The sequence below is a fragment of the Nyctibius grandis genome, chromosome 1 (genome assembly GCF_013368605.1).
Source record: "Nyctibius grandis isolate bNycGra1 chromosome 1, bNycGra1.pri, whole genome shotgun sequence".
Taxonomy (NCBI): domain Eukaryota; kingdom Metazoa; phylum Chordata; class Aves; order Nyctibiiformes; family Nyctibiidae; genus Nyctibius; species Nyctibius grandis.
The window spans coordinates 120,063,964-120,208,142 of record NC_090658.1 but is presented as its reverse complement, the minus strand read 5'-3'; the positions used below and the strand labels follow the sequence as shown (position 1 = coordinate 120,208,142).

General features: G+C 40.5%; 1 protein-coding gene across 9 annotated transcripts; it reads left to right on the top strand.

Annotated features, from left to right (window-relative positions):
- Positions 1 to 54,575: 54,575 nt before the first annotated feature.
- Positions 54,576 to 119,147, top strand: CYRIA (CYFIP related Rac1 interactor A). Of its 9 annotated transcripts, XM_068425469.1 has the most exons (14): positions 54,576 to 54,676; positions 71,122 to 71,172; positions 72,876 to 73,022; positions 92,456 to 92,535; positions 103,947 to 104,068; positions 105,020 to 105,125; positions 106,202 to 106,338; positions 106,424 to 106,501; positions 106,775 to 106,891; positions 106,987 to 107,066; positions 108,936 to 109,062; positions 111,711 to 111,781; positions 113,042 to 113,148; positions 118,556 to 119,147. In XM_068425469.1, exons 4-13 carry the CDS (start codon positions 92,463 to 92,465, stop codon positions 113,103 to 113,105), a joined length of 975 nt encoding a protein of 324 aa, XP_068281570.1. In that variant the 5' UTR covers positions 54,576 to 54,676; positions 71,122 to 71,172; positions 72,876 to 73,022; positions 92,456 to 92,462; the 3' UTR covers positions 113,106 to 113,148; positions 118,556 to 119,147. The 9 variants fall into 9 exon arrangements, with proteins under 9 accessions (XP_068281570.1, XP_068281588.1, XP_068281579.1 ...); XM_068425487.1 differs by lacking the exon at positions 118,556 to 119,147 and having other exon boundaries at positions 72,955 to 73,022; positions 113,042 to 115,218; XM_068425478.1 differs by lacking the exon at positions 118,556 to 119,147 and having other exon boundaries at positions 72,880 to 73,022; positions 113,042 to 115,218.
- Positions 119,148 to 144,179: the final 25,032 nt, after the last annotated feature.

The window sequence follows — 144,179 nt, the reverse complement described above, 5'->3', positions numbered from 1 at the left end:
AACTATTTTCCTTAGCGTATATGAAGAAAGATTTATGATTTCTGTTTCCTCTGTAGATGAAATGTTTCTTGCAGGTATGGTATATTACAGAATCACAGAATCACAGAATGTTAGGGATTGGAAGGGACCTCAAAAGATCATCTAGTCCAATCCCCCTGCCGGAGCAGGACTACCTAGATCATATCACACAGGAACGCGTCCAGGCGGGTTTTGAATGTCTCCAGAGAAGGAGACTCCACAACCTCTCTGGGCAGCCTGTTCCAGTGTTCGGTTACCCTCACTGGAAAGAAGTTTTTCCTCATATTTATGTGGAACCTCCTGTGTTCCAGCTTGCACCCATTGCCCCTTGTCCTGTCAATGGATGTCACTGAGAAAAGCCTGGCTCCATCCTCATGACACTTGCCCTTTACATATGTATAAACATTAATGAGGTCACCCCTCAGTCTCCTCTTCTCTAAGCTAAAGAGACCCAGCTCCCTCAGCCTCTCCTCATAAGGGAGATGTTCCACCCCCTTAATCATCTTTGTGGCTCTGCGCTGGACTCTCTCTAGCAGTTCCCTGTCCTTCTTGAACTGAGGGGCCCAGAACTGGACACAATATTCCAGATGCGGCTTCACCAGGGCAGAATAGAGGGGGAGGAGAACCTCTCTTGACCTACTAAACACACCCCTTCTAATACACCCCAGGATGCCATTGGCCTTCTTGGCCACAAGGGCACACTGCTGGCTCATGGTCATCCTGTTGTCCACTAGGACCCCCAGGTCCCTTTCCCCTACGCTGCTCTCCAACAGGTCTGTCCCCAACTTGTACTCATACATGGGGTTGTTCTTGCCCAGATGCAGGACTCTACATTTGCCCTTGTTATATTTCATTATATTTCTCCCCGCCCAACTCTCCAGCCTGTCTAAGTCTCTCTGAATGGCAGCACAGCCTTCTGGTGTGTCAGCCACTCCTCCCAGTTTTGTGTCATCAGCGAACTTGCTGACAGTGCACTCTATTCCCTCATCCAAGTCATATTACCCATCAGTTCCCTCAGCAAAGGGTCATAATGGGGGATGAAGGATTCCAGAATGTTATGATTATCTCTGTTTTTAATTATTAACAGCTTTGACAGCTTTCGTACACAGCTAATTCTACAAAAGTGCTGATAAGGATAGTGATGATGTTCTGATAAATGCACATTATCAGGACTGAGAAGACCAAAGTTAATCCTATAGGTTGGTTACAGAATTTCTGTCTAAAGCAATGTCCAAGATTTCTTAAGGTTATTTAGACCCCAGCCAGTCTGAGTATTGAAGAGTATGAATATGGCTTTTTAGTGAAGCAAAGAAGGTGACTAGGACTAACTAATTAATGCCAAATGAACTCTTCAGCTTCCACTGCAGAAGTAAAAATAACAACCTGCGTGACTTACAAACGTAACACTGAATTTTCCTGTGTTTGGGGTTACATTTTGCTTTTTTCTTTCTTGGTCCACAGCAGTCTGAAGTGTACCAAATAAACTACTCTGCACAAACTAGAAGGGTTATCCACGTTGCTGTTGATGATGCATATGCAGTTTGGGTTGCAGACAAGTCATCCAACTGCCACTTGCAACGAAGCCTTTCTGTGAACTCTATTAACAATATGAGAATAAAATCAAGGTGTTGAATTTTGAAGGTGCAAGCAGCAATCAAGTTATTCAGTGCCTTTTACTACAAGTATGTGATTTATTGTATCTGTCATAGTACCAAAGTGATTGGTGATTAGTGGAAAAAGGAGGAAGCTAGACTTGGTGCACATAGAAATTCAGGTTAGATCAAAGCCTTCTGGTATAGCTATACCAGATTGGCAATATGATATGATTTATGAACTGTTAATTAAATCTACCTTCTCTGTCAGATCAAACACATGAGTATAAATATCTTTACATTGATAGCAGATAGCTAAACCATAGCTTGCATGATGACTGTACATGGCATACTGATGAAAAACTAGACTCAAACAACTAAACACTTTGTAAATATGACATTAAAAGACAATCACAAGCAGAATAAATTCCCACTTGTCAGCTATTCCTCAATAAAATCGAGCATTAGCTCAATAAATAGTCTTTGCATTTTCTGTAATCATGTAATGAAAATACTTTTATAAATATATTCAAAATATTTTATTAAGGTAGAACCAACTATGGTAATTGCTAGAATAATATGAATTTATTGATTCTAATAGGCTGCTGAAGTTACAAAATGTCATTTTGTTATTTGCTAATTTAAAAAGTATAAAATAGCTAATTTTTGTTACTATATTATGATTGATCTTATGTCTATGATGTATAAAATATGGGAACTAGTTTTGCCCAGCAAATAAAACCCATATCTGTGACATTCATTTCTAAATATTGCAATCTAAGCAATCTATTTTGTAAAATGAGCTGTGCAAGGATGCATTTCTCATCACTTGATCCATAAAAGAAAAGAACTTTCAACATGAGTTGTGATCTTTGTGCTTTGATCTCTAGCAGTTCCAGGTAGAAATTCAGTACTGTTACAACCAATTCGGTATTTTCTTCTACATAGTCTCATCATCTGATCCATATCTTCTAGTGTACATAACATCATTAGTCTCCATTACAAGAAGTAGGAAAATGGAGCAGTAGAATATTTTAACAGTTAATATGCAGAAGTATATTATTAAAAGTTAGATTTTTGTGCCTCTGTAAATGCACACTAAACCTTGGTTTTCTTATTTGCTTGAATAATTCAATTTTTATTCAATCTTTATGACAATTTAGATAGCTAAGGTGACTTCTTTTTGCTATAATATTCTGTATTTGCATAGCACCTCTCCTCTAAAAGGGTGACTATGTGTGATAGTTAAGTATTGTTTGTACTTCTGTCTTCTTTTCTTTCCTTTACCCTTCAGCCACACCGTCTCGGTTTCTATTTCTTGTTGTCTACTATGCTACATCCTATTCAGCATTATGGAAGGCCTAATGCTGATGGCATTGCGATTGTGCTATTTATCAACAGCAAATAATAGTGAAAAGGGAAAGGATTATTAATAAATGTCAAAAAAGGGGACAGGTGAAATTTAGAAAGCATTCTACATTTCCGATATCACTGACATATTTTTGTGAAGAAAACTCAAAATACTATACTTCACAATATTCACTCATTGCAGTGCTATCACAATTTCTTTTGTAATAAAGGACAAGTTATCACCTCAAAGTAATCAGATAATTAATTCTAGAAAAAGGATACAGGAAGGAATGGAAAGTTCTCATGTATGTTACAAAACTTTTATCACATCTGCACAACGTTGCCATCCATCACATTAATTTCACTTAATTCTATGTGCTTTTGATTGGATTTGTTTTACTGACTTGAATCTCTTGTGCTCTATCCAAAACAGAGAGAAAACAGACTTAATTCAGTTGTCTGAATATAAGCATTCGTGTTTACTTGAGATAGCCTAGAGAAGCCTCCAGCTGCTGCTACAAAAGCGTGCAAGTCTCCGTGAAGTCACGTGTTGTATTTGTCAACCCCATGCAGATGTTTGGACAGAGCAGGACATCCCAAACGACATCTTGTGTTTAGGCATCTGAATTGAGACCACACATATACACATTCTCAGAATATAAATCATCCCATTTGTTTGAGCTATGTAACTCACAATGATGAAACACATTGAGAGGAGGTACCGTTTCTCTGCATGTAGTAGAGGGAGTCTAGGGACTTCATGCAGTTCACTTCTGTGGCTATGCTTGCCACTAAATATCTGTTCATCATAACAGACAAAAATGGAAAAATTTATTCAGATGGTAATATTTCATAATATGGAATTTGAAAATTGAACCCAGACCAGAAGTCTCCCCACTGCCCACCCTCCCCAAAAGTGTTAGTAGAGGTTAAGGCTATCTTCCCATTGTAAAATCTGGATCTTCAACTTGGAAAAAGCCATTGGAGAAAAATTAGGAACCATTGGAGAAAATTAGGAACCATTAGGTCCTAAAAAAAAATTAGGAACCATTAGGTCCTAAAAATTAGGAACCATTAAGTCTCTTCACCTATGGAATAATTTTTATAAAAGGACGGGAATACTTTTTGTATTGTTACTACTATCACCAAATATGCTAACACAGAAGACAATGCACTTTGGGGAAGAAACCTCTACTGAATAAATTTGCAAATATGTCAATAACACATACAAAAAGTTATTTTGCATGTAAGACTGTGGCACTGAAGTCCCAGCAAATAGGTGTTAGTGAAAGCTCTTTCATCCTTCCTGAAATCACCTAAACTCCTTTGATGTGTTCCTTTCTTGTGGAACACAACATAAAATTGCCAAAGTCCTGAAACATGTTTCATGATGAGGCCATTATTGGAATTTCAAGAATTATATTTTACCCTAATGTTACATGAGGTACTTGACCCAGTGGACATGCGCAGATACGCCAGGATTCAGTCTGAGTTTAAAACACCTAAATTTAGATGTCTACTTGTGTTGAGTTCTTGTTAGAGGTGTAGTCAGTACAGACAGCGGACCCTGGAGGACAGTGTAGTAACAGCTGGGATGGAGCTATAGTCTGCACAGCCAGGAGGAGCTCATCAGTCGCACAGGCATGTTATGTCATCTGAGATGCCCCGGGGTACCAAAGACCTTCTGCTTTAGAAGAGCTGAAGTACTACATAGGCTCCACTGAGTGTATTTTTCTAGATTTCCATCAGGTTTAATAGGAAGTCAGACATCTCCAGCTCAATCCAATAGTGCACGCATAGAAGTCTAGGGCATGTGAGGTGTCTTAGGAAGATCACAAGGCATCTACTAGGGGCTAATAGATATTACACAGGACCTGTAGAAGACACATCCCTTTCCTTCTAGAGTTGAAGTTACAGACCTTACAGGATGCCCTAGCCATCTGAAATCGTACTAGATAACTGTATAGGTAACTGAATTCCACTGACAATGTTCACCCAATAAATGTTGTGATACTTTCCCTTCTGTTTTCTTATTATAGCAACTCAAAAGTTAGAAAATTAACTAGAATTTCATTTCTACCTCCAGTTTAAGGAATATTTTTTTTTTTTTATTTTGCAATACTGTCTTGGACACTAGGATACAACATCTTCTTAGTCTTTCCTGATTGCTCTATTCAGGCTTGTATAAACATGTTTTAATACTTTTTGGAGCATGGATTAGAAAGCCATTGTTTGACTCTTCAGTGGGCTGCCCTAACCTCCAGCCTTCAGAGCTGATCTCATGCCTCATCTCAGACTGTGGCTGGCTTCCACAGCAGCTCCAGAGTAAGGCAAGGCTACAGTACAATCGCTGCAGGTAAATGCTACAATAATTTATCTTTTAGGTAGTATGAGAGAAACACAAATATTCTTTTTGGTTTTGGAAGAAAAATTCTGGCTATCAATATTAAATCCTGGTTTACATTACTAAAGAAAGTTCATTTTGGTACAAAACACATTTTTAAAAAAGCAAACGCAGTCATAGAAGAACTGCATCTTTTCAAGACATTTTCCTCCCTACCTTCGTTGCACAGACATTTGCTATGTTCTCTGTATGGAAAAGCAAACACGAGACAACAGGTCCTGAATAGGACACGTGATTTCTGTAGGAATACCTGTTATTTGTTTCTTATATCTAGATTCCCAAACATTGTTATTGGAGAATAATTTTAAAATCCATGACCTTAAATTTTATAATCTGTTGTTACATATTCATAATAAGGAGTACTGTTATGAAAAAATAAAATCAGAAAGATTTTTGAAAAGTCATCATATCAGAGACAACCATTATGCCAAATACAAAGCAATTACTCAAACAGCTAATAATCCATTGCTTATTAATACAAGAATTTTTTTTTCAAGCATCTGGATGTGGGTGTTAAATCTCTAACAGCTGTTAGTGATTCCCTGCTGTATTCCTGTATTTTTATTATTGTAATCCATGTATCTCTTGAATATTAGAAGCATTTTAATACATGGAGTTACCAAGCAACTTCCCAATACAGCTTTATTATATGCATGTTTCTTGCATGCTTCATGGGACTGCTTTGTGAACAGAATTATCAAATCAAGAGAACAGAAGAGTAAGCTGGAGAAAGAGATCGGCTAAAGAAGAGTGCAATTTTAGAGGACTAATTCCATGGCATTCACTCTAACACACCTCAAAGACTCAAAGAGTGTAGCGGCTGTTAAATTTCTACAGCTCCAGGCTTCACACTTTGCCATCTGAGGTTGGCTGCAAGCTTCTTACCACACATAAGTTTTTCAAGGACTTAAGTCTTTCTGTCTTGGTCCTAAAATTATATTTGTGTGGAGCATGTTCTCAAACATGCAACCTTAAATACAAACCTAATGTCCTCAACATAAAAAAGAGCTTAAAATGACAGAATTCATATGTGGTGGTAGTACTCCTCATAAAATGATGTATGAGTGTTCATCGTTTTATTTAGTCTAGTTTTTGCACTCTTTAGGTGCACCTCAGCATATTTTTAGGCCTTTTCTCCAATAACAAGAGAGCTCAGAGCTTATACATTCTATAAAAGCTGGATATTTCCTGTAATCAGATGATTTCTCAAAGCTGCAGCACTTTGAGGGAAGGAACTACATATATATTTCATATATACTGGTCAGCATACTTTGATTATGGTTAGATTCTAAGAAACTGTCATGCCATGGTGTTTTTAGAAAACTGCAATTTATCTACAAACTAATGCTGAAACTGTAACAAAAATACAATTTAATAAGAGATAGGAGGAGAAGATGGCAAATAATATTCCCTTCTGGAAGACAAAGTGTTTCTGAGAATGATGATACCAAACAGGACTACAGCATAAAAAAGTGAATATATGAGACATGAAACTTCGTTCATTGAAAGGATTTTTGTTTTAAGGCTAAGTACTTTTTAAGAAAACATTATTTTGTTCAGTCTAGAAAATACAAACTGTTTCTTTGCTTTTGTATTTCTAACTCCATGTGTACTATAACATTGTATAATGAATTATCTGTAATTTTTTTTTTCTAGAAATAACACCCACAAGAGGCTCTGTAGGAGCTAGCACATCTCCTGCAGAGCTTGTGTTCACACAAAATTAATAAATCTTTCTGGATAGGACCTGACATGGAATAGAGCCGTGTGTCTTTTCCCTGCAACCTCGAGAGCTCCAGCTCCCAGGAACACAATTTACTGCTACATTAACAGAACTGTTACTCACAGGCAGTTGTCTTGGACTTTGCTAAGTGATTATGTTGCTAGCCTTGGAAGCAATATAAATGCATTTACATCCTCCTATGCTTAGACTCATAATTAATAGTCCAAGCAGAGCAAGCGCCAGTGACTAATCTGCAAGCTGGATAAACTGTGTCTGGATAAATGAGAGTTTGTCATTTATAAACACTACAGTATGCTTTCATATAGTTAATCATATGGGATGCAAACATGCTGAAAAGCTGTAACATCCATATTTCCCATTAAAAGGATGCTCACCTTAGAGTTAAAGAAAGTGAAAAGCTCTACAGGACAGCTTGAAAAAACAGCTGTATGGTATTAGCATGACAAATCTGATTGACAGTTTTTCCAAAGTATAGTTTGGGGTCAAATTGATTTCAGAGTATCCAGATTGTGAATTCACATCAAAAATTGTGGCAGTCCTTTCTTGAGCAACTCAGATCCAAGAGCTGCGCTAGTGGTTGCCATAAATTGCCACCAGGGAGAAGAAGGACACAAGACAAGACAGGATGACTTTCTCCACCCCTTCTAAAACCATTGTGGGAATCAGAGTAACAGCTGTGCATGAGACTACAGCATGTTTCATGTGACATAAAGGACATAATAGACTGAGTAGACTCACACTGGGAGCTTTTAATTTCTAAGTGGTTTATCACAACATACAAAGCCTTGGTTTATCTTGCAAGGACACAAAGAAGATTTGCTTAGAGGGGTAGTTTATTTGCTCTGGTAGTAACCAGCCACACAATTTCAGGCATCAGCATCCTGCTTTTCTACTGCCAAGCAGCTGTAAAGTTCTACTTGCACTTGTGGGTCATAGAGCATTAACCCTTCAGGCATTATCTGAAAGACTCATCTTTGTTAATAAAAAGGTCCACTGATTTTTGAAGATGGGCCAGCAAAAGTCAGCACTAGAAGGGCAACAAAGCATTATAATGATCATGCTACTGCAGACATCTTCTCTGGGATTACATTCACTGGCCTTCCCCCAGCCCCCTGAGGAATTATGCAGGGTACTAAGATGATCTGGACTTCATTTCTTCAGGCTACTCCATTTTAGCTGGAGAAGGAACACGGCACTGTAGATAGAATATACTTCTACTGAACTGGTTTTTGTGCAATATCTGGAAAAAGAAAACAGCTTTGTGTTTCTTTTTGCATAATACATTAACACCCTGTCATCTATAAATACTCAGACTCAACCTCCTGTCAGATTCCGGTTGTATTTCTACTTAATGTTTTCTTCCCCTCCTTTCAGCACTCTGTTTGATAGTTTCTGCTTTTTTACTGGCTTCTTGGGAGCTTGTCTACACGTGAAATTAATTCAGTAACTCCTTCTGAATATTCCTGTTTTGAAATAAAAGTATCTTATTCACATTTAGGTTGATTTGATTTCTGCACTAATCTGAATAAGTGATAAAATATTCTAATGAAGATTTCTAAATACATTGGTATTCAGGAATAACTACTGCAGATTAGATTCATTCTCTACCTTAATCCAAAGTAACCTTTTAGCTCTACTCTTAAAATAAAGTCTATTGCTATCAAGACTCATCCTACTGAAAATGAGACTATGCTTGATGCTGAAATGATAATTACACAGAATCACAGAATCACAGAATGTTAGGGATTGGAAGGGACCTCGAAAGATCATCTAGTCCAATCCCCCTGCCGGAGCAGGACTACCTAGATCATATCACACAGGAACGCGTCCTCGCGGGTTTTGAATGTCTCCAGAGAAGGAGACTCCACAACCTCTCTGGGCAGCCTGTTCCAGTGTTCGGTTACCCTCACCGTAAAGAAGTTTTTCCTCATATTTATGTGGAACCTCCTGTGTTCCAGCTTGCACCCATTGCCCCTTGTCCTGTCAAGGGATGTCACTGAGAAGAGCCTGGCTCCATCCTCATGACACTTGCCCTTTACATATTTATAAATATTAATGAGGTCACCCCTCAGTCTCCTCTTCTCCAAGCTAAAGAGACCCAGCTCCCTCAGCCTCTCCTCATAAGGGAGATGTTCTGCTCCCTTAATCATCTTCGTGGCTCTGCGCTGGACTCTCTCTAGCAGTTCCCTGTCCTTCTTGAACTGAGGGGCCCAGAACTGGACACAATATTCCAGATGCGGCCTCACCAGGGCAGAGTAGAGGGGGTGGAGAACCTCTCTTGACCTGCTAACCACATCCCTTCTAATACACCCCAGGATGCCATTGGCCTTCTTGGCCACAAGGGCACACTGCTGGCTCATGGTCATCCTGCTGTCCACTAGGACCCCCAGGTCCCTTTCCCCTACGCTGTTCTCCAAATAATTAAATGTATAACATAATATAATGTAATATGATATTATAATATATGATATTATAATATAATATAATATAATATAATATAATATAATATAATATAATATAATATAATATAACATAATAATATAATAATATATAAGTGCCAACACAGTCCTACCATGGCAACCTTTTTAGATTCTACTGTAATTGTATTTGATGTAATTCCCAGAAGCTATGAATGATCCTGAGAACAGAAAACTTCTCATCTGACAGATTTCCTACTTTTTGCATGGACGGAATGAACATTGCAATACAGAAGTGTCCAAAGAATTTCTACAGTGCATACTTTTAGTTTGATTAATGTGATCTATTTAATTAATTTTGTTTCATCTACTCATTGCACCTCTGGTCCCTTTGAGCCACTAATATAAGGGTTCCCACATCATTCCATTGACTATGGATGGAGTCTGGAGGGTTTGAGTCAGGAGAAATTGTCTCTCAGTCTCTGCCCTTTTCTATCATGCATGCTGCTGCATCCATACACCTTCTCAGCTCTGGTGGATTGCACTCATTACTGGGATATTGAATCCACAGCTGCCTCCTCCTCCCCAATGCACTGCAGAATGAGGCATGTCCTGGGAGGGATGCTGAGCACTGGGACCCTTTTCCCACACTGCAGCACTGTTCATTTCCCTGCCTCTTTCTGGAAATCTCCCAACATCTCTCCAAGACAAATCCTAGGACAAGCTTGGGGGCAGTTTACCCCCTAGGAAGCAATATCATTAAATCTACCCCAAGTTTGGTTCCCTCTGCCCCACCCATTTCCCCACCCACAAGCACCCCTTACTCCCACTCATGCTGGGGCAGCAGGCAGCCTGCCCCGTACCTGCGGTTCCCGGCTGTGCTGCAGGCACTCTGAACCAGGAGAAAAACTCTGCAAAAATGTTGTCTCTGGGCTGCAGGGCCATCCAACGTGGACACATGGACTACTGCTATGCTGTATGGTCGTGGGCAGTCTGTCATAGAGGGAGCTAGGTCAGGACCATGGGGTTTTTGTTAAATAAATGAGTTTAATTTACTCTTTATTTTTGCTCCTTCACCATCACTCCCCTAAAAAAAAAAAAAAATTATTATTCACTCCTACCAGTGAAACATTTCTTAGAGCTGGCCTTTAAGAGACAGCAAATTACCTCAGTGCAATATTATATAAATTGTTGATGTAATATCTGAAAATCTTAACATTTCTTTTTGTTTGAAAAGTACATATGTATATGCATACATATATTACAACTGAGAAAATATACTGCTTAGCAAATTAAAGCATATTGTCAATGACAAACTTGTCAAAATCCCAATTTTCTACAGGCTCTTACGATGGTACAGTTTTCTACCAGTTTTTATATGCCACCACTGCACTTGCTGGGAGTAGACAGATTTTTGGGGTTTACACAGGTTAATTTACTTTATGACATTGTATGATTGCTTTCGAACACAGCAATATATCTACTATACCCGGTGCTTAAGTCCTAGGCACTAGCAACATTATTTAAAGCAAGGAGCTGTCATAAGGATTCTGCGCTCGCTCTTAGCCCTATATAAGGCAGGAGGAGCAATACAACTGTCTCTAACTTCAGAAGATTTTTATTTAGCAAAACAAAGAAAAAGAAAACACTTTTTTATGCTGCAATTTTTGTTCTGTTTCTGCTATTTACACATCAACCTTTGAGTTAGGATACAGACCAGAATAAAGATTTCTTACATTTTACATATAGTGAGATCTGAGATTAACCTGATTTCTGAAGGAAGAAGATTCAGTAGCTGTTGTTTTATTATCAGTAACTTCAGGCATCTGTCTCTGATCTCTCCCTGGGCCTGGGATTATTACAGATATTTTCTGCGTTGATGGAGGAGGAAAAGAAAAAGAGGAGCAAATGTCAACACAGTGTTGTCTTTAAAAAATGAAAGATGAAGTTAGATCCTCCATGGGAGAGGAAGGCAGTGAACTAAAAAGGGAACAACCATCCCTGAGGAAGTGTCCTGGTATTTTTGCACCAGGGCAACAGCAAGTAGTTTTTACTGTGTTTGCCAGCAAGGACACAGCTTCCAATATCATGTCTTTAAAGACAATGAAAAGCCGGTCTGTGTCCTCTACATGGACTTCACAGCACTGCCCGTCTGCCAGCGGCTCTGCACTGTCCCTTAGGCATGGAGATGTGACAGGTCCAGTATCCTAAAAAGCTGCTAGGCAGTTTCCAAGTCAGATCCCATTGACAACAGACCCCAAAGCTCTTTATTCTTGTAGAAAGAAAAAAAAGTATCTGAGATTTATCTAGCTTTGCTTTATAATATCTAATTTAACAGGAAAGCAAGTCACTTGTAAATATGGACAATATTTGACTGATTTTTAATATTTTTTTCTAATCAATATCCCAAGGCATATTCTGAGGATTTTTGTTAATACTGACTTCAAGCATTTAAAAGATGTGACTCATGCCAAATATTATTTCATGTGGTATAGTGAGTAGTCTGTACTAGGACTAGATCTCTAAAGAATATGCAGGATTTATCTTTAAAAATCTCATGCTCTTCCACAGCAACTAACTGTCATTTCTGCTCACATTATGATGGAATCTGGTTTACAGGAATCTCAGAGCAGCCTGAATCCCACAGGATGCCACTAAGGAGCTTGCAGAAGATCTGTCAACAGCTAATCAACACCACCTCACCTAGACACCACCTAAAACTCATTATGATCACTTGTGAACGACACTGTAATATTAGCTGCAGGGTGATAATCACAAAAAAAAAATTACACCAAAATAGCTGTTAGCCACAGGAAAATGTAAACAACAAAAAAAAAGCTTTCCCTGATTATTCTTTTTTTTTTTTTTTTTTTTTTTTTTTTTTTTTAATGTTAGCACTGAGCACCATCTGCTGGATGGTGCCAGCTGGCACTAATATCCATCCCTGGGGTAAAGCACAGGTTATTCACACACACACACTCTCACACAGACACAGATACACACACACACACTGTCGGGTTCCGGATTTAAGGTCCGCCTCTAAAGCAAATCTAGAAATAAAATGCAGACAGCCCCCCCCCGTCCGCCCCCCCCCCGAGAGAGAGAGGGGGAGAGAGAGAGACCCGCCTAATTAGTCAAAAAAAGGAGCAAATCTAGAAATAAAATGCAGACAATCCCCGTCCCCTGCTCCCAGAGAGAGAGAGAGAGAGAGAGAGAGACCCGCCTAATTAGTAATTCCAGTGCAGCCCACGTGCGGCGTGCCTGGTTCAATGCAGACAGCCCGCGCGCAGGGCCCGCCAAAAATATAAATAATTCCAGTGCAGCCCACGTGCGGCGTGCCTGGTTCAATGCGAACACCCGGTATGCTTAACCTGCCTGCAGGTAAAGCACCCCCAAAAAATCCTGACCCGAAATATTAAAGATTCGTGATCCTTGAGTTCAGACAAAGCACAACCGAGGCACAGTATCAACAAACTTGGCTCTGACTTTATTAGGTCCAACACTGAGGCAACTCAATATTCAAGGAAAAGGAAGAGAGAGAGATAAAAGAAAGAAAGAAACAGAGAAAACAGTTGAAAGAGAAAGAAAAAGAAAATATTCACCACCCTGAGATCCAGCGGCGTCCCGCTTCCTACTTGGAAGATGGCGGTGAGGGTCCCACGTGTTGAAGTGATCCAGCCTCTTTTATAGAGTTTTTCGGCAGAGTCATGTGACTGGGAGCCGTCAGTCAACAGTTCGCACCAATCACAGGTCCGAAGGCGGGACATGTCCGGTTCCTGCGCCGTAGGATTGTCCCCTTGCCAGGCTGTCACTGGAGACACGCATCCGGAGGAGGGTGGAGGGCGGGCGCCTAGCTTATTGCGCCATCTTACGTTGCCAGGCTCAGGCATTCCAGGCAGCCGCCATAAGATGTCGCCCGAGCACGTGGTTTACGATTTCTGAGACAATGCTAAAAAGGAAGGGCCAGATTCCCACACCACCCCGTGGCTCAGAAATCATCAACATATAGTCAGTAGTTCGATTCCGGGGGGTGTAGAAAAGTTCGATTCCAGGGGGTGTAGAAAAGTTCGATTCCAGGGGGTGTAGAAAAGTTCGATTCCAGGGGGTATAGAAAAGTTAGGACAGAAAAAGATAACAGGTTAAAAGAAGGAAAAGGGAAGAGACAAGAAAATGTAGAAAGGTAAGGATAGGAAAAGATAATAGGTTTTGAAGAAAGACAAGGGAAGAGTAAAGCATACAAGGAAATAAAGATAAGTCCAATGACTTGTGATTGGTATCATTCTAATAAACAGAATGAGTCACCTCTTCTTCTTTACAGAAGTCTAACAACAACAATATCATCAATAATGATAAATAGCTTTTGATAAAGTTATAGTGCAACTATAACATGTAAACAAAATGAGAAAAAGTTATACAGTGTAAACACATTTCCATTATCATCAATTTTCAGGAAACAATTACAGTCATTTAACTTTGGCACAAACTCCTTCTTCTGTTAGCAGGTAATCGAGAACCAGCCAATCTTGATTGGCTCTCGAGCACCGCTGATTGGTTCATTGGTGTTTCAGGTTGCGGGTCCATAATACTCAATAATTCGTTGGGGATCATATAATTTGATTCCCAATTCTTAGCTGCCAATTTTCAAAAGTGTGAAGCATATCATCCCAATATACCATACCCCAGTCCAATTTTTTTGGTAGTATTTTGAATGCATGGTACCCGCAAAACCAATAATGACCTTTCAGGGTTCGCATCCCATTTGCAAAGGACTTGGCCATGATCTGGCAGGGCGGTAGTCCTTTGACTCAGATGGTTCCCAGGCCAAAGGGGTTCCCTGTCACACCACAGTTAATGCAATTAATTTAATTCCATCCCCTTTTGCATTACCATGCTCCTGCTCATTGTTTCCAAACACAATTTGTACCTAATATTTCCCCAAAGTGAGTGTAATCAGTGGGGGACCAGAAAATCTTCTCCCACCAGGGACTGATTGTAGCACCCTCCCTTTGGTTGTAACTAATACAATAGTGACCAGGAGCAGGGTGTTGCATAGGCCAAGATGAGGGTGATTCTTTTCACAATCCACTCATGAGCAAGAGAAATGGAGATCCACAATCAACTTTTCAGACCAAATGGTCCACCACACACCCAGCAATTAATAAGCTTAAAAGCTTGAGTAACCAATTTTCCCAACAACAAGAACTCATTTTCCCCATGTTAAACCTGAGAACACGGAAGCAAGGTTCTCGCCGGGTAGGCTTTGAACAGTATAGGCGAGACAACATACAACTGCCCAAAATAATTTGTCAATAGTGACAAAGGCATATTGCAAAGATTATTAAGGCTATACAATTTAAAACTATACATTCAATCAAAACTTCCATTAAATGTTGCTTTCTTCTTCTGCTTCTCTGAACTTCTATCTTCCGGCCTGCAAAGGAACAGAAAAAGAAACTTCTCGGTCCTATTAGTGAAAGGACCGGGTGAGGTTTTGGTTAACCATTGTCTGGTGGAATAAGCTGGGGTCTTGGGAGTGAGCAAAACCATTCTTTTAAGGCTTGGGTTATGCTTTCCCCAGCGACAGGCCAGCCCCGAGCCCGAGTCTTACAGTAAAGATCCTTGGCTCCCATATGTCCTCGTCTGATATGCAGCCACTCCAATAATCTCTCCCAATTTTCTATTACTGGTTCATTTTGTAAGGGAGCTGGACGAGACAATTCACCTGCTCCACCATTCCATCGACCAGCCAGACCATCACCGCCCTGATGAGAGGCCACCCAGGCTATGGCAAAATTCCCTCGTTTGGCAATTCTTAAAATGTCCTGCCACTTTTCCTTTTGCCATACCGGTATCTGGTTGACTTCCCACCCATTTTTCTCCCAGAAAGGAAGCCACTCAGTGCACTCCTTGGAGACAGTGAGAGAGTCAGTGTAGATGTAGACAGGAGAAGAAGATTGAGCCTCATGTTGGAAAACACTCCAAACAGCAATTAATTCACCCACTTGTGCACTACCTTCACCTTCTGTTATGATTTTCTCATCAGTCTGGGCTTGTAAAGCAGCAGCTCGATACTTCCACACTTTTGCCTCACGTTTGGCTGAGGCATCAGTGAACCCGGTATTTGGTAATTGCTTGGAAAATGGAAGCACTACTTGTATGACAGGAGGTGGGAGGTTATTCTCATGATCTGGAGAGAATTCCTCCTGTATAGCTAATTTTTTAGGTGTGCCTTCTGATACGTTAAAGATGCTACAATAATGTTCAATTTGTGCATGCCATTTCTGTACAGAAGCTCGTTGTGCCACCCCGTCAGGGGGAGGGGTCCCTGCTATTTCCTTAAAGGGGCCTCTGAGAATGATTTGTTGCTGATGAATCGTGTGCTCAGCCACTAGTAGTGCTAAGCTTACCACAAATAGTTCTATTATCCACAACACTCTCCTTCGAGATGTACTATCTCTCTTTAAATTTATCAGGTTTGGGCGAGAGGGCCTCGCTAGAGGACACTTTGCCTCCATACGCCTCACATTTTTAGGTCCTGATTTCACTGGACCATATTTCCACCCATAGTTAATCAATTCTTGAGCTACTTCCCCCCACGTCCACACTTTTTGTCCTGGGATACAGCGATCCGGGGTTACAGCTCTGGTTAAAGCAGCTGTCACCCGTGCACTCTGAGGGGTATTTCTGATAGTACCTTGCAATTGAATTCCTAAGGGTTTCAATGAATCAGGCAAACCTCTAACCAGGGGAGTCATCCTCTCAGGATCTACCGGTATCATCATTGGGGATTCCTGCCTAAGCTTCAATTCCCGATCATACATCATTTGCAAACAAGCCGCCTTGTGCACATTCTCCACAAGCTGATCCACTGAGCCTGTAAGCGCAAGAGGATCTCCCCTCTCCAAGGGATTCAAACCTCCAGCCCAATAAGCTGCTCGCTGAGTGAGAGACCAAGGGGCTCTATTATCACCAGTAGTCAAAAACACTCCAGGTCCCCAATATCCCTCAGCTTCTCTTTCACTCAACAGAATCTGATCACCACCAGTCAACGACACTCTCCACACATACTCTGTCTCAGACTCCTTTGGACTGCGTGAAAAATCCCTTTTCAACTTAGCCAATTCAGTTGCTGTGTACGGCACCTCCTTAGTAACCATCGTAGGATTATGGTCCTCACTATCCTCATAAGCATATTCGACCTTAACCAGCGGTCGAAGGGGTTGCGTAGGACCCTGCGGTAAATCACATCGTGTCCCCGCTTCCTCTGGTTCCCCCTTGCGGTACAAACCATCCCCTTTGTGATCATCACCAGGGGACGGGGCTGCATCAGCTGCCTGTGCACGACTCCGTCGCCCTCTGCAGTCACAAGCACGTAAGTTCTCCACAAAAGCCTCCTGCAAACACCTTACATTCTCCCGCTCATTCTCTACTTCATCCTGCAGAGTTTTAACCCTTTCCTCCAATTCACAGTTTCTTTCCTCTAAAGTTACCAACCGATCTTGCAACAACCCACCAAAAGCTCTTTTGCCTGCGGCGTCTGTGCCGAGTCCTCCAACTCCTGCTCTTGCGTTACATCAAATGCACTCAGAATTGCACCCATCCTCTCTAGGTTATTGATACATTCCGAAAACTCAAGGATCCTGCCGACTACGCCAATTTATAAATGTCGGGTTCCGGATTTAAGGTCCGCCTCTAAAGAAAATCTAGAAATAAAATGCAGACAGCCCCCCCCCGTCCGCCCCCCCCGAGAGAGAGAGGGGGAGAGAGAGAGACCCGCCTAATTAGTCAAAAAAAGGAGCAAATCTAGAAATAAAATGCAGACAATCCCCGTCCCCTGCTCCCCGAGAGAGAGAGAGAGAGAGAGAGACCCGCCTAATTAGTAATTCCAGTGCAGCCCACGTGCGGCGTGCCTGGTTCAATGCAGACAGCCCGCGCGCAGGGCCCGCCAAAAATATAAATAATTCCAGTGCAGCCCATGTGCGGCGTGCCTGGTTCAATGCGAACACCCGGTATGCTTAACCTGCCTGCAGGTAAAGCACCCCCAAAAAATCCTGACCCGAAATATTAAAGATTCGTGATCCTTGAGTTCAGACAAAGCACAACCGAGGCACAGTATCAACAAACTTGGCTCTGACTTTATTAGGTCCAACACTGAGGCAACTCAATATTCAAGGAAAAGGAAGAGAGAGAGATAAAAGAAAGAAAGAAACAGAGAAAACAGTTGAAAGAGAAAGAAAAAGAAAATATTCACCACCCTGAGATCCAGCGGCGTCCCGCTTCCTACTTGGAAGATGGCGGTGAGGGTCCCACGTGTTGAAGTGATCCAGCCTCTTTTATAGAGTTTTTTCGGCAGAGTCATGTGACTGGGAGCCGTCAGTCAACAGTTCGCACCAATCACAGGTCCGAAGGCGGGACATGTCCGGTTCCTGCGCCGTAGGATTGTCCCCTTGCCAGGCTGTCACTGGAGACACGCATCCGGAGGAGGGTGGAGGGCGGGCGCCTAGCTTATTGCGCCATCTTACGTTGCCAGGCTCAGGCATTCCAGGCAGCCGCCATAAGATGTCGCCCGAGCACGTGGTTTACGATTTCTGAGACAATGCTAAAAAGGAAGGGCCAGATTCCCACACACACACAAGTTCAATGAGGCAGGTCTTGCCCCCACGTGCAAAGCCATCACAGATGTTATTTCTTTTATTTCTAAAGGCACGAGAGACGCTCAACAGATTGCATCCTGTGCTTGAAGTGCTAAAATAAAATAGTGGTCAGTTGTACAGCTGGATGTTGTGTATCAGGCACTGATCTGCTCTTACCACCAGGCATGCACTGTCCAGAATACGCCTGTGGAAGGACAAGCTCTAATCCTAATTACCAGCCTTATGTTTACTCAGTTCTAGAAGATACAGATGTAAAAATAGGTTTTTAACCTTCCACATTTGTTTTAGGCTTATTACCCTGCCTTGTAATGTAGCAGCCATACTCTGGCGTATTTGCTCCTTAGGAAATCCCAACTGAATTTCTCCAAAAGGTCTGATTTCACTGACTCCCATACTTCCCCGTTAGAGACTATTAGGCTTTTATGAGGAAAACACAATCTCATGTCATCTTGTAGTCCCCAAGACCCCTACTTTAGATGTCTTACCAACTATGCACATGTAAACTGTGACATTAAAGAAGTGTTACCACTCACTTTTATTAGCTGCTTCTTAAAGGTTTTTTTACATTAATTTTATAAAGATTAGTTTTATGACAGGCATTTCATGCAAATCATTGGAGAAAAATAGCAATATATTTTTGTTATCTGTGCTGAGTCACTAACGTACAATTATTATCTGTGTGGACCTGAGTACAGTTATAAAGAGAACTGTACCAAATGTTTTTGAGCACAAAAGTAGTCTTGACTGAGTTATATCTTGAAGAGGAAATAAGATAAAGGACGAAGGCTCTCTTCTAGAGTTGCCTTTGTCTTTTGTCACAAAGCCCCCGATTTCTCCCTGTAAATTGAGACAGCATGGAGGTGTTGTTGAGGGCAAAGGCAAGTCTAAGTTATGCAGAGGGAGGGAGCAAAATAGACCCTGTCCAGAACCACATTTGAGAATGGTTCTATCCACACGCCCCAAAATTCAAGCCATTTACTCCATGAAAGACACTCCATGAAAACAGAAAATGCCTCAGGAAAATGTCCATTTTTTATTTTTCCTTTGGTAGCATGGGTTAGACCAAATGGAGTGTGCAGTCTATGATGCTTACAGTAAATAAATTTCTTCTACTTTGGGTTTTATTGTGAATATATTAATAACATAGGACTCTAGATAACAGTATATATCTGCAAAGGGTAGCGCAAGAACCATCATTATGAATGCCAAAATATTTTCATCCTAAAGCGTCCTGTTAATTTCCTTAGAGGCTTTGCTTTCTGGAATGAAAAATTCCTTTTTTTCTTTCCTCTTAGTCCCAGTGTGACTATTCTAGCATTCTGAATGATAATATTAAGTGTTTTATAAGCAAATGAACATATTATTGGGGGACAGAATAAAAAAGTGGGAAATTATGTTATGCCATTGATATTCAAAAAATGAAATCAGCAGCACTAGAGTTATTAGTTCGTTATAGATGTCACAGGGCCATTGCCACTGTGCTCCAATGAAAGTGGAAAAAAAATACTAAGATTTATGGAAAGAGGAAGGCGCCAATGTTCTTACTGCCTGAGAAGAATGTTCTTGCAATTTCTGTTAACATTAAAACACATTTACTGAGACAGAATCAGAGTGTAGTGGAATAATTTAGGTTGAAATGGATTTTTGGAAGTTGTGTGGTCCAACTCCCCACTCAAAGTAGTGCCAGTCTCAAAACTGAATCCAACTTTGAAACCATGAGGCTGCTCAGGGCCTTGCCAAGCTAAATTCTGTGTCTCCTTAAGGATGGAGATTCCACAGCCTCTCTGGGCAACCCATCCCAGTGTTCTATCACTCTCATCATAGCAATTGGCTTTGTTCTACTACTTAATGAGAATTTTAACTGCAGCTTGTGCCCATTGCCCCTAGCATTGGAGGCTGTGCAATTCCAAGAGGAATCTGGCTCCATTTTCTCTATAAACACCCACTAAATAGTTGAAAAAAAGCTATTACGTCCTCCTTTGCCTGCTCTTCTTCAGGCTAGATGAACCCATCACTCTACAACTGTCTTCAGGTCATGTACTCCAGCCCCCCGATCATCTTGATGGCCCTCTGCTGTACTCATTTCAATTAATTGCTGCCATACTGGGGAGCACAAAATCGGACATATAGGACTTTAGATGCAGTCTTACAAGTGCTTCATTGACTAGACAGCAGGAATCACATCCCTCTTCCTGCTGGCTGTGGTCCTACTAATACAGTCCAGTACATTCTTAGGCTTCACTGCAATACGTACAAACTGGTTGCATATAAACCAAACACTGGTGGTACTTTGCTGCTGTAATATAATTGTAATGTTGTTGGGTAGTAAGCGAATTTCTACAGAAAAACTGTACTTAACTGTAGTTATTACTTAACTGATAATCATATCATGTGAGACATGTTATTTATTCTTAAGATAATATCTTAATGAAGTTCTATAAACTGGAGAATCCCTCCTATGAGCTGTACAGCAAAATACCACGTGGACAGATGCACAGCAAATGTAACTGCAGTCGCAGCACACAGCACTTTGCACTTCTGTAGTTAGTTTTATCCAACACTAATGAAGCTTTGTAGAACTCCTACAGAGCAGGTAATTATTACATCCATTATGCAGAGGGGAGGAATTGAAGCATAAATAAGCAACAGAACTAATTTTAAAGTCTGTAGTGATGGCCTAAATGACCTCTTGCTGAGTGGGAGTTTTAGGAATGATTTAATTAGAGGAGAACTAGGTCAAGGCCAAGTGCTTTTGAAAATCTCACGCTACCTTTTCTAACTCGAGGTCAAGAAGAGAACAGAAGTCAAGAGAAGGCCCTCCTTCTAATCCTTTAATTTATTTTGAGTGCATATCATACATGTAAACAGTGAATCAGATTTCTCCCCCCCAGGTGCTAACCTTCTCATCAGGAGCAACATAGAGCAAAATAGGAGAAAATTGGCTAGTTCCACAGTTTTTTGGGGAAAAAAATAGCTATCTATCTAGATAGATGGATGTAATAGTAGATAGATTCTTGAAATCATTTCAGTAATTCAGATGTTCAGTGTTTTGTCCACAGTACGTTGGTGTCCAGGACACTCTTCACCTATCTCAGAAAGAATATTTTCCATGAACCCCATTTTTATCAGGGCAACCTGTCAAGGTACCCTTTTAACAACATATTTTCATAGCATGATTAGACAGTTTGCTTACTTTCAAATCCTGCAATGTCTTTTAGAAGAGGTGGGGGGGTTCTCTTTTTATTTAACAGTAGGAAAATTTTTGTCAAAAGCGAAATAAAAGATCTCAAAAGTGCTCCGGGGGGAACAGGGGAATTTTGTTTAATTGTTCTTTTGAACAACATTTCAAGAGTAATATTGAAGACCTTAAAATTAGGGGTGCTAATTATGTCACAACAAAAATTAACACTCTAAAATCTTGACTTTATAAAGGAATAGAACTGAAAAATTAGGAAATATCTACAAAACTGATAAGTGCCACAAGATGGCACTGTTTTATGCCACCTGATTTATTCTAAGTGGTGTCATAAAAAAATAGATAGGTTAACAGAGATTATAAAAAGAGTAAAGGATGCATATATAAGCCTATAATATAAAAGGATTGTAATAAATGAACAAAAAGTAGAAAAAAATAGCTAAATAGTAGATTCAGTAGAAATAGGGTAGAACTCATTCAGCAATGACACATCTGCCCCAATGCTATCAGCAGGTGGACAGGAGCTGGAAGTAAATACAGCTGGTCTGGTTCACATTAAGTAAGAACGCATCAATATGATTACCTAGAATTTAAACTTTCATTTTAAGTCTCCAGGCTCAGGAAATAATGCTTAACTGTCCCTACAGCATTTCTCAATTTTTTTCTTTTCTTTGAAAGATAAAATTAATCTACACTGATTCTTATGGTCAGAAAAAAGGTATTTTACGAGAGAAAGGAGTTCTAGAGCATGGCCACTTGTGCAGAATGTGTGTATTAACATTATTCACAGCCCTAAAAATAATTTTACCCAAGCTTCCCAGAACAACAGCATGACACAAAGTAGTGAGTTTTGATCCTGGGGAACAGGAATTTGTTTCATGTTTGGAGAAAGGAGGATCAAAAGAGCTTCTCAGGCATACCCAATACACTCACTTTGGTATAGCTGGTTGAAACTTAAAGACAGTCGATGCTTATTCAGACCTGAAAAGTTTTGGCTCTCCTGTTAGTGGGTTGCTCCATAAAGCTCAGGTAGCTTTCTTCTCAACATTCCTGCATGAATGTCAAGATCAATTTTACCTAGGAGGGCATGTCCTACACCTTCTCTGCATTCCTTAGGGAACAGGTTGTTCCCAAAGGTACATGGAGGGAGGCATTCATTCCCACTGACTTCAGTGGGAAAATGTAGGCTATTAAATCTCTGTCTGACTGGCAGTCTTAAGTTTAACATACAAGTCCTGCTGGGGAGCATGTCACACAATTAATATAAATCCTGTCTTTACATCAATACAGGTGAGGGGAAACTTTCTTCCTTGTGGGAAAATGTCTAACTACAATATTTTTTTAGGCATATCTTTGAAAGACAGGCACAGGACAGTTGTCTCTGAGTTTTGAGCTGCCACCCATCTCAAGTAGATCTGTGTCCTCACATAAAGCCAAAGATAATAGGAAAGTCCCTGTTGAATTTCAAGGAGTCGCTGAAATTTGTCCTTTTTGGATTATTTAAATATCACTATTATTTTTCTATCTCTGTATTTGGAACATAGAAGAAAATAAAATGTTTAGATACAAAATAACATCATGTACAGCAATATTACCTCAACAAAGAAACAGCACACTTGATAAGCTGTCCTGGTTTTACTGGGATTTGGTTTCAGTTTGTGGCCAGCCATGGTGATCAAGACCCTTAGCAGTTAAATCCAGGGCAGCTGACCCTGGCTGGCCCACAGGTGTATTCTGTATCATTAACATCAAGTTCACTATAAAAGGGAGGGCTTGCTGGGAAGGAGGTGGGGCTTTTCCCCTCCTCTGGTGCTCTATAGGTAAGCATAATTTTGTCTCTTGTGGTGTCTCTTATATTGATTTATTTTATTCAATCTGTTTAACTTTAAGCCACAAATCTCTCTCCTTTTCCCAATTCCCTTCCTCATTTGGGGAAGGGGCATTGGGTGACAGAAAAACTGTTTGTTGTTTATCCCTGGGTGCAGGCTACATGAGGACATAAGCATTGCAAGAAGCCTTTCTAAAAAGTATTACTTTGTTCATTTTCCATCCTCTTCTTAAGACAATCATAGAATCATTTAGGTAGGAAAGGACCCTTAAGATCATCAAGGCCAACCGTTAACCTAACACTACCAAGTCCACCACTAAACCATGTCCCTAAACACCATATGTACACATCTTTTAAATACCTCCAGGGATAGGGATTCAGTCTCTTCCTGGGGCAGCCTGTTCCAATGTTGGATAGCCCTTTTGGTGAAGAAATTTTTCCTGATATCCAATCTGGTGCAACTTGAGGCCATTTCCCCTCATCCTATCACTTGTTACTTGGGAAAAGAGATCATCACCCACACCACCACCCACCATGGTGAAGTGCACTGGGATAGTCAGTCTTGAAAAACCATGACTCCATTGATCAAAGGTCCATTCATCCCTACTACAGGAAAAAAAAAAAGCTTAGCAGACATTATTTTAGCAGCTGTCATGGAAGAGACAAGCAGGAAAAAAAGGGGAGTAGGATGAGGGATTGGGAGTATTTTAATCTGTCCAAGTCAGGAAATGAATAACAAACGTGAATCTTGGCAAAGGGTTTCTCACCCAGGATCTTTATGTATTTGCTGGGCAGGGAGGAGAGACAGGAGGGGGGAAAAAACAGACATAGTGTTTGGAAGATTGGCTCGGGACCTTGAAATATGTGTTTGTAGCGAGTTCCTATTCTGCAGATAACCCAGTCTTGTCACGTCTCTAAGCAACAAGATCTATAATATGCGCTTGCAGTAACACAGAGTAAATTGCCTCAAATGTGAATAAATTTTAAGCCAGATCCGTATCTTTATTTAGTGATTGCTTTATTATCACAATAAGTAGGAGAATAAATATTGCCATGGGTTTAAGAACCTCATAAAGTTTATTATTTTTCAGTACTCATATGAGAATAATATCTATGAATTATTCATATTTGGAGTTCTGACTAATGCTCAAAATTACTGTATAGGCAAGGTCTTCACCTGTAATATTCACCTCTCAATATTTTTCAGAGGTCGTTGATGGCAGAATGTAGAAATCTCTGGATTATGGGGTATTCAGTTGTGTTATAATTTTATGTAAAATATGCATTTTTTCCAATGCTTGTGATCTGTATGACACTAAAGGTTATAAATAGTAATAAATGCATGTCTCTCAAACATAAACTATATCTAGAAATAACTTGGGTTGAATGATGAAAAAAAACCTTTTGTCATTCCATTAGAAGCAGACTTCTAAATTTCCACATGCAAACATGAAGTATGTCACTTGTATTCCAGGTGTAATGAAACATGGCACAAATTAGATGTAAATCTTTTTGGTAATTCATTGTATTCATTATAAAATGTACAGGCAACATGAGATGATATCTTAAAATGGGAAATGAATGTTTTGGATTTTAGAAAGAAAAGAGTGCATTTATAGGTCTTGAAAATTGGACTTTTCTTTGCATTTTTAAATTTTACTTTAAGGTCACTAAAAGCATTTCAAAAGGACAGAATAAGTCTACTTTAAATGACCAAATTTTACAGCACAGAAACAGCATGCTATAATGTGAACAATAAAGAGAGGATTGTAATAGGCCAAATGCTGCATTAAAAAGGTGTGAATTTGGCCATCATAATAAAGTTGATGCTATTGAGGAAAGAATTTGGTCATGCGAGATTCATTTATTCATTAAATGTGCCAAAGTAGATAGATAGCAACAATATGCTGACCTGGTAACATTTGAGGCCAATGTGTAACTGATGCAAAGCGATATATGATCTTATATACAGAACAATACAAATTAGTTATGTTGGACAGGAACCTGAAGAAGATTCAGTGCATTTACCTCACTTGCGAAAGTCTCTCTCATTGACCTTCTGGAGGGCAGGAAGGCCCTACAGAGGGATCCAGATAGGTTAGATAGATGGGCCGAGACCAGCGGCATGAGGTTCAACAAGAACAAGTGCCGGGTCTTACCCTTTGGCCACAACAACCCCATGCAGCTCTACAGGAATGGGGAAGAGTGGTTAGAAAGCGGCCTGGCAGAGAGAGACCTGGGAGTGCTGATCGACAGCTGGCTGAACATGAGCCAGCAGTGAGCCCGGGTGGCCAAGAAGGCCAATGGCATCCTGGCCTCTGTTAGGAATAGCGTAGCCAGCCGGTCTAGGGAAGTGATCGTCCCTCTGTACTCGGCACTGGTGAGGCCGCATCTTGAGTACTGTGTTCAGTTCTGGGCCCCGCACTTCAAGAAAGGTGTTGAGGTGTTGGAGCGAGTCCAGAGGAAGGCGACCAAGCTGGTGAAGGGTCTGGAGGGTCTGAGCTACGAGGAATGGCTGAGGGAGCTGGGGTTGTTTAGCCTGGAGAAGAGGAGGCTCCGAGGTGACCTTATTGCAGTCTACAACTACCTGAAGGGAGGTTGTAGTGAAGTGGGAGTCGGCCTCTTCTCCAGGCAACTAGCGATATAACAAGAGGACATAGCCTCAAGCTTCACCAGGGGAGGTTCAGGTTGGACATTAGGAAGAATTTCTTCTCAGAAAGGGTTATTAGACATTGGAATGGGCTGGCCAGGGAGGTGGTGGAATCACCATCTCTGAATGTGTTTAAGAAAAGACTGGACATGGCACTTAGTGCCATGGTCTAGTTGACATGGTGGTGTCAGGGCAACGGTTGGACTCGATGATCCCTGAGTTCTCTTCCAACCTGATTAATTCTGTGATTCTGTGACAATCTTCTCTGAACTGGATAGTCTTGTTAAATAATTCTAAAAATAAATCTTACTTTAGATGATTACTTAGACTTTATAAAATATTATTTCTCCTTTACAGTTACTGAGTGTCACAATATAGGAATGGGATTCAAATCCAGATTTGGACATCCTCAACTCAATTTAGTCACTGCAAAAATTGCCAACTGCTGTTGTTTAAGAAATGACATAGCACTTGTGGAAGACTTGTGTTTTTGTAGTGGTTGTTGGGGTCAAGGTATGATGCTCTGGGGCACCTCATACACCATTATTACCTATATGCAGGGTCCAAATCAAGCCTTAACTTTTGTTGATTACAACAAGATCTTTAGACACCAAGCACACATACAGACTCCTACAGGTAGAAACCTAAGCACAGGTGTTTCCATCTGGAGCTAAATCCCACCCTAGATATCTTTTTATAAGGACAGTAGAGAGCTGACGTGGTTGCCCACACATTGGCATACAGGTTTGTTTGATACATCTTAGTGTTTGACCTGGTCCCTACCTGCCACTCCAAAATGGCCTGGATCATCTATGTTGTATTTGAAAAAACTCTTCAATTCTTTCAAATACCCAAGGCATCTCAAAAAGCAGTGGATGCTTATGTGTGAGCAAGTGAACAGAGGACGTTTTGTGTTCATGAATCCCTTTACAACACAAAAATGGCTCAGCAAGCACCCAACACCTATAATTTTTCCTGGCATTGAGTAGCTTGAAGATCCAATCCTTCTCTTTTTTTTTTTTCCCTCTTCCTTTGTAGAATGTCTAACATAGTCTGGTCTCTGCTTTCAGATAGTTTAAATGGTATTCATCTGACCTATTTTAGACATCTTCATCTGATCAGGTCTCCATAGACTAATTTTATAGTCAAGGAGACTACGACACATTTCTAGACTTCAATTAAACTCATCCTAAAGTATGTGGCTAAAAGAGGTCAGATGAATCACACGCCCATTTCTCTTCATTGTCTATAAAGTATGGCTAGCTCAGATGTAGACATCTAAAGTTAGGTCAGATGAATCATGTAATATGGTATCCCTCAAAGACAGAGTTGGAGGGAGGAGTTACATTCCTTCTGAAGTGACTTGTTACCACAGTGTCTGGGGTGGTCAGAAGTCAGAAAGATTAATTCTACTTGCATATTTGTATAAAGTATTATTGTCATTTCACATGTTCTTATTACTTACATCTCAACATATGAAGAGTTTCACACTGAGAAAATAGGTATATGATTATCAATACTTGACTGAGCATTTTTTGGTCCCCAAAGAATTTTAAACTGGTTTGGATTAAAAACAGGCAGATAATCATGCTTTCACAGAGTTAGTCTTGAACATAGGACACAAAATTTATGTTGGCTTTATGTCTTTCTGCCATCTTTATGCTTAATATGGGAGAATGGCAAGCATTTGATGCAGCATAAAGTGGATCAGATAAACAGTGACTTACTATGCATAAAATCTACCACTGCAAGATCCATGCCTCACATAAATGAATCATTAAAAGAGACTTAAACTTACACAGCTGGATTATACTAGAATAATTATTATTTTCACATGTTCATTATATTTTGATCTGGTGCTAGGAGTCCTAAATGTAAATTTACTATATCCTCTAAACAAAGAGTGACAGTTGAATAAGGCCTTGCTGGGATGTATATTTTACTAAATGCTTGGTTCAGTATAGAAGAATCCCCTTCACTTTTGCCCCAATCAATCAAATTTTCAGTTGTGCACATACAATTCTTTGGGAAATTGGAACATAAGCAGATCAGTCACTTATGGGAGTTAAAATAACTGACATAATCTGAAAGTCCAGCCAAAAGGAGGAGGAGTACAAAGCAGGAATGAGGAGGATGAGTTGGCTTCACTGTCAAACTGGCTTCAGTGTCAAGAAAGTGCCACGTTTACTACTAGGCAGAATAACTTCATGTGGCCATGGCAAAAGCACATCATGTTTCTAAAACTCAAGGACCTGAACAACCATGTAATGACAAGAAAGTTGAAACGACTTCCTGATGGAACTGAGGACCAAGAAATCTGTAAATAAGGAAAAGACATGGAGGACTGAATCTGAATATCCTTCAAAGGCAGTTCTGAAGAACTGTACCAGAGTTCAGGCAAGTACTAGCTCTTGTGCAGTCTGAAGATTTAATATTGAAGGAGGTATACAATTATCCTTAGCCAGAGGACTGTGAAGCGTCTATAAGTTAGATGAAGGATGAGAGAAACCTCTAAAATCTAAATATTACATAAATACATGTGTTCCTATATTTACATTAAAACTGTGTTTTATAAGCCTTTATGTCACTATTGTTTATCTTTGCTCATATGCCTTCACAATGAGAAGACTGCTTTCTTTGGCAGCTCCCAGTTGGGTGACCCAGTTCTGTTCCCCGTCCCCTAAGCCTGGAACTTGTAACAGTTGGACATCATAGTAATGGATCAAAGTTTAATACCTTGCTCTTTCACATGAATTGAAAACAGAGAGGCCCAGAAAATTAAGTTTCATAGAAAGAAAAGTAAATGAGACAGAAAATAACCTTTGTTTTGCAGTAGTCAGGGAGGTGTGAATTTAGTAAAAGTAATTTTATGTGGCTTAGGACTTTTTTTTTGGCTTTACTTTTAAAGTACATTAGTGATTATTGTAATATGGCTTTTTTGTTGTACCTCCATGCATTCTGTATCATCTATAAGTATTGTATCTCTGGGAAAGTTATGAGTATCGCAATTTTTTAACTGTCTTGAATTTTGCACCCTAGATTTTCCACAAAAAAACAAGGGAACAAAGGAAAAAAAACACTAAACAAGTATTCAAATGAAAGATAGTCTCTATAAAAAAAATCGTCTTGAAATAAGCCAGTAGACTTCCCAGGAATGTTCTTTTACAAATATTGTCACAGTTGGAATGAATACCTCCTGCAGCCTAAGCCTGCTACCATAACTGGTCTGACTTTGTTAGAAGGCAACCCAACAGGAAAAGAAAAAAAAAAAAAAGAAAAAAAGTAGCGACATTTTAAAGATATGCGATGACTCTTGAGGGCTATACTCATTGGCTATGACACTAACATCTAGTGTTCCTGATGTTGCTTCCTACAATCAGCACTTTAGTATATGCAGAATTTTTTTTTTCGTTTGAATAAGATCCTATTTCACTAGATCTTTTGTAAGGGCTTTTTAGAACTGGTTACATAGCAGCTGCCAAGACCCGTATTTGCCAGTTCTTTGAACAGTTAAGCCTCCTCTCAAGCAACCTCTCTGATCGCAGCTGGAACTCCAGCCCTACACTTTGTTACTTTTCTTTTAGCATGCTTATAAACAAAAGTTAGCTGAAATGGTATACCTATAAAGATGAAAAGCCATACAAGGCTTGATCAAGAAGCGACCTGTATGTTTACAAATGTCTACAAATGTTTGACTTGTGATAGAAGCCGTGTTACATCTGAATGGCTGTAGTGGCACATATGGATGTCTAAGGCAAAAAGCGACTAAATGCCCCAACAGACATTGTGGGACCGCCAGAAATGCCAGCTTCTGATGAAGATTCAGAAGAGACCTGTACTAAAAAGGGTCATTGGATTTTTAAATAACTGTTAAGAAAAATAAATACTATTTTCTGACATAACCAGTGAGAAGACAGAATTTAGGAGCTTTGCTTTTCTTAGAAAACTTTTTGCTCAAGCCTAGTATATCCTAATTTCCCTTAAAATTAATATTTCTTACAGAGGTAGAGTTGCAAAATAATTAAAACACCATGGTAGGGGGGTCTGGCCCTTGCAGGGCCATGGCTGACCCTGGTCCCCCACCCTAGTCTCTGGCACTGGGGGCCTGTGCTGGGGGAGTGAGGACACCCTCGGCTCTCCACACCCCCTGCTTCTGCTGCTCCCTGAGCATCATTTGAAGCTCAGAAATTCCCAGCCCTTCCCAAGGCATCTTCTGCAGAAAATGAATGGGACAAGCTCAACAGTCCACGTCCTTTGCACAGGATCTCCAAGGGCAGCTTCGATCACAAGGAGCAGCCAGGCTGGCAGGTGGAGCTATGCTCTTATGCCTTGCCCTTGGCATGCATCAAGAATGTGTTGACAGTTTGTGCCCCTCACATGATTGAAGCATAGTAACTATTTCAGCTTCCTAGAATGGGCTTAATTTGTGAAATAAGGGTGTAGATGCTTGCTCTAAAATGGCAGCAATTTAAAGCAAAGGCTTAAATCAAAGCTGTAGGAAACACTACTGATGAAATGTTGAGGTATCTGTGAAATAAAGCGGGGATTTTGAGAGCTGCTTTCCAGCTTAAGCCATCAAACTTCAGCCTCAGCCCCAATTACTACAACTTGCATTCATCACTACACGCATCACCTATATGTTTTGAGATGACACTTGCTACAGAAAGGTAAATTTCTATAATCATGTAATATTTGTGTCAAATACATTGTAATATTTCTTCTTTCTCTTTCCTTCATAACATGTACCATTGCTATAACTATGTCAATATTCCTGGCCCATTACTGCTCTCCTCAGCAACTTATCCCAGCCACCACAGGCATTATGCCTTACTGAAGTGCCCACAGAGCAGCACAGTCCTAGTGTGTCCAGCTGTGAATGAGAACACAGGGATGAAGAGTCATATTTTTCCTTACTGCATGCAGGTATTCTCCCTCTAATTAAAGCTATCAGACATTTTCTTCATCAGATTCTCCCTTGGCTCCCCGAAGTTTCACTCACAAACTTCATTAAAATTCAATCTGTGAAATGTTTTTCTGTGCAAGGTATAAAAAGTCTTGCTTGAGAACAATTGTTTGTAAAGTGATGGTGTTTTGTTGCTGTGTAAAATAGTCCTAATATTTCTGTATATACACAAACACAGGTTACTTACACACGCAAGTACTTCACAAGCAGTTCCCTTAATTTTGTTTGAGCTATATCAGCTTATGCTAACATAAACTGGCCCTCGACAGCTATAGGACTATGTAGGTACAGTATTATAAACCTTGTAAGACTTCTAAGATGAATTCTCATTACTAGAGTTTTTTAGGTTCTATTATATGCACAAGAAAAGGCTTCAGCCTGAAGGAAAGGAAATCTGAATGCCCAGGCTGATTTAAGAAAAATCTAATAAATATCACTGTCATTTTCAGCTCTTAATTCACAACTTCATGCTTCTCATTTTCTCTATAAATCTTCTCTTGGAATGTTTGTGACTTTTCATAAACATTGCAGTCTAAAAGTCTAGTGCCAGCTAACTGCCTTCTATCATTTTTTTCAATGACAAGAATGTGTGCACATGTGTTTCCTGCTCAAGGTGAGGTTCATATTTACAGGATATGGAAAGTTAGCATGACAAAAGCAATGACTGCGTAGAAGGAAATTCACTTTCATAACAGGCATCCTATTTACTCTACTGTCACCTTGCATGATATGCCGCATACCATTTCAGACACCAAAGTACTTTCGGTGAAAACTTCCTGCACAGAAAATGGAAACTTTGACAAAAAACAACAATAACAAAAAAGATATGGCTGAGTTTACCCTGGAAAAAATATATTAGTTAGATCCTTTCCTCAGACACACCCATCAAGCTCCCATTGAGTCCACTGCACATGTGAAATTGATCCCAGAAGATGATGTTGAATTATTTGGTTTAATAAAAAATAGTTGAAAAAGACACTTATTTTTTTACCCACTGCATCTCACTCACTGGGAGGCCTGGCTGTTTTCAAAACTGTTTTCCAAAACCTTTTAATTATGGGTGAAGTTTAATTCTTCTGGCAGTGACTGAGGAAGGATTCCCAGTCATCAGGAAAATACCCAGGGAGACTGGACAATGATTCTCAGCAGCTATCTACAGGATTACTGTGGGATGGGGAAGGGAAGGAGTAAGTTTGTATTCACAAATCCACAAAATATGGACCCAGAAACCCAGTCACCAAGTCAGAAATACCACATTCAAGCTAGTGGCTGAATTCACAATGATGGGGGAACTGGAGGGCTGAGTGATACTCTGTCTACAGGCAGGGACCACAAGAACAAGTCATTTAAAAGAAATCATTTTCCATGCACTTACCACTACTACAAGCCCTCTGAACTTAAAAAATGGGCTCCGCATGATTGCAACTCAAAGCACTGAAATTAGTATAAAACCGGGACAAATTCCCATGAATTCACAGAATCACAGAATGTTAGGGATTGGAATGGACCTCGAAAGATCATCTAGTCCAATCCCCCTGCCGAAGCAGGATTACCTAGGCCATATCACACAGGAGCGCGTCCAGATGGGTTTTGAATGTCTCCAGAGAAGGAGACTCCACAACCTCTCTGGGCAGCCTGTTCCAGTGTGCGGTCACTCTCATCTTAAAGAAGTTTTTCCTCATATTTATGAGGAACCTCCTGTGTTCCAGCTTGCACCCATTGCCCCTTGTCCTGTCAAGGGATGTCACTGAGAAGAGCCTGGCTCCATCCTCATGACACTTGCCCTTTACATATTTATAAACATTAATGAGGTCACCCCTCAGTCTCCTCTTCTCCAAGCTAAAGAGACCCAGCTCCCTCAGCCTCTCCTCATAAGGGAGATGTTCCACTCCCTTAATCATCTTCGTGGCTCTGCGCTGGACTCTCTCTAGCAGTTCCCTGTCCTTCTTGAACTGAGGGGCCCACAACTGGACACAATACTCCAGATGCGGTCTCACCAGGGCAGAGTAGAGGGGGAGGAGAACCTCTCTCGACCTGCTGACCACACCCCTTCTAATACACCCCAGGATGCCATTGGCCTTCTTGGCCACAAGGGCACACTGCTGGCTCATGGTCATCCTGCTGTCCACTAGGACCCCCCCAGGTCCCTTTCCCCTCCGCTGCTCTCAAACAGGTCTGCCCCCAACTTGTACTGGTACATGGGGTTGTTCTTGCCCAGATGCAGGACTTTACACTTGCCCTTGTTATATTTCATTAAGTTTCTCTCCCCGCCCAACTCTCCAGCCTGTCTAGGTCTCTCTGAATGGCTGTGCAGCCTTCCGTTGTGTCAGCCACTCCTCCCAGTTTTGTGTCATCAGCGAACTTGCTGACAGTGCACTCTATTCCCTCATCCAAGTCATTAATGAATATATTGAATAGGACTGGTCCCAGTACCGACCCTTGAGGGACTCCGCTAGACACAGGCCTCCAACTGGACTCAGTCCCATTGACCACCACTCTCTGGCTTCTTTCCTTCAGCCAGTTCACAATCCACCTCACTACCCGATCATCCAGAACACACTTCCTCAGTTTAGCTGCGAGGATGCTGTAGGAGACCGTGTCAAACGCTTTACTGAAATCGAGATAGACCACATCCACAGCTTTACCATCATCTGTCCACCGGGTTACGTCCTCATAAAAGGCTATCAGGTTGGTTAAGCATGACTTCCCCTTGGTGAAGCCATGTTGAGTGCCCCTAATGATCCCCCTATCATTGATGTGTCTAGAGACAGCACCAAGGACAAGTTGTTCCATTACCTTTCCAGGGATGGAGGTGAGGCTGACCGGTCTATAGTTACCCGGGTCCTCCTTCTTGCCCTTTTTGAAGACTGGAGTGACATTTGCTTTCCTCCAGTCCTCAGGCACTTCTCCTGTTGCCCATGACTTAGCAAAGATGATGGAGAGTGGCCTAGCAATGACTTCCGCCAGCTCCCTCAGCACCCGCGGGTGCATCCCATCAGGGCCCATGGATTTATGGACGTCCAGATTGCTTAATTGGTCCCTGACCCAGCCCTCATCTACCAAGACAGATTCCTCCTCTATCCTGACTTCTTCTGGGGCCTCAGGGGTCCGGGGCTCCTCAGGACAGCCTCCAGCAGTATAGACAGAGGCAAAGAAGGCATTCAGTAACTCTGCCTTCCTTTTATCCTCTGTCTCCAGGGCCCCCACCTCATTCATCAGTGGGCCTACATTGCCTCTAATGTTGGCTTTACCTGCAATGTATTTGAAGAAGCCCTTTCTGTTGTCCTTGACCTCTCTTGCACGGTTTAATTCCAAGGAGGCCTTAGCTTTCCTAGTTGCCTCCCTACATCCTCTGACAACAGACTTCTATTCCTCCCAAGTGGCCAGCCCCTCCTTCCATGATCTCTACACCCTCTTCTTCCACTTGAGTTTGCCCAGCAGTTCCCTGTTTAACCATGCAGGTCTCCTGGTACCCTTCCTTGACTTCCTACCTGCTGTGATGCTCTGATCTTGAGCTCAGAAGAAGCAGTCCTTGAATACTAACCAACTATCTTGGGCCCCCTTACCTTCTAGTACCCTGTCCCATGGGATTTCCCCTAGCAATTGCTTGAAAAGGCCAAAGTTGGCCCTCCTGAAGTCCAGGGTTGTGATTCTGCTAGCTATTCTGTTCCTGCAACATGAGATCCTGAACTCTACCATCTCATGGTCACTACAACCAAGGCTGCCCTCAACCTTCACCTCTTCAACCAGACCCTCCTTGTTAGTAAGGATAAGATCCAGCAGCGCTCCTCTCCTAGTTGGCTCATCCACCATTTGCATCAGAAAGTTATCATCAATGCACTGGAGGAACCTCCTGGACTGGGGATGGCTGGCTGAGTAGGCCTCCCAGCAAATATCAGGGTAGTTGAAATCCCCCACAACAACCAGGCCCTGTAATTGCGAGACTGCTCTCAGCTGCCTGTAGAAGGCCTCATCACCTTCCTCATCCTGATCCGGTGGCCTGTAATAGACACCCACAACAGTATCACCCCTGCCAGCCTGCCCCTTAATTCGTACCCACAAACTCTCAACTCGCTCCTTATCCGCCCCTGGACAGAACTCAATACATTCTAGCTGCTCACTCACATAAAGAGCAACTCCACCACCTCTCCTTAGCGGCCTGTCTTTCCTGAAGAGGACATAGCCATCCATGACCACATTCCAGTCATTGCGAGGTGTCCCACCAAGTCTCTGTAATTGCCACTAGATCATAGCCCCCCGACCGAACTCGGATTTCTAACTCCTCCTGTTTATTCCCCATGCTGTGCGCATTGGTGTACAGGCATTTCAGGGAGCGAGCTGAGCACACCGATTTCACCCCAGGGGGATGGGAGGCCTCCTGGTCTACCTCAACACTAGAGCGTTGCCCCAGTGGTGCAAGCCCAGCTACTACCCCATCCCCCTTCGAATCTATTTTAAAGCTCTCCAAATGAGCCCTGCTAATTCCTGTCCCAGAACCCTTTTGCCCTTACGACATAAACCTTTCCCATGTATTACCGTCACGCCTGGTGTCTTATAAAACCAGCCATTATCAAAGAACCCAAAGCCCTGCCTGTAGCACCAGTCTCGTAGCCAGGCATTTATAGAGAGAATCCTACTATTCCATCCCACGTCATCACCTGAAAATGGAAGGAGGGAGGAGAAAACCACTTGTGCCCCAGACTCTTTCACCAACCGTCCTAGGGCTTTGTAGTCTTTCTTCATCCCCCTCAGACTACGGGATGCAGCTTCTTCCCCACCTGTCTGGAAGATCAGCAGGGGGTAGTAGTCTGTGGCCTTCACCAGGTTGGGGAGTTTCCTGGTGATATCCTTGATTCGGTCTCCAGGCAGACTGCAGACCTCCCTGTGATGGGGGTCAGCTCTGCATATTGGGCCCTCAGATCCCTTTAGGAAGGAGTCTCCAACCACTAAAACTCTTCTCTTCTTCCTTGTGGAGGAGGTAACTATACGCCTGTCAGGTTTTTCTGACTGTGGTGGGACCTCTGATATAGGTTGCCTCTCCACCACATCCCCATTGGACCGGCTGTATTCCACTAGGGCTTCATATCTATTGCTCAGAGGCAGCTGTGGAGGCAAAGTAGGCAAGGAGGGCACTCGCCTTTTGCCACGGCCATAAACTTGCCTCCATTCACTCCTTTCCTCTAGGTTATTGTTTTCCACCTGAGAGGGGCAGAGTACAGGGGTCCCTCGATCCTGGGAGCTCTCCGGTAGGTGCTCCCATTTTTGTTGCAGGGAGGGCAGAGCCTGGCTCCACCAGTCTATCTCCATTTCAGCCTCCCGAATGCTCCTAAGTCTTTCTACTTCAGCTTGAAGCCTTTCAACCTGGTTTTGCAGCTGTGCCGCTCGGCCGAGCAGATTATCTACCTGCTCACAGCGCACACAGCCCCCTGTCACCACAGAGACGCTGTAGCATTCCCTGCAGCCTGCGACCTGCACAATTGCCTCCTTCCGTGGGAGCTCTGTCTGGGTTCCCACATCCATTTTGGTCTTCTTCCGCCGGGTGGAGACCATTGTTCTTTCACTAAGCTGGGAAATACCTGTTGGTGACACCCCTGGTTCACAGCTCCTTGGCGCCTTCCTCACCTTGTGCACTGGGAGGGAGTCAGCACCCTCCCCAACGAGCTGCAAACGGCTGTGGCCTCCCCCACCCCGGGACACACCCAGTCACTGCTGACTCCCCCTGTACCTTCTGGGCAGGGACTAGTCCCTGTCCTCCAGGAGGCTTTTTATCACCCGATCACAGGGGGTGGTGCTACGCCCCCTCCTCTCCTGATTCATTGCCGGGAACTTCCAGGTCCAGGGTGTGGGGGGAAGCAGCTCGGGGCTGCTGCTCGGGGGGCCCAGAGTAAGAAAACCGCCCGGTACAGCCTGATCTTGCCCCCGCACTCACCTCAGTCGCTGCCGCTGCTGCCACTGCTGCCGCTGCTGTCGACTCACAATTGTCGACTCAATTGGTGCAAAGACTTTTTTTTTTTAAGTTTTTTTTTGGATTCAATAACAATAATGGGGAAAAATCTGTTTATTTGAGTGTTGCCAGAAATGGCATGCTTTACATTTTTGTTTTAAAAATGAAATATTTTGGATGCTGATTTCACTCAAGATTACAATGACCTGCAACTGTTCTTTTGCAAAAGCTATAACACTAAAATTTAGAAGGACGGAATTTACCCACATAAGAAATTATAGTCTGTGAAGCAAGATTTGACCATACATCAGCTCATCCGAATGACTGAATTGAGAGTTATGGAATACTATTCTTCTCTGTTCTGTGATGCGTGAATTTAATTTTGCACAGTGATGTGGATCACTGAAAATGATAATTTCCAGGGTTACGGAAGAGCTTGCTGCTGATTAGAAATCATAGAGTGCAACTGAATTTAGGTACAAAAAGGTTGTAAATCAGTGTAAAGGTCTAAGTTTTAGCTTTTGAGAAAAAATGTGTGAATGGTTCACTAGTTACCAAAATACGCAGAGTATTACAACAGCAAGAGCTTGTAGACATTACTTGTGTAATAAAAAGATGGGTGGCAACAAATTATATTGCTGTGAAGAGCAGATGATGAGAGACGCCTACTGAAACCTGATGCTGCCTTTGAACTTCAAAATTTTGACTTAATAAGCTCTGCACTGGTGCTGCTTAGCAAAGAGCTGTCACGAAGGGCAGATTTGTTTCGCAGCAGAGTTGCTATATTAAAAACCCTCAGCATTTCCATAAAGTCCTGATTCAGAAACAGAAGGAGGAGTTACACTGAACTTGACTGCTGACTTGACAGTGAGAATGGAACTATTGTACCCAGAACTGAATATGCATATCTGTGCTGCTTCTCGCTGAGCTTCACACGGCAGTCACCCTCGGAGAGAGAGGAACCCTTTAGAGATCTGAAAGTTGCTGACTGCCAGACACTGAAACCCTGAACCAGACCCCAAAGTCAGTAGGTTTCATAGGTGTTAAGAGGTTAAAATACAACTTTTAACCTTCTTCCTTCTTTCTCCATTTGCTGTAATGGACTGCAAGCCATGTGCAGCAGCATGGCCCATGTCGTCATCTTTGTGCTATTCAGCAAACTGCAAGCTAGATGTGCTCAATTAGTAGTAAAGATTCTCAAGGAAGAAGAGCTGGAAATGTTTATTTGGTCCTGCATGAATTGAACCTGCTTGTTTGAATAAAACACTAATTGCCTCATTGACTTCCTTGCATTAAGCCTTCTCTTTATACTGTGCTTTACTTGATGGGAAGAAGTCAGTACAGTTCAGTACAAAATGTGATACAAAATAATGGTTGGGAAGGAAAACTCTAATGGCACATTATGTGTTGTTCATTGCATGATTTTCCCTATTACTGTTGAACTTTCAGGATAAAGAAAATATGATCTGTAATCATTGATCACACAAATAAAACACACAGAAAGGAAATTCATTCTCTCATCTTGAACCTCAGCAAAAGGCAGAGCTCCTTTCTGCTTTGCATGCAGTACTAGGAAGACCAGCATCCACCTAAGTCACACTTTTTTTTCCAGATTTTAACTGAATTTTAAACTCTGTGATGAAGATAGAACTGCTTATGATTTGATCTAGTAATGATCAAAAGCTGGCAAAGAAAGGTATTTTACTTGTTTTCTCCTCTGCCATCTTTGAGACATAGAGGTTGTCTTATTCCAGAAATTTTTAATGCTTTTTTTCAATCTTCACCTATGATTTTCTTCTGTCCTCATCCTGACGGAAGCTGTGGCACAGTTAGACACAGTTAGCTGAGATACAGCTCTCAGTTCATTCCTACAGTTCCTTTTAAAAATGATACCTGCAGCAATCACAGAATCACAGAATCACAGAATCATAGAATGTTAGGGATTGGAATGGACCTCGAAAGATCATCTAGTCAAATCCCCCTGCCGAAGCAGGATTACCTAGGCCATATCACACAGGAACGCGTCCAGACGGGTTTTGAATGTCTCCAGAGAAGGAGACTCCACAACCTCTCTGGGCAGCCTGTTCCAGTGTTCGGTCACTCTCATCGTAAAGAAGTTTTTCCTCATATTTATGAGGAACCTCCTGTGTTCCAGCTTGCACCCATTGCCCCTTGTCCTGTCAAGGGATGTCACTGAGAAGAGCCTGGCTCCATCCTCATGACACTTGCCCTTTACATATTTATAAACATTAATGAGGTCCCCCCTCAGTCTCCTCTTCTCCAAGCTAAAGAGACCCAGCTCCCTCAGCCTCTCCTCATAAGGGAGATGTTCCACTCCCTTAATCATCTTGGTGGCTCTGCGCTGGACTCTCTCTAGCAGTTCCCTGTCCTTCTTGAACTGAGGGGCCCACAACTGGACACAATATTCCAGCTGCAGCCTCACCAGGGCAGAATAGAGGGGGAGGAGAACCTCTCTCGACCTGCTGACCACACCCCTTCTAATACACCCCAGGATGCCATTGGCCTTCTTGGCCACAAGGGCACAATGCTGGCTCATGGTCATCCTGCTGTCCACTGGGACCCCCCAGGTCCCTTTCCCCTCCGCTGCTCTCAAACAGGTCTGCCCCAAACTTGTACTGGTACATGGGGTTGTTCTTGCCCAGATGCAGGACTCTACACTTGCCCTTGTTATATTTCATTAAATTTCTCCCCGCCCAACTCTCCAGCCTGTCTAGGTCTCTCTGAATGGCAGCACAGCCTTCCGGCACGTCAGCCACTCCTCCCAGTTTTGTGTCATCAGCGAACTTGCTGACAGTGCACTCTATTCCCTCATCCAAGTCATTAATGAATATATTGAATAGAACTGGTCCCAGAACCGACCCTTGCGGAACTCCGCTAGACACAGGCCTCCAACTGGACTCAGTCCCATTGACCACCACTCTCTGGCTTCTTTCCTTCAGCCAGTTCACAAGCCACCTCACTACCCAATCATCCAGACCACACTTCCTCAGTTTAGCTGCGAGGATGCTGTGGGAGACCGTGTCAAACGCTTTACTGAAATCGAGATAGACCACATCCACAGCTTTACCACCATCTATCCACTGGGTTACGTCCTCATAAAAGGCTATCAAGTTGGTTAAGCATGACTTCCCCTTGGTGAAGCCATGCTGAGTGCCCCTAATGATCCCCCTATCCTTGATGTGCCTAGAGACAGCACCAAGAACAAGTTGTTCCATCACCTTTCCAGGGATGGAGGTGAGGCTGACCGGTCTATAGTTACCCGGGTCCTCCTTCTTGCCCTTTTTGAAGACTGGAGTGACATTTGCTTTCCTCCAGTCCTCAGGCACCTCTCCTGTTGCCCATGACTTAGCAAAGATGATGGAGAGTGGCCTAGCAATGACTTCCGCCAGCTCCCTCAGCACCCGCGGGTGCATCCCATCAGGGCCCATGGATTTATGGACGTCCAGGTTGCTTAATTGGTCCCTGACCCAGCCCTCATCAACCAAGACAGATTCCTCCTCTATCCTGACTTCTTCTGAGGCCTCAGGGGTCCGGGGCTCCTCAGGACAGCCTCCAACAGTATAGACAGAGGCAAAGAAGGCATTCAGTAACTCCGCCTTCTTTTTATCCTCTGTCTCCAGGACCCCCACCTCATTCATCAGTGGGCCTACATTGCCTCTAGTGTTGGCTTTACCTGCAATGTATTTGAAGAAGCCCTTTCTGTTGTCCTTGACCTCTCTTGCAAGGTTTCATTCCAAGGAGGCCTTAGCTTTCCTAGTTGCCTCCCTACATCCTCTGATGTAATAAGCCATCCTCGTAGGCAAAGAAATGTAGAAAACACACTGAAAGACTTAAAGCAGAGAATACGCTTCACTCGTGTTATAAGACCTATAAGGAGCCAACAAAAAGTTTTTATGAGTTTCATTTGTCCTATGCAAAATTAATTGTTCTACAATTCAATGCTCAGTTGTTCCTTCTAACAACTGAATGAACATATTTTTTTGTCTTACGAGAAGTAGCTTTCTGTTGCCACCTATTAGAAAGCCAGAAAAGACTGTTTGTGTATCATATTGTTAGATAAATACTTTGGTTTGTACCATACTGACAAAGCTGAAATAACTGTAAAAGGTAGAACTGCAGGATGTCTAACGAGGACTGTTGCAAGAAGCAGTGCCAATACAACAAGACACTCTTTCTGACTCCCAGAAAATTCTAGTCACTACTGCTAAGTGAGGAGCTCCTCTCCCTAGAATAAAAGCTCAAGGCAACATCATGATGTAAGATGGCTTTGGGGGCTTTGGGGTGAACGAATCCCAAAAGACATAACAGAAGGGGGGCAGGGGATTAGGAGAGGTGGCATTATTGGGTAAACAGAAGAAATTGAGATGGAATAAGATATTTATTTCCTATTCATAGCTATTGATGGGAAAAACGAGGCAAAAATTTAATGTCTATTGTGTATCGCTTTTAGCAGGGAACTAACAGCAGCTTTCTAACGCCCGTGAGAAGGTTATCAAGAAGACAGGGCCAGGCTCTTCAGGGTGGTGTATGGCAGGAGAAGAAGATACAATGCATGTGCATTGAAAAAAAAGGAGGTTCAGACTGGATGTAAGGACAAGCCTTTTCAACACAAGGACAGTCCGCAGTGGAACAGCTTGCCCAGAGGGGTTGAGCAGTTTCTGTTCTTGGGGGTTTTCAACACCCAACTGGATAAACACTGAAGTAACATGGTCTGATCTCACAGTTGATCCTGCTTTGAGCAGGTGGTTGGACTAGAAACTGCCTGAGGTCCCTTCCAACAGGAATTATTTTATGATCCTATGAACTTATGATTGTTTTGTTGTTCAGTTTATTGTGGAAACAGGTCTTTTTCCACCCATATAAATGAAGGTTCCATTTATCCTTATAATTGACTTGGCATTATTTACTGTTTATTATAAACATCTGCTTGACTGCTGACTATTGACTTTTCATAATTACTGCTGTATTTATCTTTCAGATTATTAATATTTTATTTCATTTACATATAGACTCAATGATTACAAGAAGAGATGTAATGGTTATTCAGAGAACTCAGGAGAATGCATTTAGCTTTCCTAGTTTAGATGCCAGAAAAGGACCAGCTAGTTTACTAAAAGTAAGGATATTTAACTTTTTTCAAGTAGTTTTAACATCATCTAGCAGGAGGATGGTATATGGGCTACGATTATTCCAACTCTAAGACAGAAAAAGAATAATGCACTTTTGGGAAGTGAAGCAAGCACTATCTCCATGTTCCTAACACTTCTATTGCTGTGCTGTTTGTATTACAAACTAGACAAATTATAGTCTACGCTTGGAATGCCTAGTTTGTAGAGGACTTAAATTGTTTTCATATTGGCACCATCTCAAATGGAGTCTTTAACAGTGCTATTACACTTAAATTTTCTTTGAACTTGCGACTGAAAGAGAGAAGCACTCCTTTTTAAAGAGGTACCATTCTTGATTTTTCAGATTTTAGGTGAAAAAAAAAATTAATGGAATGTGGGGTTTTTTGTCAGATGACTAAAACATGTGAGACCATTTTAAACTTATTTATCCTCCTTGTTTTCAAATAAAAACGGTCAAGAAAACAGGGAGGAGCCAGTCTTCTACTGCCTTGCATGTAGTATAGGTCCTCTACAATTTGTGAAACATGGGTGAAGACTAAAAAGAACTCTGCAGGAAAAATTATTAGATTTACACCTAGTGATTTATATCTACCCTGAGATTTGTTTTGACAGAGCAAACAACAGATAAATCCAAGTGACTTTAACGAAACTTATAGAATGTGCTTGAAGTTTTTTGCTATATCAGAAGAGCCAAATAATTGTAGAAAAGAGAACCCAGTTTTAAATTCCTCAAGTCTGCTGAGTGCTAAGGAGACACACACTCCAGGAACAACCTGCCCATCTCTCTCCATGCCGTGCTGGAAGTTGTCACATTTACTCATGTCTTCTTGCAGAGTTGACAGGGTGAGCATATCATAACGTTGTTTAGTGAAAATGAGGTGACCCAGGAAAGACCTACTACTTAAACTGTTTAATCTAACCTGTCTCATTTTGACTATATTAGCAAATCATCCCAGCAAATCTTAGGGGACAATAAACACAGGCAACAAGTTGACAAACAGCTGGGAGTGGTAATGTCCTTTGCCAACACAGTGGAACTGAGAAGATACCATCCACAACATCCATAGCATTCACAACATAATGCTTCTGCAAAGGAGAGCCTGGATCCTGCAAATCCTTTCCAAATACTCCATGCAAGACAGGGTATTAGATTTATTTGATGCATTCTCTAAATAATTGTGCCACGTACATAAAACATGTATTAAATACAGTATTTAAAGTTGCAAAGTTAAGATTTCAAGAATTAGGAAATATCAGAATCAAGACTTTAATATAAAATCTGGACTACTTTCATGTAGTCCAGTTGGGCACCTACCCTGCACCCTGGCTGAGTCAGAGGCTGTGTGTATTGGTTTATAAACATCAGGCATTCATGTGTATGGAGCCTGCAAAAATATTGTAATGTATACGTATTGGGATCCATACTGAGACTGTATGGGCAGTTCAAATCCTGGCTTCTCCTATTACAAAAGCTAAGAATCTAATTTAGCAACCCAGACATTTCTTTAACACACTTGTGCAATTTCCTTTAACAACTGCTCATCACTTCATACATCATCAAATTTGAGTCCTGACCTTCTAAATCTCTAACAAAGATTTCAGTCAAACTTAAGTTCACTGACTGCCAGGTAGCAATGGGGCAAAAGTAGATGGCTGAAATTTCCATTTTCATCAGCTATGTCCTCCTCTCCTTTGATAGAGCCTGTTGTAGTCAAGGAAGGCTCTACTGGTTAGCTCATGAAGCACGTTCTGAATATTGTGTTGGTCAGTCTCATGTATGAAGGTAAATTGAAAAAGGGGTGCTAGGCCAGCTGAAAACTTCAGTGGCTCAGGAGTTGCTTCAGAAACAGTTCAACCACTCTTGTTGTATGTACACTTAACTCTGATACAAGAACAGGAAAAGTGACTGACGACCACTTCAGTTGTCCAAGTTTAATTTATTCTGGGTATAATTCAGTCCTACAGGTCAGCAGTGGAACATCATAGAGTGGAACAACAATAGCTATCACATTCACTGAGGAATAGCTGGCAGGCTCCTGGTTCAGTCTACCAGTTATGCTGCTACAGAAAGTTTCATTTATTGTTGTTGCTTTAGAAGGAACTATACAGGCCTGCCTGTTAGAGCATTCAGGTTCAGTGATTTTGATTCAGGCTGAAAGCTCTTGAAGAACACAAGAAAAAGGAATGAATTATTTTTATAAATGTTCTGCACTTATGAGGTTATTATACACAGTACGTTTCTATAAACAGAGCCTTGTCCCAGCTGAACTCCTTAGATCTTCTCAAAACAAACAAAAAAGGTTTTGAGACTATACTGGAGATACACAGATCGCTGTAAACCTTCTTCTATAGCAAATGCAAACAAATCATTCACACATACCTGAGGGACTGGACTGGGCTGCTGGTGGCCCTGACCTTGAAGGAATAGAGCTATGTCCTTGAAACAGTTAAACCTGAGAGTGAAGAGGAATTTACTCTCATCCTGGCCCACCTGCTCCGCTGGCTCCATGCTGGTGCGAGTAGGTGGTGCGACATAGAGTGTCCAGAGCCGATTTATAGTGCAAGTTCGAAGCCCTGAGGGTCAGACAGCGACAGTGCAACCCTACGTGATTGATGTCCCCTTGAATTTGTGGGGACGGGATGTTCTGGGACAATGGGGAGTGGTCATGGGTACACAAAAGGATTTTTAATAGGGGCCACTGTTGTGGAGGTTGCACAGAGACCAACTCTGCTTCTAACTTGGCCAACAAACACCCCCGTTTGGGTGGAGCAGTGGTCCCCTTCCTGAAGAAAAGTGTGTAGCCCTCCGACAATTAGTGGAAGAACAAGTAGCACAAGGTCACTTAGAACCTTCCCATAGCTCCTGGAACACCCTTGTGTTTGTGATTAAGAAAAAGTCAGGTAAATGGTGACTACTGCAGGATCTGCGGAAAGTAAATGACATGATGGAGGGGATGGGAGCCTTACAACCAGGCATGCCCTCTCTGACTATGATCCCACGAAACTGGGACATTTTGGTTATTGATCTGAAAGATTGTTTTTTCACCATCCCTTTACATGAAACTGACAAATGCAAATTTGCTTTTTCAATACCTAGTAGGAACAACATGGTGCCTTGTCAACAATATCAGTGGATGGTATTACCGCAAGGCATGAAAACCAGTCCCATAATATGTCAATGGTATGTAGCAAAGGCGTTGACACCAGTACGGGAGCAATTTCCACAGGTATACTGTTATCATTACCTGGACGATATTCTTGTGTCAGCTGCAGATAAAGCAGAACTTCAACAAGTATATCCGGTTCTGCGGTCATCATTGGCCACTTTCAGGCTGTGCATAGCACCAGAAAAGGTTCAGCAGCAGGCCCCAGGGAAGTACTTGAGAGTTAAGGTCTTGGATCAGACAATCGAGCCACAATCCATCCAATTCCGAGTAAATGTGAAAACCCTGAATGATGTGCAGAAATTATTGGGGATCATCAACTGGGTAAGGCCATACTTGGGCCTCCTGACTGCCCAATTGAAGCCGCTCTTTGACCTATTGAAGGGAGACACTGATTTGATGTCTCCCCGATCATTGACAGTGGAAGCCACCTTGGCTTTAGAGGAAGTGGCCAATGGTATGTGGCAGAAAAAGGTACATCGTGTGGATTTAGAGACACCAGTGAGTTTATATGTAGCCATTGCTGACTATCATCCCATGGGATTACTGGGCCAGTGGAATGAGCACTGGCAGGATCCGCTACTTGTTCTAGAGTGGCTGTTTTTATCTGTTCAACCACGAAAAACAGTGAGCACTCAGATTGAGCTGATATCAAAAATAATCACGAAAGGAAGCACACGATGCATTCAACTCACGGGCCGAGACCCCGGTCGACTGATAATTCCCATTGAACGCAATTATGTAAGCTAGTGTATGGCAAACTGTTTACCGTTTCAATTGGCCCTGGAAGGATTTGAAGGGCAGGTATCTTATCACCTTCCCAGTCACAAATTATTACAAATTCATTCAGAGTTACAAGTGATTCAAAAGCCACTGGCAGCGGATAGCACAGTACAAGGCCCCACAGTCTTTACTGACGGCTCTGGAAAATTGGGAAAAGCAGTAGTTACCTGGTATGACGGAAGGCAATGGCAGGAATTGGTGCATTTAGTACAGGGATCTCCTCAACTGGTTGAACTTAGTGCTGCCATTGTTGCTTTTAAAACATTTTCGCATTGTGCTGTAAACATTGTCACGGATTCTGCTTATGTAGCAGATATTGCTCAGTGTGTTGATCATGCGCTGCTCAAAGATATAAACTCAGAACAATTATTAATTACAGGCTGGAGAGTTGGGCGGGGAGAAATTTAATGAAATATAACAAGGGCAAGTGTAGAGTCCTGCATCTGGGCAAGAACCACCCCATGTATGAGTACAAGTTGGGGACAGACCTGTTGGAGAGCAGCGTAGGGGAAAGAGACCTGGGGGTCCTAGTTGACAGCAGGATGACCATGAGCCAGCATTGTGCCCTTGTGGCCAAGAAGGCCAATGGCATCCTGGGGTGTATTAGAAGGGATGTGGTTAGCAGGTCGAGAGAGGTTCTCCTCCCCCTCTATTCTGCCCTGGTGAGGCCGCATCTGGAATATTGTGTCCAGTTCTGGGCCCCTCACTTCAAGAAGGACAGGGAACTGCTAGAGAGAGTCCAGCACAGAGCCACAAAGATGATTAAGGGAGTGGAACATCTCCCTTATGAGGAGAGGCTGAGGGAGCTGGGTCTCTTTAGCTTGGAGAAGAGGAGACTGAGGGGGGACCTCATTAATGTTTATAAATATGTAAAGGGCAAGTGTCATGAGGATGGAGCCAGGCTCTTCTCAGTGACATCCCTTGACAGGACAAGGGGCAATGGGTGCAAGCTGGAACACAGGAGGTTCTACATAAATATGAGGAAAAACTTCTTTACGGTGAGGGTAACCGAACACTGGAACAGGCTGCCCAGAGAGGTTGTGGAGTCTCCTTCTCTGGAGACATTCAAAACCCGTCTGGACGCGTTCCTGTGTGATATGGTCTAGGCAATCCTGATCCGGCAGGGGGATTGGACTAGATGATCTTTCAAGGTCCCTTCCAATCCCTAACATTCTGTGAATCTGTTATTCTGTGATTTTCGTTGCTAAAAATGCTCTGGACTGTAGTGAACCAACGTATGCATAGGTATTATATCTTGCATAGTCGCAGCCACACCAGTCTGCCAGGATTAATATGTGAAGGGAATGCACGTGCCGATGCCCTCGCAGCTCCCGCTTGGACACCTCCAGTGCCAGACCTAGTTCATCAAGCGTTTCTGTCTCACCAGTTTTTTCACGAAGGGGCTCGAGCATTAGTCCGTCAATTCAAGATCTCTTTTGAAGACGTGAAATCTGTCACCGCCACTTGTCCGGAGTGTCAATGCCTAGGACCTGGAGTGGTGTTTCCACGCGGGGTTAACACACGCAGCTGCCAAGCCTTGGACCTGTGGCAAACGGATGTAACACATATTCCCTCTTTTGGTCGCCTACAATATGTTCACGTCTCTGTGGATACTTTTTCTAAGGTCGTGTGGGCATCAGCCCACGCCGACGAGAAAGCAATTGACGCCATCTCACATCTTTGGCAAGCCTGGGCTGCCCTTGGGCTTCTGAAACGTGTTAAGACGGACAATGGACCGGCATATGTATCTGCACGCATGACCCGATTTCTCGCCTCCTGGGGCGTGGAACATGTTACTGGCATTCCGCATTCCCCGACTGGCCAGGCCATTGTGGAATGAGTGCGCCACACTCCTCTGAAGCAACTTCTCGAAAAACAAAAAGGGGGAATGAGCTCTGAGACCCTGCATGCTCGCCTATGGAAGGCTGTGTACACATTGAATCATTTAACTGTGCCAACCGGGAAAGAGTGTCCTGCAATTATCTCTCGTTTTTTGTCTTTGCAGGGAGGCGATCCTCTTGTCAGGGCAAAGGTTTTAGCACGAGACCTGCAAATGGGAAGGTGGACAGGCCCGTGGGATTTAATTACCTGGGGATGTGGGTATGCTTGTGTCTCCACAGATGCAGGGCCGTGGTGGTTTCCCACCAGGTGTGTTAAGACTGCTTTGGATCCTGGAGCTGACAAGAGGACACCAGCCAATAGTCCTTCTGCCGACACCTTGGGAGGGGAGTCACAACGTTTGGGTGACTCTGATGCAGAGCCTGAACCAGACGCAGTTTTCTGCCTCCTTAGCTCAGCCTGAATAACCCTTTCATACATGTCTAGTGGGGGTCCCCTTAAACGGATCTGAAAGCAAAAATTACCAAAGGGTTTATTCCTAGTCTGTGGGGATAGGACTTGGCCAGGGCTGCCCAGTAAGAAGGTGGGAGGTCCGTGTACCATAGGCAAATTAAGTCTACTAATGCCTACGCAAAAAGTCATACTAAACCATACTAACCTACATAAGGCCAGGCAAAAAAGAAGTGTCACTACCATAGGGACAGAATGTAACGATGCTGCCCAAGGGTTGACGCAACTGCGAAATTTAGCTTGCTGGGTTGCAAAAAGAGCTAACCAAACTTCTAGAGTTTTAGAAGCATTAGCCAACGATATAGATAGTATTCGACATGCTGCCTTGCAAAATAGAGCTGCTATAGACTTTTTATTATTAGCGCATGGTCATGGGTGTCAGGATTTTGATGGAATGTGTTGCATGGATCTGAACGACCAAATCAAAGAACTAATGGATGCAACGCAGAAAATACGAGAGGGTCATGGGTTCTTAGATGACTGGTTGGGTCACCTGGGACTCGGGGGATGGCTGACAGGATTGATAAAGATGGGACTTATGGGACTGTTTGTAGTTTGTATCATCATGCTCGTGTTACCGTGTTTGTTTTCCTATTTGCAAAGGGCCCTGCAATGGATGATAAACACGGCCTTTTTGGTTGAAAAACAAAAACGGGGAATTGTGGGATTGGACTGGGCTGCTGGTGGCCCTGACCTCGAAGGAATGGAGCTATGTCCTTGAAACAGCTAAACCTGAGAGTGAAGAGGAATTTAGCAAGAAAACAGGATGTGAGAAAAACAGGATACAGAGTGACATTCCAGCTGCCAGCCATGGACTCATGGACTTCACATGATGGCCAATCAGCGGTTGTGGTTGGGCGCGTGAACAGCGAGTGCAACCAATCATAAAGCTAGTCAGCTAGAGTGGGAGGGTATAAAAAATGGAGCAAAATAAATGCGGGCGCTTTTGCTTTTTGCTTTTGCTTTTGCTTTGCTGTCTGCTTGGAACTATGCTTCTGTCTTCTGTCTTTATTTGACCTCCGTGACAAATATAACCACTCATACCCACCAAAACCAGAAGACAGCTTTCTGAAAAACGTCCTCTCTATGACATTCATACACAGTATGATAGAACCCCCATATATATCACTTAAACTTAGTATTTGCTGTAGATACTGTGTTAGCTTATCAAGTTATCAAGTTGGCATACATAGATATGGTCAATGTTTGGAGCCTCTGCTCTTCCTCTTCCCTCCACAAGTTCTATGTGAGTTTGGGAAAAAATGCAGCATTTTCAACTCAGAAAATAACCAAGCAGAAGCAGGGCTGTGGTGTGGGATAATCATTACTTCACAGGACACAGCTTGAGTTGCTATTGCTTTCCATTTTGGAATAAAAGTACGTGAATCATGCCAGATAAACATTTTAGCTGGGTAGATACATTGAAGAAAATGTAATAGTTTATTAAAAAACAATATGACTCACATAGATTCCTAGTCATCTGTCTATAGCTCTGAACGATGGAAGTTATCCGTCTTGAATACTCATGATTCTTGCAGTATTGGCTACCTCATTTGCATAAAATGAATAGAATAAATTGTTACGAATCCAAAAATATACGGTTGCCAGGATACATCTCACTAGATGCAAATGAAATGGGTTTGTGCCGACCAGCTTAAAATAGTTTGGTACTTAGACATTTTCTTATTAACATTAAGAATGATAAATGAAACATTACATATCCAGTGAGCTATTGAAATTATTGCTATTTGCTTTGCATTAGGAATATTATTTCAAGCAAATCTGAACTAATTTTTGTAAAACGTAATTCCAGCAATATGCCCTGCAGTTTCATTGTAGAAGAAGCATACAGAATGAATAAATATTCCACATTAGCAGCTTGATAAACTTTTGAATTCAAAAGGTAAGTTTCCCGTTCATTGTTTTTATGATTTTCAGTGCTACAGCATTAACAATAAGCATCTATCAGTGTATAGGAACACTATTATTATGCTTTGTCCATGTATATGTGGATAAAGTAGTTACAGCTGAGAACCGTACTGAAAAAATGTCCTAGGATCTAACCGCATTCCTATACAATTACATAGCCAAAGTCCCATTATTTAATATATATTATCCTGACTTGTTAAAAAAATGACAATAATATAATTAATATTTATTTTAAGCAATATATTTTATACATCTCAACTATTTTTAAGCTGTATGTATGCATATTGATATCTTTAAAAGCCTACACTAGAAGTTTAATCATATTACTTTCCTGAGTAAAGTTGATTAATTTATGTAAGATTGACAATGAGTCTGCATTGAATGCCTAATGAAGAAAATTAATGTATAAAATAAATTCATTTTTATTGTCTGCCGTTCAAGCTGTGTACATGTATTTTAAAGGGGATTATTTTTCCTATATATTGACATCCAAACAGGTAGATAAACACAGGTCAGATTTCCAGCTATATTCAGTTGAGACTCCTGTATTTTTGGTGAGCGGTATAGCTGCTCTGATCTGCCATGGTTGGTCCCTTGCCAGCAAAGGGCTGGCTGCCCAGGCTTCTTCCAACGTCATGCATCAGTTGATACAAGAAATAAACTGGGGATTTACTGCAATAAAGGCTCAATGTATGCTGAGAAAGAAAGCTCTTCACGCTGACGATATCTACAATTGAGGTGCAGAAGTTTTCTCTGCCCCTTTACTATTAGTTGGTTCTTTGAGAGGAGAGAAAAATACTGACAAAACCACAGCAGTACATTTCTCTCATAGGAAACAATTTCAGACACAATTCAGAGTTGTAAAATGATAGATTAACTCCGTCCTCTCCTCTTTTGCTTTGTTATGTCTCAAAAGTTACTGGTTTTACCCCTAATTTTCAGTGGTACAACTGAAAAGAAAATTATGTCCCTAAATTCCAAAACAGCACTGAGGTTTGTCTTCACAAGTGATGAACAGCTTCAATTCCAAACAATATTAGTCGTACGTGAATTATGCAAGTGATGACAGGGTTGTACTGAATATTCATATAATTTACTTCATAGAATTCTGTGTTAACCACAAAAATAAAGTACTTCCAGACTGAGAGGATGATCAAGGGGCTGATTCAATGGCCACTGAAATTGAAGACACTTTCCTTTGAATTTGGTAATCTCTGAACTGGGCTCTAAACCTTTCTTTTCTGAGAATGCTCTTTGTACTAACCTTCGTCATTTCAGTCTGCACAGAACTAAAATGAGCATTAAGAAAGATGTCCCTTTATTCCACAAATCAACTCCTACATTAATACTTGAGAAAACTGCTAGATAAATACATTAGTTCTGCTTAGAAAGTTAAACATCAAAAGCTGAAAACTCATGTTCCCATCAGTTCTGAGAGCGCTGGTTGCATCCAGATGACTGTTAGTGCAATTCTGCATAAAGCCATGAGTTTCAAGACTTGCAAGGCACCATACTCTACAAAAGACTAGACAATACTGTTCCAGGTAGATAAAAATTCAAATATTTGCAAAGATTGTAGATGGCTTTATGAATCATTCCTGTTAAAAAAAAAAAGTCTTTGTCACCATTCAAATTATACAGATATTATAAGGCCAGCATCTAAAAAGTTTGGGAGGTTGCTGCTATGCTGCTATGTCCCAGTTGAGCCATGGCAACTTGTTGTGTATACGTTGTCTTAACTGTGCAATAAAATGTGTTAAATTCCCTTGCGATTTGAGATAGCAAATTGATCTGGATGAGATTCAGTATGAGATTCAGACTCCTAAATTTTAGATGTCTGTATGCAGGTGTCTTCAGCTGGGTGTCTAAGTTTCCACTGCAGTGAAGACAGATTCACTTGTCTAGCAATGGGCATTCTGAGCTACCTGAGCTACCTCTATGGGTCACAGGACCTGCAGGAGATCTGTATGCTTCTGGAAAAGCAGTAGAAAACAAGGCGAGATACCCAAGGGCATTTTAAAAAGCCCTGAATGTTTCTGCTTATCCCACCCGTGGGTCAGGACCTGCGTCAATGGAGCCTGGGTAAGCCTTGAGCTGCGATAACACAGCCTCTTAGCATCTGGTCTATCATGTTGCTCACCAGGCAATTGATTGTAAGCACCTATCTGCTTCTTGTGATTCTTGAGACATCCATATGAAAGCACCAGACCTGGACCCTACTACTGGGGCAGGGTAATGAGAGATTAGACACCTACTTAATGTCTAAGAACATGCAGGTGTCTGTACACCTAAATTTAGAGGCATAATTCACCTATGTATATGCAAGCACATCCTTTCACCCGAGAAAGTTTAGGGTGTTTGAGGTACTGGGATGGGGCTGGTACTGAGACAGAACTTTATGGGAATCCTGTGCCTCTTCAGAGCAAAAACTGGGTGCTATGTGAGATGCCTCAGGGAGTCCAAGTCCAAGAAATGACTCTATTGAGGAATCTGAACCCTACCGATGTGCCTCAAACTGAATTTCTCTCATACCAGCACTGGGATAACAGTTTTGCACAGGCAGTTACTGTGGCTTAGCTAATACGCAAGCAACCGGTTAAGCAATTATTTCCTGATCTCTAACGTCATTGTCCAAAGCTGCGAATCTGAAATCTATCACTTGCTTGCCATTCCCCCTACAGGCTGTTCAACTTTGGTCTTATGGCAGTATGTGACACTAAAGCTACGTAGATGTTCTACAGTTCATTTCATCAATATATAACGGTCCCTTTGTTTTGGCAGGATTTAAAAGCTGAACTTTTCTAACTCCTAAATACTATCCACAATCAGAATTGAAATATTTTTCTGGCTAAGTCCCTGACACATTCAGTGGAGACAATCTGAGAGCATGCATAACATGCACTAATAGAGTATTTCCAAACGATGGGTGACAGCTGCCTCTTCTTTTGTAAAAGCATCCAGTTAAAGATGTCCATCATACAGCAGTCAGAAGACACACCCCCAAAAAATAAGTAAAAGGGGACATTAAGCTGCTAGCTGGGAACCTGAGGTTCAGTTCTCTCTCCTCGTTCAAGTTTTCCACCTGACTGTTCTTCCCGCTTGAAAGTGGAGCAATGCTATTTACTTCTTTTAAAAGGTACTTTGAGACTTGCGGATAAAAAATGCAAGCCAGCAGCTTAGTCTTCTACTAAGCTGGGTGCTGTAAGGGTTGCTATATTAAATATATGCTACAGCAACACACACTAAGCCTTTTAATAGACTAAGTATGTCACTCAAATTTTTTTCTAACTATAAAATTTGGAATTTTCAGACCAAAGAAGAACAATTCAAGGACATCTGGATACAGCCTGGGTAAAGGTAAGAAGTTAAAGTGTGTAAGTGATGCTGCTCCGGGATGCTTGCTCAGTGGGAGTGACAGGCCGGAGGGTCAAGCATGCAGCAGACCCTATGTGCTCGCAGCTCTACCAAACCGCTCAGCTTCACAGCGCTTCAAAACTTGCCTTATTCATGAGAATCACACCTCTAGGTGTGCACAGGCCCTTTCTTCGATGCTTCTGCCCCAGGCAGAACGCAGCTGTGAACTCGCAGGTTCACTGGCACAGTGCTGTAATGGCTTTGTGGTCAGCATCATGGCTTCTCACATTTAAAAAGCTCGGCAAGCAAAACCCTGGTATGAACAAATAACCAGATATTTCTATGCTGTACTTCCAATATTGCTACTTATAGGCTTTATTATTATTTTTTTTTTCTTTCTTCCTGTAAATGACTCATAGAGTGGCTTTTGGGGAAGGGGGAAACCAAGCGCGGTGTAGCCACTCTTGCAACTTTAACCTTATTTAACCCTCAAAACAGCAAGAGGAAGTACAAAGCGTTTTCACGAGCTGTGAATGGGCTCAGATCTGGTTTTGATGTCTTGAGGAAGTACTGCCTTCTGCAAAGCCAGAAATGCAAAAAATGTATTTGCAGTTCCGCTGAACTCAAGCATTTACGGACACACACTCCCGTCCCCAATGCCACCCCCCAAAAAAAGAGCCCACCAGCTGGGGGGAGCGGGGATGGGATCTCTGCGAAACGCAGCGGATTTGGGTCAGGACCGATGTCTCCGGGCGGGATACAGCACGGGTGACAGACGCACGTTTCCCTGCCCTTACTTTAAGCAGACCCCCCCCCGCCCACCGAGCTGGCCGGCCTGAGGGTCTTCCGTAATGTCTGTGCGGAGGTGGGAACGCCCGTCCCCCGGCACCTCCCCTTCCCCGGGGCCCCTCCTCGCCCTCCTGCCCCCATGGGCGTCTGAGGGCGCCTGCCCACCCCCCAAGCCCGCGGCGGCGGGAGGCGGGTCCGTGGGAGCCGCGCCCGCCCGCCCGGGGCCGGCCGTCGGCGGGAGCCGCACGCAGCCACTGCGGGGCGGGCCTGCGAGCGTCGCGCTGGGCCGGGCCGGGCTGGGCTGGGCCGCGCCGCGCAGCGCCGCGCCGCTGGCTGTGTCTGAGGCGCGGGGGATGGACGAGGGTCCCTGCAGAGGCGAGCGGCGACGAGCGGCTCAGGTAAGCCGGAGGGGAGGCACGGCGGGGCCGGGTGCCGCCGCCCGCCCGGGGGCTGCGCGGGCTGAGCCGCATCTGCCGCTCGTTCCCGCAGCGCCCGCCGCATCAGCCCCGCCGGCAGCGGGGCGGGAACGGGGCTCTGCAGCCCCTGGGCTTTCTCCTCCCGGAGGGCTCCCCTCGCCCCGCTGCCATCTCCGCTGAGCCCTCGCTGCCGCCTTTGCTCCTCGGTCCAGGGTCGCCCCTCCCCGGCCGGCGCGGGCCGCAGGAGGCGCGGCTGCCCCTGCCCCTCGCACCGCCGCCGCGGGGGCGGCCTGGCGGCGGGGCCGGGGTGGGCAGGTGGTGGCGGCGTGGGGGGGACGCTGGGGAACACAGCCTGGGAAAGCGCCGGGCCCAGAGCGCTGCCAGGTCCCGCAGCAGCGGGGCGGTGAGCGCTGGGAGGGCTCGCTTCGCCTCGGCTACCGGCTGCATGTGGAAAGGCGTCGGCTGCGGTGCGAGCCCCCGCGGAGATTCCCCCCTTGGCCTTGGCCCAGCCAGGGGAGACGCTTCCCCCGGGCACAGGCCCTGCGGGGTGGAAACTCCTGGGTTTTCATGGCCGGCCGGTGAATGGCGGAGCCGCCGCGGCTGCAGGGGAGGGCAGCGCCGGTGCGGGGACCTGTCTGTGCCTGCAGCCGGGCCCGGGGAAGCCTGGCTTAGCTCTTAGCGCTGGCCGAGGATACCAAACACCACGGCGTAGTGCCGTCCTGGAGTAAGTCCGCCTCTGCTGTAGTGGGGGGATTAAATTCACAACTTTGATTGTACCGAAAACTTTCTGTTCCAGCTGCTGTTGGGTGCAGGGTGCTGTAAACGCGGTGCTTCCAGAGGGATGTACCTAGGTGTGAGGTGGAAAACACTCTGTGTTACTGCATTCATCTCGTTGTTTGAATCTCTGTCCATGTTGAGATGTGTTACAGTGAACAGATACCAGGCTTGCATCTATTCTTCCTATTATTATTTTTTCGCTAATTTAATTTGAAGACCATTTAGCTTTAATTTTATTTATCTGGGTTTTGTTATGCTAAGGTCTCGGTAATACATGACGCCACTGTGTAAAATCGAATGCTTCATAATTCACTGGCAACACAGCAAGACTCTTATTAACTTCACATGCTTTCGGTGGTGTTGCTAATAACTTGCCGAGGGTGGTGATGTGGGTTGGTTTCCAGCCTGTTCCTGGTAGTCTTTGATTGCCATACAGCTTGTCTGCACTTTGTTTTTGTTTACCAGCTCCTAAAGGCAGTTTGTATGTGTATGGAGAAAGGGTGACTTAAGCGGGACAGGGATGGTTTTGCTTTGCTTCTCCTGTTCTCAGCATCTACAAGGTCTGAAAAAAATGAAAACGACTTTGGCTCTGAACTCTTAGGTGAGGAGATCTGGAACGAAATGCTGTTGTGACATGAGGTTGCCTTGTGGGCAAAGAATTTCACATGCTCAGCGCTGCTCTGTAAAAATACCCCAACTCATATTACACAGGGAAGAACCAAGCTGATACTTCCCTTTTCTCTGTTATGCTAACTTTTATATTTTTATAACATGTAAGGAAGCCTTATATATCAGCAATGTACTACTTTATTTTTTTAAGGAGTGAACTTTTTATCTCTTGTGTCTGATTCTCCTTTCTACTCTCCTGTAATACCCCTACCCCCCACCTCACCAGGCCCGAATTAAAAAGTAATGATAAAGCCTTAATACTAATGAATTTAGCTTTCCTAGGGCAGATTTTAACAAAATGTTTTAAGGAAATTAAATTACAGATTATGGGAGTAGCATGAAAGATTTGGCTGAAATTCATAAAAAGTAGCAACTAAGAATAAAATTCTTCAGCTTCAATCTGAACCACTATAGTATAGTCTATCTGGTCCTTAAGGTATCACTTAAATGTAAACTATGGCAAGTGTAAGTGAGGCTTTCTGCACAATATTTTACTGTATTCTGCTCTGTACTTTTTCACTACCCTCCTGTACTGTTTTTGCAATGACGCTTCATTTTTTTCTGTGAACTTCTGTTCTTATTAAAAACAGAAAATAAACCATGAGTGATTAAAAAGACAATGTATGCCAGTAATTAGAATAAAAAAATACTTGGTTAATTCACAAAGGAAAAATGGTGGTGATCTTGGACGCTAGTGCATAGTAACTGTCAGCAGGTGTCATTTTGCCGTAATAGTGAGTTTGTGAGTGAATTTTACAGTGCTGGGAAGATAATTCATTGTTAGTGTGCTAGCCTGTCTTCATGACATCATTTTTGACACTGTTTTGTTAGGCTAAAATATCTTGTCCTCAGCAGTATGGTAGTCTCACGAAGACACTGAGGATTTGCATGTGCAGTATGTTGCAGATTTCCACGTTATGTGTTACACCAAACGAGAGCTTAAAATGTGTGTCAAAAATACTAGGTGTTAGATGAATAACAATTCCCATACTTTAACAGAAATCATATTTTATAGTTGTGCAGGTACTATAAATGAGACCTCTTTAATTGATCCTATTTATATGTATTTCCAAATACCCTTTTAATTATAGTTTTTAGAGAAACTGTAAAAGAGTTTTGTAGAATCACTGGCATTCTTTAGCACTAGGTGTATAATTCATGCACTAGCACATGAAGTTGATCATTGAGTTCACATTTTATACAAACCAGAAAAATATTATTCTATATCCAAAACCTACGTGGAATCCAGACATCATTAGGTCTCCTATTAAATCCCTGGAGACAAACTGAGCCAGTCAATGTGACCTATAACATCAGAGGACAGGGAAATATGCATACTAGTAATATATGTTGATTTGAAGGAGCCAAAACCTCTTAGTGTTTCCTCTGTACTGAATTCACTATGTATTTGGATCTGTTTCAGTATTATCAATCATTCTTTTAGCAGTGCTTTCCACTCATGTTATCTAGGAATGCAAAACAGTAGCATTAAATCAGAGAAAACAGTTTGAGAGGCATGAATTAAAATATTTAATATATGAGGCAGCTTGAGAGTTGCAAAAAATGCAGTCATAAATTTGAATTTTGTTGTTTAAATTAAAATTGTAATAGAAGCTGCTATGCACTCATGTGTGAAGGATGATTAGAGCGATGTGAATGATGTGAGATGTACAGGTCCTAATTCTTGTGAAGTACTGAATTTACCATCCTTCTACTTTCACGGAATTCCAATTCACACTTCCAATTAAAATGGAAAACATGTCTTATTTTCTGTCTTTATATACTGCTTGATACAAGTTTTTGATTTAAACTGGTAGCACTAGTTACTTCTACAGGAAAAATAACAGTAATAGATATAGGACAAATCTGTTTCAGAACACATATGACCTAGTGCAGCACTGACACACAGGTGCTTGAAAGATTTTTTTTTCTTTATTAGTGTGGGTTTTAAATGTTTAGAAATAATCTCATGGTTGGTATCTTTGTGTTTACATGAAGTTAAATATCAGTCAGTCTTACCTTAATTCAGGAATGGCTGCTTTTGCATGCTAATGGCTGAAATGTTCTTGTCTAATTTATGAACTTGTCAATAGACTACATAACCAGTGCTCTATGGGAATTCTTTGTGTGTTTTATCCTTTTTTTTCCTGCCTGTGATGGTACTTGTGTAGGGCTGTTCGTACTGGCAATGTACACGTTGACTTTTAACATGATGGTTTGGATGAATGGCAGGGCAAAAGGTGAAGCTAACGCATAAGTCCGAGGCTTGTTTTTGAGTGAATCTGCATAAGGAATTTGTGAAGTTTGTAAAATGTGAAAAGTTCATTTTGAAGGTTCCAGTACCAGTGCGACTTGTGGTGTTATGTGTGCCTGTCACACGTGCTAGTCTGGTTTGGTTAAAGGCTTAAGTTAATAAATGTGACTCATGAACGTATGTCCCTCAGACCTGTTGAAGAGAATCAGTATGGCATGGGAGTTGTCATGTCTAGAATATGGCATGGAGCATACTGGGATCTTGAGGTTGGTCCCATTTGTCTGTGGTGAGCTCTGAGTCATATCTGGGCATTGGAGTTTGCGCAATTTAGTAACACTGTGGAGGTGGTTCGGTGTTTTTAAGGGGATGTGTAGACTTACACTGACGTTTTAGATAACAGCCATTCCGTACTCTCCTATAGCTCTCTAATACACATAGGTTTAACTTAAAATTTAAGTAGTTGTTAGAAGCTTTTTTTATATATAATTTATGGGATTTGGGGGGGGGGGGGGCGGGAATCCTTCTCCTTGTTGAATTACAGCCTAAATTCATAAATTATTTGAGTGGCCTATTTTACAATTAGATGCCTCAAAGCTAAGGTTGACGTTCTTAAAAGTCACGTCTGAAAGCACACTGTTGTCTGCATTTTTTAGTGTGAAGAAAATCAGATGCACAGAGCTTTATTTCTGCATTCATCCAGAGCAGTTACCACTGTGACCGTTACGGAGAGTGGCATCTCTCTCCTGCCTAACTGCCTTTGGCATCTGGAGATGGGAATGTTCCCTCAGGATTTGAAAAGCTTGTTTTGCTTAGAAATAAGTGTAAGCTATTTACTCAAACTTGAGGAAGAAGCATTTGCAATGATTTTTTCCCCTCCTTCTACTCCTTCTATTCAATGGTGCATTAGTTACATGAAGCGTGAAGCTTGATTCCATGTCCCCTTTTCAGCTTGAAGTAACTTCAGCTCACCTCTCCCTCTTCTGGGGGAGTACCACAAGCAGCGTGTCACGAGCTGTCCTTCATTTCACCTGCAACTGTGTTACTTTGAAAGTAGTAATTAATTAGGCCAGAGGGAGAGTGACTCCTGCCCTGTGATCAAGGCATTCAGCTGAGTTGAGGGAAATCTGGTTTCTGTGGGTGTTTCATTCTTTCATCCAGTACTTATTTTTCCATTTCATAGCTTTAGCAGGAATAGTCTAGGACGGACTATAGTCTGTGGGTTAGGGCACTACCCTGGCATGCAGAGATGTGGTTGTGAGCCAGTCTCTTCGCCTGGAAAGAGCCTACCGCCCACTTTTACTTCCTCTCTGGTTGCTTTCCTGATGCTCTTAAATTGCTCGATGGTGGTTGGGGACATGCTCCTGCCTTCTCATCCAAAAATTCAGAATTGCATGGCTCCTTTCCTCATCAGCTTTTGAAAAGGATGACTTTGTATCTTGCTTGTGGGGAGGCCTAAAGGTTTTACAACCCTTTTTCAATAAAATAGTGCCCCTTGAGCTCCCAGGATAGATGACGTTTAAGGTACAGCCTTCACAACTTTGCTATTAGGTTAGATGGCTTACTGCTTACTATCCCAGTTATTTTAATTTCTATTATATACCCAGATTTATTGTAGCCACGTTCAAAATTCTCCTGTGAGTCCATTTTGTGCTTCTAGCCTCATATGGACTAGTGAACCTAAGAAAGATTTTGGGGGGATGAAGGCCAGAATTTGGCAAGCCTGAGGTTCCCTTCAGGAGAAGGTCTTCATTTTGGGGTTAGAACACAATCTGAGCCTGGTTTGATTCAGTTGTCCAGCATGGGCATCTCATCCTTGCTGAGATGCTTTACGACATCCACTGTGTCTATGCTTGGCTAGCAGATGCCAGACGGCCAGAAGACCCGTGTCCTGCTTGGAGTAGTGCCGACTGGGAAGGCAAGATCTTTTAAGAGAGCTCAGTACTATTTGCCTCTGCAACTCAACTGAACCCAGTAGTGTCCTGAGACTATTGTTGTCTGGGCTGAATGTGGTTAGACTGAGAACCGGGAGGAAGGGGTTGTTTTCTTGTTTTTCAAAGACATTTCAAAGAAAACCTGCTTTCTGTTTTATTTTCTTCATTGCAAGTGTACTTGGTACCTAGCCCCATCATTATAATTTTCATTTTGCAGCTGCCCCAGATTGAGTCTGGGAGGTTAGCTTGAGTTAATGGCTTTCTGGGAAAGCGGGGGAGAAAGTTCGTCTTCTGGTTTCTCTCATGCATATTAATAGTGGTGTGGATCTCTGAGGCAAAAGTTCATTACTGTCGGTTGTTAGCTGGTACGGAGATGCTGAGTGATGGTGCCACTTACGGAGCTGAATTGGTTTTGGAGAATAAGGAAAATTCTCTCTGGTAACTGATCCATATGATCCTATCTCCAGTAAATTGATTCCAGAATTGTGTTTAAATAGTCTCCATGAGAGATGTCCAGTGGTATTTATTTGGCTCGGATGATTTGCTGGTCCTAATTTCTTGGAGGGGGTTCATTTAATGCTGTGGAAATTGGGGGGGGGGCGGAGAGGCAGGCAATGGTGATGGGATAATCTTCAAACCTGTTTAGATTTTAGAAGGCTAGATTGTTAAATTTGGTATGTTTTATTTCCAGAACAGTCTAATTTTGTCTCAGTTATGCTTTCTCCCACGCACATACACACGGTCTGACTCCTTGTACTGCATTGCTTTGTAATAGCACAGTGTTTTGCTTCAAGGGTCATCTGTAGACTGTTGGTGACTCCTTCAAATAAAGATTTCATGATGAACATTGGCATCTTTAGAAGCTTCTGGAAATAAGTCTGTAATCATCTCCCTAATAACTGATGACAGCAGAGGAAGTGGGAGCTGATATTCTGTAACCGGTTTTCCTATGTTTTTATTATTAAAGCATAAATGCCCTGTAGGACTGGAACCCTTCCCTCACCCTCTCAAAAGGCTGGGCTGCAACAGAGCCCTGTAATACCAATTACTGCGGGGATGGTTTGCTGTTCCAAATGAGATCATGATGGGGATGCTGGAGAACAAGTCGCTTTGAAAATGTGTTTCATGCTGTGAATACTTGAGAGATTTTGTTAGCGTGCGATACTTAGGTCTACGGGGTTTATGTTTTTAATTAGGGAAGGTGTTAAAAAATACACTTACTATTTTGTATCAACATCTCTTGTATTCAAGAGGAAAGCAGAAAATATTTCCTGATCTTGAAGTATTCTGGGAATATGTTGCCTGTAGAACTGATTTGTATTTCTGCAACTAGATAATCTTACTACTTTTATTTTATTTTTTTCCCCAAAAGAGAGGGAGAGAACACACACATTAGAGGCCTTAGAAGTATAGATAACCTGCTTGTCCATTTTTATACTGTTAGACAAAAAATGATTGGGGTCTGACTAGTTAACGCCGTTGTTTTACTGAGGTTTTGATTCATTATGGCACAGACAGTATCATCTTGTCCTTTACTGAACTAAAAGTAAATCCGCTAAAAAAAAACCCCTTTTGTTCTGCTGCTGAGGAACACTGTGGGCTGCCAAATCCTGGCAGTCTGAGTCACCACAATCGTAAGAAAGTGTTTGTACTTTTGCCGTTGCTGTTATTCAGTGTCTTCTAATTTATTCATAAGGCAAAGGGACACCTACAGATTAGAATACTACTTTTTAAAGAAATATTCTGTGTTTATACTGAAATAACATTTTCTCACAAGAGAATTAAATACACACTGGTAGTACTTTAAAGCTTCCAAGGAGCAAATGGTGATCTTTAACAATAACAAATACATATATACATATATTTAACAAATTCCATTTTCTGTGTAAGCAATATTAGACTTCAAAGAATGATGGAATTATTTTAAACTCTGTACTGAACTCTGCTGTTTTGGCCATCTGATCTGACTTGATAATGATCTGATAATCAAGGGGACTGTTTCCTTCCTTAAAAAAAAATAATGTTTTAAGGACAGAGACTTTGACCCTGGAAAATGCTTATCTGTATTTTAACTTCGATGCGTGGGCTGTGACCCAGCAAGCGTAACTCATGTAATTGAATTCAGTTGTTTTCAGGATCACTCCCAAACAAAGCAGTCAAATATTAAGTTGCAGTATTCAAATAAAACTCAGAATGACTGCACGTGAACAGCTGAGGGAAAGGTCGTTCTGAATCAACGATGGGTACCTGTAAGGCTGACAAGTAAGTTCCCTGACTGCACAGCAGATGTGTGCAGGTGTCCTGCAGGTGTCTGTGTGTACACTGTGGAGTTCTGGCTGATGCGCCCTGTTGCCTACGCTTGGGTAGGAGATAAGAGTTCTTACAAGTTCTTGATCCCATCACTTCTGCATGGAGAGGAGATGGGTTTCCTGATAATTTCTCAATTCTTTAGCTATTTATGGGTAGAAGTCCTCGTGATTTAGGCTTTTAACTCTAATATTGGTTATTGAGGCAGAAACAATGATTTCTTTCTATTATTAAAAGAACAACAAGGCTTTTTTCCTTTTTTGCTTGATACATACGGAATTCTATATGTCATTTACCTTTCCCTGGTGTTGAGCTAATGAAATTTTCACAGTTCTCTCAAAAAAAGCCAAATTTGGTAAGTCAGATTATTATAACTTTCCCTTACTCCGTTGTGTAGAGCTGCTGAAGAAAAGGAAGGTCGACTGAGCTGGGTGTGGGTGGTGGGCACCAGGGTGGTGTGGGACACATATGGAAATACATGTGGCAAAAAGTCCTATAATTTTAATTGCTGCTCTGAGTCATGCTATCACTACAGCTGTTCCCAAAGGAGAGGTTCTCATGGTATCAACAGGACATTCACACAAAGAAAGGAGATGGTAGATAAGCAAATGCAAATATATTACATGCCCTCTATCCTTTAGTCTTTAATATATTCTCTAGTGACGAGTTCAGCGTGAAACACTTGGTGGCATGTAATTATATGTGCATGAAGTAAATGGCAGTTGATTCATGGTATCCCTCTCTCAGGGTATATATTCCTAATGCACTGAGGTCGGGATGTGTGAGTAGTAGTACAGCTCTGAGCTTCTTGATTCATGTGGCAATGCCGTCCCGCTCGGGGTGCTGACTTCCTTTCTCCTTTTTTTTTGCCCATAAAAGGAGAAAAGTGCTGCCATATGACTCTCTTTAGAGAGAATCACAAGATGAGGGCTGGGGGGAGGTTGTTCAGGTAGCTTTGTTTCTTGTACGTGGTACGAGACATTCTGCATTCTGTGTTTATTATGATATCGCTAGTAGAGTATGTGGTAGTATTTCCTTCAGCTGGCATTGAAGTAAAAAGTTTCATTCTTGTAATGATTTTTTTTTTTTTTTTTTTTTTTCATCTGCATGGATGAGAGATTCTGAAGGGAAGTTGGATATAAGTGAGTTTGAAAGAAGATAAAAATCCGGGTTCTTGGGGATTAGGCTGTCCTCCAAACTGGCAGACGCTTTCCTGCTGGTGGTTAAAGAACGACTGTGCGTGGTGTTCTCCCACCTTGTGCCAGTGACTGTAGGTAGGCATGCCTAAGTTTACTGCTTAATTTTGCACTGTTAAGAAGTTTAATATCCAGTTTTCCAGGAAACAGACTATTGAGGTGATTCTCTGAAGACTTGCCCAGAAATCAAATCTGGACATCTCTGTGCTTTTCCATGGCTGGACAAGTCCTGGAGCCCACTTGCTCTGCAGTTTTACAGTGACTTTCAATGTACAGTAAAGCAAGAGTTGCCTGACTTCCTTTCGCATATTCTGACACAAAGCATAGCCCTCCCACTGATGAAGGTCACGTTTTCTCCACAGAGCAAAGGCAATTAACAGCCCTAAGTAAGTTCCACCCAGCTTCTGATGTGGGTTACCAGGTGGTATTCGACGGGCTCCTGTTTCAGCATCAGAGTGTGCAGCCAGCACCAGGACAGTCTCAAACTGTCAGCTTCAGCTGTGCTGCCTGTTGATGTCCTCCACATACTTTCAAAGCCCTCTCTGAGTCAACGATTCATACTATTGATCAGCTTGGGTTTAGTCAGCCTTGTATGTTCCCTTCACTTACTGATGCTGTGAAACAATTTGACACGGAGGCATGTAAATCAGCTGTCTCTCTTCTTGCTCAGTCCAGCATGAGATGTTTTAGAAATTACAGCAGAATGGATCTACCTGTGGAAAACAGAATTCTTTTTTTTTTATTTTGACAACTGTGAAGAGTAGTGATCTTCAACCCAAACATTTACTTTCTTACAAAATGAAGCATTTAAGAGTCGGGAGGGAGCTGGAGAAAGTGAAGATCTTGGTAATGAACAGTAATTTCCTAGTGTCATCCTTTTCTAGTGTCACCGTAGGTATCCTGGGAACAGAGCAAAAGGACCATACTAATTCTGAATCTAAAGTCACATTTTCTTTCAAGCTGGTTTATTAATTTTTTTTCCACATCAGAACTAGGATTTAGGCCAAGATCTTTGGGAAACAGATGTCTGTCTCATGCCGGCAGTGTTATCGTCACTGGGATTTAATAAATTTGTTACTTCACTTATGTGGGAGGGTTTTTGTTGTGTTGTAGGGTTTTGGTTGTTTTTCTTGGAAGATCTGATAGTGAGTTTTCTGGTTAATTGAAGTGATGGTCTTTAGTTAAGTGTTGATATCACTGTTGGGATAGATGTGTCATCTTTTCATCTTTTTGAAAGACAGAAATTGTACCTCTAGTTCAAGGCATTACAATTAAAGTATTCCCAGGTAAATCAGGGTGTGGGAGTTCATCATCTGGGACTATTAGGTTGGAGCAGATGATTGTTAGGTGGACTCACTGGACCAGATTAGCAGCCAATATTCCACCAGTTACAAATGATTGGTCAAGGTTTTACAGAATAATATGTAGTTTTGTCAATAGCATTACATTTGTAAGACTACTTCAAGGTAAGCAGAGTTAAGAATGGAGAAGCATGTAGGGAGATGATCCGTAGGTAAGCAGTTGTGAAAGCGGTGTATGTTTTTGTACTGTCAGTGTAATTTTTCAGTACTGTCTGACACTGCACGATCACTTAGATGTATACGAAGTTTTGAACACAATGATTCTTGTGAAATATATTTACATCCAAATTCCCACCAGGATAGTTGTGTTTTCCTTTGGAAAATTTTTGTATGCCTCTGTTTTGTTTACAAAGACTTGTTGCTTGTGTTTCTTTTTGTGCAAATTAAGGGTAAATGGTTTTGATTCATGTTTGCATGATTATTTTTTTAAGTTGGGATTTCTGATTTAGGAGAAAGAAACAAATTTTTGAAGACATAGATAAGTTTGTGACTTACTGAAAAAACACAGCAGATTTGTTCTTGAAACACTTAATCTTGTAAAGTGTTTGAATTTCTTCCTTGCCCGCCACTCCAATGTGGGTTAAGTTTGGAGAAGCAGTCTCAGCTGCTCTGCATTGGGATGCTGTTAGTAGAGCTATGCCTGCTTTGTACCAGCTGACAGTCTGGACCAATATTCTACTGGCAGCAATCCAGGCTTGCGAAAATGAAGAAGTCAGATCATCTTCAGTCTGTCTGAACACATTAAAAAAGTCCAAAACCTGGAGAGTGCAAATTTTCACATGCGCTGCATATAATACATGTAGAAACACGAATGCTCAATTGTTACGTGTTTATTTGGTTCTGTTCTTGTGATTTGAAAGCAACAACCATCTAGGTGAGGATGTGGTATTAAAGCCAGAAGCTATAATGCCTGGAAAAGGTGACCTGTTAATGCTGAAATGCATTGGCTACTTATGGAATTAACTTCTAAAAATGATGTTCTCCAGAAACAACTGGGTACTATAATTGTGATGCATGTTCATAGTAGGACCTAAATAAGGAATGGATATGGCATGTGACACTACTGTTACATTTTTAGTACTGTTTGTGACACAGTTTTGTCCTGTGCCAACTAACACTCTCCCAGATAATGTCTAAGCATAGTTCTGGGGTTAGGAGAAACAGTGGACCATTTCCAAAAGGCTATTTGATCTGGCCAGACTGTTTAGGAGGGATAGGATTTTAGTTGTACAGCCACAAGCTGTACCATGCTTGCTGGTTCTGAGCCCAGACCATGGCTACGTGCCCTGGTCTGTTTTATTTTCTGATATATATGTGGCCACAGACCCTGCTTTCCAGGAAGCTGGGATTCAGCAGCTTCTTTGGGAAGGCAGTGACAAGATTGTCTTTGTGTGCTTAGAAGGGTAGGAGAAAAAATTCTATCAAACCTGAAAGTGAGAAACTGTGTCTGGAAAGTTGGAAAAATAATCCAGAGCAATTTAAAGTCATGAATAATTGAGTGTCATATTGTTTTTATAAGAAAAGCCCCAGGGAGTACACAGGTGTAATTAGCCATTTTGAAAGCGCTAGTTTAAAAAAAAAATATTTATGAAGAATATGGCCTGGCATTTTAAATCAAAATGAGTAAATTAAATGTAAGCATATGGCATCTACAGTGTCCTCAACTAGAGGACATATATCCTGGCAGTAGTATAAAATTTATCCCTGTCCTAAGCTTTGCCTTCTGTTAACTAAAGGAGCAGTAGCAACCTGCTAACCCAAACCTGAGTTGGCGTGATCTTTAGGTTTTCCCTGGGGAATCCCTGTCTCAAGCAGGTATTTCAGCCCTCTTCTAATTGTCTGAGTGCCTCCTGTCAAGGAGGTGGAAGTCTGACTTTATGTTTAGCAAAAACTGTAGGGCGTCTTGTTTTTTTTTTTGTTTTTTTTTTTTGTTTTTTTTTTTGTTGTTGTTGTTGTTGTGGTTTGTTTTTTTTTTTTTTTTTTAAGCAGTGTTAAAGCTATTAGCATCCTAATGACTTAACAGAGTCTGGTCCAACAGACAACTTAAGGGTTGACCCTAGTCTGTGGAGCACTTCCGTCTGTCTCACAACCTCTTTTCTGTAGGAGATGAGGAATAGCTGTTGGGATGCCATAGGCTGCCTGGTGAACTGGCCACATATCCCTCCACCTGGAAGTGGTCCAGCAGTCAGAAGCTGAGCTCCCCATCACCACATGGACAGTGACGGACCGAATGCCATTCATGGGCTGGGGGGGGATTCCTGGTGCGGTTTGTGGTTTGAGGGTTGTGTGGGGAGAGAATCAAAGCTCAAGTCAGGATACTCTACAGGATGAACTGCCCTGAATTACCTGTATTACCATCGACACCTCTCGCATTTTTTGTGCATGATTTTTAAATAGTACCAGCTTGGTAGTGAAAGCTTTAATGAGCCTGTGCTTTTTTCAGTACATACATTGATAAGTGCATTCTGCTGCTGCTCCTTTTTTTTTTTTCCTATATATTAAATCAAAATATAGGTTTGTAACTTCATTTTGGAACATACACCTTCCTTCTACTTTTTTGAGTAAAGGACTTCTAAAACATGAAGTAATATTGTAGTTGCATAGGTAGGATTCAGAGTCTGGCCTCTGATGCACACTTCATCTTATTTAATTCTGCTGTTTTGCCTTTGAAATACAACATTATATAGTCCATTCTGTAATGCAACTTCACTTAACTCTTTATTTGCAAGTAGAATTAATTTAGCATCTTTGCTCTTAAAGCTTTGTTGAATACTGATCTTATAGCCTTAATTATTTCATACACAGCAGGAAACTTTCAAGGCAGCAGCTGTGTTTTGCCTTAAGTCGAATTGGTTGTGGACTACAACTGCTCAAATCCTTGAGTGGATAATAAGCTTTACTCCCAGCAGGTCCCCCAGACTGCTGCGCTGAGGGTACTGGACTGACTTCTGTGTTCCATTGTATAAATGCATTTTAACTAGGGATAAATTGACTTACCGGGTGTTACCAAAACAGTAAAAGAGAATTTTCTTTTCTGCGTTAATATGTCATGGTTTGCCTCCTTGTTGACATCCTTCCCTTAAAGCAGCATTGAGGTTTTTGCGAAAATTTCCAGAGTGTCTTATTTGTTTCTGTCCAGTTTTGTCACGCTGGTGTTTAAGAAATGTTCACTTTCCTTTCCTCCCGACTGGCAAATTCTCCCAAGAAGAGCGGTTGCTCATAAACATGTTCCTTCACCCCATGTTTCGGTCAAAGTGTTGTAAGGAGTATCTTGGTATTTAGTTATAAACATTTTAAAGTGTTGTCCCTCTTGATTTCTCCCTGGCTTTCCTATGGAAGACTCTGATATCAATCTTGTACTGTTTTTCTCTGCGTTTAAAGGAATATACCGTTTTAAAGATCCAAAACTGGAAGCTTGAAGCTCTTCCAGTCAGAGTAGTTTATCCTCTTTCTCTCCCATGGCACTTGCTTTCCCACTCGATGGCATCTCTCTCAGTCCAAATGTCAGACCTCAGTGAACTTGCCTTTCAGCCTGTTCGCACAGTTATTGCTTGCGGAACAAGAAGTGCTTCCTGGCATCTGTTTGTAGTCCTTTTTTAGTGCCCATTTCATACCCCTTTGTCGTCTTAGCTCTACAAATTGGACTGACATAATTTTTACATCCCCTTTGAGATTGTTTTAGTTTGATTCTGTTTTAGACTGAAAGAAATTTGTATATCTGGGATAGATTTTTAAAAAAGGTTAAAAAGCAGGCTTCCAGAACGTAACGTTAAAAACCAAATTCAGTGCTAGCTACTAAAGTTTTACTTAGGATAGCAATTCCGTATAAGTTGCAAAGTTTTTGTGATTTCATGATTCTCATGATTCAGCTGAACAGGAGATAATCCTTTATAGTTGCTGGTTTTTTGTTTCCAAAATTTAGTTTTTCCATATAAAAGTGTGTTTGGACTTCCAAAGGAACTGTGCTATAGTCTACTTCCCAGCCACAGTCTGGAAGCTTTTTGTGAGTATATTTTGCACCTGTTACATGAGAGTTTATTGTTGCCAGCAGTGTTAATTTTCTCCAAATAAGTCAAGTTACATAACAAAAAAAACTGGTTCTTACATAAAAATATGGAAATACTGAATATAATTCAAGAAAAATTCTCATTTACCTTTCGTTTGGTCTGTGCTAGATCTCAAGATTTTTAATTAGCCTCACTAGGGTTATGTGCTTTGATGAACACACAATTTTTTAAAACTATCCAATTGTGTTGCAATATACAAATTCTAAAGTTTCTATTAAATATATTTTATTCTCTATTCTTGCACCTACTTCACAACTTTTATGCTATTTCATTTCTTATAGCAATCTTTTATTTTTAGTCCGTAGAGTTTTAGCCTGGATTTTTTCTGTCCCACTTGCACTCGGTTTAAAGGTTTCTGGCAATTTTTTACTATAATTAAGCTTGTAAGTCTTGTTCTATAATTAATTAATTTTCCAGAAAAACGTTTCTGTTCAGATACTTCTGTACAGTTTGGTGAGATACATCCTGTGCATTTGAAGGAAATGTAGTAGTTGTTCACTCTCAGGTTATGATCTTTGTAGTCATATTTCCATTTAACACTTCCAGAAAGTAGCAGAAATTTAGTACCTTTTTTCCTTTACTAAGATCTTTTCACTTCTGTTTTTGTTCTCGTGATAATGGGTTGTGAATTCAATTAAACTGTGTTGCCTGTGGCTTCAGTGACTATAAACTGATCTTTTCACATTGATTGACTCCTTCTGGAGTGGATCAAATAAATGGATCAGATCATGGCTCAAATAAACACAGTTCTGCAGGTATCTGCTTTGGTATGAGATGTTTAATTGATTAATTAATATATTTAAGGTATTTAGCTAGCAAATGCTTTCCTCCCTTTTCTCAAACTGACGTAGAGTCTTTTTTCGTGTCATGACATTCCTCCAAAGCCAGCTGATATTATGTCAGCATAGTCTGTGCTAGACTTGCCCTTTGAAAGCTAAATTCCACCTTTTTTATTTCTGATGATCATCTGAATTTCACAGTCCTCTTTCTTTACCTGCACTGTTTCCGCTTCTGTTCTTTCCAGTCTCTTCTTCCCACCTGTGATCTTTTCTCATAATTTTCATCCATTCTGTTCTACCACCTTCACTTCCTCTCGTTCCTGGGAGTAAATCTGCTTTGGTTTCCGTTTAAAACAAATCTTGCTGCATTATTGCTTAACCACTCTTTCCAGTTAACCTTAATTACATGAAGCTTGGAAAATACCTAAACGCTTAGTAGCTTGGGAGTTAACGTAGTGCGATAAGTGGGATACCCTCTTTGAAACTTTCTCATGGATGCTCATTTAATTAGTGCTGGCATTACTGAGTCCTTCAGACTTGTCATTTTTGTTCTTGTTGAGTCAAGAGGGAGGGGATCCTATTTTCATATATCTTCAGCCAGTAAATGCTGTAGAAAACAATGGTATCTAGAGCTGGTTTTTGCAACCCAGTAGGGCTGGGAGGTCAGAACTTGTCTCTTACTACATCACTGCTCTGTAGGAAATGGTGGTTTTCTGGATTTTGTGAGGTGCTTCCAGTCCTTTCCCTGTCCCGAGGTGTTCCTACTTTGCATGTTATCTGACGCCTTCTGCCTGGCTTCTTTTCCATGTAAGCTACATCACTCTCCAGAGTTAACTAAGCATCCTAAACAGTAGTTCACTGTCCTGATGTGCTGCACTATGACATTAATTGACCTTTTGCTCTGGGTATAATGCACAGTAGAAGATACCTTGCAACAGTACTCATTGCTTTAAAAAGAAGAAGAAAAAAAAAAAAAAGGAAATTACTATGTTTTGAATGCATTTAAGTAACTTTTCTGATTTTTATTGATCAATGGAAGTGTTTTAATTACTAACAATTCTTTTAAACAAATTTTAAAATCCACAGATTTTGGACTCTGTCTAAGTATTGGGAAGGCTCTGGGTCATCTTCAGTAAGGTAAGAGTTGACTCCGGTACTTTCTGTCTTGCACAGGACAGCTGTCTAGCAGATTTGAGCGTCGTAAATGATAAATGAATACTCAGCCTCCCTTGAATGGCATCCTGTTATGTAGTTTTACTGTTGTACCTAACTGATGCTTTCAAAATGCGATCTGGGGATAATATTCTCGCCTTGAGGTTTTTATTTGTTTGCTTTTCTTATTATAGAACAACAACTGAGAATTCTTCTTCCCATGTACTTTTTAAATGTACTCCAATGTTTGTTTTGAATCATTTCACTGTTATTGTTCTGGTCTGTGTAAACCCTTGGGACAGAATTGGCCTAGGCAGAGAACGGGACTTGTTCTCATCCCTTTTGAAGTCCTAATTCTATGATTTTTTTTTTTTTTTTTAGGCCTTGTACTGCCTTTTTTTTTTTCCAAATCTTGACAAGGTTCCCATCAATGTCTCTGAAATATAAGTCCTAAACACCCTCTGTTGCTACAGAACTGGAGAGAATTTGCAGCCAGAGCAAAATAAAGCAATGCTGAAAATAGACTTTTTTCCCCTAGAGAAAGGGAGTTCCCTGACCTGACCAGCTACTAATTGGTACAAAGGTTTGTTTACACAGAGGAGCTATTCCTAATTAGTTCCCTATGTGGGTGCTCTAGTTGAGAAATTAGTGTTACATTCTGATTTAATTTAATCTGCTTTTATAATGAATTGTTATAATTTGCAGTAAGGAATGTATTTTTAGAAGAAAAAAGTTTGTACTGTACCACCCCCGAATTTCAAAAGATATTTCCTCTTTAGGCAGCGATCAAGCACTCTTATTATTTTGAAATTAAATTAATAAAAATCCATCGGTAGATTAGAACCAGTTTTTAGTCATATCTTTATAAATATAGCTGCAGAAATACAACCATGCGTTTTTCAAAGCCAAAACTTAATTCAGCTGATTTATGGACCTGATGACTTGACCTCTGTCTTCCCGTAGTCGTGAGGATAGTGAACCAGAATATTTGGGAAGAAGAGTGTTTGTGGGGTTATATTAGCATGGTTGAGGTTATGGTTGGAGCGGAAGTTCACTTCCAAGCTTTTCTGTAGCGGATTTCTTTTTCTTAAGTTGGCTTCACCTTTGTTCTGGGAGCAAACTTGGCGTTGCTGTAAGTTATTTTATTTAGAGAGTTGGAAAAGTGACATAAGAGCCAGACCTTAAGAGTAGCTGTCCCTGTAGATGCTTACGAAGGACCTGGTCCCCTTGTTTTTCTGCCAGACTCCCCTTGCAACACTTGAAGAATGAAATGATCACTGTTAGGCATTTAAAGTACATTCTTTATTTCAGTAGTTTCATAAGATTGGAAAATTCATTTCTGAACATAGAACTGCTTTAACCAGACCTCTTTCAATGTAAATATTGTTTTAAATAAATGTAGCCATTATAATAAATTGCTAAATATTTTGGAAATGTGTTTGCATTTTCATTATTTCATTATTATTTCTTTTAATTCTTAATATAATTCTTTCCAATACCAGTGAACACTATTTTCCTTTGGCTGTACAAGTCTTGGCAACAGCTCATTATAAAATCCAAATTAAATTGAAACTGTTCTGCAGAGTTATATGGTATTACTTTAAAAGGTTTTGGAAGTTCCAAATTTCACTTTTCAAAGAATAATTTCTGTTTTCCATGGATATAATCTGGCATATTTCCTTTTCAAGATAGGAAGTTTCCTCTGAAAATTGAGCGAGGGAGAAGCACAGGGATCCCAAGTGTATTCTTGAATGTTTTTTGCGACAGACGGACGTTGAATGTTTATCATCACTTCTTTGGATTTTGAATGTGAATTGGAACCACTGTACTTCTAGGTAAGACATAACCAAGTGTTTGTGTTAAGTACCCCCTTTCTTTTATATATGAATTGTGAGAAAGCTAAAGAATGCAATATGCTGGACTTTACTTTGTACAGAGTGTTTATGTCTTTGTTGAATGAGTACAACGTTGTTTGAGATTTTAAATAATAACAGTTCAGTTGTCCTAAATTATTATATTCCCTGAGAGAAACCACACCAGCAACTCTGCATGGTCTATCTATGGGATTTAATTTTATGATTATGTAGTTGTTTGATTAGTTTGTTGCCGTTCAAAGTGGTGGCTCAGTTCTTTTTGCCATTTCTCTTGCATCAACACATGTACTCATCCAGGATGTGCTGGTTTAGGGAATTTGCTGCTGAAAATCTACGGGATTGCAAAGACTTCTTGGAGAATTAATTTTCTGTCAGTTTAGACCTCTGTATCAGCTCACTGTGGACTCGAACAAGTACTGGTGTCAACACAAGGAAATCAGTGCCAGTACTTGGAGCAACAAATTGCTTTATTTGCTTTAAACTTCTTGCTTCTCCCTGCTCCAAGAAAAGGTCTGATACATGAGGAAGAGTACAAAGGGGTTGTGAACAGATGCAGACTTCAATATCTGAGGAGGAAGCAGAGCGTGATAGAGAAGAGCTAGAAGGTTTTGATCTGTAAATGTAGTTACAAGAGTATTTGTCACTGAAGGTTACCTTCTTCCTCATCATGAAATACTGGAGGTCGTGCCAATTTGGCTACTAGTGTTTACCACATAGATGACAGGGAACAGAAGGGAGATCCGAGTGTCACACTTAACATGCGGCCAAGTTGTGATCAGCACTGCGCTGGAGCTCCGAGGCTACAAGTCACAGGCACCGGTTCTGGTGGTTCTGACCCAGACACGCTGCTGTTTGCCAGCCCTTCCAGGACTGCTGGGAAACGTGAAGCAGATGTGTCATTTGAGCTGGGCGGTTGCAGCATGTAACACTTAAAATCTGAAAGGGAATAATATCTTAATTTATTGTGGGAAATAAGGCTGTGTGAGACAGTAGCTTTCATCTGGTGGTTTCTCAGAGAGATAGAAACCATTGAGTATGGAGAGGACTCTTTAAGTGAACCCTACTTTAGTAGCAGTGAATGCTGTCATTAATTCAGCTGCTGTGAGAGGCATCCAACAAGTGATGCTGTGGGTGAATGACCACAAAAACTTCACTTTGTTGCAGGTAAAAACAAGCCCAGCGTGGCAGCAGCCTGACTGGCTTTCTGTCAAAGCAGGCTTGTGGTACCCAAGTGAACCCATGGATCTCAGTGGCAGTCTATCCGAGTGTTTGCTAATCATGTGGATGTTTTTTCAAAAGAAATAAAGCTACCTGCAGAGGAGTTCAGAAGGTGTAGAGACTCATTAATTTAAGGCCTCAAAGGATTCTAGTGAATGTGGAACTGGTGCAGTTGAAAGACGGCAGTATTCTTGTTTCATTTCACTGGATGGGCGAACAAACCCCAGGTCGGAGGGAGGAGATGGATGTGAGAGGTGGAAGGAAAGACTTAAGATTAAAAGCTATAATCACTGCAGAAATTGTCAAAGCTATGTAGGAAATTATTCTTCTCTACCTTGTAAACTACTGATGTGATGCTTGTAAGGACTATATACATAACCAGTGAAGCTGCTTTGTGCATTTTATTTTTACACTTTATTTTCTCCTTTAAAAGGCCTTCCAGCCTTCTCTTCTGTTAGTTGTATGGAATTTAAAATAGGAATTATGTATATGACATACCTATTAAAGTTTATAAAGATAGCATTTCAACAAAAATTTAAGGCCCATTCTACTTTTTATATGAAGGATAATCTTTCTGAGCTGGAGGGGATCTCAGAAATGAGTGCTCTGGATGGGCTTATCCACCCTAGTATGGGGGACTGAGATGAGCTGAGGGGAGACCTGAGACAGGACAAGTAGAGTGAAAAAGAAGAATAAAAGGAAAAATGGTAGGAATGGAGACGAACACCCTAATGTGTCAGAAGAAACAAAGTGATGAGAAACAAGGAGTGTGAAATGAGGAAATAGAGATTTGCTAAATTATGGATTCTTTTAAATTTAGTCTGTAGAAAGTATTACTACAGGTGTAGTTCAGTGCTTTTATTAATTCCATTGGTAGAAACTGATAAGCTTGTAGGAACTACAACTGATAGGAAAACTTCTTAGTAATTTCTTTTACCTGGTAAATTTTTTAAGTCCTAACTGTTTGCTATTAGAGACCTTTTGCAGACATTAAGACAAATTATTTTTTCAAAACGGAGCCCTTAAATATGCCTTTAATGACCTTAAAGATTAACTCTTTCAGAAGACTATGACAAAATACGGATTGTAGAAGCATCTAAACAATTTTGTTTCTAAAAGAAAAGGTTCTGAAAATCAAATCTTAATATGACGACAAGCCAATAATGATTTCTAAATACTAATGCAGTAGAAGCAATTCTTTGTGCTCATAGCTGTGAGCTGTTTGAGCTGTACTGAAAGTTTTACATGATAAGGTTTTTCATTTCTCTTAGTGCAAAGAGAAAGATTGAATCTCATAAGCTGTTTTTAAAATGACCAGTATCCTTTACAACTGTTTGGAAAAGTGTGACATGAAATATTGTTTTAATTCTCCAGAATTTGAATTCTTTTATCGGATTAAATATTTGTATAACTGTTGGCAGAGATGTTTCTTTTGTGTACATATGCATGCGTATGGTGATCTATTAATGCTGTTTTTTAAATGACCTTAGGGGGCAGGAGAACGTGGGGTGGGAAAGCAAGTAAACTAGTTTTCATTTTCAATTTCCTGTTTTCTAAGAATACATAGGAAAGTTTCTTAATTAAATAATATGATAGTAAACATAAGTTGAAAGTTGAACTGTGATGACATTATTCAGGTCTACAGATGGCAAGTATATTCTTAAAATAGTAACTGCTTGACAAGAATTAGGCATCATTTTCTACCAAAACTAGTGTGAGCTGTTAAGATGAAGATAGCAGTGCAGGGAGAGCAACATTGAACATTGAACCTAACTCAGACAATTGAGTAGGATGCCGGTTGGACATTTGGAAAGCTTCACGAACTGCGTAAGGAGTCAGGATTGATGCTTAGGTGCCAGAATTAATATCTAAAGATGGATCTCTGGAGTGAATTTGTACTTCACGCGCAAATGTGTCCTTAGGTATTACCTCAGGTATGGTAACTTTTACTAACTTTTCAGCTACCATGAGGAGCAGTGTGGTCGTAGAAATTCAGAATTCATTTTAGGCATTTTTTAGAAAGTAATTCAAAGTTCAGAAAGAAGATGATAGTTTCACATCTGTTACTGTGCAGTCTTTGAGAGACTGTTTTATGCTCGCAGAGTATCTTGTACAGGTGCATTGTGTGCTGTGGCAAGCAGTACTGTGTAATGAAGTTTTCAACACATGTTACTAGTTAATTCATTGCAACGTGTTTTACAGATATAATGCATAGACGTCTTCCAGGTAGAAGTGTGAAGAAAGGCACTGTGGTAACTGCAGTTTGTTGCCTTGTTGGCCAAATGCGTGTTCCAAAGCAGCGGGCATGCTCTCAATCTGGAATTCAGCTTTAGGCCTGATTTTTGGTCTGTAGTGGTAGACTGTAACTCAAGTCTGAGCCTAAAATCAAAATGCTTTTCCTGAATTTTGCCTCGTCAAAGGAGGATGGGTTTCCCAGCAGATGTTAATGATGAGGTGTTTGCTAATTTGCAGCAGTGAAACTTCATGAAGTTCTTGAAATTAAGGGTAGAATTTTTCAAAAGTAGCAAAAGACACAGACTGACTTCTTCTGAAACAAAGGCTCTTAATTTTTCACCAATAGCAAAAAGTAAGGCTTTGTATTAGCGGGTTTTTTTTAAATAAAAAAATCTTTCAAAGATATTTTTCTTTCATGAAAAATATTGCAAACTTTATTATTTTTTTTTTTTAATGTTCACCTTCATTAACACAACTTGCTGACTTCCTTCCTCAGCTTCAGTTCTTCCTACACTCAGAGGTCAAAAAAGAGCAAGATCAACAAGCCACACATCTGGCTGTCTCTCTTTCCAACTGGAACAAAGAAACAATTTTTTTAATGGCTTTTTGAGTTAATTGTAAACAATTTGGTTTTGGAGTCGCTGACTTGCTGCAAATGTTTGTCGTAGGCGGATGTAGGGAAAAAGGACTATGTCCTAATGCAATTCCTCAGTGGCCAGCAAGGAAAAAAAAATCACTGAAAAAAAAAAAAAAAAGAAAAAGGAATGTCTTGATCCTTCTAACGTTGAAGTATGCTCAGAATTTTGGGTGCATGTATAGGACATTTTACAAGATTAAAATATATGCTTTGAAGAGGCAGAGAGACAGAAGTATTTGCTCATTTCTTTTTCCTATACTCTTGTATACAATAATACTGATTTTTTTCCCCCTTTATTTTCAGTAGCTGTTTATGTATGTATGAATTGACAGTGATAAAAGGCCAGGGACAAACAATAGGAGTAGGGGAGGAAAAAGCTATTTTAAAATGAGACTTCTGTTCTAATACTTTTTTCTGTTCCTAAATGCTTTATTCCAGTAAACATTTCTCAGAAAACTATATTTACAGTCATTAATCCTTAAGTAACATTTTGAAAACTAATCCTTAAATAACTGTTGAAATGTAATACTTTTCTTACTTTCCCGATTATTGTAATTTTTTAAATGCCTTCTAGCATCACGTAGCATCAGTTTATCTAATCTATTAGATTTAAGTTTTTTTGAAGTGTTTTATCTGAAATAAAGTAAACATCTGCTGTGAGTATTGTTACTTTCACACTTCGCAGCAGGAAATACTAGAATTGTTGATGTACAGCACTTTTTTTTTGAAAAAAAGTGAAAATTCTGAAACCCCAGCTACTTTTAAAATACCTTATTATACCTTTATGTGACTAATTTGAGCTCATGTTATTCTGATATTTTGGTCGCTTTGTTTAAGATGTCTGCCATGATAGTTCCATTTCTAACCTGACCGTTCTGCTAAATATTTACAAATGTCTTGATGGGAAGAGTAAACTGGCAATGCTGGTTTACTAGTACATTTGACTGTTTGGAACGATGCCTAAATTTCTGACAAACTTGAATGAAATGAATCATCCAAAGAAAATATTTTCTATCAATTTGTTGGAGGCAAAATGCACTGTACTATGATTATTTTTTGTTAAATTTAGGTGTTTGAGTTAATAATGCCACTTAGTGGATAACAGCCTTAACTGCAGCCTTTTTTCAAAACCAAATCAGGTAGCAGACGGCCCTCGATTTATATCTGAGTTTTCCTCCTGACTAGAATATGCTGATTGTAGCATGTTTTCAAAGAACCTCTTATTATCAACCCTGTTTTAGGAAGTTTATGATAGCTAATTCAGTTTCTGGATGAAGCGTGTTAAAATAAGCTTCTTAAAATACGTATTAAAATACAGGCCTTTGCCAAGAAAGGTTGGACCAGATGATCCTTGAAGTCCCGTCCAACCTGGTATTCTGTGATTCTGTGAAAATGTAGGAATCATTTATTACAGAATTGTAAACTACTTCGAGGAAAATAAGGATGTTCTTATTTGCATATTCAATTTGATTGGAAAGATAAAACAACAATCTTGGTCTTCTTGCACTGGTTCTCTAGGTTAATGAAATGTAATTAGTAGTATGGGGATAATTTTGGTGCTTTAGGCAATGCTTGGTTTTAGTATTTAGGGTTGGATGATTGGTGGCTGGGCAAACTGAAGGAGAACAAGCTGATTCTTCCAAGAACTGCATTGAAGAGGACCTGATTTAAAATAGTTAGTGCATTTCCTTGGATGACATTGTGGAGGGCGTACACAAAAGGGGAGTATAGGACTGGGCTGGCTCCTGCTGTAGTTGGACTTTTGTAGACTTCAAATAATTCTGCTTTGGAATATCAGAAAGGGAAGACAGACGCCAAATGTCTATTCCACCACTGTCATTTACAATTATTACTTCTTGAATATATTCTTTTCATAAAGATTCTTCTTTGCTAAGTAGTTTAGATGGTAGTATTAACGACTTGGTCTGTTTGATATAAAATTTAAATATATAAAAATTAAAACTTTTTATCTGAGACCAATGTATATATGCATACATATAGAGTTTATATTGTGTATCTATGTATTTATTTTCTATTATCAGTGTATTAAAAAAAATCCATTCTATAATAAAAGAATACTGTCCTCTGCAATTTAATGGCTTTTTTATGGAAAGGGTTTTTTTGTGCTGTTGAAACATATATCGATTTAGGTCTTTCCATTCCTTTTCAGTCTTTGAACTGTGTTCTTTGAACCTTTTTTTCCCTAAGTAAATTTCCATTACTTCCCATCAACCTCAATAATCTTCAGTCACTGAGATTTTTTTACTTAATCTCTCAGGCTTTTCTGAAGTTTTCAGTTATGCTGTTTTTGTTAGTAAGTCAGTTGAATAAACTGCACCTAAAATAATGATTGGCTCAGAGGAGAAGGAAGAAAACATAATTCAATTTCCAGACATGTTTCAGTGCTCTATTACAAAATGGTTTTATTAATGATGAATATTAACACATTTTTTTCAGAAAATTTCCATCTTCCATTTCTTCATCATCAAATTGGGGATAATTGAGGGTTTTTTTGCCCCATCCTATCCCCCAGAGAGCTCATATCATCTAAGTCATGAGCTAAGAGGAACACAAGTTTTAAGACCCCCATTAATGCTGAAATGCCACACGTGTTCTTCCTCCCCCTAACTCCACGATTGGCTGTTGTACAACTGCTTGCGTCTCCAGACACCTAGAGTAGATGGCTTTGAGTCAGCAAACAAAGTTTACTTAAGTCAATAATTTTAATCTTGATATCTATTATTGTGTTACAGTTTTAATCTTGATTTATCTATTTTTTTCCTGTAACAAGCAACTATTTCTAAGTTCTTGGTTAAAGATGCCAGTTTGCAACTCTGTGTACATGTGTGTATGTACATACATTATGTACATTTGTGTGCGTGCCTGTTTAATTTTTACACAACTTGGGTTTTATAACAAGTTACGTGGCTGTTTCTAAAAATATTTCTAAATGAACTATTTAAATAGTTGTTTATAATTTGAGGTTTTGTTAGAAAGTAATGAATGATGCCTTTACGAGGGTGTATTTCTTTTACATTTGACTTATGTCGCCTCTATTGAAGTGTGAATGGGGAGTTAGTTACAACTGAAAATGAAACCAACAACACTGTTAGAGCCTTTTTATGTAAAAATAAAAAACATTGCTCTAAATTTAAATATAGTGTATTTTCTATAGTTTCTAGTTCTAAAAGGCTTGATGTGCCTTTTGAAGCAGGGGTGTTCAACAGAGGCAATAAGAAAATACAGGATGTAACTACCTTACTCCATTTTCGATTGCAGATAATTGGCATTTCAAAGCTAGGGTATCTTATCCCATGTACTTGCGTTTTAGTCAGAAACTACAAAAGGAAAACCAGATTTCTTCTTTCTCCACTTTTAGTCTGCTGCTTAACTTCAAAAGAAATCATGCTAATCGAAACTTCTTGAATAAGGGCAAATAAAAATGGTATTTCTGGTCACATGGAGAAAACAGGACTGGTGCCAGGGGCTGATGCAGCGTGTGTTAAGATGCTGGGCTGGGATGCCCCGCTAAGAACACTCACCAGCCTCGGGACTTCACTCTCTGCCAAGCCTGGTCACAGAATCACAGAATAGTTGGGGTTGGAAGGGACCTCTGGAGATCATCTAGTCCAACCCCTTGCCAAAGCAGGTTCCCCCAGAGCACGTTGCACAGGGTCATGTCCAGGTGGGTTTTGAATATCTCCAGAAAAGGAGACTCCGTGACCTCCCTGGGCGGCCTGTTCCAGTGTGCTGTCACCCTCAAAGGAAAGAAGTTCTTCCTCATACTGAGATGGAACTTCCATCGTATGTCACCCATACACTGTTTAATGTTCCAGTAGAAATGGCAGTTTTCATCATTTTAGATGCAGTCACAGTTACTTTTAAACTACATTCGGAGTTCCAGTGGGAGGGAAAGGAAGGCAATATTATTTTTTTTAATATTGTTACTTGTTCTGAAATGTGGTTCTTAAAATATTATCTAGATTAATTTGGCTTTAGTTAGAAAAGCAAAGGTAGAGGAAAAACTCATCCACGGATACTGGAGCTGTAATCCCTGCAAAAAGTGAGTTTGATGTATGGGTCTGCTGCAGAAGTAAGTTAGCACTGGTGGTCCAGCGCAAATCATAGAATCACAGAATGGTTTGGGTTGGAAGGGACCTTAAAGCTCATCTAGTTCCAACCCCCCCTGCCATGGGCACGGACACCTTCCACTAGATCAGGTTCTTCAAAGCCTCATCCAGCCTGGCCTTAAATACTGCCAGGGAGGGGGCATCCACAGCTTCTCCGAGCAAGCTGTGCCGGTGTCTCACCACCCTGAGTAAAGAATTTCTTCCTAATATCTAATCTAAATCTCCCCTCTTTCAGTTTAAAACCATTCCCCTCATCCTATCACTACATGCATGTGTAAAAAGCCCCTCTCCCGCTTTCCTGTAGGCCCCCTTCAGGTACTGGAAGGCTTCGATGATGTCTCCCCGGAGCCTTCTCTTCTCCAGGCTGAACAGCCCCAACTCTCCCAGCCTGTCTCCATAGGAGAAGTGCAGCACAAGCGAATGCTGAGATCTGCTCGTGGCCTTTTACTTGCCCCTCCCGGCAGCGACCCTTCCGCACGAGCTCACTCACCCCCTCTCGTTTGGAGCACGGATTTTCCTGAGCGTGAAGTTGTTTTAGGGGGGGGTGTGTGGGTGTGTGTGTGTCAAACCCTCTGGCTTGTTCCTCGCCGGTCCGGAGCCGTGCCAGGGCGCGGGGGCGCCCGCGCGCCAGCAGGGGGCGCCCGCGCCCTGCGCCGGGCCGCGCGCCCCGCCCCGCCGCGGCCGCGCGGAGGAAGCGCCCGTGCGCAGGGTCTGACCTGTGTCCTGGGCAGGAGACCCGGCGAGCGGCGCTGGGGGGTGTCGGAACAGCCGCGCAGGGTCCGCTCTGTGCGCGCGTTTAACTTCGCGCACGCGGTTGAACAACGCTCTTGTTTTCTTGGTAGTAACGGGCCTCTGTGGGGAAGGCAGCGAGCTGTGCGGTGAACGGGCTGTGATTAACCGCCGTCCAAATTCGCCAATTAGCTAAAAATAGATTTTACAGCGAAGTAGGAATAGGGTATAAAGTCACTACTGTGCGTCAATTTTATTGTCTTAATAAAAAGTGATTGTGCAAATTTCATTGCTAAATTACGAATAGCTTCCAGTAGTGATTTGAATTAATTGCTGCGAAGCCTCTCAGGGTCAGTATGTTATTTTAATTTTTATTCACACTTACAAGAAATCTAATTTTTAATTAAAAAGCCTAGTTTTAATTCAGCACCATCCACAGTACTCCTTCCTTATTTGTCATCTTAGGCAAATAGCAGACTTGTTATATACCAAAAAAAGTTGCAGTGGTTTTTAGCACCTCATGTTGGGCCCCAAAACCTTTCTGGCATTCCATGTGAGAAAAACACATTATTTGAAAATAGATTTACTAGGGAACACTCTTCTTAAAGTATTAGGCACAAGGCAAAATTAACAGTCTCTCTGTTTACATCATTAAGAGGGCTAATGTGCTTGCCTATTAACTAAATGCAATTTTAAAGGCAGGCTATTTTGCAGAAAAATGCCACGGGCCCAATCTGCCCTTGTACGTTTTAATGAATCGAGTGTCTAATGTGAAAGAATAAGAGTTAATAAAATAATATCAGAAGGGATTTAAAAAGGACACAAGCTAATTAAGAAAAAAGGAGGAGTTTTATTGGAATTTATACTTTTCTGTAACTCCTGCGTAGTTACAGATTAGACTAGTGTTTTGGAGAAAATCTGTTCTTGTTCGATATTCAGTCCCCTCATACCTTTACTTGACTGTGAGGGCAAGCTTTGAAAAATTCTGGAGTTAGCAACTTTCTTACCTGCTTTATGTTTAGTTTATAGTCCGGTATAATGATTAAATATTTTTTTCCTTCCTCAGTATTTCTGCTTACCAGACCATCTGCATTTGTGGGATTGATTTCTTTTTTTCCTTGAGTGGAATATTTTACATTTGTATTTACTGAATTTCTTCTGGATAGTATCTCCGGTTTATCAAAGTGATTTTGAATTATGATCCTATTTTCCAGAATTTTTTAATTCCCTTCTAGCTTAGTGCATATTTTAAAAGGGTATTTTCTTCTTCTCTGTCTGTCACTAATTAAAAGTATTGAACAAAACCAGATCTATACAACAGATACCAGATACTGTTTAAAAATACTGTCCTCTTTTGCCAGTAAAGAGGCACTGACAACTTCTTTTTGAAATTCCAGTGTTGCAGCAAAATTATGTTACTAAATAGCATTTCTCTTTTCTCATCTCCAGTCATTTGTCAAAGCTCCCTCCTTTATATATTTCTTTACTTCCTTCAATCCTTCTGTATGCTCATACAGGCATATTGATTTCTAAGTCTCTGTTTTGTCTGGTTTGTCCATTGGAATAGCCTGTTCTGTATTTTCTTGACTGTTGAGTTTCCTGCACTTCTTTATGTCTTAAATGAACTTTCCAAGAGACCTATTTTTCCAGATATCTTAGATTACTGAAACTACTTTGAAATCATGATCTTTAGTTTGCTGTTTTCTCCTTGTTTAGTAACCTCTGCAGTTTTTAATTAATTTCTCCTGTATTTCCATCCTTATATTTAGTTAATTCTCCCCGTAAGTATCAAACAAGTCTAAAATAGCCATTCCTGTGGCAAACTCCTCTGTGTTCTAGAAGGAGCATTTATCACTAATGAGCTCCAGCAGCTTGTACAGATACATGGTTAATTAAACCTCCTGAAGCTTCTTGCCCAATTCTGTTACGCAGCTGCCTTCATAGTTCAGCAAAACCACTTCCTTGGGATTAGATGGTCTCTCAGATTGCCGTTTTGGGATGATACCTGTTCGTTCCTCCTTTACCCTTCAGCCTTTACATAGGAAGTTTTTCTTTTACCCTTTTCTGAAACTTTAAATTAAAAAAAAATTATATATTTTCCTCCAGTGTATTTACAGTGTTTTTTTGAATAATTTTTCTTTCTCCTATTGGAAGTCTTGCTATTTCCATCAACAGCATCATAACACAAATTAGTCAGCAAGTTTTCTTATTTTGTGCATGAGCTATTGAATAAGACCACTATTACATAAATGGAAGTATTTTAAACTAATAGCAGCTAATCCCTACAAAGATCCACATTTCATCTTTAATTCCTCATATCTCAAGCTATTGATACATACAGTGTGAGCCGCAGCTATCTTAATTCCAGTAACGTCGATATGTTTCTTTGATCAGAATTAATTGTCTGCTTAGTATTGTAAGATGTTGTTTGACTTCTCTCCCCTTTTCCAGGAAAGGATACTTGTAAAGGCTGCTTCAGATCCGTATCTTACAGATCATTACCCTCCAAACCAGAAGGACAAATTTAACCGGCAGAATGTGTTATGTCCTACATACTGACACATTCAGAGCAGATCACTAGCAAACAGACAATAAGAAAGCCTGTGACTGTAAGATTTACGTCTGGCTTGACTGAGATTAGATGTGCTGTTTTGGCTTTTATGTATTAAAAAGAGAAGTAAAATAGATAAAGAACAAAGTTAACATGCAAAGACTTATTTCCATTATCAACTGGCACAAGAAATAACTTGTAAATAAAATCACTCTGAGGAAAGTCTTTGCCATAGTTGCACAAAGAACTAGAATATGATGGTTTTCATCTTGGTTTTTTAGACACTTGCATTGGATTTTCTGTGAGTATAGTACAAAATACCCTGTGTGGCATAGTCAGAAGGCTGAATAATTGGCAGTCATTAACAGGCAGAAAGGACCAGCAGCATTTTTTGTTTCTGATTTTTCACCCGAGAGTCCTGTTTCTGATTCTGTATCTAAGAATGTATGTGATCTAGTATAGATTTTTTACTCATTATATCCACAAATGTTGAAACCAGATACCTTTTCAAATGCCCAAATCCTTAGATTTCTAAAATTGAGTGTGTTCTAAGATTTGATTTCCTTTTTCACTATGATTTTGGTGAGAGAATACAAGGACAAGGAAACTTTAAGAGTAAGATGATGATGTGGCTGCTCATCTTTTACAAGAGTTCAGAAGAACTAAGTCAAACTCCACCTGGAAAAAAATGAAGTGGTTTTGTTTTGAAGTAAGAAACACTTGAACTAGCCAAGCCTGTTCTGTTCCTGTTAAAGGCATCTCTCTCCTGTGTATCGGTTTGGTAAACATGAGTATCCCGCTTTGCTTACCTAACAGCGTCAATTGATAGAGGCACCATTTATTGTGTACAGTGAAATTGTTTCCCTGTTTTATGTGTAAGCATCTGTGCATGAGATGCCAAATTCAAACTAGGTTACTGTAGTTACTGTACACTCAGGTGGAAGGATCAAAGTGCAACAGTGTTTTCTTAATTTCAAGTATAATTTTATTCTAATTACTTAATTGGCTTCTATTCTACATTTTTTTTTTTTTTTTTTTTTTTAATTATTATGACCTATGAATTAGAATCCAGATATTTTGGTTGCCTGGTTTTCATCCTTTCATGATGGCTCTTCTGACATTATGCACTTTGAAAATATATAGGAGTATGTTCAGGTGTGCAGGTTGGCATGCAGAGAAATCCCCGCTTGAATAAGTTACAAGTTCATCTGAGGTAATCCTTTTTTTTTTTGCCTTTTGATTTTAATAAAACCACGAGCCAAGCTCTTTAATCCTTGGAGCTATGAGTACTAATATTGTTGGCCAGCTCTTTTAACATTTTATGATTAGTGTAAAAATGTATTTGTCATTACAAACCATTTATTAACTCCCTTTGACTTGCCTGACCTTTTTTGTAGGTTTTAATTGTGTCCCACAATCTGCATATCAGTTAACAGCAAAAGCTCATGGCCTGAAGTGTTGCTTATATAGGAATTGTAATAAAATAATTGTTCAAAGCAGAAGTTATTCTTTTATCTTGAGTTACTCTCACCTTGAGCAACTTTCTTTTCTTATTCAGCTTTTTACTTCTTTACATCTGTTTTTTGGGTTTGAGTTTTGTTGCCATTTTCTTTGTCTGTTTATGGTTCACCTGTGTAAGGAATGTGTGGCACTGGTTTTCTTCACTGTATGTAGGTTGCTTCTTGGTGCATCTTGTTATGTGAGTATGTTACTTAAGTTCTGAAAATCTTAGAAATACAGTAGAGGCCAACATTGGGGATAATTTGATTTTTTTTCTGGAAAATTAATATAGCTTGCCCTCTGAAAAGAACTTGGGTGTGTTTTTCCCTTACCTGTGCCTTGATAGAGAATGCTGTAGGTACTTCACTGTGAAATATCTTTGGGATTTTTTCACAATTAGCATCTCAAACACGAATGTGTGACTATTTTTACATTTTTTTTCGTAATATAACAATATGTCTTATGCTTATTTCTAAAATAAAGTCCATAGAGGAATGATACCACTTTTCAAAACTAGCATCTGTTTGCACAGCTGAGACTATTAAATATCAGTTACATTTCTCGTCATAAATGCAACTGCAGTTTATAAAATTTAAATATTTACCAGTAAAACAACCGAAGATAATGATACTACCATATCCATGAAAATATTCCTAACTATAACAGAATTGGCGAGATGACTAAAAAAAAACCCTGCTCTGGAGTTTGATGGGGATAAGTATAAGGTACTGTATAGAAGCAGGACTAATGAATTGCCAAAATGCAGAAGGGAAAGCAATGAGTAAAATAAAACTATGCAAATAATATTTGAGGGATGTGTAAAGCATAGTTTTCTGCAAGACACAATTCCTTTGTTATATTTGGTACCATACTTGGATGCATTTGGAGCAGTGTACCTAGAGTTGAGTGACCCACTGGAATTTGGACCCCTTGGAGAGATTTCAGAGAGGGTGCTGAGACTGGTCAGGTATGATAAAATATGAACTATCATGATTTAGGTTAAAGAGCTTTTTGAAGAGCTTCAAGCATAGTTTAGACAAACATCTGTGCAGAGTGACAGAGCTGCTGCCATTCCTCTTCTGGGATCTGGATAACCCCACCCCTACCTCCAGTGATTTTATGGCATTGCTGTGAACATGAATGAATCAAAATGCTTCCTTGGTTGTTCCTGACTCCAGCACTATGCTTTTCACAGCAGTAGTATTCCCAGTTTGTTACCTATGGTACTGTCAGTTCTGTGGCCTGACCCTTGCAGAACTCCATTCACACACTGATGGTGAGAGGGAGAAATAGGAGATGTGTGTGAGGAGCACACATGTGAAAGTGCTCCAGTCTCTGCTTGTACCTTCACTCCATGGATGACTTGGAGCACTGCAGCATTCCAGTTTTCTTGGAGCTAGTCTTACACAAATACTTTATGAGATTAGGCAGTTTTAATGTTTATTGCATAGAAGAAAGGAAAAAAAACCCCAAAACTAGATGGAACTAAATGGAACGTTGGAACTAGATGATCTTTAAGGTCCATTACAACCCAAACCATTCTATGATTCTATGAAAAACATTAGCAATAGAGTGGGCAAATGCAATTAAAAATTATCTTTTATATCTTCCTTCCTCTTCCAAACAAAAAAGTGAGTGATACATGGTTTCCTTCAGAAACTTCTGCAACTATCATTGTTAAGAAACTTCTGTATTTTTAAATCTTAGTTCATTTTTATTTTATTCATTAATAGAATAAAACTATTTTCTGAGTCTTGCACTTCTGCTGTTTCCTTACAAGCACCTCAACAAACTTTATAGATGAATATCACAACAATTTGGAATTGTGCTTTTGATCTCAGAGATCGTCTTGAGTTCAAATGCTGGTGTTTTTTTGAACCCATGGTTAATTATTCATGCAGTAAGGTCAGTTCCACTGCTTTAATGACTCTAATATGCTTAGTACAGTTCCCTCAGACTGCAGACTGGATGCCTGTCTCTACCCATGTAGATGTGGCATTAGAAGTTATCATTCCTAATCATTCATTGCCACTCCTGAACTTGGGAGTCTCTGTTTCTCCTCAAACTCCCAATGGAGCTGCTCATGAGAACACTCCCAGCCCCACTTCGTTAGGATGAGCTAAATGAGTTTAAGCAGTAAGTATTTGCTGATCCAGCTCATTTTGACAAAAGCCTTTTAGACTGTGTTTATGTAAGCAGGCAGATTTAGGAAATAGTGTCTGGCAAAGGAGCACTGATGAGCAGCAAAGGGTTGAGCTGGTGCATGTGTCCTTTTTCACTAACATGAGGTTTAAATGCTTTGTCTCTGTTGTACCTTCAGTGTAGCTACAGTGATGCTGATGGTTTTGAGTTGATACTGATTAAATTAGTCCTGTAAAGGAAGAAGAAATAAATTAGTACTTCTCTAGCAATTTGTATAGTACTATAGCTACCATTTAAAAATAATACAAAACTCCACACTTCAAAATTATATAATTGCTTAAAACAATGTGTAAACAAAGATTTTAAAGAAGGGTTAAATAACGTGATACTTTGCTTTGGACATGCAGTATTGAGTTGATAATACCCAGTTTGAGAACATTTACTAAATTTTCAACACTGGAAATATATATAATATATATATAATATATCTATAAAATAAATATATATTGCAATATATTTTCAGTATATGTATATAAAATCCATGGCAGATTTGAAGGGTTGCATTTTGATTTGTTTTGGGAGGGGTAGTATTTTATTTATCACAATTCAAAAACAGACTGATTGGTTTAGTGGAGGGAAAAGGTGTTTATTTTCCCATCCTAGATAAGGCCTCTAGAATGTAAAAATTAAATTAATGAAATTTTAGGAACAAAGTGATATGTTAGGAAACCAGCCTCTGTTATTTTGTTCAAAGCTCAACATTTTAAAATATACGACTGGTTAATGGTATATAAAACACAAAATGCTAAATGTACTGTCTCGTTCATTACTGTTTTTATGGTTTATTTATGTCTGTGTGCCACTAATTACATTTTGAGCATCTAAAATCGAGTAATGAGCTTTAAACTGTCAACAGTAGCTTAGAAAGTATTTTCTCTATGCTTATGTAATATCTTAGGATAAGTTTTAATGGTTTGGAAAACACTAGAAAGCATGAAAATGCAAACATCATTGTCATGTCAACATGTCATCATTTTTAAAGCCTGCTGTTAGACATTGGGATTTTAAGGGATTTGGACACTAAAGAGAAGCTGCTATCATTTAGGAGTGCTGCAACAACAATATTTTTATATATGCATTGTGTCTCATTTCAACATTTAAACTGATTTTACAGTAAGTAAAATAAAATGCTTTCCAGTTCAATGAAATAGTATTTTATGATCTTAAGTTAAACCTTTATGATTTGCTCCTGTGCATCAGCTGTTCATTTGCATTTCTGTTGCAACCACAATATAAACCTGCTCAGAATTTATGTCATTAGTTACTTTGAAATCTCATTAAAAATTAACCTGGAAGTGACTTGCAGTTCCTGAGGTTTAGAATACATTATTAAGAGTTTCCAGGGAAAGACAGTTTGGAAGATCCAAGTACTGGGAAGCAGCAAGCTATACAGAATAAAATAATTCTGTTTGGGGCGAGGAAATATGTTTATTAGCACTTCCATTAAGGTGAAGGTTGGCCTTTTAATATGGTGTTAAAAACGTAGTGTTGAATGATGAGTTATAGTTTAAAGTGAAAGTTTCTTGGAACTAGGTCTTGGTTTTCGTTTTGTTTTTTAGGAAACCATAAGGAAATTATTTCAAATCGTAAAGAAGTAAAGCATGTTCAGCAGCTGCCTGAACCATATCTTCTAGATATTGATGTTGAATATCACTTTTTTTTTGGTGGTTGTACTTTGGAAATAGTTAGTGTGAAACCAGTGCCTTCGAGATCACTGGAAGATGCAGGTGGACCGTGAAAACGGGTATAAAGTTTGTGTCAGAGTTCTTGTTTCATACTTGTGACCTAAACAGCTGAATCAGTTTCTACACAGGGATTAAAGGAGGGGGGTGTGGGGGGGGAATAAAATGAAAAACAAGCTAAGAAATATAGTAAAAGCTCAGGAAAAATACTCAGAAATCTCCAGAGCCGTGATGTGCTGTACTTCTATAAGAAGGATCAGAAACCAGAGCTTGGGCACATGACCTCAAGCTGCTCAATGCAAATGAGGGAGCATATCCTCAGGTTTTTGGCAAAAAGGCTTCCTCACTGTTTGAAGCATGCGATCAACTAAACCAGTCTCTGGATACAGTGCTAACTTTGGCAGTAGAAGAAATGGTTGGATACTCTCTGAAGATTGAAGGCAATGAGGTAAGATACGGCTTAAGACGAGCGGAAAGTGAAGAATCCAACCTGAGTCAGTAATTTAGATTGTTTATAGTGTTTTATAATAATATAAATTGTTTCTTTCAAGGTTTTGAAAAGGAAAATAAGTGTATGCATATTATCTTGTTCCTCTTACCTGATGCTGATAAAATGTGTTATACCAGTGTGATGAAAATATTAAATTATTGAAGATATGAGTTTTAATGCTGTATAAAATCTATTTTGCTCTGTTTGCGTGTTTTTCCCCTTTGTAGGCTAATCAGAAAGTCAGGCTCAGTTCATGCAGTGCAGTTCTTGTTCTGAAAGTGAAACTGTAAATTTTTTCCTGCATATAAATGGATGTAACTTTACGAATAATGGAGAATGTTTCTTCGTGTTTCAATATTGTGTATGCAAGATGTTGCTAATTGTAAAGGGCTTGACAGTCTGCTCACTGGATTTGTTCTGGAGAGAAAATTTTGAAGTATATAATGCAAAACAAAGCCATTTGTGTGACGAAAACCTGGTTGACATGAAGCTGCATGCTCTGAATGGATTAGTGATTAAATATATGTCATTTTATGGAATGACTATGGCTGCTTTGAAATCTCCAAGCCTTACATTTCTTTCCTAGGTTTTCCTGCTGTAGAAATACATACCTTATATACCTCTAGAAATTAGGGTTGGTGATACTTTTTCTTCTGTCTCCTCTCATGGAGTATCAGCCATATACATGCTTAAAATAATTTTTTGTGGTCTGATTTCTTAACTGGGAAAAGAGTTAAACTGAAAAATAGATGAGCATCAGATGTGAGCCCCAAGAGCTGTGGTTTAGAGTACTGAGAATATTTATCTTTGAGGCAAAAACAGTTTTCAGTCTGAGTTCTAAATCTAAAATTGCATTTTTCTACAACCCTCCAGGCAGCCCTCTTATCCTTATATGTGCTTTTCATGGTTTAATTTTTCTGTCTTCTGAGAAAAAGTTTGTTTGCCCAAGAAAGTTATACTTTTACATAGTTTTAATATAATGTATCTTCCTAAGGACTGTACTGGTAAAAAACTTTTTTTCAAGTTTCCTTCCTTCTTGTCTTCCATAGAGACTTGATTTTTTGAGAATCGGTCGCTTTTCCTTTTGGGAGTTTTTTATAAGTTGAAAGGCAACGGCTTCCAAGATGCTAAAAGATAGGAATAACAGATAAAAAGATAGAGTTTGAACCTCTTCTTCTCTTTTTTCTTTTTTCAGAAATGCATATGTACATTTTTAAAAGTTGAAAAGAGCAAGCTTTTTAGCTTTTGTTTCTGATAGATTTTTATAGTAATATTTTATAATATTAGAAACAATTAAATTATTTTTTCCTTAAATTGAATTATTTTCATGGAATAACATGGATTTATGCTAAAGAATCCAAACCAAGGATTAAGACGTCATTTTTTACTCTGGAAGGGTATTCAGTAAACTTGAGTCCAGCAGTTTAGAGGATTTACAAATACAGATATAGTTCTGAGTTTGTTTCTCTTGCTAAGTAAATAAACTCATAAATATATATTTGTATTCTGTGATGTTATACTGATGTTTAAATTCCAATTTGTTGAGTAGAATTATTTCTGTATTTATCCAACGTCTCATTCTGTCTGTTCCCATGCATAAACATCACAGAACTGACCATCAAAATGTTTCTCATGGTCCAGAACTTGCCAAAATGTTTAATATATGATGCAGACTGTGTCAAGCCCTTAGTTGTAGTATTCTAAGTTTACGTATATAACTGTTTACGATTTTGTTGCATTTACTAGGTTTGCTGGGATGGGTAATCTTCTTAAAGTCCTTACCAGGGAAATTGAAAACTATCCACATTTTTTCCTGGATTTTGAAAGTAAGTTCAAAGAATTACAAGACAATGAGAGAATCTTTTCCCTGACTTAACAGCGAGCTGAGGAAAACTTTAAACTTTTAAAGTCTGATTGCTTACAGTGTATATTTTCCAGCACAACCAATCTGTCCAAGTACTTGTCTCTAAAATCATTTGTCCACTCAGGAGTCCTTTTCTCTTCCTTTTCTATTTTGCAGGAACCAAATGGGAAATCTTTTAAAAGTTCTCACTTGCACAGAACTTGATCAGGGGCCAAATTTTTTCCTTGACTTTGAAAGTGAGCGAAGCTTCTTGCCTGGCTTGCCTTCTTTGCTTCTTATTTCCTAATAAACTGCATGCGCTTACGCATCATAAAGCAATTCAAAAGGGATTTGCAAACAAATCAAATTACACTTCAGTTGAATATTGCTTTTTGATATTTATAAAACAATACAAAATTGCTTAATTTCATTCTGAGCAGAGAAGGGAGCAGAAAGATAGATATGCGAGGAAAACCTTACCTTGAATTAGTTTCAAAATATTGATGAGCCATTGTTAAATTTACATATGAATGAACTTGACCTCAGCTTTCTTTAACAAATCAGGGTTAAAAAAAAATTCTTTATGTTGCTTCCTTGAATGGAAACATATATTGAAAATAAAAAGCTGAAAAATGTAAGCCATGGTGGTGGCACTATTTTTGCCTGGTTTGGTGATGATGTAACTGGGATTATTATAGTTTCTAAGAAGTAGTGAAGTGGTCAAAGTGTATGTGCTTGATTGCATCTCTCTTAATTGCATGTTTATCAATTTGCAAAACAGTGTTTCGCTTTCTAATTTCCTTGTCACATCTATATCTGATTGAAAGCTATTTCACTTTTGCTGGTTACAGTTTCCCTGCATGTACTTCTAGACATTGTCTTGAAAACTGGACATCAAATCCTTAAATATGGGTTTAATCTTACTTCGCTACTTACATGAAATGCTTTTTATTTAAAATGCTAACAGTGTGTAATATTTTGTCTCTTAATACCTTTATTCTAAAAAAAAAACCCAACAACAAAAAAAATGGGAAGACAGTGTTTTTAAAATAACTTTGTTTTGAAGCAGTTTAAGAGAGAATTTCAGGTGGTTAGATACACACTTTATCACCGTGATCTAGTTTTCTTGAATTGTTTATTCCTGAATTATTTTTCTGAAAAAAAGTTAGTGACATGATATGAGACTCTATGTGTGTACACACTCTGAAGCACTGGTTCAAAAAGTCATTTAAACACATACTAAATCTCATGAAATTGTTCAAACGTGATTTCTTGGATGAGAGCTAGAGTGTACGTCTATAACTTTGCACATATCTTAATCTTCTCATCTAGATCTTATTTACCTCATTATGAAGGATCGGTTTTAAATTATGACAAAAAGTTGATTGGTTAGTTTGGGTTTAGGACAGGGTAGTGCAAGCTGTGTATCCCCTTTTCTCTTCTGTCTATATCATTTTTGAATTTTATTGTAAACCTGAGATGTCAAACCTTTATCCAAACCACCACGTAATTTTTTTCTATCAAAGTTTCAAAGGCTTCAGTAGCGCTCTGTGGCTTTGCCAAGCTCTTACGAAGGGTTTCAGCTGCTCTGAGCTTCCAGGTTTAATCAGCCCCATCATGTCCTGGATGGTGAGAAAGTACTCCTGAGCCAGGCTGCAGCCTTGGCAGGAAAGAGGTGTTCTGGCAGTGGGAAGCCTTGGTGCAGCGGGGATGGTGGTGAGAGGGGAAAATATCTGTTTTATTGCCTTGGCAGAGAAGGTTGTTTTTTTTTTCCAAAATTGCATTGCCAAGAACTGAACGGGGTGAAGCACCCTCTCCCATGGGAGGTGACCAGTGGTTAGTGCAAGCACATGGGGACACTAATCAGGCACATCTACCTAGAGAGGAACAAAACTACCGTGTCCAAATTTCAGGGAGTTTGACACTCCTAAGCAAAAGGTTAAAATGTTTTACATGTGAAATAAAGTCGTGGAGGTTTTTATGGCACAAAATCTGTATTGTGTTGAATGGATGTGACTGAAGATGCCTGTAGTTTCATGCTTTGGTTTCCTTTAATTAGCCATCATATGGTGTAAAAGGACACTTAGTTAGTGGACATAGGTAACAGTCTGCTTGCTTGCTCATTGGATATGTAATTTTCTGTGGCCTAAGTTTTCAGTTCGAGTTCACGCATGAAAATGGCCACTACAGTTGGCCATTCAGAGGATGAGGGGTATGTTGAGTTAATGTGTTTACTGTATTTCATTATTTGTATCAGGATCACAGAATCGTTTTGGTTGGAAAGGACCTTTAAGATCATCATCGAGTCCAACCATTAACCTGACACTACCAAGTCAACCACTGAACAATGTCCCTAAGCACCACATCTGCTTGTCTTTTAAATACCTCCAGGGATTTAACTGCCTGGGCAGCCTGTTCCACTGTTTGATAACCCTTTCCTGATATTTTTTCCTGATATCCAACCTAAACCTCCCCTGGCACAACTTGAGGCCATTTCCTCTTGTTCTATTGCTTATTACCTGGGAGAAGAGATTAACACCCACCTCGCTACAACCTCCTTTCAGGTAGTTGTAGAGAGTGATAAGGTCTCCCCTGAGCCTTCTTTTCTCCAGACTAAACAACCCCAGTTCCCTCAGCCGCTCCTCATAAGACTTGTTCTCCAGACCCTTCACCAGCTTCGTTGCCCTTCTTTGGACTCTCTCCAGCACCTCAATGTCTTTGAACACGGTAGTTGAGGTGCAGCCTCACCAGTGCTGAGTACAGAGGATGTTGCTTTCTAGGTTTAGTGCACTTTTTCATTAGCTGTAAGCTGAAAGCTCAAAGTAATTCTGTCAGCACTGCTTCTGAAATGTTTACAGATTTTTTGGATACTCCTGCCCCATGCTCTGGTAGATTTTTTTTGCTGCTCCTCATTTAGTATGTATTGTACCTGAAAGGAGGGGTGTGACATACTTCTTCCTGCTATGCGTACAATATGCCACACAAATTTTGATTAAAAAAAAACAGACACAGCCTTTTTCCTCATATGCAGGAGTAGAACAGGTACAACCTTTCTCCATGCCTCAAAAATCAGAGTCTTTATGGGCTGTTGTTTGTCAGAAGTAATACAAGTGTTTCTACAAAGTAAGTGGGAAACTAACATTAAGGCATTAAATTCATTTGACCGTCAATTTAATCTGTGCTCCGAAGGAGTCATCCCATGGGTGATGCTTTGCCACATAGTCTCATATCCTTATGCTAGAAATGAAACGTACAAACACATGATAGCACCCATCATGAATGATACTGTGGTGGGTTGACCCTAGCTGGACACCAGATGCCCACCCAGGCTGCTTTATCACTCCCCTCCTCAGCTGGACAGGGGAGAGAAAATACAACAAAAGGCTCATGGGTCAAGATAAGGACAGGGAGGAATCACTCAGCAATTACCGTCACGGGCAAAACAGACTCGACTTGGGGAAAAAATTAGTTTAATTTATTACCGGTCAAATCAGAGTAGGATAATGAGAAATAAAAACTAAATCTTAAAACACATTCTCCCCACCCCTCCCTTCTTTCTGGGCTCGACTTCACTCTTGGATTCTCTACCTCCTTCCCCCCAGCAGCACAGGGGGATGGGGAATGGGGGTTGTGATCAGTTCATCACATGTTCTCTGCTGCTCCTTCCTCCTCAGGGGAAGGACTTCTCACACTCTTCCCCCTCTCCAGCGTGGGGTCCCTCCCACATTTGAGACAGTCCTCCACGAACTTCTCCAATGTGAGTGCTTCCCACAGGCTGCAGTTCTTCACAAACTGCTCCAGCGTGGGTCCCTTCCATGGGGTGCAGTCCTTCAGGAACAGACCGCTCCAGCATGGGTCCCCCACGGGGTCACAAGTCCTGCCAGCAAACCTGCTCTAGCGTGGACTCCTCTCTCCATGGGTCCACAGGTCCTGCTGGAACCTGCTCCAGCACGGGCTTCCCACAGTGTCACAGTCTCCTTCGAGCATCTGAAGGACCCCTGCTCTGACGTGGGGTCCTCCATGGGCTGCAGGTGGATATCTGCTCCACCATTAACCTCCATGGGCTGCAGGGGGACAGCCTGCCTCACCATGGTCTTCACCACGGGCTGTAGGGGAATCTCTGCTCCAGCACCTGGAGCACCTCCTCCCCCTCCTTCTTCACTGACTTTGGTGTCTGCAGAGTTGTTTCTCTCACATATTCTCACTCCTCTCTCTGGCTGCAGTTGCTGTTGCACAGCAATTTTTTCCCCTTCTTAAATATGTTATCATAGAGGTGCTACCACTGTTGCTGATTGGCTTGGCCTTGGCCAGCAGCCGGTCTGTCTTGGAGCCGGCTGGCATTGGCTCTGTTGGACATGGGGGAAGCTTCCAGCAGCTTCTCACAGAAGCCACCTCTGTAGCCTCTCCATTACCAAAACCTTGCCATGCAAACCCAATACAGATGGCTGTGTGGGAAAATGAACTTGCTAAGAATTAACTACCACTTTATCTCTCTCCCCCAGCTACTAAGTACTCTTCCAGTCAGATCAGGGTGATGTGGATGATGGCATGGTTGGAAGAGCCCCAGCAGTGGCACATGGATGGGAACAGAAAAGCAGGAGAGGATGGCAAGCAGTTGTACAGATGTAGATATCTTAGGTCAGCCCTGAGGCTACACAGTAACATCCGTGTAGTAGATTTTTATTTTATTGTTTTCCCTTTGTTATCCTTAATTAATACACATTTTATAGGCAATGTGCTGTAAGGTTGTGTTGTTCGGTGCAACAGAAATTAATTTATTTTCTTGTGAATTATTGTTCTCCAGGGCAGAATTCTATGTTTTGATGAAAATTTTGAGGACGACATCTTGTATTGCATTTCTTGAAAAATACCATTATGAGGTTTTTTGGTTTGTATTAAAATATACCTAATTATTAAGTTGCTCTTCATCAGTTGCAATCTCACTTTTCTCTTGTATTTTTCACCAACCTGTTCTTTTCATATTTAGCCTCAGTCCATCCAATGCATCTGTTCTATGCAGTTCTTGAGGTCTTGAAAAATGGACAGATAAAAACAGGAACACTTAGAAAAATTAAGTTTCCTCACCTAATTCAAAATTATTTTTTTCAAATTCTGGAAAGAATCAAGAAAGAAGAAGAAATTAAAAGGTTTCAAAATTTCACTTTCCATTTTTTTCTTTAAATCTAGGCTACAAAAAAAAAATTGTTTTAAATCATCTGTTTTTCCCCCCTTTCCTGCAGCCGTCTATATCATCAGTTGCAATTCTTATGACACTTTTTACTGGCATTATTCTTGATTCCAAACTGGGAACCATGTTTCCTAAGTCCATGGTCATACTTAAAAAAGCTTGAATCCAACATTAATTTCAGTTAGTGTTATATAGCAAAAGCAGCTCTATAGGCTCTCCGGTAATCATTGTAGAGTTAGGCAGTTACTCTGGATCTGTGCAAGGAGAAACAATCTGAAGATCCATTCAGTCTAACCTTGAGAGAAAACAGGGACAAATGGGAACTGTGGTAACTTCAGCGATTGATACAGAGAATAGTGTTCTCCTGTGCAGGTGAAAAAGCCTTTTCTTTGAGGTGAAATGCAAACTATATGCATTCAGGCAAATTACTCTTTTTTTTAAGGTCTACTGAAAGGTTTACGTAAAGAAAAAGAATCTTCATTCCCAGAAAGTGAACCGTATTAACTGTTTTACGCTTGCATCTCGGTGTGGGTATTCTTAATCAATCTGATGTGTGTTGGATTTGATTATATACCACTTACTTTACCTTAATACCTTCTTAGCTCTCAACCCGAAAATAATGTTAGGACGAGTGAGTGCATGGCAAATCTTGGGAGTCTGTGGATTTCAGGATTTCACGAGTCCATAGGGCGAATTCTCTTGAAATGGATTTTGTCAGTTCAAGAACTGTTTTGTTCTTTGGATGTTGACCTTGTTTAAATTAGTCACAGGTGAATGAATTCTGGGTATTTGAGGCTCTTTCTATAGCAGCTTACAGGTGCTCTTTTTTGCAGAAAATCTATTGTCAAATTACTGCTGCCCATAGAGGACTTTTTCAGGCAAAGTAGACAAATAATTCCACATGAATTATTGGAAATAGTTTGGAGGTTGAGGTAGCAATAATTTGTTTTGAACCTAAGAGACTAAAGCTTATAGATTATTGGGAGGAGGTGTCCTTTACTGACACCTTCAGTCCCATCCTCTCCTCAGACACAAATACCTTTTATAAGACCAAACTCTCTAACCTTAACATGAGCAGGTTCCCTTGTTTCCTAAATGCTAGCTAGGTGGGCTCATTACTTGATCCTAATTTAATCCCCCTCATCCCCCTACGAATCAAGGACACTTACTATCTAGGATTCCCCGTGCCCCATCCCCAGAAAGATTCATGAAATTTTCAGTTATCATTGTTCATGTATGATTAAAAGTGTCTATTATTAGAACATACTTGGCAACAGAGCAACTGCCCACTTTTTGCGTAGTAGGATATTAATACCCTTGCTCCACAAATGGCAAGGCTGGAGATGTGATCCATACCCAGCCTGCGGGAGGTTAAACTCTTGTCTTCCGTGCTGCAGAGAGTGCCCTAAGCAAGAAGGTTCAGCTCAGTCGGAGAGAGGCTGTCCACTCCATGTCCACCAGGGAGCTGAAGCTTGGCGCTGATATCCCCGGCACAGCACTGTACCCGTAGCAGTATTAACAATTTAGGGAGCTTTGCTTTGTTCTAGCTAGTTTAGAAAGGATGAAATTCAAAAATCCAGTGTTGACTGGATAGGGTACTGTTTCTGCCTAACACTATTCTTCTTAATGTGTGGAGTATAGCAAGCTCTGGTACCCTCTAAAATGCATTAGTCACCGTAGATATAATGCCTTTTGTCTTTTCTGAGGACATAAACTAGCTTTTCACCTAATTTTGTCCCAGATTGGAGTGGGAAAAGTCATTGTCATGGTGACAAACCTGAAACAGGACTTAAGCATTATACAGTAAAATACAAGTACTGCTCTCTAACTTGCTGTTAGTGGCTGGGAATTATTGGCTGCCTTTAGCAGTGGACAGGACAAGAAAAACTGAAAGCAAGAGCCTGTAAGACATCTTGTTTTACTGGCTATTCTTTCACTAGGCTGTCGAGGCCAGGAGGGTATGATGTTTTTTTGACAAATATGATTCCACGTTCACTGAAATTCAAGCACTAACCAGCTTCAGTGGGAATCCTCTTAATCTGCAATCAGTTTTACTGAGGGTGGAATAAAGTTCCGTGCTTTTGGTCTGCATTTCAGATACAGAAATGGTGTGTGGGTTGGAAGTGCCTCTTTTAGTACTGTCTTGTTATCTCTTCATAAAAATTAATTACTGAAATATTGATATACTTGATTTTTCTTTTTATATTTAATCTTGTCCTATGAGTACTAATGTCTTACCTACATAGCAGTTTCTGTGGTTTTTCCAGTACATACTTGGTGAAGAATGAGGTAGATACTTTGTGCTGTTAGGGCTTTTTTTGAAACAAACAGGTATTTTTCAAATAAAAGAATGATGATTCCACCTTTGCACCCCACCATGCATCTGAAATATTTAATGCATCCACAAATAGATTGTAGTGGGTCCAGCTTTCCCCCTTTTTTTTATGAAGTCCCATCCAAAATATGGAATAGACCATGTGTAAAAATGAAAGAGAGCGTTTGTTCATGGAATGGATGACTTATCATATACTGGCTGTTTCTGATGGAGCCAATGGAATTACCTTCCTGTCCAGAGCTAAAATTTTCACTTTCTAAATGAAAATTTGCTGGTAGAATCTGTATATGAAAGAGTCAAGCCTGATCTGACTCTTGAATTAATTTCCTAGAGGATTCATTTAGTTGTCAGGTTTAGGGTTCACAGTAGAAACATTTGGGCAAAGGGAGGTGAAAGGCTTTCCTATTTTGTTGTATTAAAGACAGCATACTCTGAATGCTAATCATGAGAACTCTAAAAACTCAGACTTGAAATGCTGTAAGTCCAGTGATTATGGGAACTTGTTATTGAAAGGACTTGCGTTCAGGGTGGATTAGTCGGTGGCTATGGTTTTATTTATAAATGGGCCCAAATCGTTTAAGCACGTGCTGGTTCTCTGGCAGTATGGGGATTAGAGGTGAGCACTGCCAAGCAGTGATTCCACACTGCGATTCAGGAATGGCATTTTTTTTTACTCAGAACAGAGAAACAAGCTTTGGTATTGTTGGAATAGAAACCAATTTTAAAGGCCAAAATCTGTCATGAAGAAGTCTGTATTCCTTTCAGTTGTTGTCTTTCCTGTTATTATTATTGTTGTTGACAGCAAGATGAAATCTTTTTCAAAGTGACTGGTTACAGGTATTTTAGCTGACCATTTTTGACGAGACTATAATGTAAAATCCCTTTTGAAACATGGCCATGGTCTTATCAGAACATCTGTTTGCATAACATATATTTCATAAGTAAGATGCATGTTTTTTTAAAAAAAGCCTGAGTCATCCTCCCTACCTTTATTTTTAAGCTAAACATTTTCAGCATAAATAGAAACCGCTTCTGCAAATGCAAGCTAAGCCTGTTGCTCTGTAGCCTTTGCAGCCCTCTTCCTCTCCCTTCCCTTTCGTTCCCTCTTCCACCTACCCACCTTCCTCCTACTCCTGCTTCCCCCGGTGCTGGGATACTACAGAACACTCAATGAGTTTCAAATATTCAACCTTCCCCCAACTTCTGAAAGATGAATTGAGAAAATTTGAAAAGGACTAACATTAAAAGGTGTTACCTAAGGCCATTTTTAAGTCCCAAAGTGCTGAGCAGTCTGTAGTGTTTACGTTTCTGTTAGGGTCTAATATTTTTTAAAACAAATTAATTGTAAAAAGTAACATAGAAGTACCCATGCTTCAGGTGACCTGATCATGCAAATTTTACACTCATGAACTGTACTAATAAATCACTTATTCTCTTTTGTGTTTTCAATGAAAATGCTATTTTAATTAACTTTTATTTAACTATTAAAATATAGATATTGATTTATAGGTGACTCCAACCTTACCCCTACTCTGTTGTTCTATGGTATGTAACTGCTTAGCAAGATTACTGCTTTCGTTGTTACACTCAGAAGCATTTGCTGTTTTGTTTCTTTATCACAAGGTGACAGACCCCGTACGGTATATACCTGAGATTTCTTGCAGCTTGGGGAAAGAACCAGTCAGTAACACTCTAAACTTAATGCGACTAGTAGTTCAGTTCAACAGCCGTGTCCCAGCTGGGATTTTCCTGTTTGGGATAGTTTTTCTCTTTGGTGCTTCTGTCCCTCACTTTTTGAAGGATAGCAGAATTTTTTAGTTACATGAAGTATTTTGGATATAAAACCCAGCTGAGTAAGCCTGGCTTATTTTTACTTTCACTTGTTCTGTCTTTTAAATAAGATTAGGGAAAAGTTCCAGAATAAAAGGGAAGTCACATCAATATTGTTTCATGTGCCCAGTCTCATGGGACTCACGGTGACATAGGAATTGTCACGGTTTAAAGCTGGGCTGGCGATTAAACCTGCGGCAGATGCCCTCTGTTATCCCCCCCCCTCCCCCCAGAGGGAAAGGGAAAGGGAAAAGGGAGAGAGACTTCTGGGTTGGAAAATTAAAACAGTTTTAATAAACTATAATAATGAAAAAAAAAGTATAATAATAATAATAGAAATAATCAAATATATACAAATATATATACAAAACCAAGACTGAGCTCCCCTGAAGTCAGCCACGTCACCACCGGCACTGCAGGGCAGGCTCCGGGAAGGCCCAGGCTGGGCCTAGCGACGGTCAAGAGCTGGATTCAGGAACGCACGGATCGGGATCGGGGGCAGCAGGAAAACAGACGGAGTCCTCCCTGGACACCGGCCATAGCAGAAAGAGAGCGAGACCCTCGTGATCCCCCCACTTTATACCGAGAATGACGTGTATGGGATGGAATACCCTCGTTGGTCAATTTTGGGTCACCTGCCCTGTCCGCTCCCCTCTGCAGCTGCGACCCCCCTTCGGCTCTTCACTCGTAAGCAATGAGGAATTCAGCAGTGACCTTGGTTTCTCTCAAGAATAAGTACAGCAAGAGCCTTTCTGCACAACATCCCTACCGGTGCCTCAGTGATAACTACAAACTTCGAGCGTTATCAGTCCTGGAAGCAGACACTGTCTGCAAAAACATGCAGTTACTTAGAGGAGACTTAGCTGAAAGTAAAAATCACTGAAAGGAAAATCGGCCTGGTTTAGGCCAAACCAGGACAGGAATATAGGAAAGATTTTAAGTATTAGTTGCTTCAGAGCTAGAGACATGTAAGTCTCAGCCATTTCTACCTCATTCATGCAAGGTCCATAGCTGATTTGACACATTTAAACAAATTAACTTAACTGAAACGTCATGGAGAGAGTGCCTGCTCTTGCTGTACTCTCCAAGGTGAACAGGTTCATTTGTTTCTAATGGGGGGTGGGTAAATGAATCCCGTACTGATATACGGGTGGAAAACTGTGTCTCATTTCTTAAGGAGAGCGAGAAGACTAAATAGAAAAAGTATTTTTTATATTTCTTGTCTATTAATATAGAGATGTGTACAGTAGCTCTTCCTAATTGGTGAGTTTTGAACTGAAGGTATCTCTTTGCTTTTAATTCAAACAAGTAGTCCTTAAGTCCTAAGATTCACCTTCAAATTATTTTTTTTTCTTCTATAAAAATTAAAATTCTAACTTTACAAGCTAATACAAATCTAAGGAAAAAAAAAAAAGTTGGGTTTCTGTAGAAATTTGCTGGGACAATGTGATTGTTTCTACAAATACTGACTACAATTCTATATGTAGGTCATCCAGTCTTTAGTCAGTGCCAGTCATCTTTATGTTTTAAAACAAAAGAAGACAGAAGATCTCTACCTTGTCTAACGTCTTGGTGTTCTAGGGGTAACATCACTCCCTGGTGTCACACTGCTGTGAAAATCCCATTGGATGGGATTTGAATAGGAAAATTGATCTACTTCCAAATGTCATTTCTCTGGACAATAAAGGTCTACAGGTCACTCCCGTGCTGAGAACTGATCATTGACAGAGCTGGATTTATTTTAGTAGCAGGAATGATCTCTAACATACATAAGAAAAATGTTTATTTTTAGCAGTACTGTATCTATCTGTGTTTTACAAAAGGAGAAATAAATTACACTGGTTAAGGAAGCCTGGAGGAAAGTCAAAGTGGTGTAATATCCCACTGCTCCATCCACTGAATGGCCTGATTCTATCCCCAAGCTGCAAGAAAAGTGAACAATTCTTTGTAATCGAGCTGTAGAGCTCGTGAAAGAGAGGGGCAGTTTTACTAAAGGACTGCTGCATTATCCTGTTTTCTAATAACATTGCTTTATGATACTGCTTCACTTCAAAATGCTGCGTTTTGAAAAGAGGCATTATGAGCCAGAGCATACAAAAACTGTACTGTTTTTCCTTCCTTGCTATAGAAAGCAGAAACTTGGTTGTTAACAGAATGGCAGTGCAGTATAATTGTATATTTAAAAAAAACCCACATCAGAATGGAGTTACATGTAGTCCAGCTGGATAGAATGTTGTTAAGTAGAACTGAGTAATTTTGCTATTTGTATTGCAGCTACCTTTTGACTTTGTGCATTTTGCTTTTCTGTTTCTTAGATGCACAGCCCACAGATGGAGAAAGGGAGGTATGGAATCAGATCAGTTCAGTTTTACAGGACTCGGAAAGTATGCTTGCAGACCTTCAGGCTTACAAAGGAGCTGGACGAGAAATTAGAGATGTATGTTTGTTAAAGTTAGTGACAGTTCTTTGGAAGCAAAATCAAGCAAAACTCAGTGTGTTCCTGGCTTCTGTTCTGTATGCAAGCACATTCTATGAAATGATACGAAAATCTTCATTAAAATTGTATTTAGAAAATATGTTACAGATTATGTGTAGCATTGAATATAAAATCCTAATGTGAAATAATTGAATGATGGCTGTTGGAACTTCTTTTATGTTTACTATTAGTAATTAGTAATTATTTTTCACTTAAAAAAACACCATTTCATATACCTTGTTTCATATATCTCATGGTAGAAGTCAAAGTGGAGGACATGGAAGAGATAATACTCAGATGTCAGAAATACACTGTAAAAAAAGTTGAAAATAGTTGTTCTTCTGTGTAAGTAAAAAAATGAACCACAGTAAATTACAACCTTACATCCACTTTACAGGCATCTTATTCTATGACACTGGTGCCAAAGTACAATTCTGAATTGTAACTTAACATTTTTCTCAGCTGACCAAACCTTTTACTGCAGCAGCTTCGCAGTTACTGTTGGCGTGAGCTGCTGGTTACTTAAGAACATGAATATGTTGAAGATTTCAGAAGCATCAAAACCTGAAATAAAAAAGCTGTTGCTGCAACCAGTAGTAGTCATACGAAAGGTCTTACCTGATGCTTCTACAACAGTTTTGCTCCCCAAAGAATCTGTTGAAACCTATTTCTGTATGTCAGTGGTGCATTGGAATGAATAATTCTAAATCAGTATGATACAGGGGGAGAGGGAAAGTGGAAAACATATTTTTTGGACTTAGTAATTTCCTATTCCTGTGCAATGTAATTTCTCATCATTGTTCTGTGTTTTACAATACTTACTTTCTAAACTAACACAGTAGAAAAATTCCAAGCCACCTTTTGCTTGTTATTCATAGATCACAGTTCTTTACAGTAATATTTTCATTTCAGGCAATACAAAATCCCAATGATATCCAGTTGCAAGAAAAAGCATGGAATTCAGTATGTCCTCTGGTTGTAAGGCTGAAGCGCTTTTATGAGTTTTCACTCAGATTAGGTGAGCCCTCTTTTAGTATGTCTGTTTATTAGGCTACTTCATATATAAAGAAATAGGAAGTTTATTTTTCCACAGACTTTTAAAGGGTAATTATTCTTTCTGTTTGATATCAACAGACATTTAACTGCAATTACTTTTATCAAGGCATATTTTTAATCCTAATTTAATTTCAAAATTTCTGTAGTTTGTTAGTTTGTCACTTAAAATAAATCTGTATTATCTAAATAGAGTGCAAGCAAAGAATGTGATAAAACTGTAGGAAGTTTTTCTCTGGTGCTTGCCACTCTGCTGCACTTCACTGGTCCATATTGTACTAATGCAATTTATTTTTTGTAATTTGGATCCTTCAAGAGTTTTAAAAGGAATGTAAACGAATAATATTTTGAGACTTTTAAAAACAGGGAAAATAGGGGAGAAGGGTATCAATAAACTCTCTCACAGGGTGAAAATCCGAAGTTGGGCATGTTTTACACTGACTTTGTCATCCCTACAAACCCCCAAAATGATCTAATTACTCCTTGAATTAGAACTTTGGAAGAGAACTAGTGTGCAAAAATGTATGTATGAAGTGGGAGAGCTCCCAATGCAAAGGAATTCTTCTACAACGTCATGCTTACGAAGTCTTTCACTTTTTGAGTTATGCTAGTAATTATATCCACGGGAGCTGAATTACATTGCTGTCAGTGCCTAAGAGTACACTTTTAGTAACAGAGATGCCAGAATAATCTCTCTACTGAGCTGATGGCTAACTGGGGAAGATGAAAGAGAAAGAGTTGAATATCTGAATGCAAGAAAAATGCTTTCTCTAGAATTTTCGATAGGGAGCCCGGATAAAGGGTGATAAAAAGGGAAAAGAGCTCAGTGGTACAAAATGGAAAGAAAATGGCAGGGAGCCTGAAGAGGCAGGTGTCTTTGACTAATGTTTCTCACCTTAGAATAGTAAGAAAAAGCATTTCTATTAGGGCTCTGCATGTTTGGAGGATTCCTTCCCTTCATACAAAGTATATTTAGATATTTATTTAAAACTTTGTCATAATGTGGACTGAATAGAATTTGTGCTTCTGATTTTTATTCAGAGAAAGCCCTGCAGAGCTTATTGGAGTCCTTGACGTGCCCACCTTATACTCCAACTCAGCACCTGGAACGGGAACAGGCTCTAGCAAAAGAGTTTGCAGAAATCTTACATTTTACTCTTCGTTTTGATGAACTTAAGGTTAATAAAGTCTTCTAATACATGCTGTTTTTTTTCCATGTATTTTGAACCGAAACTGATTATTTGCTATTTGTCTTCCTCAAAGATGAGAAACCCAGCAATTCAGAATGACTTCAGTTATTATAGGCGGACAATAAGTCGCAACAGAATAAACAACATGCATGTAAGTAAATGAAATCTGTTCTGCAGTTCACACAGAGGTATTTATCAGTATGCATTTATACCCTTTGTGGCAATGTTTTTTCTTTTGATTAGCTAGCTGTCATGTTCTCTCCTTCACACCGAGAGTTAATCAGCAGTCCGGATGAAGTGATTAGAGTGGAACTATTCATGCAACAATCTGCTTGCTGACATGAGGATGTACTGTGTCTTTTTCTTGCTGCCGGCAAGATTTTAAAGAGTTTTACTGACTATTTTTTCCTCATGTTTTCATCAGCTAGACATTGAGAATGAAGTAAACAATGAAATGGCCAATAGGATGTCCCTGTTTTATGCAGAAGCCACACCAATGCTGAAAACACTCAGTAATGCAACTACACATTTTGTATCAGAAGTAGGTAATGGGGGAGAAAAGTTCTAACACAGACATTCTTGATTTTAATTTTATAAGATGGTTTACTGAACATTGGCTATTTTTAACCCTTCCAGAACAAAACGTTACCAATTGAAAATACAACAGACTGTCTAAGTACTATGGCTAGCGTATGTAAAGTCATGTTGGAAACACCGTAAGTTTTACCTTAAATCTTATTTTTCTTGTGTGAGAGAATTTATATTGTATTTTAAGTAGCTACCTGGGGTAACCATAGTTTTTTCCAAATTAATTCCTGTGTGTTTGCCTTAAGTTGTTATCACTTTTGTAAATACAAAGCATGACCTGGTATTAGAAAGCATTGCCTGCTATTTTAACCACCTTATGATATTTTTCATGAATCAGCATTGAGTTTTGTTAGGGAGAGCTTACATGGTTAGCCTGTATTTCAACAAAACATTAAAATAAAAATGTAATCTTAAAGCGCAGAGGCGTCAGTGTCTGTGTCTTGTCTAACCAGGGCCATAGGCCAAATGCTGTCTCTTGTTTGCCCATGCTGCTCAGTTATTAGCACACTTAGGGGCAAGATTTTGGCTCTTTCAAGTAGTGCTTTCGTAAATGATACACAGGGACTATTTTGAGAATCATTTGAGTGGATCTTTTTTGGATGCAACCATCTTATTCTGGATGTGAGAAAGTTCAGCAGTATGGAAACTGTACAATTGCATTCCTGTCTACTAGTGTAGATACAGCCAGTGGGGTTGCTATTGTTTAGCTGTGCATTTATTTGAGTATTTTTTAGGTTAGAGGTCTCTGAGTGGAAAACACATACAAGATAGAGTCAAGGTAGTCTTCCTGTCTTTGAATCGTTTGTTCATGGTGCCATGTAAAGGGTAGAACTGTTGAGGTTATTGTGTTTGTTTATGAAAATTCTGGAGAAGTGTACGTGGGAGGTGGGACTCATCTCACAATCCCAGGACATTATAGAAGTAGTAAGTGAAAAGTAACCTTCTGTGTCAGCTCTTTTTTTGGCAAAAGTAGAGAAAGAGAAAGTTGTGAGTCATGTACCAGAAGATTATCTGATATTTAGTTCTAATTGTGGGATGTTTAAGCATTTTCACATCAAGATGTCTGTAGCTTTTAAATCTGTTCATGTTATGATGCTGTATAAGACTAAATGTTTAAGTTATTGTAAAATGAGAAGTAGTATAGTACAGATTTCAGTATTGTTAATTATATGTTTAAGTGAAAAAAAATCAAGCTTTATAATGAAAATCAATGAATGACAGTAGACAAATCCATGTATTATCTACTCAAAATAATATTTGTTAGAAAAATTATGATAATTCCTGGTTTTCAGGATTTCTGTTTTTCTCTACTGTAGTTCATTTTTCATTTCCTGATGATGGTTTCAGGGTTTAGAGCCAATACGGTCTGTCTTAGCTGTGCCATCCATATTCTTATTTTGGAATTGAAAAGTCAAAGAACTCCTCTTTGGAATTAGTTCAGTCCAGTCCTATCTAGTAGGCCTCCACATTTTAGATGCTCAGTGAACAACTCAGGGTTGTTGACATTGCCTATGGACTTAGAAGAGAGAGAGAGAGAGTGATGACTATGATCCACCTAGGTGAAGCCCGGAACTTACTAGCTGCTGAAATTAGATCCCATTTAAATGTTAACTGTTTCAAAGTAGGAATTTAAGCAAAAAGAGTAGCTTTCCTTTGAAGTCCTGATATGTTGTGTTTCTAAAGAAGTATGATCGGTCTCCATCGTATTTCATGAACTGTGGAAGTCTTCTGTGAAACCATCATCACAGACATTTTGCTGAAGTGAGGATCTGAACTGTGAAGGGGTATTAGAAGGGGTTTACATATCTCTTCGCTTTCTAACCATTCTTCTAAATTGACAAGGACTTACGCAATTCAAAGATGTTTAAAATCTTACTGAGATGCATCTTCAACCTTAAAGTACAGTTTTAGTTCAGATTTCACGCGCTCATAGTCTAGTTTGCAAAATTGTCCAGTAAGAAGTCAAGACTGTTTATTTCTTTTGTTCTGTTTTCCAGGGAGTACAGGAGTAGATTCACCAGTGAAGAGACCCTTATGTTCTGCATGCGAGTAATGGTGGGAGTTATTATTCTGTATGATCACGTTCATCCTGTGGGAGCTTTTTCAAAGACATCAAAGATTGATGTAAGAGTGACTTTTCTTTAATACTCTGTAGGTTTGAGAATACTAGTCTGCAGCTTTTTTATCAGCACAAGCTTATGACTTTTTATAAATCATTTTAATTACTTTCGAATGGCAAAATTTAGAATTTATCTTCACCTGCATACTTTAATAATCAGCTCGTTTGAAATTAAAATAAGGATCAGTCTTTTTTTCTTTGCATTTTCTTGCAGACACAGATACTAATTTGTCTTAGTTAGCCCTGCTTTCCTGTCAACTGTATGGTTACACTAAAATAATTTTGTATTACACCTATCCTGGAATAAGTTCTGTGGTCATAATTTTTTATTAATCATGTAATTTATTTATGCTAAAATGTTAATCTTTGGCAGTAGTTCTGTTGTAAATAAGCAGATATTTAACATTGTCTCTGCTTTGTCTGAGATCCGAAGTAGCAGAACTGAAATGTTATTGTTGTAATGTTGATGATAAGTTGTAGCTTTGGCATGACCAGTCACAGAAATTCAACTTTATTTTTTAATCTGAGATATTGCAAACACACACAAGAAAGTACTCTTATTTTTGCTACATGTTTTTACAAACCTAAATGTCATGCGCCACATCTTTCAGCAGAAATAAGCTGTAATTCATGAAAAAAAAAAAAGATGCTGTCTTTCCCTTTACAAGAGAGCCTACTTCAAAAGAAAAAAAAAATACATATATATTATTGCGCTCCATGACAGTGAGTCTTCGTTAGCATTTTTCATCTGCAGATATCAGTATTTTACAACATCTCCTCTTTGACTCTGTTTTACAGAGGGAAAGATATATCACAAAGAGGTGAATTGATTTGCTCAAGGTCATGCAGCAGTTAGAGCCTGGGAATTGAATGCAGACTTCCTGACTGCTGATTCAGTGTCTTGCCTACAGAGACAACACAAGCAAAATGTTGATAGGACCAAATATACAATGTGTGTACTTTGGTTCTCACATTTATCCTAAAGCCCTGTAATCTTACAGGAAAGTTAGCTAGATGTAAATGGAAGGCAGGAGATGTATGACTCAGTTTTTAAAAATGAGTACATGGTCCCAAATCTTACTTCGCCTACTTAGTTTAGTGATTCTTCTCTAATAAAAATATCTTCTAATATTTTAGATGATGAGTTTGTTTTACTATGAAAAACAATTCTTTTCTCCAAACTAGTCACTTCTTAGGAGCCATTTCAAGAGAATTTCAGGGGCAGTGGAACCAATTTCCCTTTCCTTACTCTTTCAAGACTGGAGGCTGTATTTCAAGCTGTTAATTACAGGCTCCAAGCTTGGATGTCCTAACGGCTTCTCTTTTTTGACTGCTTTAGGGAATCTGATTCTGACAGAAACAGAAAGGAATGGTTTGAATTTTTATCCCCTTTGAGTTTGTCTGATCTGATCTGATGGGGCATGTAAAGCTGTATTGAGTGATGTGAATATAATCTTGAGTTTCTCTAGTTCAGGAAAAGTAACTGTGTCATTTCAAAACACGTGCTGCTACCCTGAGAATTTCATCTGATCTGCTATTTGCAAAGCTAGTTTGATCTTCCAGGTAGAAATGAGCCAACTGAGCAGTGATCAGCGACTGTTAGGCTCGTCATTGTGCAGGAGGCTGAGCTACATTTTCCGAATAATTTTTATTGGCAAATACATGGACCCTGACTTCAGAGAAATATTTCATCATCCACTTCCGTAATAAGGCAGAGCTGCTCTTTAGCTGCAACGAACATACTGGCGTGTAGATTTAGCACTGTAATGTGACTTGGAAAATTAGAAGGTTCAAATCATGACTGTCATTTCTTTATCTATCATTTTAAATAAGGTGGAATTAATCTAGACTAATTTGTGGATAGCTGTTAGATGTCTTCATAGCAAAGGGAAGAAATAGGTACTTCTGGAGCACAGTTAATTATATACGAAAGTATATTCTGAATAGGTTAGAGGAATATCTTATTTCTCTCTATTGACTAGATAGGGAGTCTGTGTAGTGGGTCAAATGAGTTCTACCTCTGTTGTCTCTGCTTCATTTCCCCTTTTGTAAATTTGGTCAGAATTTCAGCCTGTTTTTACAGTCTCCACGAAAATGTTTGTTCAGTGTGGTGTTTAAAATCAACATCATGGACTTTTTATCTCAGATTAAATTTGTAACCACTAGTTATGAAACAAATCATAAGTTATCACCAGCTAGGTTTACAACTGAAACTGAATACTCAAAATTACTTCCTTGTGTGTAAGCATAAAAATAGAAGTTAAAGTTGAAACATCTCTTCTGATAGTTGCTAACAGCAATGACGTGGAACTCTCTTCCAAAATCTCTTTTTTTAGCTTCTGTCAGCTGTTCTTGATATTTTTTAAGTTGAAATGGGAGAAATCATGTGAATTAAATCATATTTAATCACATTAAAATATATACACTTTATATATAATTTACTATCTACAAACGCACATTAAAATAGATGTTTTCTCAAAACTTAGGTTTTTAACTATGTTATAATACTTATAATGCTTTTATTGTGTCATATAAAGCAGCATTAACACTCAGTAGGAAAAAGAAGCTGCCTGTCTATGGTGAAATATATCCTTGTTTTCAGCTAGTGCAATTCATATATTATTGTTCAATAGTGGCATGCTTCTGTTCCCAGATGAAGGGATGCATAAAAGTTTTAAAGGAGCAACCACCTGACACTGTGGAAGGACTTCTGAATGCTCTCAGGTATGTATGGATAATTGTTTGATTCAACTGTAACAAATTCCTCTTTTTTTTTTCTCCCAATCTCTTTATATTTAAGACTTTTCACCTTAGAAGCTTGATTTATTAAGAAAATTGTCCTTTTGGGTTTTCCTTCGTCACCTGGGGTTTTCTTAAGTAATACTCATTTCTTTCAATTCCATTTCACTTTGATAAGCAATAACTACTAATTTTGGAAGTCATAATGTCCTTCTTCAGAGAAGAAGGTTCATTTTATCGCCTAAAACAGCTATCTAAAAAGTAAACTATACATCAAAGGTAAACAAAATGTCTAAGCTAAAGTTTTGTTATATAAAATACCTCAGCAACTAAAACATGTTAGAAGCAGAGAGTAGAATTTCCCTTTCTCAAATCCTTGATGTTTCCCTTCTCTCCTTCCCTTTTAGTAAGACTTTTTTTTTTTTCATTTTGCTAAATGATACAACTTCAAGAAAACAGCAACCTAAATCCCAATCCTGTAGCTGAGTGTTTAAGGTGCTGTCTTAGGAAGCAAAAGACAATGGTCTGACACGTCTCTGAAGCAGAGAAGGGAGTCTTAGTACCAAGTTTTTCACAGCTGTATTGAGTTCTCTAGCTGTTGAATGCTTGGATAGAGTGAGAACTGCAACTATAACCACCTCTATATTTGTTTATCATGTCTTTTGAATTACAATTGATGTGGAGTTAAACCCTACAGGTATCAGGTGTGTTTTGAGCTTGTGTGATAATCGATCTCCCTACAAACACAAGCAGTGGAGAATGCTTGGGCTTAAATGGAAAACAACACATTAAACCTTTTCAGTTGTCCTAGGACATTTAAGACAGCTGCTTAAAATTAGGCTTATAGATTATGCCAAAATTCAATCTAAATTCCTAAGTCCTTTTAGTATTTACCCTATTTCTTATGTCTTTCAATGAGTTTTACTTCTTTTGAGGCTTTTAACTGGAAAAAAAGATATAATTTTAACCCAAAATTATGACAATGTCGTAGATGATGGCAAACAGTATTTAGCCAGGATTTAGCCACAATTCTCCACCTATTAATAATTTATTACAAGGAGTATTTAGAACATAAAGAGCAACAGACTATTAGCAGTTAAATTCCAGCGATCAGTGACTAGAGTAACATATAAGTTCCTCCATTGTGTAATTGAACTGCACTGATTTCAAAACAGGCACTGAAGTTTTCAGACTTTCTAATCCTTGTTCATTTTATAAAATATTGTTTTAACTTGTAATTTCTAGGTTCACTACAAAACACCTGAACGATGAATCTACTTCCAAACAAATTCGAGCTATGCTGCAGTAGTATCCTGAGACAAGTAGATGTTTGTATTGATCACAGAAGATGTGTATGTTTACATAATTTAATACAGTTTGATGTTAATACTTGTGTGTATTTACATAACCATTTTCTTCACATTGCTAAAATAGATCTGTTCATAACCTAACTGACTTTATATAGTGCGGCCTAAGTTTTTATGCTAGCCTTTATCTTTTGACTTTTAAAATACTTTTTTACTTAGATATTCAGCTACAACAGTTTATCTGTGCATTTTAATCCTTAAACACCTTCTCTATCAGAGAAGTAAGTAGTAAAGACAAAATGGAAATCAAATAAACTGAAACGTCAGATACCACAGAAAAGGAACTCTAAAGAAGGAGAAAGTTAATATAAGAGAAAGTAAAATTCATTGGATATGTTTTAATAACGTGCAGTTTTTTAGTCAGTCAGTTTTAGGATCTCATCAAACTTGTATGAATAGGAGAATACCTGAATGTTCGTCACACTCATAAAATACATTGTCCTTCCTGTAATAAGTGGAGATCAACCGAATTTTAGGGATTAAGTGCTGCCTGACATCCAAAAACGTATTGCAAAGAGGTCATTTTACCTTTTTATTAAGTATAACCTGTACCTTTCAACAATTGAGGAAATTAATATCCTTTTTCAGATTCAATATAAATAAACAGAAAATGTGTTTTAAGACCGTTGCTGGATTTTGAAAATCCTGTATAATTTTATTAGATATAGAAAGGAAAGGGAAAATACTAATGCCTTGACTTAACTAGAAAGGGTTTGTCAGTGTAAATATATCATGATGAACATTATCTCTCAGACAGCTCTACCTGATAAGTAGGTTTTTTGCTGATATAAACCAGTGTAAAGCAGAAGACTCTTCCATAGCAGCAGACTTCCCTAGTGTCAAATTGACCTCATCAAACTAGGGATGATACAAATAAGTTTTAAGAGCTGAGCTGTTCTTAGACATTCCATCAAGTTCCTTGATAGTGTTATTCATTAGATGATTCAGAGTCAACACAGAAATATTTATCACCTGACTGCTCTTCGTTGGTTTTTGAGATGTGATTGATACTTCCAGGAGTTGAGTTCCTTGCTGAGTTGTTTACTTTCTAGTAATTTTTCCCTGAATGGAATAGAAATACTTTACCAGAAGCAGCAAAATGCTCATGCTCTGCTAAGTGTGTCTTCTGGGTGGTCTGCAGTTGCTGTACATATTCTTGCAGAGGTCACGTTCTGAAAATGTGTTCGATTTTGTGTACTTTGCTTGCATGTATGTGTGCAAACTCCAGTGCTTGTGCACAGATTCAGATTTGCATTTGCCTATTCCTGTGTACGTAAATCAGGGTTTGTGTGCTCTTACTGGAATTTTCACACATTTCACTTCTAAAAAGATTACCTTAAGACTTTGAAGATGTATTTGGTCTGCTGAAACTTGGCTGTGCTGTGACAAATTCAGTCATTGAACTCAATCCTTAAACAGTATTAATATCATAAGTTCTTTGGAGTAGGAATTGCCTTAGAGTTTATTTCTGAGCAGAACTACCACTATGAGGTTTCTCAAGCCTGATCAGAACCCATAGGCACCAACATTATATGTGTCGTGATACTGGACACCACCACAACTCCAGCGTTCATGTCACACATCTTCAGTTGTAGCAGCAGATCACCATGTTGTTGTCAGGAACAGAATTAGAAATCACACTAGTTTTTTTTCTTTTGCTGGAAGCAGTGATGATGCTGCTTTTTCACAGTAGTAAATCCGCTGTTTACAAACTCCATTTTTAATGGGGGGACATTTACAAATGTATATTAGGGGAAATCCTACGTTGTTCATAGTCACTTCCAGTTAGGTAAGTTTAGGTGGATGACAAGTCATTCTGTTGAGCTTTGGTAACTGAAGTTATTACATGCTTTACCTGCGATTATTTGTCAAACAATGAAGTCTTATCTTTAGCCCAGAGGAAAGCTATTTGTCACTTGTATAATAAAAAATGTACACCTTAAAACATTCTGCGAGTTGTCATGTGCTGTTTGCCAAAGTCGCTGGGTTTCTTTGCCTGCTATGACGTTTTTGTACAGAAGTTTGTTTGAAATAATAAAAAGTTTGGTACAGTAAGCTTTGGGACTGTCTGTATTTAGAGACAACATAAACAGGTTGAGAAGTATCACATTTAAAGTTTTAGATCTGAGATAGAGTAGGCTCACCTTTATGTATCTGGTTTATAGTTTATTTAAAAAGCATGTAAAACGTTTCACTTGTATGCCACAACAATATAACCTCACGTCACTTAAACAATTCCTGGATTTTTCTAACGATTCTTGGCACTTGTCTGTCATCTTCACCAGGGGAAATTGTTGATATTGTTTTACAGAGTAGAGGGCCTGAATCCCTTCTATGACTTTTATATCTTCACATTAGTCATCCTGAGCTATGGTGGCCATCTCAGATTGCATTTATAGTCAATAAGGTGGCCAGAGGATGATTCATTTAACCTTAAGATAAGTGCAAATGAACTGCTGTCGGAAGAAGAGCTATATAGACTAATGGTCAAAGTTATTGATCTCCATTTTGTCAGTGTTTCTTCTTACTTTGACTCATCATTATGTAAGAATACGTGTTTGTAGTATGATAAACATTTAAGCCTCATAATGATAGCATTTCAGAATGTGCATAAGTGAGTGTGACTAGTTTGAGTCAGAACAGCCCTAAAAAATTTGCTTCTTTTGTGGTGGAAGAAAATATTATTTTAGGGTGGTATGAGTTTGAAAGACAAGAATTTGCTGCTGCAAACAAATGAATGGGTTTGAAACATAATTTATGACTTCTGAGCTTTCTGCTGCAACTGAGTGGCTGTCATGAGGGATAGTTACTAAGATTGTATTTACTGGTATGGGATAGACCACATCACTCAGATGAATTATCTAATGTTTTCCATGTCTACTAAAAATTGCAAAGCAATAAGAAGTCTTCTCTCAGTTGCTTTTTGTGTTCTATTTCAGCTGAATTTAAACTGGAAGTAAGACGTAAGTAGTATATAAGACGACTTGCATTCTTACTTTTATTCTGAATTACACGAAGTAGGACATAAATTCTTAATACGAAATGATCTCTTTTCACCCTCCTCCATTTACTTCTTGAGAAGTTTAATGGAATCAATATATTCCTACAAAGATACGGTGCCAGTTAGGTGGATGTACACTTGGGAAATACCCATCATTCTTTCATGCTATGTCTGGTTTTGGCCAAAACCAGTACAGATTCTTGTCTGTCCAGTTCTCAGTCTGTCAAGATCCCTCTGAATGGCAGCACAACCATCTGGTGTATCAACAGCTCCTCCCAGTTTTGTTATCATCTGCAAAATTCCAGAGGGTGCATTCTGTCCCACCCTCTGAGTCATTAATGAAGGTGTTAAACAGTATCGGTCCCAGTATCAACCACTAAGGTACGCCACTGGTGACTGGCCTCTAGGTGGGTTTTGTGCTGCTAATCACAACCCCTTTGAGCCTGGCAGTTCAGCCAGTTCTCAATATACCTCACAGTCTCTGTCATCTATATTTCATCAGTTTGTCTATGAGGATGTTATGGGAGGCAGTGTCAACAGCCTTGCTAATGTCAAGACACACAAGCCTTCAGTGACATCAGCCAACTCTCTCAGCACTTGTGGTGCATCCCATCAGGTCCCATAGACTTGTGTATGTCCAGTTTGTTTAAATGTTCCCTAACCTTATCCTTCTCCGCCAAGAGTAAGTCTTCCTTGCTCCAGACTTTCTCTCTGGTCTCAGGGGCCTGGGATTCCTGAAGGCAAATCCTACCATTAAAGACTGAGGCAAAGGCAGCACTGAGTTCCTTGACCTTTTCTGCATTCTTTGTCACCAGGTCCCATACCCCATTTAGCAGCAGGCACACATTTTCCATAGCTTTCCTGTTGCTGCTGATACGCCTGTAGAAACCCTTTTTGTTGGCCTTCACATCCTTCACCAGATTTAATTTCAGAAGAGCTTTGGCTTTCCTAACTCTAACCATGCATGCTCAGACAGTGTCTTTATATTCTTCCTGGGTCTCTTGTCCCTGCTCTCACTTCCTGCGTGCTGCCTCTTTATGTCTGAGTTTAGTCAGGAGCTCTGTGTTCATCCATGCAGACCTCCTGCTGTCTTTGCTTGGTTTCATGCTTATCAGGAAGGACCGTTCTTGAGCTTGGAGGAGGTGACCCTTGAAAATAAGCCATCTCTCCTGAGCTGCTCTTCTCTCCAGGGCTGTATCCCATGCAGTTCTTCCAACAAGATCCCTGAGCAAGCCAAATTAAATCTTTCCTGTAAATCATCTTGTGGCTGTATAGTCAGGAATATGTTTTGAAAATTGCATGTGTTCTAGGACTATTAGAAATGCATGATTCTATGAACATCAAAAGTCAAGAAACATAAAATCTTGCCTATCCAAAAGTTTGTTAATAGATGCAAATAGTTGGAAGAGGTGTTTTTTTGGTTTTTTTTTCTTTAAAAAGTAGGACACTAATTACTATTCACTTACCTCAGATGAATTCTCTAATGCAAAATTACAAAATCTATGAATTCATACTGTGAAGCAGATTAGATAATGCGGTGGAAGCCAGTGAGCTGAAAGAGTGACATGAATTTGATTTGCTAATAAGAGAATAAAACTCATTTTGGTTAAAAAGCCAATATAGCAGATCTATTATTTTAGCTTAGTAGTCTGTAACGCTTCGTGCTACAGACTAATAAAGGTGAATTCCTGACTGCCACATAATCCAAATTCTTCAAACATAGAATTCTCTGTCACACAGATTAAAGACAAATGTAACTCAGTTGATTTCAATAGAGCTGTTTCTGATTGACACGGTGTAAACGATACCCTTTGTCTTTTCTCAGTCGTGGCCTTTGACCTAAGGTGCTTATTACTGAGCAAATTGAGTCTTCTGCTGCTGCAGATCAATGGCGTAACATGATAATCTTACGGAGATCTCATGTGCTTGACTGCTTTGAAATTAAAACTGAGCAGTGCAGAAGGTGTTCTAGAAAATCAATAAGTATATAGTAAAAAAGTAGACCAACCAAGCACTAATCCCTAGTTTAAGAGGAAGACATATCATGATTTTTCAACAGATCTTAAATTGGGAGTCCAGCTGGAATTAATATAACTCTCTTGTCTTGGATATTTGAGCTGTTGACAATTAAAGATGTAGACTTGGGTATTAAGAACTTGACATACCTCTTGACATCTTAAAATTGCTAACAGAACTTAAAGGTTAGAATATTTGTATGTGGCTTGGATCAAAACTGCTATTACAGCTCATGATTGTTCTCATTCTGATTCTGCATCCACTTCAGTGAAATCCTAGGGTTTAAAGAAATTTTCCGTGGATTTTAGTGACATGTCAAACAGCTCCTCTCTTACTGCATTGAAAATTGTGGATGAGTTTGTCTGTCTTCTCTAGATACACAAAAGAAGTTGGAAGAGGACAGTGGAAGATGACCAACCTCAACTGGTTTTGATCTTCCATAATGAAAAGAGGACAAAGCATGATACTTGACATGGATGCAGTCACCATGCAGTTCAGAAAATACCCTGTCCTGTGGGTTGTGTGACATGACAGTGTCTGAAGGTCAGATCATGTTAGATGGACAGGAAACTTCTGAAGGACTTTGGCCAGGAAAGGATTCTACACAAAATGAAAAAATCTGTCTCTTTACAGACACGATTTTAGGATGCCATGGTAGGAGGAAACTTAAGGGCTCTTACTAACCTTACCTCCCTTTCTGTGGCAGCAGCACAGCACTGTGCAGAGCCTCAGTTTCCACTCCAGTTGCTGCCTGAGGGCCCACCTCGGGCTGTAACCTCTGCTCTGTGATGCTTGGCTTTATCCTGTAACATAAAGCAGCGTGTGAGGGAATGTGGGGTGGCTCACCTTGGCTCACCTGCATGCAGCCTCCATCTACCTTCTGCTCTTGTGAACGGAGTCTGCCCAGTGAATTCAGACAGATGGGTACTGAACCTCATTTTGTTAATATTTCTGAGAAGGTTATACTGATTTTTCAACAGTATTAATAGTTGACAATTTCAGTTGTATTTCTAAATCCAATGCTTGTTTGTGTCTTTATAAACTCGTAATAAAGAAATGTCTGACAGTGAAATACAGCAGTTCCATGATCTTTTGTGTTTCATTTAGTTTAGGGTGGCTGCGAAAAAAAGTTAAAATCGATTTCTTGTCTTTTTCTTTTTTTTTTTTTCTATTGCACACAAGGCTGTGATTAATTATAGGGACTTCAGCTATTAAACTCAGACTTAAATAGCATGCAGCATCAGAGCTCAAAGGCTCTTTAATAGAAACCTTCCCAAACAAGATTCCTTACAGTGGACTTGAATGAGGATTCTTAGATGAACTTCAACGAACAGGTACACATGGTCCTAGTTACTGAGATACTTAATATATGAATATAAGACTGATCCAGGTATTACATCTCTATGAAAATTTTTAATTTGGAGAAAGAAAAGTTGTTTTACCTAGCCAACCTAATTAAAGGATTTTGTGGAGATTTTTGTTATGTGTATCAGATGAAATGTACATATTTGTTCTTCTGATTAATTTTGGATTACACATACTCAGGTATACATTCATAATAATAGCTATGATATTTATACCAAAAAATTATTTGTGAGCACTGACTCAGCCAATTCTTTGCAGCTGTGTTTTACAACTAGAGGGTGAATGTAGTTTATTAATGTTTATAAATATGTAAAGGGCAAGTGTCATGAGGATGGAGCCAGGCTCTTCTCAGTGACATCCCTTGACAGGACAAGGGGCAATGGGTGCAAGCTGGAACACAGGAGGTTCCTCATAAATATGAGGAAAAACTTCTTTACAGTGAGGGTAACCGAACACTGGAACAGGCTGCCCAGAGAGGCTGTGGAGTCTCCTTCTCTGGAGACATTCAAAACCCGCCTGGACGCGTTCCTGTGTGATATGGTCTAGGTAATCCTGCTCCGACAGGGGGATTTGACTAGATGATCTTTCGAGGTCCCTTCCAATCCCTAACATTCTGTGATTCTGTGATTCTGTGAATGCTGCATTTGTTTTACACAGCCTGTCAAAGTGACGTTTGCTTTATTAAATTTGCAAGCTTAAAAAGCAAATGAAGATTCTTTTTGTTCAGTGGTTTCACATTCACATTGAGAGCCACTATTCTGATTATATGTTTTACAACGGTAATTACTTTGAGATATGCAAATAAGACCAATTTTTTTTTCTTTATTTTTGTCATTCATGATATAATTGGCCAGATTTTTAAATAATACAGTCTGGTGTAGGTTAAATGAAGTCAGCAAAAGTACTCAAATGCAGGCTACAGTTTAAATTATTTTGTTGGAAAATATTACTTCTGAGAGAAGATTATTTTTGAACCAAGTATCTGTAGTCCTCATTATTATATATATATTGTATATATTTTCCAAATGGAAATGAGTTTTACTGATACAGATACTAACCGAGTATGCAAGTAGTTTGAATTGAGAGGCATGGTGTAACAGAGCTGAGGAAAGACAGAACAATTTTGGTAGAGTTTGACATATGTGCCCAAGCCAGTGATCACTGTTCATGTTGGAAAGTTCAAGATTCCTCTGTTCTTCCATATTTCTGAAATTAAAAAAAAAAAAAAGAAAGTCTGTCCTCTCTGACCCCAGGAACAATTTGAAATGCCATACTTAATAAAAATCATCAAAATAAAGACTAACAAGCAATTTAATTCAGGTTATTTTTATGCCAGATAGTAGTGGGGCCATTTCTGTGTAAATCAAAAGGCCCATGAAATAACAGGGTTTGGGCCTCATGTGGAAGTCAGTCTAGGATTTTTTGTGTATTTCAGAAGTTCCTTTCTTCTGGGCGTTCATTCAATTGTGTCACAGTTGTACTAGAAACTTCTGCTGGAAGAATTCCTCTGAGACACTTTTTATTGACTTCATGGGTCAAGAAGCATAAAAATGAAAGGCAGCATTCTAGACTTTGCAGTGACGGGTCATTTACCTCCCTGATCTTGAAAGCAGAATGAAAATAATTTGTGGTCCGAGTACTGGCATCGGAGCTGCTAAAAGGAGCAGCATCCTCTCACTTCCTTTTTAATGACAGTAATTTTTAAATTTTTTTATCATCTCTTTTCAAAATTAGGAAATATATTTTTGCTTCAATTTGAAGCAGACGAATTCCTCCACAGCTTTGTTCATCTTGACCTGATATGCTGTTTGAAGCATAATTTTGAGTCCTGCCTGCCACAGACATCTTGAAAATACAGGTAGCAGGTTTTATAACCTCAATTTTCATTTGACATTTCAAGGGGCATCACTTGCAACAGCCATGGGCTTTGCCTGAGGTGGCAAGTTATGTCCTCCTATGTGCAGTCCTCCAAAGACTGTGGAGAGACAGACCACTGAAGACCCTCATTCTTTCTTCAGCTTGTATGTTAGTGTGGACTGAATCACCCCCAGAAATACCTCCGTCTCTCCGCTGTGGACTATGGAGATCCTGGGTTATTACTTTGGATTAAATGCCAACTCTTACACTGATCCTCAGGAGAGGCAACTAAGTACCTAAGTGTTCCCAGTATCTGAAAGTTTTTGCTTCGGGCAGTGTCTAGTGCTATTCTGTGCTGGGATTTCTGCAACTGCAAAAGAGAGGCAACACAAGCAGCAATATAAAATAAATTACTTGGTTTTCATTCTCATTTAGTTCATCTTTGAGGAACTAATTCAAAGCCTGTTCAAGTCATTAGCCTTCAAACTGCCAAGCTGAAAACAAACCAAAAAGAAAACCCCAAACAAAACCTCTGCATTCTTACAAGTTGTAACTTTTTCCTCATGTGCGCTAATAAATCATCTTTTCTGTCTGGTAGCACTCAGCTACCTGACAGCATCACCAGCGATGCTAATTTCCACAACAGGGTTCAGCAGTTCAACCTTACTGGGTTACTAGGAACTCCTTTTGACTTACTTTCTCCAGTCTCTTCCATCTGTATCCACTTTGAATAAATGTCCTCTAAATACCACATTTTAAGACATTACCTTACATTTGCCAAAACATGAGTTTCGTGCTCTGCCACAGTAGTGGAGAGTTACCCAAAATTTCCTCAGTAACGTCTGGGTGTGAATCTGCAAGCTCATTGTACGTTTTAATTACAAGAATCTTCACAGTTGTCTTTTATTGCCATAAATAACTGTTCAATTGGAAATATTCAATATATACTCAAAGCATTTACATCAGCAACAGTATGCAACAACTGATAAAATCACAGAGCTTTTTTATCACAGGTTCTAAAGTCTCTACTTACAAAACTGTCGCATTTACTAAAATAAAACTAAAGAATATATAAACAATAAATAATATACATTTGTATTATCGTATTCTGGGGGTTTGCTTACATTTTAAGATAAATGTCTTCACCATTTTATGCCCATTATTGTGTTTGCTTTCTTTGAGATATAAGAAGCGTTTGCTGATAGGATGGGGTCTAAGTGTGGATTCTAGAGCGGACAGAGGAAAGATCTGCGCATGAAACCACTCCAAAAGTTTTGCTCATCCAAGCAAAGAATAATAAACATTCACCTCAGGTGGATATCTCAGCATCAGAACAAACCACTGTTCAGTAACAGCTTTCAAAGACATGTTGATATTTTGCATTTGAATCATTGAAGAAAATTACAAGCTTCTGATGAGCGAACAACTAACATGAAAGAATTCAAATTTAAGTTGAGCTTCAACTTGAACTGCATTCAGTAGAAAGTCTGCATGAATCTTGGCTGACTTTGGACCAAGACTTTAAATTGACTTTTAATGATTACCTTTATTTCAAAGACCGAACAAAAGCAAGTTATAGCTCTTTCTCATTTGAAGTTTATTGTGATGATACGCCTGAGAATTTGTCTGAGTAAAGTTGAGGGACTGTGTCATTTACCGAGACTGAATTTGCTTTCGTTGTCTGTATTTTTCCCTGAGTTAGACTTGGCTACTATAAACTGTTTTGACCTGCAAACATTCTGACAACCATGGGCAAAAAAGTCTCCGCTGGCATAACCCTTTTAATATAGGTGTCCTAGACATAAAAAATAGCTTTTTATCACAGATACGGTATGTTGTGTGAGGCGGAAGTCTGTAATGTGCTATTTATACATCATGAAATGCAAGACAGCATAAGGAAGGACAGAATTTGGCCCTTAGTTTAATCTTATTAGGCATTTTAGTTTTTCTTCGGTTTTCATTACTAGGCAGATTTCTCCTTTGTTACCAGTGCTACTCTGGGAAATGTTTCTTGTTCTGTACTTATATTTCATAGATTTTTTTTTTTTACCTCTAGTCAGTTCTGCTTTTGTCTTATAGGGAAAGAAAACTAAAAGAGCAGTCTGTTATCTCACATTTCAGTTAAGTCTAACATATTTGCTTAGGGGTAAAAAAAGGTTGAAGAAAAAAGGGAAATGTCAAAAATGAATAATAAATGGCGTATAAACAGAAGCAGATTTTCTGTGATATGTTACCCCTGATAAACTTGATAATGTTTCCCAAATGTGTTGCCTTGGTTCAGATCCAAATCTACTGGTCAGGTTTTATGTGCTATTTTTAATTTTACTGCTTAAAAAAACTTTACATCATCTTGTAGGAATTCCCTCCTACTGCATAGCTGTATCTGGTTATTTGTAGGTTAAAATTCATCTTAATATAGATTCATATAAAACATGTGTTACCACAGAGGCAGCAAAAAGGCAGATCTGGGTGGGTAAAACAAGCTGGATTTGCAAGGAAACTCTTTTTTTTAATGAAATATGCTTTCCTTTGAGGTCACTCTGCTGTTTGATATTGTAGACTCCGAGGTCTTTCCATTCAGTAAACTTTCCTTGCCCTTTGCACAGTGAAATCAGAATGTGAGAGGCGAATACAAACAACCAGGGACAGGGGGACCTGGAAATGTTTAGAATCTACAAAAAGCCTCTAAAACTAGGCAATGAAATCAAGAGGTATTGCAAAGCAATTCAGCTCTTCGGAATACTTAAACATAAATTGTCTCCTATAGGTACTGCTGCACTGACTTTGTGGAGTTACTCTGCTCTAGATTGATATTAGTGGAGATATTTTTAGATAAAGAATCTTTCTCAATATAAAATATTAAAGATGTAGAAGCATTAAAATGGACTGAGGAAAGAAAGGAATGATGCTTCCAGTGGCTCATAGCACTGACAATACTGGTACAAGAAAACACAACCCTAGTAATGGAAAAGCTTTTCAGTGTTACTTGGTGATCAGTCCATTGGCTAGTGCTTTTTCACCATATGCTGCAAGTAATATCCTTAAATATCAAGTTCATGCTTCAGTGCCCAGCCTTAGCTAAACTCAGTATTTTGGAGTAGATTGAGCCAGGTGAACTTCAACATAAAGTATTTGATGAACTGGCTTAGCACAGACTGTAGTTATATGTGGTTACTTCTAAAGGGGAGGTCAGGCAAATACCTGCCCTTAAAAATCAGGAAGGGGTGTGAAAATAAGAGCCCAGTTAGGTAACGGGCCATGTCAGACCATGTCAAAGCAGTATGGTTTCCTTAAGAGAGAGGAAGAAGTAGCAGAGGAGGAGCAGCAGTATCAAGTCATTCGCCTCCATGAGGCTTTTGATACTACCCCACACTGATTGCCTGTAAGTAGCTAAAGAAATGTGGTCTAAATAAATCTGTTCCAGGGTGAGTAAAAGCCCTTTCTTGAACGCAGACACTCCAGCTGTATGACTGTATGGGGCCAGGGCACGGGTGTGAGCACCGAGAGTTTCTCGGTGTCTGGCATGCTTCAGTCCCACCCCATACCCCAGTACATGATAAAGTCCACCTACAGCTCGAGCCTTTGCTCCATCAGTGGTGACAATGCTGTTTTGGAGGCAGAGAAAGACTAGCCAGATCATGCCAGTCAGCCTGCCAGCCAGAGACTAGGCTTGTTCAATTTATTGGTAGCAATGTAGCCTTTTTATGTAGGCACTTTGAATCTTTCTCCGGAGAACTGTGGTTCAGGAAGACAGAGGTGTTGGATGGGGAAAAAAAATGATTCATCCGACATTGGTTTTTATTACATTATACCTTTTGTGTGGTTATTCCTTTAAACAAACACCAAAATATGTTCATTTATTGAGGAAAATGTTCAATTTTATTAAGTGGTATTATATAAAACTGTAGCCAGCTGATGAAATACAAACTCTGCCATGCAGTCTAAAATACGAGGGATTTACGTGTCATCTCTCATCCCCTGCTGAAACACCATAGTTGATTTCAAATGTACAAATCTATCCTGTTTGAAGTTTGTGAACATTAAGGCAAAATACTAACATTCTAACAATAATATTTTTAAAGCTTCAGTGAAAATTAATGGATAAGTAATCCTTGCGCTGGCTCTCACTAGGAAAGCCACCTTTTTGCCTTTATTTACCGGTTCATGTAACAGGGATAATTATGCAAGGCTAGATTATTTAATCAGTGGGTTAACAGGGCTTGCATGAGTACACTGCAGTCAGAGATTACATTTGTTTTTCTTCCTTATTTGAGTGCCCTTTAACTATGAGAGTGGTTTGCTAAAGCTATGAATTATAATTAATATAATGTGTGAAAGGTGAAGTGTAGCATAATTGAATATGGGTAAAATGTTACTCTCACTCTTTTATTCCTGCTATATAATTATTATCAACAGATAGATAGTCAAAATAAGTAAGAAAAGAACAAAAGAAAATCTAATAGCTATAATGATGGATTTAATAGCCACGGGTGCCAAACAACAGCTGAATTTTGTGACCCTTTCTTTGTCTCAGTTCCATCACTCCTTGATCTTAACCGGGGAAGAAAAGACCCTTCTCTCTTTTCAGCATAAGCTGTTGAGCACAGTGTTGTGGAAGCAAACTTAAATCCAGTATTACACGTTTTGTGTTTTCTTTGGGTTTTTTTGGTAGAGTAAAACCAAGGGTGTGTGAGTTGCTGCTGACCTAGGCTAAATGCTGAGCTGTGGACTTCCCCACCCTGCGGTTCACTTGGCTGCCAGAAGCCGAGGGTCTCAGGATCTGTTTAGAGAAGCTCCCGGTCCCTGGCCAGGGCTGATGTAACGGCACATTGCTGCGGACTGCAGGCTGGTGTAAGAGAGAGATACTGTTTGTGTGCTGAGAGATGGGAGTCCGAGCTCTGCTACATCCTGCAAAGAGGCCAAAGAAGGAAGCAGGACACAGCAGCAGTAAGAATAAAAAGAGAAAAATGGGCTGTGTGTAGGATTGGGAGGGGAAAAAGGCAGCAAAAACACAAAAAGCCCTCTGAGTGAGCTGGAAGAGGGAACAATACAGCTTTATACAAACCACGCTCCATGGAGAATGATGTGTGTGCGGCTCAGAAAAAGGGTTTCCTCACTCAGACGCCTGTGTAAACATGGCTTAGGAGCTCGAGTCTCTTCTTTTGCGTATTGTTTATATTCTAGTTTAATTCCATTAGTTTAAATGACATCAGAAGGTAATTCTTCAAAAAAAAGAAAAGGCTTTCCTTTAATCTAAATGCTAGGAAAAGAAATCATTACCCATCTGGTAAAAGCCTAGGAAAAGAAATCTCACGTTAGATGCACATAATATTGCTCTGTTCGTAGTGGGAAGGTAATGAGGGCAATATGGAAACCGTATAGGCCTTGTAGCCTGTTGAAGTATAGAACAGCACAGGTACAACTTTGGGGTGCCTGTCTGAAAAGCAAATTAATATAAAGCCTAAATATAAGAGAGAATGATACCTAGAGAAGGCAGCTGAGATCTCTGGTGAGCTGAACACTTCCACAAGGTTTCCACCTGAGTAAGGACTACTTGAAGACTGAGGAAAGACCTCAGTGTTGGGTTTAACTGTGAATATACAACATGAGAGGCATGAAGCCTTCTAACCATATTATTTAGGTTGTGATTTTCACTTGCCAGAGCAGATTTTTTGTTTGTTTTGTCTCCTGCCTTGTTTGAGAAGGCTGAAACTGGAGGCTGTAGGTGAAACAATTGTAGGACATGAGGATTACTACAGGTGTTATCTGCAGTAGGCATTGGCAGCAGACTATCAGCTCACTGACTTGTAGAACAGCATTCTCCCTGGTTTGCCCTAATACTTAATCTTAACCAAACTGGACAAGCAACCCAAAAGTCGCATAGGTAGCACATAGGCAAAGGATCAAGATGGTGCACTCAGAAGTCAGCATGGAAATAAACTTCAAAAGGGGAACTGCAATCTTTTAATCCATCTACAGTGGCCATTTAAATTACTTAAGTACAGTTTTCTCCTATCCTATTTAATTCTATTTTCAGTGAATTTCCCATTTGTCATGATCATTTTGAACTCTATTTCTGGCCTTCGGTGTATTATCGGGGTGCAATTGCAGGGTCCCTTTACAATGTCTGTGGCTGAAAAGGGCATCTTCCCCTCCCACCCCCAGCTCTGTTCACGCATTCCCACCCTGTTCCTTGTCCTGAGCCAGGTGTCATGTCACTTTGGAGCCTACAATATGCAGTTGAAAACTAATCCTTTGGGGGTTTTTTTGGCCACATAGTTCCGACTGCTATGTGAATGGTTGTGTCTGGGGGAAAGAATGGCCTGGGGGAAAATGTGGCCATTTTTCAGTAGCAAGCTGTACCTGAGTCTTTTTGTTGCATTCTCAGTCCTTCACACATTGGTATTATCTACAAATGTAATGAAAATATTCTTTGGCCCATTGTCCATGACTTTTATAAGTATATTGAAGAACACTGAGCTTTAGGACAGGCCTTTGCAAATCTTCTTTGATACATACCTTCCTTCTGGCAATGAACTACTGATTACTCTTAGGTATATTTTTCCTTTCTGAAATTCATTTAAGTGAATTATTTTGGATTAACCTGGATTTTTAGTTGGGTGTTTTTTTCATTTTTATAGGCAGGTTTTTCGGTACAACCATGTTCATGATAAGTTGGTAGTCTGTAAGGTCTTTACTAGACACGGATTTTAAATAAATACTTCCCCCTGAACATCCAGATGTTAGACTGAAGAGGTAGTTCTTAAGCCTTCACTCCTATCTCGAATTAATGCTCCTGATATGGACAAGTATTGGATGTGCAATTTTAGAGTGTCCATGGGCATAGGTTTTATAGATGCAGAGATTTTAAATCAAGAAATTGTCTGTACCAGATATATATGAGCAATATATTCCTTCATCATTCCTTCAAGGATGCTGTGTCTTAATTTTTAGGAACTTTTTCTTCACATCATATCAAAGCATCTCCTGAATTGGCACAAATCAGAATAGCTCTATTTAATGATCGTCTCTAATTTATCAAAGTAGAGTATGTTGCGTTACCAAGCACTGCATTCTGAGGCAAAATACTGGCAGCTTACACTTGAACCCTGTTTAACTACATTGTCTCCGTAGAAATACAGGCTCCTATTTTTGGTGTTCAGTTATAAAACTAAAAAAAAAGGTAAAAATAATATAAGACGTGGAAGATTTCAGTGTGAGCTGAGGATAAAAGTCAATTTTTACCTAATAGAGAGGCCACAGCACATACAGAACTGCTAGCACTAGAAGCAATGATGACTGGGACCCCTGGGCATCAGCAGCATCTTCATCAGTGCCAGGAAAGTAAAGCAATTTGAAAATTATACAGGATCCTCAGGATGGGTTTTAGTTGTACTTGCTTTGTGCAAAGCATGAAGGATTTTAGATGCATTGGTCTCGGAGGTCAAGTGTTAGGTGCTGCGGACTTTAGGTGTGCTTGCATGCTCTGTGGTCTGGTCCTCAGAGTAACAATGGTAAAATAAGGGATGAGTACACCACACCGAGTTCCCAAACGAATATCGTTTCATCATCATGATGTCCTGTTCCACCAGTCTTTGCCAGAGTGTACAACAAATTCAGGAATTTTTGTAATTCTCATGATAAAGAGCTGTAGTAGCATGATAGTGCCACTCTTTTGAAGAGAGAGGATTTGTCTGGCTCTGATGGAATTTTTTATTCCATTCTCAGATTAAAAACATTAGAGTAAACAAAAAAAAAAGGAGGAAGTGCATGAGAGAGATGTGCAACTTTTTGCTACAAGAACGCAAGGCTTTTACCTGAGGAGACCCTGGTTTTGGAGGGAAGAGAGCTTACATGTGTGTGTGTGAGCCAATCTCTGATCTTTGGCATGTTTTCTTTTCAATCATAGATGTAGCCTGAGGTCATCAGACACATATTTCCCACTTCCTTAATATCCAATCCGCAGATTAAGTCGAGGCTATGTGAGTTACATTTACCACATCTTCTCTTGCAAATGAGATGTGTGTGCAGTGGGGGCAGGACGGTTGTGGCATTTTTTGCAAACACAATAGCCCGTGGCAGGTTCTAAGATGAGAGTGAGTGACATGACAGAGTTTGTATCCATATACAACAGGTCCCATGGTAATAATTAAGCAATATATTTGGGTGTGTCTACATAAATTTTTTAGTTTAGATCAGGGGAATGGAGTTTCTGAAGAAACTCTCTCAACCAAGTGGTAGAGCTGTCTTGGAGCACACGAAGCAACTCCTTTCCCCTGATACTAAACCAGGAGATGTGCTCCAGAAGTTCACTTCACAGCTCTAGCTGCTAATGAGCATTCAGTCCACGACACCAGAATAGATCTGGCCTTAAGTAAAACCTCCAAAATACGTATACAGGGGACATCATCTCAGCACCAAGAGTTTCGCTCTACAGATCCATTCCTCTTGGGCCACACAACTTCTTAAATTTGACATAACCCGAGGATAATCAGTTAACATTTTTTAACGTCATAATTTGGCTCTGGTTGGTACAGACATTATGACTAGGAAAGGGCCAAATTCATTGTCATTTAATGCTAGTCAGAGCTTTAGTATACACTTCTATATTGCAATGCTGTTTACCACAATCAGCAGGACGTGGTGGTAAAAGGCTCAGCATCAGCCCTCATTTCCCAGCAATCATAGGAAGATGTAACTTGCATCAATATTCATCTTAAGAAGACATTTGTATCAGGCTGACCAGACCTGCAGCATCTCAAACATGAACCAGCAAAAAAAAAACCTCCCAGATAACTAAACCAAAACCAAGCAAAGCCCACCTTCTCTCCAACCAGCTGAACTCCTGCCTGTGTACATCAGTTAGTAAAGCACACTGGCATACAGCATCTTACTTCAAAAATAATTTGAGAAAAATAATCTTCCCTTGTAATACTCTACTGTTCCAGTGTTGCATAATAAAACATAATCCAGGAGTCCCATAAAAATTAGAATTCATAGAAAACTGAACTGAATTTTTACCTGTGTGTTGAGAGATGCTCCATTGGAGGCAATTTCACCCAGATGACTGAGTTGGGATCCAGTTCAGGATGATCACCCCAAGGTGCCAAGAGTAACTGGATGAAAGACAATTATCTTTCCACTTTTTCCCGTGTTCATTTTCCTGTTCCTAGCACTTGCTTGTAATAATTTCCAAGTGTGGGAGACTGATAGGGGGAAAAAAATGAGAAGTTTTTTACTGTCAGCAGCAAACTGAACTAATTCTGCTTTATTAGCATTATGCAGGATAATTTCTTGCAGAACTCTGAAAGCTTTCTCGGGAATATTTCTGACAAAACCTGCTGGAAGCTGGTTTCATCGTGAGATAAAGATATTTTTCAAATTCTGTTCTGGGTCTTCTCTGTCAGAAGTGTTTAACAGAGAATTATAATCTCATTAGGCAATCTTAGTAATCCAAAGTTAATGTATGTGTATAGAAAATTGCTCATAGCAATGTTTTTCGTTAGTAAGAACAGTAGGGAACAAGTGAGTTAAATTTTCAACACATGAACGGGGACTGTATATAGAAAGATCAGGTACTGTAATTTATGGAAACATATTATCAGGGCAATTTAAAATAAATATTGTGACACAGCTAACTTTTTATCAGTGCAGATGACCAAACATTAATAGCATGATGTTATATAATACAGTAGTGTTCCTCAGAAAATGGGATAAATGTTGCACAGTTCCCCTATGTGAATAGTTTCATTAAAATCATCAGAAACATGTGTATGACAAAGCAAGCAGGTTTTTAATTTTAATTTAAGATTTTGACTATGCCCAGCAGTGCCTCTCTGAGTCACAGCGAAGAGAGGTATTCCCAGGATTTTTGTTCAGCTATATTCACTCACAGAATCACAGAATCACAAAATCACAGAATGTTAGGGATTGGAAGGGACCTCGAAAGATCATCTAGTCCAATCCCCCTGCCAGAGCAGGATTACCTAGATCATATCACACAGGAACGCGTCCAGGCGGGTTTTGAATGTCTCCAGAGAAGGAGACTCCACAACCTCTCTGGGCAGCCTGTTTCAGTGTTTGGTTACCCTCACCATAAAGAAGTTTTTTCTCATATTTATGTGGAACCTCCTGTGTTCCAGCTTGCACTCATCCAAGCCAAATTCTCTGGACTGACTCCAGTGGCTTTACATAAGTGGAAGTTCCACATGATAGAAATGTCAAGATCACCTGTGATTTCAAGGCAAAACTTATGTGCTTGCAGACAATTGTGCTCCACCACCCTTATTAAAGCTGGTCTCAGGAATGCAGAAATCACAGCACCAGAAAGTGAGCAAGTTAAAGGGGGGTGTGGGAGGGAATCTGTGAGGTAACAGAAAGCTTCACCTGGGTCTCAAAACTATCTCAATTCTCTAATCACAGTAAAATACAAAATGTTTAAACCATTTATTAGTTAGATTAGAACCACTCCCACTTTCTGCAAAGTATCACAGAAAAAAAATCATAAATGCCACCAGTTCATGCCTTAAACTGAGCAGAAGAGAGTGTTTGCATCAACCAAATTCAGCATGGTGGGAATGCCAGCAATGGTTTGAGAACAGGCACAAACCTTACTGGCAATCTGGAGTCATCTATTGCAAGTTACAGAAAAAAAAGGAATTTTTTTTTTTCGTTTGGTTTGGTTTTTAGATAAATCAATAAAGTTTGCAGCTGGATTATTCAATGAGAAGTGTACACAATGCCAACCAGAGGTTGAAGGTCTCTCTAACATTGTATCAAATGCAAATTTTTGTAATTTAAAATAGTAGCATCACTGCCTAAAATGGCATTGCTGCACTGCTTTTTAAATGACCTGTTTATGTGCTAACAAAATGTAAATAAAATCTGTTCATCAGCAACACGAAGTGTTTCATGAAATTAGTAAGAATAGGTCTGTGTGTTTTGTGAGGTCAGGAAATTGCCAATCTTAAGAAGCAAAACATTGCAACAGCTGATAATCAGGTTTACCTTTGAAAGCTGCAGCAGTTCACCTCAACTCTCTATCTTGTTGCTTTTACAGTCCATCTGGCTATCATTTATATTAATGCTTTCTTGTTCAGCATCATAATGTTATTATTCAGCTTAATGGCATGCATTCTTTGTTGTTCACCTGAAGTCTGAATTTATAACACTGTCAGCTGTATAACACTGTGGACTCAAAGGCCTCTATATTGATCAGTTTTGCTGTGTTTTGCTGAAGTATTAGTTTTTGTGTATTGACTAGTAAACAGGGAATACTGGGCACATCAATTAAAGTCTATCAGGAGCAAGCTCAGACGGTTTCTCCTTGCTTCCCCAAGCTTATGTCTCTGAATCATCATCTACAGGTGCAACGACTCCACCGTATGTGCACATCGAAGACAAACATTTAGTCCTCTCTGTGATTTATCCCTGAAGCACGAACCGCCCCCCCAAATTAGCTATGCTCATTAACTGCGTTTGCAGGGAAAGCACACCCTTATGCTGATGCATAAAAAAGGCCATGGGTGTGATATTTTGATACTTGTGTTAATGACAACAGATATAAATATTCTAAATTTTATACATAAACCCTCCATTAAATTCAGCTCTTTTTAAAGATCACGCATTCTTCATTCAGTCCTTACTCCCTTCCAAGCCAAATTAATTACGCTATTATGTCTTTTTTATAATATTTATATTTAATCCTTCATGATCCTTCTTGTCTCATTATCGGAAATGTAATAGAAAGTGAGTGAAAAAATGCAGGTTAAACTGCAGGGAATTTCCTGTTTTCTAATCAGAGATCTTTTTTTAGCTTACAAATTGGCACTACTGCTGTGCTATCAGAAGTTTTAGAGCTTAATTTTTTTCTTAGTTATTAAGTATGAGTTTGAAGCACATATCCAAGAGGACTTTAGATACTTTAGAGCATCTTAGACTTTAGACAATTTTGAGGGAAGTGATTGAATCACAGAGTTAAGTGTTTGTATCACTGGAGAGCTAAACAAGCTGCTGTAAAGGTGCTTAATGGATATTTCATAGAATCACAGAATCACAGAATCACAGAATGGTTTGGGCTGGAAGGGACCTTAAAGATCATGTAGCTCCAACCCCCCCTGCCATGGGCAGGGACATCTTTCCACTAGACCAGGTTGCTCAGAGCCTCATCCAATCTGGCCTTAAACACTGCCAGGGAGGGGGCAGCCACAACTTCTCTGGGCAACCTGCTCCAGTGTCTCACCAACCTCACAGGAAAGAATTTCTTCCTAATATCTAACCTAAATCTACCCTCCTTCAGTTTAAAACTGTTACCCCTCATCCTATCACTACAAGCCCTTGTAAAAAGTCCCTCTCCCACTTTCCTGTAGGCCCCTTCAGTTACTGGAAGGCTGCTATAAGGTCTCCCCAGAACCTTCTCTTCTCCAGGCTGAGCAAACCCAACTCTCTCAGCCAGTCTTCATAGGAGAGGTACTCCAGCCCTATGATCATCTTCATGGCCCTCCTCTGGCTCTGCTTGGAGTAGAGGGGCAGAATCACCTCCTTCGACCTGCTGGCCACGCTGCATTTGATGCAGCCCAGGATGCGGTTGGCTTTCTGGGCTGAAAGTGCACATTGCCAGCTCATGTTGAGCCTCTCATCAATCATCACCCCCAAGTCCTTCTCCTCATATAGAGGCAACTAGACTGAAAAGTCTTGACCTGCCAAGCAAGTTAGATGATAGTTTTTATCTTTTTGGACAGGCACCATGTATACAGGCTAAAATCCTCCTGGGCTGAGACTTGTAAAGGGCTCAATTCAACTGTCCAATGAAGGACGGAGCAGGAGGAATCCACCTCTTCTACTCCTGTTCCACTCTAAATGTCTCCCTCTGGGAGCCTTGAGGGATATATTCCATAACATCTGTGCAACAGTCACATCTGATGTCAATTATGACCACAAAGTACAGAGTACCTAAAGTGACAGAGGAGTGAGTAGGGCGTTCAGTGCCTTAGGTGGCCAAAAGGATGATGAGGGTGGTGGCAGCCAAGATCCAGGAACATGGATCACTGAAAGGTCCAACGGCTTGGGTGCCCTTGCCACACAAACACACAGAGCACTGTGATACCCAAACAGCAATGTCACACACACAGAGCAATGTCACACACACAGCAATGCCATGCATGTGCAGCAATGTGATAAGCAGCGATGCAATATGCACGCAGCGGTGCAGCACCCACCCAGCAGTGCTATCCAAGCACATACACCCACTGCCTACCAGCTCCTCACCCGGCCCAGCTCAGGCTGCAGCACTCAGGAAGTGTCTGTCTATCCCCACCATATGGTGGACTGAGTGTACACTTAGCAAATTTGCTGATGACACGAAACTGGGAGGAGTGGCCGATACACCAAAAGGCTGTGCTGCCATTCAGTGAGACCTGGACAGGCTGAAGGGCTGGGCAGAGAGGAACCTCATGAAATTCAACAACAGCATGTGTAGGGTCCTGCACGTAGGGAGGAATAACCCCATGTACCAGTACAGGCTGGGGGTTGACCTGCTGGAAAGCAGCTCTGCAGAGAAGGACCTGGGAGTTCTGGTGGACAAGTTCACCATGAGCCAACAATGTCCCCTTGTGTCCAGGAAGGCCAATTGTATCCTGGGGTGCATTAGGAAAAGTATGGCCAGCAGGTCAAGGGAGGTTATCCTCCCGCTCTACACAGCCCTAGTGAGGCCACACCTGGAGTGCTGTGTCCAGTTCTGGGCCCCCCAGTTCAAGAAAGACAAGGAACTATTGGAGAGAGTCCAGTGGAGGGCTACAAAGATGATCAGAGGACTGGAGCATCTCTCTTACGAGGAGAGGCTGAGGGAGCTGGGTCTGCTTAACCTGGAGAAGAGAAGACAGGGGGGATCTTATCAATGCTTACAAATACCTTAGGGGCGTGTGTCAAGACGATGGGGCCAGCCTCTTCTCAGTGGTGCCCAGTGACAGGACAAGGGGCAACAGGCACAAACTGAAACATGGGAAGTTCCATCTGAATATGAGGAAAAACTTCTTTCCTTTGAGGGTGACAGAGCACTGGAACAGGCTGCCCAGGGAGGCTGTGGAGTCTCCTTCTCTGGAGATACTCAAAACCCACCTGAGGGTGACAGAGCACTGGAACAGGCTGCCCAGGGAGGCTGTGGAGTCTCCTTCTCTGGAGATACTCAAAACCCACCTGAACGTGACCCTGTGCAATGTGCTCTGGGTGAACCTGCTCCGGCAGGGGGTTGGACTAGATGATCTTTCGAGGTCCCTTCCAATCCCAACTATTCTGTGATTCTGAAGTCCGGTTGGCGCTGAGCACAGCCCCCACAGGCACCTCCCGGCTCTGGCCTCCATCACTGGCAGCAGACAGGGCTGGGTGAGGGGGCAGCAGGGCCTGGGGGCACGGGCGGAGGGTGCAGTGACCCCCGGGGAGAGAATGGCCAGGGAGAGCCAGGGGCGAGGGCTGGGATAATGGACGCAGTGTATCGGGCCATAAACCGCGCGGTGTTGGGGAGGACATGGGGAAGTCGTGTCGGTTTCTGCTCATCCATCAGCTGTCAGGGCTCTGCTCCAGCAGCCCCGAGATGAAAGAGCCCAGCTTTGCCTATTTTCTCTCTCGCCGGTCAGTCTGGAACCGTTCCCGCGCCGGAGCCTTGATGTTAATCCCAGTGAACTGGGGGGCTGTCAGGCCAACACGCCAGCAATTTAGTAAAAAATCATTTTGGGGTAGACGCTCTGCTGAGTTATCTTCCCTATCATGTTGCTCCGTGTCTTTGCAAGCCGTGCTAATCTTTTTCCCATCAGCGGCAGGGCTCTGGGCACTCGCTCACATGCACCCACAGCCCTCCACCCCCCCTGTGGGATCACTGAAATTAAGGACTGTGAAAAGCTACACACAACTTCCTGCAAGGTTAGGAGGGGGCAACTTTTAGGTCTCTAAACCTACAGCAAACGGTCCCTTTCTGAGCAGGCATAGCTGAGAAATGAATGTCATGTCCTCACTGCATGACCCATGTAGTTTCCTTCTTTATGTTTATTATTTTCCTCCTTAAATTTATTACTTTTGCTAAACACTTTTATCATGCTTCTTTAAAAAAAAGAAAAACCCACTCTGCCTCACAGCGTCTTTTTTCCCTAGGGCATGCAATTTCCCTCCTTACCTGATGTTTAGCAGTAAAAGGCTGGCAACTTTATCTTTATCTTTATCTTGGGAATCTTAATCGAAAAATAGAAATAGTCTCTCAACCTTGGAGAATCAAAGCTCAGTGTTACGGAGAAGCTGTAGCTGCATAAATGCTAACCTCTGTCTTGGTAACCAGTTTAGGGCTTTTTCTTGTCTCTTAACTTCTTAGCAGATGAAGACATTTACTGTAGCTACATTACAGTTAAATACCAATGTGCTAGTTTTTTTGTTATCTGTCAAGCAGGTAATGAACTTAAAAATGATCTATTAGGCATATACTAGTAAAGTGTCAGGAGCTGTATCTGAACACTGAAGTTCAGTTAGACCTGAGTCTGTCAGAGGCATCTTCGGTTCTGCAGTAACATCTTTTCCCAGGTGCCATTTGAACACAGGCAACCTGTTTTGGAAGTACCAAGAGTGGTGACAAGTGGTGTCCCTCAGGGGACCAATACTGTTTAGCATCTTCATCAACGACATCATAGACGGTGTGATTGAGTGTACCCTTGACAAATTTGCAGATGACACCAACCTGAGTGGTGTGGTTGACACACCTGAGGGACGGGTTGCCATCCAGAAGGACCTGGACAAGCTTGAGAAGTGGGCCCATGTGAACCTCATGAGGTTCAACAAGGCCAAGTGCAAGGTCCTGCACCTGGATTGGGGCAATGCCCAGTATCAATATAGATGGGATGTATGAAGGGATTGAGAGCAGCCCTGAGGAGAAGGACTTGGTGCTACTGGTGGATGAAAAGCTGGACATGAGTCAGCAATGTGTGCTCATAGCCCAGAAAGCCAACCATGTCATGGGCTGCATCAAAAGCAGCGTGGCCAGCAGGTCGAGGGAGGTGATTCTGCCCCTCTACTCTGCTCTCGTGAGATCCCACCTGGAGTACTGCATCCAGCTCTGCGGCGCTCAGTAGAGGAAAGACATGGAGCTGTTGGAACAAGTCCAGAGGAGGGCCATGAAAACGATCAGAAGGCTGGAACACCTTTCCTATGAAGACAGGCTGAGAGAATTGGGGCTGTTCATCCTGGAGAAGAGAAGGCTCTGGGAAGACCTCATAGCAGCCTTACAGTATCTGAAGGGGGCTACAGGAAAGCAGGAGAGGGGCTTTTTACAAGGGCATGTAGTGATAGGATGAGGGGTAATGGTTTTAAACTGAAAGAGGGCAGATTTAGATTAGATATTAGGAAGAAATTCTTTCCTGTGAGGGTGGTGAGACACTGGAGCAGGTTGCCCAGAGAAGTTGTGGCTGCCCCCTCCCTGGCAGTGTTCAAGGCCAGGTTGGATGGGGCTTTGAGCAACCTGGTCTAGTGGAAGGTGTCCCTGCCCATGGCAGGGGGGGTTGGAACTAGATGATCTTTAAGGTCCCCTCCAAGCCAAACCATTCTATGATTCTGTGATTCTAAGAGCTTAGTACTGTGGACGTGGTCAGCTCATGCCTGAGAGCACCTTGGAGCCCAAGGAACAGGCTTTGATGTGATTCAATTTCTAAGTATAGACACCCTCTACTGCAAAAGAGAAAAAAAAAAAAAAAAAGAGGCACAGGCTTTTAGGTCCTCTGATCTCAGGAAAACCATGCATTTCTATTCCATATGTAGTTCATGGGAGAGCTAGACATCCCTGATGAGATGTAAGGGCGATCAGCATGACACCATGTGCTGTGGGCACAGTCAGTGTTTCTGCCTAGAAGCAGCCACTAGAGACAGGTCCCCAAAACTGCCTGTCAGGCGTGACCATTGTGCGACCATTGCAGAGCTCCTTTGTGCTCCTGGGACCCACAGCTCCGAGAAACGCGCATGAGCAGGGGACAGAAAGTGAGGCTGCAAAAAGTCCTTTGATACAAAAAGGTGCAAAAAGTGAAGGCTATTTGCAAAAATCATGCCTTCATATAAGGTGTTGAACCATCTTAAACGGAAAGGCATAAAGTTCTGCATATCATCGGTATGGTAACAGAACTGGAATTTAAATTGTATGAAAAGAAGCAAATGCTTTTTTCACATTGACATTAGCCTCTCAATATTATTTCTTCACCAGTCAAAACAGAGTGGTCCTGTCTCACTTAATGAAGTCATTTTGCAGTTACAGTGGCAAAGGAGTTCTTGGTTAGTGATTCTTTGGACTGTTTTTGTTAAAATCTGCTAGCTTTGCCATAACTACTCTTTCTGGAGTTTTTCCAGTGACTTTGGCTTGTGCAAAATTCACTTAATGACATGCTTTTTTGAAATCCCATATTAGAATGTCCATTTAGAAGCTATTGGAAAATTCAGATTTTAATGGGAAGCCATCAATAAGTTTGACAGAATGCTAGTAATTCATATGTAATAAGGGAAAATTATTTTATTTGAATCAGTTTTTACAGGAAGTAAGGTAGAATGCAAAGAGATTTCTACACTGCAAGTTATCTCAGCATGAACTAAGCCCACCAAAGGAAATTTTTGGGATTAGTGCACAGGAGTGTCTAGATGCACAGACGTCACAGACACACATACATTGTACTGCTGTATTTGCATGCTGCCAGCTTGAATTAAGCTCAAGGTGAGATTTTATCTCTCTTGGGTGCAGGCCCATAAGAATACTCAGTTCCCTTAGACTACTGAGGGTGAATTGCATTAAATAAGCTGCACACTATGAAAATAGGAACAAATATAAACAACTCTAAGTCATGTTGAAGTGCCACACTTGAAGCATGTATTTCAGGGAAGGAATTTTTAAAGCGGTGATCCAGCGTGTCTTACACTGCAACACCTGGTGGTCCGTAGAAACTTCTCCTGTGCTATCATTTGTGTTCATAAGCTTTCGATGATCACTGTAGCATAGTGTACTTACCTGATTTCCTTAGCAATACCATTTTAAGAGTGTTCAGTGGCTTCTGCCCCCTGAGATCACTCAAAATACCAATTGTCTGCTAGTGTTCTTATGCCCCACCCCCAACTGGCTGGTATTATCTAAAAGCAAAATATTTCTTGTGGATAGGCCCCATGTGCCATTTTCTGCAGTAGCAAAAAAAAACACAACAAAAGAAAACCACCTCCAGAATCCAGAAAGGCCACTTTTCTCAATAACCTACAAGGCTTGTTTGTGTGCATAAACTTAAACAAATATTATTTAAAAGCAAAGCTGTGCTGCATACTGAATAGGAGAGGACCACATTGAGACATCTTACTGAGATGGGGCTGCACTGGTCTGCAAACCGTCTCTTCATTCTCTTGTCAAGAGCATGGTGACAATGCAAAGGAGTTCTGGTGAGACACAGGGTCTTTTGGGGTGAGGTACAAGCTCCTAAGGTGGAGGGAGGGTTTAGGAACAGAGGCACTGTATAGGCAAAGTCACAGAATCACAGAATCAACTAGGTTGGAAGAGACCCCTGGGATCATCGAGTCCAATGTTTGACCTAACACAACTGTGTCAACTAGACCATGGCACTAAGTGCCATGTCCAGTCTTCTCTTAAACACCTCCAGGGATGGTGACTCCACCACCTCCCTGGGTAGCCCATTCCAATGCCTAATAACCCTTTCTGTGAAGAAATTTTTCCTAATGTCTAACCTGAACCTCCCCTGGTGCAGCTTGAGGCTATGCCCTCTAGTCCTGTTGCTAGTTGCCTGAGAGAAGAGGCTGACCCCCACCTCACTACAACCTCCTTTCAGGTAGCTGTACAGAGCGATAAGGTCTTTCCTCAGCCTCCTTTTCTCGCGGCTGAACAACCCCAGTTCCGCCAGCTGCTCCTCATAGGACATACCCTCTAGACCCTTCACCAGCTTTGTTGCCCTCCTCTGGACTCTCTCCAGCACCTCAATGTCTTTCTTGAAGTGAGGGGCCCAGAACTGGACACAGTACTTGAGGTTTGGCCTCACCAGTGCTGAGTACAGAGGGACAGTTACTTCCCTAGTCCTGCTGGCCACACTCTTCCTGATACATGCCAGGATGCTGTTGGCCTTCTTGGCCACCTGGGCACACTGCTGGCTCGTGTTGAGCCAGCTGTCCACCGATACTCCCAGGTCCTTTTCCACCGGGCTGCTTTCACAGAATCACAGAATCACAGAATCGACCAGGTTGGAAGAGACCTCAGGGATCATCAAGTCCAACCGCTGCCCCTACACCACCCTGTCAACTAGACCATGGCACTAAGTGCCATGTCCAGTCTTTTCTTAAACACATCCAGAGATGGTGACTCTACCACCTCCCTGGGCAGCCCATTCCAATGTCTAATAACCCTTTCTGTAAAGAAATTCTTGCTGATGTCCAACCTGAACCTCCCCTGGCGAAGCTTGAGGCTGTGTCCTCTTGTCCTATCGCTAGTTGCCCGGGAGAAGAGGCCAACTCCCACTTCACTACAACCTCCCTTCAGGTAGTTGTAGACTGCAATAAGGTCACCTCGGAGCTTCCTCTACCCCAGGCTAAACAACCCCAGCTCCCTCAGCCGTTCCTCGTAGCTCAGACCCTCCAGACCCTTCACCAGCTTGGTCGCCCTCCTGTGGACTTGCTCCAACACCTCAACATCTTTCTTGAAGTGCGGGGCCCAGAACTGGACACAGTACTCAAGATGCGGCCTCACCAGTGCCGAGTAGAGAGGGACGATCACTTCCCTAGACCGGCTGGCTACACTATTCCTAATAGAGGCCAGGATGCCATTGGCCTTCTTGGCCACCTGGGCAGACTGCTGCCTCATGTTTAGCCGGCTGTCGATCAGCACCCCCAGGTCTCTTTCCACCGGGCCGCTTTCTAACCACTCTTCCCCCAGCCTGTAGAGCTGCATGGGGTTGTTGTGGCCGAAGTGTAAGACCCGGCACTTGTTCTTGTTGAACCTCATGCTGTTGGTCTCGGCCCATCTATCTAACCTGTCCAAATCCCTCTGAAGGGCCTTCCTACCCTCCAGCAGATTGACACTGCCACCCAGCTTGGTGTCATCTGCAAATTTGCTGAGGGTGCACTCAATCCCTACGTCTAGATCATCTATAAAGATATTGAACAGCACCGGCCCCAGAACTGAGCCCTGGGGAACACTGCTAGTGACCGGCCGCCAGCTGGACTTTGCAACCACTCTTCCCCCAGCCTGTAGCGCTGTACGGGCTTATGGCCAAAGTGTAGGACCCGGTACTTGGTCTTGTTGAACTTCATACCATTGGTCTTGGCCCGTCTATCTAACCTGTCCAGATCCCTCTGCAGAGCCTTCCTACCCTCCAGCAGATCAACACTCCCACTCAACTAAGTGTTGTCCGCGAATTTACTGAGGGTGCACTCGATACCCTCATCCAGATCATCAATAAAGATATTAAAGTCAAAGAAGCGCTCAGCATATCACTGCTACTGTTCTCCTGACAGTTGAAGGATGTCTTTTTTAAGTCAGGAGATATTTGCTAGTGCTTTTTCTACTGTACTGACATTTGACATGGCATTTCAGAAGTGCATGAGCAACTTTGATGAGCCTGACTACTGATTTCCTTATATTCCCTGTGACCATATTTTCATGATTTACCCCATGTCAGCTGACCGGCAGTAGCTGTCTCTGTGTGTGTGCTTTTAGTTTGTAGCAAAGGTAGATAAAATGAGTCACACCAGACCTCAGTGAAAAAGGTAATGCTTGTATGTTATCCTTGGCAGTAGCAATGGGCTACGATTAAGTATGCAGGAGCTGCAGTGGTTCAGCTGATGCATGGTAACTCATTAATATTCAATAACCTGATCATGTGTCAGAGCCCTCAGTTTTCTTTAGCTCCTTTAAAAAGTCTTAGGCAAGGATCGTGCTTTGGGAAGGATCTTCCACCGTGGACAGGTATGATTTTCCTAGGAGCTTAAGCCTGTAGCAGCTGGGGGATGTTCTGCCCTTGAAACAGAATCTTAGTGAATCACATCTAAGTAAGAAAAAAATTCAAATCCAACCCCGGCCTCTGGCTGGTATACTAAATCTGTAAAAATCACTTCTGCTGAGGGGTATGGATCCACATAGACCTGTGCAGAATGTGAATCACGTAATCCTGAGAAAACTCCTGGGCCAAGCAGGAGAGAAACCGTAGCATGCGCAGCATACGTAAGAGGGACACGTGGGAAGGCAGACTCTTCCCCCCGCAGGTGATTTGTGAGAGTTAACATTTGGGTTGTGAGAGATTTAACTGCTGCCTTCTCCCCCCTCTGACTGCTCAGTAACGGCTGGAGGGGAAGATGCAAGCTGCTCCTTGCAGCATACAAGAACAACAGAGCTGGGTGGCCCAGGCAAAAATAAGTTTTACGCAGCAGATTTTAAAAAGTAGGCATTTAAAACCAGGATATTGTACCCTTTCTGTCAGCTAAACTGGCTTTTTATGGATATCAGCTCGTGGGGCTTGACTGAAGGTATGCCAGGAATGCCAGATAGGTCAGCTGGGTGCTGAACTGACATGTCCTAAAGGAGTGAGACATGATCCAAGAGCAATACCAACATTAAAGCATGTGTTAGGGTGTGTCAGGACAGAAAATGATCAATACCTACTACTTTTAACAGTCCTCAGTTCTGCACAGCAGCAGTGAGCAGTCCACAAGATATTTTATTGATGACACCACGGGCTGTGAGACAAACTGCATGGATAAAGATTTTCAGGTTTGCTTTATGGCCTTTCCAATAAGGAGTAATCTTTTTTTTTCAGTAAGATAAGAATTATCGGCAATCCTTTAAATTACACCAAATGCCTGAAATATACCTTGGCTAATTCAGTTTTAATAGGAAGGTAATTAGAAAGACAATGCATACCTATTGATTGCTACAATTACATTTACTGGACTTCATCATCTACCTACTGCTACATGCAGACAGTCTGCGAAATCTTTCAGTTCATATTTTAAAGTCTTAGAGGGGGGATCTGTATCTTATTAAGGTTAAAGGCATTGCTGCATACAGGAATCCATTTTCAGTTCTTTAGAATTTCCCCTGTTTTCTGGGCTATTAATTTTAAGCCAAGCATCTGCTTCGAGTGGAATTCCGTGCATGTGCATAGAAAATTTTGTCCAAAATTCTTTCAACTGTTTCAGAAAACCAATACATCAGTTTTAAGAAAAATATATGATTTTGTTGATGTTACAGAGGTGACTTACTTTAAGTAATCCAATTACTCTCATGACATGAGGCTTTAAATTTGGCAGGGGGGGGATTGTGCCTTTTACAGCATCTCAGTCCTCATCTTCCCACGGCAGCACAACATGTCACTCCATTCTCTCTGTAAAGTCATTCTTTATTCTCTTTTCATTGTCTTCACTTTTACAGACCCACCAGTTTTCAGGCCAAGTTTCTTTCTTGTGTCTGAGCAGGAGGTTTGGCCGGAGACCTCCCAAAGCCCCCTCCCAGGCAGCTGGTTTGACCTCTGATTCTCCATCCAGCCTCAGCTCCTCGCCGGCACTGCTATTCACATCCAGCTCACATTTTCCTCCCAGTCTCCTGCCACAAGCTGCTTTTTTTATTTTCACAGAAAGTCAGCATCAAGTTCAAACCCTCATTTCATATTTCTAAAGCTTTGCTGTTCCTGAACTTTACCGTGAATTCCTTTTCCCTACATTTTTTTTCTTGTTTTTAGTGGGACCTTTTCCTTTTCTGAAGCACATTTAACCCTGTCTGGATGCT

Bases quoted from the DNA above. Each gene is read 5' to 3' on its own strand.
- CYRIA (XM_068425469.1), top strand. From the start codon at position 92,463: ATGGGAAATCTTTTAAAAGTTCTCACTTGCACAGAACTTGATCAGGGG. The intron at 92,536-103,946 runs GTGAGCGAAGCT...TCTGTTTCTTAG, and splicing joins TTTTTTCCTTGACTTTGAAA to ATGCACAGCCCACAGATGGA. The intron at 111,782-113,041 runs GTATGTATGGAT...TGTAATTTCTAG, and splicing joins GGACTTCTGAATGCTCTCAG to GTTCACTACAAAACACCTGA.